Below are 116,223 nucleotides of genomic sequence, written 5' to 3' on the forward strand. Positions count from 1 at the left end.
AAAAACTGCATGGAGAGTCTGAAGCATAAACTTAAAGAGATACAGTACCAACTGAATCGCTTACAGCTTGGCAACAGTGAACCAGTGTTGATTTACTTGGCCTAGATACAACAATATGGATTATTCTTATCCTCGCTTCTCCAAATGATGTGATGCATCACAGGGGCAAAGGGTTTCTAAGTTCACTGGTTTACGTAAAGCGTGCGGCAGCAGCAATCCAATGTTACGCTGCTGTCATGCTGAGATATTTCCAGAAAACTACCACCAGGTCTATGATTCAATTATGCCCTGCTCTTTAGTTTGCACTTATCACAGAAACAAATAATGAAGAACGGCAAGGAGATTTATAGATTTCATGGAGATTTTGAAGAAATTCCTGCACCAGCGCTTCTATTAGAGGAACATTTTTTGAAAATCCATTATTAACCCATCACTGAAGCAAAGAAATTTTGGACTGATTAGATGCAATTACTTGACTGCAGACCAAAAAAAACCCTAAATGATATGTGGACTGAAAGCTACTGGCCATTCACACAATACTAAAGAGCATGAAAATCTCAGCCTGCAGTCCGTGGGAGTAGCTAAGCAACCATGCAGAAAGAACGCCTTTAGAAATCTGTCTACATTTCTTTGACGGCTGCAGATTACAACTGGATTGGTTTTAAACTTCCAACAAGGCGCTGGAAGAGCTCCATGACAGAGTTGTGATTGGGAATGAGTGGCCTTACAGTATGCTATGTCAGAAAACATTAGCTTACGCAGACTGATGTTTAAATGGCGATGCTATTCAAGGATTTGTGGGAGGGAAAAGTCTTATTTGCTTTCAATGATCTGGTTCATCCCACAATTGCTTGATTGTGTTATTGTCCAGCTGAATCATGAATGCCATTCATTGGTATTTTAGGAAAAGACGTCAAGACAGAAATATAAGCTTGAGAGAGGAAATCAAAGAGAGTTAAGTCTTTCATGAACAGTATAAATAGTGTGTTTTACAAATCTGTAAGGTTAATCTAAACAGCAGCCGTTACTATTCTTAAGGCTTGAGACTGTACTAACAGAGCGCTGATATAACTAGATTAGATCGGATTCATTAATATTATATTAGATTAAAACTTACTGTAGAGCAAAGGGCAAGCTTATAATGTTGAACCTAACTGGAAACCATTCAGTTTGATATTTTTCCCCAGTTGTTATTGACTCCAAACTTAAATGAGATTGTGTAAAATGTCTTTACTACAGTGCCCTGTAATTAGCCTGGAAACCAGGCGAATCTATACACTCTCCTATTGTCCTCTTGTACAAAGTAGTGTCATGTACAGGCATGGAAAAAATTATTAGACCTCCCTTTTTCTTAAATTTTTTGTTAATTTTAATGTCTGGTACAACTAAAGGTACATTTGTTTGGACCAATATAATGATAACAACAAAAATAGCTTATAAGAGTTTAATTTAAGAGCTGATATCTAGCCATTTTCCATGGTTTTCTTGATAGTAACCAAAATCATTATCAAGAAAATCATGGAAAATGGCTAGATATCAGCTATCACATGAACTGCATGTCACTTTACTTACTGTCCAGTATACAGTAACGTTAACTTAGCCTCCAGTGGTCACATTACAGCGCTTTTTATCCTTAAGTTACTTGACTTTTCACAGTTAGCTTTATGTATATATCACTCATTTAATATAATATATTATAAGCCTTTTAAAAAAACAACAACATTTTTATAGTCACCTCAGTGTAAAATACTGAGGTTCGCTAGTCAGCTAGCCTAGCTGGCTACTAAAACGAAGAAAAGCACCGCCAGGTTTATGGTCGGTCCCTCTTTGCCTTTCATCAGTGAGTATTTATTTGTGAAAATCAGGCTAACATTGGTACTATACCAAGTGACTAGCTAACATCGCTAATGGTTATTAATCAAAATGATCAGAAACACTGTGTTCAAAACAAACTGTGCTGCGAACAAAATGTAGACGGCAAAATCTGAAAACTACCTTAAGGATAAAAAGCTGTAATGTAATCACTGGAGGCTAAAATAATATCACTGTATACTGGACAGGGAGTAAACTGACGTGCAGTTTGTAAAGCGGATATACGTCACATTACATTGTGCAAGTGGTCATTTCAGACTGATTTCCAGATGTCTGACATCAAATATGAATCAAGATTCGGTTACTGTGTTGCCTATCTATTGCCTCAAATGTTTTCAGAAACATATTGTTGTGTGTACTGTTACCTGTAATTTGAGTAAGTTTGTCACCTGGCCACCCTGTCTGTCTTTCTTAAATGGACAAGGGAATGTATGGTCACTACATCACATGCTTCTTTGCTTCAGTTGGTTGGAAGAGGTTATGTTGTGAATGTTGGGCAAGTACTTTTTCCCTAATCCTGCTGACAAACAGACAAACCAACACACAAAACTGAATGCTTTGGTGGAAGTAACAATATTGCATGTGATGATCCCATTCATCATGGTTTATGCCTTTGAGCTTGTTCCTTGTTGTTATAGGCCACTGTAATAATTTACTACAATGTCATTAAGGGTACAGATTTGAATGTGTTGAGTTAAAAAATAAATTAATACATTTTATCATATATGTTAAAGCTGGCAGAAGTAACACTCAACCATTTAATGAAAATTCAATCAGTGGTTTTGGCTAACCAGTTAGCACAGATAATAACTTGTCAATCACCCTAAAGCACAACCTGCTTTTTCTTCTGTTCTCTCAAAATGCAACCATAATTTACAACATGAACATCATTGTTATGAACTACGTAAGGTCTGGACCCAAATGCACCACTCTGAAGGCAGGTATCAGTGCAACCACAGTCTTTTTTTGATGCTAGCAGAAGTAATGTGCAGGGAGGGGGTGTATTGACTTCCTAGGATCAAACAGTGGCAGGTAAGGTGACAAGTGCTCTGCAACAGGAAAATGCCGCTTCAGCATGTGGAGAGAATGGATCTTGTGGTTTAACTCACACAACTGGAGGAGAACACGGTAGCAAGCCGCAGGCAAGCAATGGAGCATGAGACACAATGATCTTAAGCAATGCAGAAAACATAGAAATAATTAGCACACAAGCTAATAAACACCAGGAAATGGCAAACACACTAAAGAGGCCAAGGCTCCAGGAACTACCACACTGGTTGACGAAACGATCTGGCAACAAATTCAAAATACAGAAAACAGACAAGATAAATAAATGAGTCAAATGCTATTTAAAATTACCAAAGCTAAAACAGTTGCAGACAGCGATGAAAGCAATCAAGCAACAAAATTGAAAAAATGTTATGGCCATATTGATCCTCAATGTGAGTTGAAGATCATTCCAGGTCGCAGGGGCATTAAAACAAAAGGCTGACTTCCCAAATTCAGTCTGCACATGGGGATCTGTGAGAGTAAATCAATTATTTGATCGTTTCATAAGGTGCCCATGGTCAATTGAAGAAGAATCAACTCGTACAATAACAATGGTGCTAGTGAGTCCTGTGTTAGTACATCTTGTGGCTCTATCTTGCATATTTTGCTCACATTGCGCACGCAAAGTTGATTTTAATCAAATGGCCACCAAACAGGTTGATCCAGTCATGCACTGTCATTGTGAGCAAGTGAAATTAAGTTAAACCCTATAACCAGTCTTACCATATAAATAAATACCTTAATAAAAGCTGATCTTAGTTCAGTATAGCCTGAAACTAATTCCAAACCAGCTGCACACCTATTTATGCATCCTAGGTATGCATATAGGAGCAGTAAAGCTGGAACTGGTTATGTTATTTGTTCAACTGTCAATCACATCAGAGTCATGAAAAGGCCTTATCTGATACAGCCTGCTCTGTTGCTGTGCACGCCCCTTTAAACAAACTCGGAACAAGGAAGTTATTCATCTGTTGCTGCTTTTCATCAACTGTAACGTTACCTTTCGTCACCAGCGTCATTGATAATTACTGGTAAGTGCATCTACTTTATTTCTCTCACTTTGAAATGTTGATTCAAAGGGATTAAGTAAATTAGTGCGCAGCGGCTTAAGTAAGTTTCGATACTGAGGAAGTCGTGACGCTTATTTACAACGGGGGAAACATTGTTAAGTTGTTGCAGTGGAGTCAAAAATATTCTCAATAATTGGACCGTCTGTCATGTTTTAAGAGGTGTTGTGAAGTCCCATCATGTCAGAAGCTGAAGAGGAAGGAGCGCCAAGTGAGGAGCAGCAGCAGCAGCATCTCAGCTCTCCTTCTCCCGGCGGCCCGGAGGACACTCAGCCAGCTGCCCCCGCAGAGGGCACGGAGGAGCGGGCAGCGGAGGTCCGAGCGGCCCGCCCACAGCGCAGTGACATCTCCGTGGAGCCAACTCTGGACCAGTTCAGGATGAGGAGGTTCTTCGTTTTGAGGGTGAATACTTTCAATTTCATGTCCACTTCACCACAGTGAACTTTGTGGCGCCATGTGTTGTTGGTGAAACGAAACAATGTAGCAAGTTTTAGAAATTTCACATCCTGTTGCAGCTTTATTTGAAATTTAGGGTTGGGCGATATGGACCAAAACTCATATCCCGATATTTAGGCGATCGATATACGATGTATATCCGATATCTTTTTATCACAAATGTTCAGTCAAAGTCAAAGCCAAATATGACATGTCACAAGTAGGCTAGTTTTATTTAAACCGTTTATTTAAGCGAAAATAAATACTGTATAACAACAGGAGTAGATTTTTAAAAAATCAAAGCTCCATAAAAGTGCATATTTGAATAAAAAAATATCTTAACTAAAAATAGCCTGTGAAATTAAATATGAGAAAAGAATTCATCTCAATTCTCAATTCATCTCACTTCAGTCATTTTTATTGCAGCAAAATGGAACTGTCAAGCAAACAGACGACCCAACACTGCCATAAACACCTGTCATAAATGTCGTATGCACCTGACAAACTGCTATATTTGTTTTGCAAACCAACATTTATATTAGTGTAACCAGTACAAAAAACTTTCAACAACTGGGGGAGTTTAGAATATTTATTTTTATTTAAATTTAAATATATTTAGCTATATATTTATTTTTATTTAGCTTTACATTTAACAACAGCACTCACTTTAGTAAACTTAGTAAAAAAGGAGGCCGGGAAGCCAGCACGCTTTCCAGGTTATTCCGACCCACAATCCTCTGCACAGCATATATGGTATATAATCACAAGCATGAAAGTTCAATGCGCAATTTTGTGATTATGCAGTATAACCCAATTGCTTGCTTACATTGCAACAGTGAGTACTTTGTAAGGGAAGCTGCAGTATGTACTAATAGTAAAAAGAAAAAATGTGATTTAGGGCAGTTCATGTTTCGCAATCAAGTAAAATAACATCACAAATCACAACCTTAGAAGTGTCCAGATTGATGAGTCAACCCTTCTGTGACCTAATTTCATGAACAAAACAATTATTATGACCATCATAGAGGTCGTGTTTATTGCAGCCTGCATTGGATAGTGATGGGAAGTCATCCTGTGTTGCCAGGCCGACTCTGCAGCACAGGGCTCAGATTGCAGCGAGGCTGTCAGCAGCCCTCAGTATGAACTCCTAATCTTTTTAACTTGCCACTGAAATAATAAAACGTGCAAGGATAGAATCTCCTGCCATAAAAATGACAGTTTCAATGTGGCTTGCACTGGAAAACAGAGAAGCTCGTAGCTGACATTTTGGATGTGTAGTGTATTATGTTGTGAAGCTTTCTTTTGTGTCTTCAATCACCTGCGTTTCTCAGATTCATACACAGAAGCTGTATGCTCAGCCTTCTTCATTTGCAGTCATTTTCATATGCAGAGGCTTCATGTTTTTGTTTATTGTCATTTTGTTTGACACAGACGCGTTGACATTTTGTTGGAGTACCAGTCCCAGCTGTGCATCTGCCTCAAAGATTACCCCCTAAGCTTTCTGTGCACACATTGTGATTGTCACAATGGAAAATTAGAAAGTGACACCCGTGCATTTCTGTCTCCTCAGCCTGGCACTCTGAATCAGGCCATCAAAGAGGTTGAAGCTCTGGTGGATGAAGAAATAGATGGCAGCATTCACGGCATTTGGCTGTTGGCAGAGTAAGTTTTTGACTTTTTTTTTTTTTTTGCTTCAAAATATTTGTACACAATTATTCGATTAGCAAATGTATTAATTAGGAATGGGATTAATTAATCAATGATCAATTAATGGTCGTTAAGAAATTGCTCGATCACATGGAATTTTTAATCAATCTGTCTATTTTTAATTTTATCTTTGACTGTGTATCAGTACTCACTGAACTGAAACACGCCCGAGCGTTCAGTTCTTCATGAATAAGCCAATGAGCTGAGAATTAAGTTGGATAAAGCTACAGTTTATAAACTGAAAGTTGCAATATCAATTATAAAACACACAGAAATACAAGAGTATTCATTTGAGAAAAACTAGTTTACTGTATCAAACCTTGCTAGCATGAATTTCTAGATTTAATTTCCAAAATTAAAATCCAAAATTTATTCAAACACAAAACACACTTAAATATGCAAGATTACTGTGAAAACTAACCTTATGCCTCTTCGGGGGCTAAAACATAAAACATTGAACTCCTTGACGTTATCTTTACAGTTTAATCTCACTTGAGTTAGTTTTACGATTGACAGGAAGTCTCTTTTTGTCCTTTCAAAATAAAAGCATCAGTTATCAAAACAGGCTTTTGCATAGTACTGTGTATATATATATATATATATATATATATATATAATCTTTTATTTCGGCCATGTATGCATGTTTATATACATACTGGCGTATATGTATATATGTAAAAACATATCGATTTATCGATTAATTGATCGTTAATGTTATAGATAATCGAGTTGGCAGGTTTCTTTCAAATGCGAATCTCTAGTATTTTTATTGTCTATCAATGTTTTTGCACGGTATACCAGTACTAGAAAGGTATCACAATATCCTGCTGTTAAATACAGTACTAAGCTCCATTTTATTAGTACTTTTTCAAGAATGACAGTGTTCTACTAAGAGCCCCAGGCTTTCTCCTGTAAGTTGCTTCAGTGTGCTACAGTGGTGCAGTGTTTGTGTGCAGCGGTCTGCGTTAAAGGACTGCGTCAAGATTTTGATCTCGTGGGAGCAGTCAAAATAAAACTCTAGGTCCGGGGATCAACAAATAAAGTTGAATTTAAAATAACAATGCGGCTGTAATTGCCAGTTAAATGTACCAATACAATCAGCTTCTCCTGACATTCGACAAACACATATTCCACCAAATAGCAATTGATGAAGTATAACAGTTTTTTAATTCTCACCAGACACTTCTAGGTTTTTCATTATCGTTAAATGGGTGGAAAGAAAAAGCAGTCTGGTGTGGTATCTTCCTGATTTTTAGCAGGTTTCCTAAACTCCTCACAGAACTCTTCTGAATTTAATATTTTGTGGAGTTTTGTTCTGAAAGCCTCTCACTGTCCATGTTGCAGTACCACTCTCTACCTGAAATGTTACTGGTGTGCTGGTGGAGGCGCTGTGACCAAAATAATAAACAAAGTACAATTTTACATTTTAATTAATTAAAAACCAAAAACATTAATGTTTCATGATGGCATTGTATTGTTTCAGTATCTGTATTAGGCAGAGAATTGTTTCAAAGTCACAATATCGGTATGATATACAGTATCAACTAATTGATTCAGCTCTTGAAATTCAACCTCTGCATTTAACCCATCCTTTTGACACACCAGTGAAAACATTCTTTTTTGCTCAAAACAACATTATAATGTGATATGAATCTGTTTTAATTATTTATAAACTGCTTATAAATATTTAACAGGGGAGGCCATACAATAAGGTGCTTTTGTTGAAATCCCTCAACCCACAAATCAACTTGTTATTTTTACTTCAGTTTAAATAAAACCTTCTCCTTAACTGGAATTACAAGTTTTCACTTGACAGTGATGATGCAAATGTAAGTGCATCATTTACATATGCACTGAACAAATGCAAATAACTCACCATAGGGATAGAGTGGTTCCTTGTCTTAAATTCAGATACAGTCCAGGACCATGTTAGCATGAGATAGAGACATCCTCATTAATTAAACCTAATATCAATGTTATGATAGACCCCCACTCTCCAATTCAGTGTAGCAGGAGTGAACTAACTGCTTCGAACACAGAGCAAAATAAAGTGACTGCAAGACATTTACCAAGTGCGCTTGCAGATGTCAGCTTGTATCACTCCTGCACAAGCTTTCAGGAAACATTTAAAAGGTTGGCCATGTGAGAATGAATAATACATCCCATTTATGCAGCTCTGTCCAACACACGTTAACGTTTGTCCTACATTTGGCCCGCAGTTACCTTCTCCAGAGAAGTTGCTTTCTGGCAACATACAGAGTGCATTGTTTAACCATAAATCCACAGAAACTGCAGACCATGTGTGTGACATGTGTGCTATTTTCAGAACGCGCCACTATACCGCAAACCATGAAACGTGAACTGCGATACACACATGTCGTTAAACACGTGCCGCGATACGCACCTACGTCCCGTACTTTGTTGTACTGACACACGACCTCTTCTGTCATTTAGGTTGGAGAACTTGTTATCGGTGAAGCTAAGCTGTAACTTAGCTTCGTAGATTGAACCAGGCGTTGGTCGCATTATAACGATGAAATATAAATATAAAATATAAATTGCAAACGGTAAGCTCGTTAGTATCATGATCAACATGAAGATACATGAAAAGTGATGTCATCGTGATTCTGGTAAATTACGTTCAGTCTTGTGTATATTACACCTGAAAAGTGTCAATTGTATTGTGGTTCACTCAGTAGCCACCACTGTCAATAATAACACAGATTTTCTAAAAACTCCACATTGTATCTTTAAATAGAAGATGAAAGGAAACTGAAGAACTGAACTTGTAGTGGGGCGGCATAGCTCAGTGTATCATAACAATTGTTCATTTTGTGATAAAAGCACCAAATTTGGCAGATTTGTTGATAACTATATTGGGAACAAAACTGGATATCGGGCCATCATAAATTCAGACCCTGGTTGCCATGGCAGCCATTTTTTCCCCCCAATATGGCTACCAGCAGTTGTTTAAATTTTCCTTCCCATTGAACCCACGTGCCATAATGGACATAGTCTAGATCCTACAACCCTGAGAACCAAATAAATTACTCACACAAAGTTTTTCAAAGTAATTGGTCATCTCATTATATTATAATTTAATTATATTGTGCCGTGAATCAGTAAAAACTGTTATATTTTGTGCATTTTTGTCATATGGTGGATGCTAGAACAAATGTGGTACTGATGATTTTTAAAAGTAATTACTCACATATATATGTTATTAAATGTATGCACTTTATGTTGCATGTTTACAGACACCCCCATTCAATTTAAAGCATTTCCAATTAAGAGTATTAAAGGTACAGATCACCTGTGGGTACAGGGATTTGGAACTGTTTTCTGGGAGGGGGTGCTGTGGACCTCAGAAAACACTGGAAGATGATCTAGTTCACTGAAAGAAATGCTTAATGCAAAATCATTTCCTTGCTAAGAATAAGACGAGAATATTGACACCACTCTCTTTTCTGTACACTCAATATGAAGCTGCAGTTAGGCCAATAGCCGGTTGCCTCAGTCCTACACATTGTGTTGTTGTGCGTGTCAAACCAAGTGCCAGCAGCTTGTCAGACCACCCACAGTCTGATCCTGGATCTCTGTAACACCTCTGTACTGTCCACGACGCCATGCTCAGTCAAGGTTAACTCATTTCATTAGTACAGTCAAAGCTCTTCACCCACACCTTTCCCATGATGCCTTGGCTGTTCAGTGAACTGTCTTTTTTGGCCTCCAGCTGCCAGCAGCAATCAAGAGTGTTTCATTTGGAGTTGGCCACATGAACCCGGCTCAGCGGGCCGTAGAAAGAGAGCCACTCTGAGAGAGTCCATGGCATCGTGAATTTGTTTGTGCACAGCAGTGGGGGAGAGTGTGTGTGTGTGTGTGTGTGTGTGTGTGTGTGTGTGTGTGTGTGTGTGTGTGTGTGTGTGAAGTGAGGTTTTTTGTGTCTTCAATTAATAAGACAGACAACCCAATTTGAGGACAGAAGAGAAAGCATACTTGAGTTTGTTGCTTTGAAGGTGTTTCTGTTAATTTTTTATTTTCCTGATTTTTTTGTTTTTTTTTAGCGACTTAGAAATGCTTGCATGCATATTGTATGATCTTTGCCAACGGCATTTTTGGAAATTGTGAAGCTTTTGCAGTACATAATTGGGCAGCTTTGCTATACATGTTTTTTGTATTGACTTCAAATAACCTCCTTCAGAATACTAACATCAGAACTGCACTTTACGCTGAGAAACTTAAATAGACGTAAAATCACTCTCGATAGCAGTCGTTCACAAGACAAATCTGAGGTTGTCAGATCAGCGGTTCCTGGTCTTTTCGTCTTGTGTGTCTTACTCCTGGCATGATATCAAATAAGCATAATTTTGAAGTATTCCTTTAATTCTCTTGCAACCACTCAGATTTATTTTGTGACCCCTTGGTGCTTCCCGACCTCTCGGAGGGTTTGGGATTATCAGCAAAGCAAGTTTTCTCTGTCAGGCATTCTTTTAATGTTGGTATTTTTTCTTGTGCGTTACTTGCTAATTACCTCTAAGAATGATTGATATAAATTACACTTTTGTGAAACGAGTTCAAACCAGTGAACATATTCATCCAGTGACATGTAGGCATTGCTTTTGTTTGAAGATCACAAGCTAAAAAGGTTGTAAACCAGTGCTCTACTGTCTAACTGTATGCTGGTGCTTATTCTTCTTACACACCTATACATAAAGACATGAAAAGGTTAAATTATAGAGAAAGAAGTAGACATAGCTCCAGTTCTGAAAAGAGAAGCCAATAAAGAACTGCCTTAAACCTGCATTCTTTCTAATGACCAGCAGGGGGCAACTTGTTGAAAAAAAAAAAAGTCAGATTCTATAGTCTATAGGAAAATAACCCCAACTTCTCACAACATTTTCCTAATTAATTAATGGTCCAAATTAAAAGTTTCAAGTCTTCCTCAGTACAAAATGATGTTCATGTTATAAATTATGGTCCCATTTAAAGTAAAATATAAGATGAAGAAAAACAAGACGACGACGGCCAAATTACCAAATTCGAGGCTTCAAATGAAGATCAAACGAAATGACGTATTTTTTAGGCCAACCTGGAAGTATAATCATCATTGGGTCTATTGAGAATTCGTCTATGGGATTTTTTTCATTGGATTTTGGATCATTGCAGAAAATTAGCTCTCTGGCAAACACACGTTTCTGATGCTCACACGTTTTGTTCAGCAGGATAATCTTCACAAATGAACACCACTTTTATGATGTTTGAATCGTTAATGCAGCCGACAGAAGTCAAAAGCTAACGTTATGCTATAGTGAACTACACCATGTATTTTATGTCATACAACAAAGCACTCTCTGAAGCTTGTGTTAACCACAGACCTTGTTTCAGGCATCTAACCACCAACCCATTCAAAATCCTCATTGAGTTTGAGAGGTTGGACGTTTAAGAACTCATTCTTGTGGCGCCCTATTGATAATTGACAAACTGGTTGGTTTGTCCACAAAGTCCACTCGTAGGTGGAACATGTAGGAAAGTTTCAAAGACATTCTTGGTGTCATTGACTTTCCGGTCCTCCTCTACCCGCTTCCTTTATTCTACGTACAAAAATGTTCTGTGTTATGAATTCAACATTTAATTTTGCTTAAAATAAAGCAACCTTGGGAAAGAATTGTGTGAGCCAAAAAAAAAGTACTTTCTTTCAATAACTAAAATATATACAGGTGCATCTCAATACATTAGAATATCATAGAAAAGTTTTTTTTATCTCAGTAATTCAATTCAAAAAGTGGAAATAACACATTATGTAGATCTATTACACACAGAATTAAACATTTCATTTCTTCATTTATTTAATTTCTTCTAATTACAATGATTATGTCTTACATTTATTGAAGACCTAAAATTCAGTGTCTCAAAAAATGTTAATATTACAAAAGACCAATTTTAAAAAGTATGTTTAATATGGAAATGTTGGCCTCTGAAAAGTATGTCCATCTATATGCACTTGGTTGGGGCTATTTGACTTGAACTACTGGAAATGGACTTTTCCATCATATTCTAATGTATTGAGATGCACCTGTATGCCTAGAAATGATTTTTCTAACACTCTCTCTCTGGTTGTTTCAGGGTGGATCACTGGAACAATGAAAAAGAGCGTCTTGTTCTCATCACAGAGAACTCTCTCCTGGTCTGCAAGTATGACTTTGTCATGTTCTGCTGTGATCAAATCCAAAGGATCCCGCTAAACATTGTGGACCGGATCTCCAATGGCAAATTCAGCTTCCCAAAGCACTCGCTGCTTCTGTAAGTCCACTCATTAGCCCCTGTTAAGTCCTTCTACAGTAAACTGTTACCTTCTTTCCATAAAACCTGCAGCTTTATCCTCAGAAAGTCTTATAATTTGTGGTTGGAAATGATAACCAGGAAACTTCTGACACTTTGAACAGAGTGCACAACAGCATTGTGTTGTAGAGAAAGCCTTGGATCTCTGGAGTCCTGCCTCATTTTTAGTCATTTTCGCTAAGTCTACTTTAAAATTTATCTTTGGAATGTTTCGTTGCTCATGAAAAAATAAAAACCCTACTTGGAGAATTACAAATATTATCCCTAATTAACTGTGCTCGAATAAAAAAAAGTAAAAATCCCTGTGAAAATAAAATCCCTTTTAGCACATGATTAACTATCAAGCTCTAACACAAAACATGCCAAGTCAGATCTTCTGCTATTATGTAATAGTTCCATAACTTATTCTAAAAGTCATGTCTCATACAACACGTTCTCAAGTTTAGTGAGCATTTAATAGATGTAATGAAGAATGTAACATGCGGTCTTTTAAATGAATTTCAGAGGTTGAAATGAAGCGTGAATAGTGCATGATTTACTTAAAAGTATTGACAGTGATTTGAGCTGTCAGTGAAAACAGTGACACGATGCTGCGGGCAGCATCACAAGGCTGTGCTGTGAAGAGGATACATGCAGAGGATCGGTGCAGGGGGCAACCAGGGACACGTGGAACAGCCTGAAACAGGCATGGCAGCAAGACAAGTGTGCAGAGAGTTTTTCGGGGGTAAGGAGTGCATAGCTGTCACTTGGAGCTGTCGCTTAACTGATTAGTGGCAAAATTAATGTAGTCCTTTCATCCAAACCTTTTAAAGACGGCTCAGGGGATACCAAACCAACTAAAACTAATTTGATGAATAAAATGTAATGCGCTGTGAAGAGCTTAGAGAGCACAGCCTTTATTGGAGGCTTTATCTCTCCACATTACGTTAAATTATACATAAAACGCTCGTGAAAGCCACCCGGGAGTCCAACAGTAAAGAGACGGTTTCAAATGAGGAAGACTCGACCCTCAAACATTTCCTCTTTCTGTCTTCATCTTCACCGCTTTCTCCCTCTTTCTCTCTTTCTTCCTCACTGTCTCTCCCACAGGAAGTGTCTTCTTTTGTACGTCTAGGTCATTCTGTCTTATTTTTGGCAGAAATTGATCTACAGTAAAGTTCATGTATATATGAAAATGATTCCTCCCTACTGCCGTACATGAAACCATGTTTCCACATCACAAAATCAATGAGAGAGAAAAGTACGAAAAGTCAGGCTGTGAAGATTATTCAGCTGCTATATTAATGTTACATTTCTGTTTTGGTTACATTTCAAGCAACTACAAGGAGTTTTTAACTGGTTATGAAACAGTCTCGGCTTCATACTGACGCCCCTCTATAACCTGAATAACGGATCGAGACTGAAGCGAAAAGATTGGCAATTTCTATATACAGGTTCCGTAAATTAGAATCTCATAGAAAAGTTTATTTATGTCAGTAATTCAATTCAAAAAGTGGAAATAACACATTATATAGATCCATTACACACAGAATGAAACATTTTATGTCTTAATTTATTTAATTTCTTCTAATTATAATAATTATTGCTTACATTTCACGAAGACTTAAATTTCAGTGTCCAAAAAAAATTGAATATTACAAAAGACCATTTTTAAAAAGTTTGTTTAATATGGAAATATTGGCCGCCGAAAAGTATGTCCATCTATATGCACTCAATACTTGGTTGGGGCTATTATAATCAGCATTATAATCTTCCAAATATAACAGCCCCAAAATGTTGAGCTCTATCTGTTAACTCTTACAAACAGTTTTTAGTCTCCACCAACTCCTTGAGGAAATATCTGGCTCTTTAGCTGCTAAATGCTCTGCTGTGTTCCGCTTGTCTGCTTTTTGGTGCAAATCAGGTAGCTTACAGTGTTTTTTGTTTGTTTGTTTTCCAACTTTTGTGAGCCAGAAAAAAAGTGAAGTTTCAGGCTGAAAAACCAAAAGCAATGAGCTGAAAGATGCTCCAGAGCTCCACAGGGGGTGGGGGAACAGCAGAGACTGGTGATCATTATCTGTGGATTAATCACTACGAGTGGCACCTTTCAGATAGAGTTACACAAGTGATCCATTTTATGATATTAAAGAATATTGATTGTCACTGCCTTCATGGAGAGACGTTAGAGTTGTATTGAGCTTCTCATCCAACTCGGCAACAAATCAAATTAGCACACTTCCTGAAATGTTAAAGTAATCCTTTACAATGTTAGCTGGGTGTAATGTCTGTTATACTCAGTGGTGGAATGTAACTAAATACTGTGCTTCAGTACAATTTTAAGGTACTTGTACTTTACATGAGTATTTCCATTTTATGTAACTTTTTACTTACTTATACTCATCTACATTTTTAGGCAAATAATGGACTTTCTACTCCACTATATTTAGCTGCCAGCTTTACTTACTTTTCAGGTCAAGATTTAACATGAAAATGTGATCAATTTAAAGAGATTATACTATTTTAATGATATATTTAGAATATTATATAATAATCTCAGTGGGTCCATTCTGCGTAACAAGTACTTTTGCTTTAGATAATTTAAGTACATTTTGATGCTGATATTTTGTACTTTTACTTCAGTAAGTTTTGAATGCAGGACTTTTACTTGTAGTGGAGTCATTCCATAGTGTGGTATTAGTACTTTTACTGGAGTAAAGGATCTGGATGAATTCTTCTGCTACTGGTTACACTGTATGTGTTTGTTTCACATCGTGGTCTGTACTTTGATCCACACTGAAAGACTCAACAGGCCGCACTTAAGACCTTTCACACAATCCAAAGAAATATGATTTTTCTAAAATACGGCAAATAAATATGCTGATACAAACAAGGAAGTCTCCATTCCTCCACATAAATATTTCAGTGTGATTCAGCTTCTTGTCAGCTGTCATGGTAATGACACTTGGCTGTTGCTCTTGAGGTATTACTGTTCACATTCGAGATGTGTGCAGCCTGATTTGCAAGCTGACAGTTGTCATCTGACCACTTGATGTCAGTGTGCGCCCTCGGAAGAGACGGTTCAAGGCGGGAGCACGCCACTTCACGTTTTCTCATCCGTTTGATGTTTTGCATAGATGCTTCTGCAGCTGTTGGTGTGAATCCGTGTTACTAGAAAGTCCATAATACTGCCTGGGCTGCAACAAAACTGCCACAATTATGTCAGAAAAGTGGAATCATTTTCTGACCACATTGAGGCATTTGATTGCATTCAAGTCAGCTGTTAGGGAACATTTACACATTCTGTTCTACAATAGCAACTCTGATGGAGGTATTCAGTCTTTGAAAAGTCATGTTATTTGTTAAATTCTTGAAATTTTGGGAATAAACCAATAATCTCCTGTGGATAACATTACACGTAACATAACAGCAAATGTATTTTCTGTAGCTGCTAACGTAACTTAGCTCTTATACTACTATTCAACATTCAAACTCCTCCTTTCTACAGGGAGGAAAGCTAACATATCGGACTGACTAATATTAACATCATGTGCAGTGGCGGTTCTAGACCAGTGTTCCTGTGGGGGCCAAGCAGGGGCCAGTGTTTAATCAGAGGGGCACATTAAAAAACGGCAAAGATGATATTTAAGCATTCAAACCCTTTATTTTAGGTTATTTAAAAATCTAATTTAAGTATATTTGGAAGATACAAATACATTGATTGAAACAATGAGACTTACCAACAATAACAACTATTATTGCACGACAATGACATTTCTCATTTTTGTGCACAATTACTTTTTTTATTTTGAAAGTGCAGTACAGTGAGAATGATGTTTTTTTTATATATACACAAGCTTTTATTGCACAGTTAAACTATTATACAATGTACAGATTCTGGGTTCCTTTTGTGTACAATGAGATATTGTTTGAACAAAAAATAGCTAAGAATTGTTCCGTTGTTCCACGTTATAAATTGATCATTTTATTATTAATTTGACACAGGGGCCACAGCAGGGGCCAAGGGCTTCTTCACAGGGGCAGTGGCCCCTGTAGGCCCCTGTGTAGAACCGCCACTGATCATGTGCAATACAATTCTCAACACCACGGACATTATGTTCATTGTCATTATCATGTGCAATACAGTCATGGAAAAAATGATTAGACCATCCTTGTTTTCTTCATTTTCTTGTTCATTTCAATGCCTGGTACAACTAAAGGTACCTTGGTTTGGATAAATATAATGATAACAACAAAAATAAGAGTTTAATTTAAGAGCTGATATCTAGCCATTTTCCATGGTTTTCTTATTAATGATTTTGGTTATTATCAAGAAAAAATTTTTAAAATGTCTAGAGATCTGCATATCTTAATTTTTTCCTCTGCATTCTTTTGCATTCTCTCTCCCTCCTATTTGAGTTGACAGTGCATTATTAATATATATTTTTTAAACCAGTCTGATCTTAATTCATCATACTTATTTGGCAACATTGTTTTTTAAGATACTAGACTTCCCTAGGATATTTATCTGTAATATAATTCATAGAACTCAACTTATTGAATTGGGACAATAAGCACTTTGCTGAACGTTTGACCCCGGTGTTCCCAGGCCACCAGCGTCACAACAAAGAACAGCAAACTCCCTCTGTAGAGCGTTGTTATTTGGCGTCCGTACCCTCGTCTGTGCTCCATCAGCCTCCACAAAACCTTGATGATGCCAATAGAAAGTGTTCGGGGAGCGTCAGTATTTTTAGTCCTGATGATTTTGTTTTCCTCGCACATTCTCCAGGTGTACCAATGACAAAAAAGCACAGTATACTCTGCATCTGTGGGGAAATATGTGTTTAAAGTGCCTTCTTTCCAAACTGTCTAGACAAACTAATTACCCCAGCACATCATCTATTTTTTTTTATTCCTGTCTGAAAGAGTTGGGTGTGGAGGTTTAAAGAAGCCCCACTAGAGGTTGCTTCAGTAACTGTTGTAGGAAATATATATATTTATGAAGGTTGGAAATAATCCCAGCACTGCACTGCACTGTTCTGCTTCTCATCTGATCATTTTTTTCTCTCTGAATAAAGCTTCAGAGGAATTGATGCCTTATTTAGCCCCCACCTTCAACTACTTTAAACAGTTTTATTAACTACAATTTCCTTCTCACATTGTCAGATGCTTGAAACAAGCATTTATTTTTAATAGTGGTCCTGATATACACATCAATAGAGTGTCAAATGTGGAGCTTGAGTCTGTCTTTGCATTGACTCTTTTAGTTTACATTCAATCATCCTCCTGTCTTCCTACAGTCCGTTCGACCACACCTATACAAACCGAAGCAGCTTACACGTTCGGACAGCAGAGGGCAGCTAGGAGCTACTTAAGATACCATCATCATAATGCTCCTCATCAGATGTTAATTCAGTCAGAGCCACAACTGTTGTGATGTGAAGCACGAGGGTTTAATTCTGAAATCTGAAGCAAGTAGGAGGGATGTGCACACACATTACCAGTTGCAATGCAGTGTTGCTGGGGTAGTCACAAATAAGAAGTATAATTTCACTTTACAGGTTATACAAACACTGTGTCATCTAGATTACTGCTCAGTAATCTGCTTCACTGACATTGAATAAAGACACATTTATATAGTGAGCTGCATGGCTGAAAGTCCAACAGAGGCATTGTATTGTTTTGCTTAAAAATGTAGGGACTAGCAACCAGCAGATACCTAAAACAATTCATCAAACATATTGCAGCAGAAGCTTGAGATATCCTGACTTCTTTTTTCTAGTATGGCTTGAACTTTTAAAAGAAACCCAACTGGATCCTATATTTCCTATAATACAAGTTAATGTCTTCCTTTTTTTTATTTTTACATTTTATCTTTATTTGAAATCACATTTCAATAGCACATTACACAGTCATCACCATTATGATAATTGGCATTGTGATCTATTATCAGATTTTCAGATTTTTTTATCTAGTTATAAACAGAAACGAACTGAATTTGGGCTGTTTCCATCTACAGCAAGTAGTAGAACATGAAAAAATGAAAGTTACATAGTATTAAACAATGGAAGGGCGTTTCGGGGTGATGTGCAATCTCCACTCCTCCCAGATTTCCTCAAATTTGGCTTTCTGAATCTTCACAGAGAAAGTGATTCTTTCCATTACAAAAATTTCGTAGATGATGTCATAAAGCTCGTCAATAGATGGGCTGTCATTTCCTTCTTATAGCTTTTTTAGCAGGTATGCCAAAAAGGTATTTTGTGTTTTTATTTGAGGATGTAGAGTGCAGAAGCCCAAAAAGAAATTCATCCCAATTAAAGCTAATGTTTGTCCCAAATATTGTCACCAATTCTTTATAGATCTTACGCCAGAAAGCCTTTACAAGTTAATGATGCCTTTCAAAAAGACTCAGAAGACATTACACATATTTTTTCACAGACTGAGTAGTATTCCTAATGATAAAATACATTGAATCAGCAGAACGACCCTTTAAAATGTATTCCATTACTTTTTTTATTTTCTGGAAGCATGCCACAGTCCCAAACAAGGCAGTTGAGGAGAGTTAAAGCAGCTACAATGAACTTTAATTTTGTGTTGACTTTGGTGTCCCCTGTGGACAAAAGTGAGTGTGTCCATGAGCAACAGACTGCTGTTAGAAAACCTCATTTTACTGCAGCATGGTCTGCCCATGCAGTCCTGGTTCTGGTTCTTCTGTGCTTCCCTTCCTTCCAGTGGGCCTCCAGCAGCTTGGTGTTGGTGCTGGCTCCCAGGAAGCAGGCCGAGGAACTTTGACTGCGACTAAAGAAGTTGTTTTTTAAAACTACCTCTGCTGTGTGGATGTGCAAGTTGGGTGTAATGTAGGTTTTGAATTATTTGTTGCCATCATCAGCCTAACAACCAGCAATTGTAGAAATATATTTGCACGTGTTAATATAATCGATGATCGATTAATGGTTGTTAAGAATTTGGTCGATCATATGGAATTTTTAATTGATCTGTGTAATTGTATCTATGACTGCGTATCAGTACTCACTGAACTGAAACACGGCCGAATTTTCAGTTCTGCGGCCGTACGTCAATAATCCAATGAGCTGAGAATTAAGTTGGATAAAGCTACAGTTTGCAAACTGAAAGTTGCAATAACTATTATAAAACACAAAGAAATACATGAGTATTAATTGGAGCAAGACTAGTTCACTGTATCAAACCTTGCTAGCATGAATTACTAGGTTTAATTTTATCCAAAACCTATTTAAACCCAAAACACACTTAAATATGAAAGATTACTGTGAAAACTAACCTCATGCCTCTTCGGGGGCTAAAACATAAAACATTGAATAACATTGACGTTATCTTTATCTATAGTTTAATCTCACTTGAGTTAGTTTTACGATCGATAGGAAGTCTCTTTTCATCCTTTCAAAATAAAAGCATCCGCTATCAAAACAGGCTTTGGCATTGTACTATATATCTTTTATTTTGCCCATGAATGCATGTTTTTATACTTACTGGAGTATGTATAAAAACATGGCGATTAATCGATTAATTGATCATTCATCCCTAGTGTGTGCACAATCCCCCCAACTCCCTCCATTGCCCAACAAGTATAATGGTGCTAATGTATCTGCAGTGTGAACATTGGTTGATTGCTGACTTTAACATGGCCTCAACTGCACTTTCACAAAAAGGGCATCCAGTGCATATGATTTATTTTTTTTATTTTTTTACCAAAAGGTTTATCATGTTTTTGGCATGTTGCACACCTCAGGAGCAGTTTCCAGCTTGATGACTCTGCTTTTGAAGGTGGAAATCTCTTTGCCAACAGCCTGCAGCTACGATATCACAGCTTTCGCATCATGAAATCCACAGCAACATGGCTGTATGTTTTAGGCTGCTGAGGTTGCATGAGCAGCCTTATTATGAATAATGTAAATTAACTCTTTTTAAGGCTTGAATATTCCAGGGAAATTGTGTATAACAAGTCAGCTCAATTCTTTGAGTTTTCCTTTGTTTTTCTAGTCCTCACTCCACCCTTTTTCTCTTTTCAGTTCTTTCACATGTTGAATGAAACCTTGTTGGATGGATACATACATGGATGGCTGACAAACCTGCAGGCTCTATTGAGCAATCGGACCAGATTTGTTTGTTCGCTCTGAGACAATGTGGGACACTTGCCATGACAACTGGAGCTGGGCTTGATATTATCTTGTGTGTTGACTTATGAGTCCCAAGTGCTTGAAAAGCCCAGGGAGGGATTTTTCGTCACTTGGCCTAAAGCTCAGAATACAGTGTTTTTCTTATGCATGTGTGCGTTTTGTATAAACACTGCATTCTGTGGAACTCAGCTGGGAAGGTCAGTGGAGGTTGAATTTCCTCAGTTTGGCCTCTTTCTTGAAGTGTTTGTAAATCAGTTTTTGGAGATTTCTCGAAACACAAACCTTATACGCTTATTAATGACATGATAAGGCCCACTTTCCCCGTTTCTGCATTTTCGTGACTGTATCGAAGTGAGGTGCAGCAGTGAAAGTCCAAACCCCAACTCTGCCACATAAACACAGTGAAGACTTCCAAGGCCTCTGGCTGGAAAGCCCAGCCCTGCTCTGCCTGTTTGGGCTGGTCCCTCTCCTAGTGATAGCTTACCTGTGGAATTTGCCAAAGCTTTTTTATATCCCCATTTATACTAGAGCAATAGCTATGTGCTCTTACAAAGGCCAGTGTGTACAAACGTAACCTCACCAACCCTTACTCGCTTTTGCTGAAATATAATCAGTCTTTTAGCCTGGGCTTTGCTTTTGTACCAAGTTTTTTTTTCTTTTTTTCCTCCCCCCTTTCCTCCCTGCACAACATTTGCTCTGGAGGAGGCACAAAATGTTCAGCAGCAGCATTGTCATTTGGAAAGTACTTGTGTAAACAGGGCGCGATGATTGCATTATGATGCAGCCCCTCCCTGGGACCGTGACATATCAACAGCTACACCGCTATTGTTTAGCCTCAGGTGTTTAATTCTGTTTGGCAGGAAGTGCTTGTGTAAAAAGTATGTGGTAAAATGTGCACATCAGTGTGACAGATCATTAAGGAAATTAGAACACTGTTGGGAAATCGCCTGCATCCTCATTTATTTATCTTTTGTTGGCACATTATAGATAAGATTTTGCACTGTTTCATTTTTTTATACCACAAACACTTAGAGTTGTTGACAGAATCATAAAAACACCAAAATGGGCTGTTTGATTGCCATATCAAGCTACTTTTTATGCACGTTTGCGCAATTTTTATGTGTTAAATTGTTTTGCAAGTTGCCACTTGAAAGCTGTCTACACACACTGTTGAGCACTATATAAATCTATGTGTTTGTACATCCACACATCATGTGCAGAGGTTACAAAGGCAGATTTGTGGGTTTGGTGTAAGACCTGCAAAAATATTATATTCACAATGCGAAGAGTATGCAGCAGGCAAATTGCTTGCATAACAAACCATACGGCACTAATGTTTCAACAGTGCACAGTGCCTCAGGAAATGATGAAATCTTGACAGGCATCTCTGATATTGAATCAGCGTTGGTATGATGATGTGTGGGCAGAAAACGCCATGTTGTCCAAGAAAGAAAACTTAAAAAACCACATCAGATATGGATGAATATGATCCCTCCCTGACTTTTGCATTTTCTGTATTTTTTTAATCACTATTGGATAGAGGTGGAGGGAAAAATCTATACAGCATAGTATTGCGATATTTTGCGTGGCAATATTGACTGTTCAGTTTGACTGAATATTTTGTTGGTCAGTCTGTGGGTTTGACTCTCATTTTGGAGAAATAAAAAGACTGAAGTGAGATGAATTATTTGACAAAACAGTTCTTGATTGAATTTGAAGTTAAAGAGTTGTATCGCAATACTCACCATATTGCGAAAAAGCTCAAAATCGCAATAGTATTGTTTTGTGACTCAAGTATCGGGATAAAATCGTATCATGGGGCCTCTGGCTGGATTCACACCTCTTATAAGAAGTGATCTTTCTCTAACCGTAACATAGTGGTTTTTGTTTCTAAACCTACCCATTCTTTAACCACAGTGTTGTCACATCATCAAACAGAAATATTTTTATAGAGACATATTGGCACTGGACTCCTGTATTTTTTTAATCACTATTGGACCCACATATCTATCCTCATGTTGCTTTTGTTTTGACAAGCACTGAAATTGTCAGAATGTGCAATTTCCACCAGTGATTGAATGTTTGATAGAACATGAATGGATATCAGTTATGCCCACCTGACTTTCTTTATTCTTTCTGGTGTTGTTATTATTAAACTACATTAACTGTATTCTTTGTGTTGTTGTACCAGGACTGAGGAGTCAAACCTGTTGCTTCAGGTTTTTCTAGCTACTGATTTGAATCAGTTCAGGTGTTGTTTACCTGCTTTGTAAAACAGGTAATGAATTCACAAAGACCTGTTTGGCCAGACTATTAATCCAAATGTTGTTTTCAGTCTAATAGAAAGCACCTCGTGTGGCATCAGTGCACAGGCTCTGATTGGCCGGTGTGTTTTCATGTTTTTCTCAGAGCAGAGAGAAAGAAGTGAGATACCAGACCTCTGTAGCCTGCTGTTCATCTCTGTTGATTAATGATTAATCCAATCATTGAATAAACTAATTGTTTTAGCATTATTTGTCTGTATGCTACATAACCCCTCAGGCTGGTTAGAAGTAGGCCTAGAGTTGCTGAAAATCTGTGAAGGCAGAGAAAACTTCAGCATGAGGTGGAGGTTTTTAAGGTCAGATTGATATGAGACACCCATTTAATATATTTCTATTAAGGATGGGAATAATTAAATCCATAATCGATTAATGGTCATTAACAATTTGGTCGATCACTCAGAATTTTCAATCGATCTGTGTATTTTTTATTTTTTATTTTATCTATGACTGTGTATCAGTACTCACTGAAACACGGCAAGCTTCAGGCCCCGTTCACACGAGGACGGTCTCAACAGAAGACGCAAAAGTGGCGTCGCGTCTTCACTTTTTATTCCTCGTTTAGACGAGCATTTTCAGGAGGAAATCTGCGTGCATACGGTGACGCAAAAGTGTGTGAAATTCGATTGTATGCATGCCAGGCGGCATCACTTAAAGTGATAAGAGCATCTTTGGGCATGCAGAAGTTTTCACGCCACACATTTTCATCAGCTACTCCTTCCACAAAGTTATCCACCATCCACTAGATCTCCCAGGTCTCGTTCACAGCCGTCTGGCTCGCCTCCGACAAATTGCTGCATCCAAAATGTGATAGAGGTAATTCCAGATCCTTCTCTGTTCACTAATACTATCTGTACAGATCCTGTACATTTGGTGGAAAGACTCCTGTAAGTTTATTAGAGCTGCCAGAGCAGCTTGAAGGTCCGACGCATGGAAATAATCCCAAGTTTGTTTATTTTCCTTTACTGGAGCATGTATGTGACGTAAACACATACGTGACGTGAGCAGATCTGAGCAGAGTTTTGCGTCTTGTCAGTGTAGACGGACACGCTACGGCGGAGCGTATTTAACTTTTCCACTTAGGAGGGTGGTTTCAGATTTTTGCGTCTTTAAGCCCCCAAAACGCCGTCACCGTCTAAACGAAAGGCACTTCCGATAAAATATTTTGTCGTTTTTACCCGCGAGCGTCCTCGTGTGAACGGGGCCTCAGTTTGCAAACTGAAAGTTGCAATAACATTATAAAACACACAGTAATACAAGAGTATTAATTTGAGTAAAACTAGCTTACTGTATCAAACCTTGCTAGCATGAATTAGTAGGTTTAATTTTATCCAAAACTTATTTAAACACAAAACACACTTAAATATGAAAGATTACTGTGAAAACTAACCTCATGCCTCTTTGGGGGCTAAAACATAAAACAGTGAACTTCTTGACGTTATCTTTACAGTTTAATCTCACTAGTTTTAGGATCTTCAGGAAGTCTCTTTTCGTCCTTTCAAAATAAAAGCGTCCATCATCTAAACATGCTTTTGCATCGTACTGTATACATATCTTTTATTTTGCCCATGCATGCATGTTTTTAAACATACTGGAGTATGTATATGTACTCCCCACAGATTTTACAGTCTTAGACATATGAGAGCCCGAGATCACATTTGATGGACGAACGGTAAATAGAGAATTGTAAAGAACTCAGCATGTAGATCAACACCAACATCATTTCAAAGATGGGATCTGTAAGTGTTCAGAGGTGTGTTTGCTCTCAGTCTTCTGAGGTTTCATCTGACTGACGAAAGATATGACCTCAGGCCGTTTTCATTAAAACCCATGGTATTTACTTTAATATGATGAACACACTGTAGATTACCTTTAAGACTCGTAAACATGAGATTGTCCCCACTTTAAGTATTTGCCCCGAGGACAAATTAGTGTCATTTTTTTCCATTATTCTACATTTTTATAATGGGACCATCAGGTCTGGTAGTCCCCATCTTGGAGAAAACTGATGTTGAAAGAAAAAGGATGTCAAATGCTTTAGCTCAACTCACAGGAATGTAGTTAGCCTAAAACTGACTTTGGATATGTGACAAAATGCACTTCATATGTAAGTTAACGTTGAATATACTGAGTTTCCGGATAGCACCGTTTCCCTCATTGTAGCAGCTGGTCTCTCACATCAGTTTCCATTTTTGTCCTCTTTAAAGTTAATTTTTAATTTTTAAAGTTTGTCAGATTTTTAAAAGGTAGTTATGTGTCCTTTACCCTGTTGATAGTGCATTCACCACACAGCAGCTTTTAGACATGTTTCTGTTGTTTGCTAACTGATGGAATTGTCAACAAGGTTCCTTCATTCAATACAAAGTTAATGGATTGTTTTTTTTAACGACTGTTTTCTCCTCCAGTGGGGGGCGGGGCTTAAGTGCTCTGTAGTTGTTTGAAGACAAGACAACAACTTAAAGTCCATCTTTTCGTATTGTTTTGATTTTGTTTGAGTTTGAGTAACCAGGAGTAACCATGTTTTCTTTAGCTAGGACTAGCCGTAATAATCTCCCAAACCTGAAAAAGGCCGAGGACATAATTAAGGAAAATTCCCACCCCAGACACTCACTTTTTGAACTGTTGCAAAAGATGCAGATCCATAAAATCAGGGATAACCAGGTTCAATCCAACTGCAGTACAAAGAATTAACCAACACACAAAAAAAGTTTTCTGATCATGGTTGTGCAATAACTAACAGAATGTCGGTATGAATGCTGCTTTTATTGTTTTATTTATTATTAAGTTTTATCTATATATATATATTTTTTTTTATAACCATCTGGCATTTTAGCTATTTTATATATTTTAGGGGTTTTATTTATCTTTGTGGAATTTGCACCAACCGTTGAGCATGTTTTCTCATTTCATTGTACTGGTGACAGTGACAAATAAAGATCTATCTATCTATCAAACTAGCTATAACTTAAAGGGTTAGTAGTGATTATATCCACTTAAAAAATGAATATGAGTTTAAATGTACAAATAGTTTCACTGTTTCGCCCTGCTGCCAGACACCCCTGTTTAAGTTACCGCTGGGGAACTGAAGTTCTATGCCCTCTTCCAAGCCACCAGACTCCTTTTACAGAAAGAGTAATTTTACCTTGCAGAACACCTTGAACACCAACCAGTTAGTTTGTTTTGTTTTTAGTAGATCCTAATCAGAATCAGAAAACTTTATTGTCTGTCTTGACAGAAAATTGTCTTAGACGTGGCTCACATACAAGAAAAAGCAAACTCAAAGACAAAGACAATAGACATACAACATGTTTTCCTAAAAAACAGAATAAAATACCTAATGAAGTTTAATTTATGCAGGATGAAAATAACAACCAACCCTTTACAAGACAGCTTACAGGGTGTGTGTTTCGTACTGCAGCCCGTGTGGCAAAACAAACTGCAGTTAGGTTTGTTTTTCATCTCTGTTAAAATCACTTCCTGAGATAAAAGCTATAGGCGAAAACATTCTATGCCACATAATTGTCACTTACAAATGACAGCGTATAAGTTGTAGCTATTCTGGATGTGGCCAGAGGCAAAGAAAACATTTATATTCAGTGTTTTGTGCATAATTCTCAATGGGAAAACAAAACAAGATCTTGTTTGTAGAAAGCAGTGAGTAGTGTTATTGATCTGGTGACAACATGAAGTTGTGGAATCTGAAGTTTTGTCACATGTTTGAGTCAAATGTGTCACTTACAGAGACACTTTGTGTTCCACTGTGTTTAGGAGAGAGGGGGAGGGGATGCGAGTCTTCTGGGACCGGCTGAGAGAGCCCTCGTTCACCTCCAGGTGGAACCCCTTCTCCGTTGACTTCCCCTTCATCACCTTCATCTACCACCCTGTGAGGGACATCAATGACACATTTGCCACGATCTGCGACGTAAGTTGAAAAAATCGCACTAAAACAAAAAAAAAACACCACACACCGGTGCATGCAGATTGCTACGGGTTGTTTTGTTCTTGCTGAAGCTTTGAGGAATTTAAATTGTGGAGATTGAAAAGACTGAAAAGAACAACAGCAACATTTCTCTCCAGGCACAATTTTCTGGTTCCTGAGAAGTCTACACAAACTTTGCTGTCAGCAGCTTTCATTGGGACTCTTTCCAGTGAAATTTGGCACCATTTATCACAAAACCTCCCAGCACATAAAACTGAAACTATGGAACAGCTGCAGGACTCTGTATCACCAGGAGAAAGTTTGTGATTACTGACTTTTATTTGACTGAATGTATGTGTTGAAATATGTGGATGTTACATTTTGTTTTATGACTAACCCAGGTAGAGGTGTGTACTCTGAGACTCAGCTCAGGAACACAGTTAACTATTATCAGTTAAAAAAACAACTGTGTGGTCAAATGAATCATCACTCAGAGATGACTTACAGGAATTAGGCATCAGGCATCATTCATGTGTAATCTATCAGTTTCGACACACAATAAAATCCTCAGAACTGACACACATCTTGCTCACTTATCAGATATAAAGTAAACATTAAGAATCAGATCAGAATCAGATCATCAAAACCACTTTTTGTTCTTTTAGGTTCTGACTACTAATGCAAAATTACAATATGTGCTTCATAACCAAAACACAAAAGTATGATGTGTTTGCATACAGGGATTTCAACATAGATGTTGAGCAATTAAAACAGACAACTCAGCATGAGGTAGAATAAGAGTGGAGCAATCATGTCCTGTGGAGTATAATTCCAAGAGTGTAAATAACTCGTCATACATGCCATTTCTGCTGTCAGTAAGAGTAAGAGAGAAGGAGGAATTAGACACATTTCAGTGACTGCACACAAATGTTGAGCCTGCAGACTCAAAACAGCTGTGCAAAGACCTGTGAAGAACATTTACCAAGAATGCAATGTAATCTTAGTTTTAATTATGATATGACACTGTGAAATGTGCCTGTGAAAGAATATCCTTATTCCAGACTTTTTAGTGATGGCAGCAGATGGCTCATTCATTCATTTGACCCCTGACCTCTGCTTTTTTTCTATTAAGTTGTGAATTATGGTCTACAGAGTTTATCAGGAATCTAAGTCAGGTGACAACAGATCATAACACACTGCGTTAGGGATGGGCATGAGGACAAAACCTGCCAACTCCTTGAAGTTATCTTATCTTTACAGTATAATCTTATTATATAGATGTATTATAACTAATCTTAGTTTCACAATCAACAGGAAGTCTCTTTTCGTCCTTTCAAAATAAAAGTGTCCATTATTAAATCATGCTTTTGCATAGTACTGTATATATCTTTTATTTTGCCCATGTATGAATGTTTGTATCCATACTGGAGTATATATAAAAACATAGTGATTAATCGATTATTTGATGCTTAACATTATAGATACTCAAGTTGACAGGTTTCTTTAAAACGCCCATCCCTAGTCGATGCACTTCCTAAGTTACCATAAAACAGTTACTATGTTTGATGATGTCATGCAAACAGTGCATGGCACAATAACCTGCATGTCAAAAAACCTTGACTTGAACCTCTGAAATTGGAGCTTGAGCCCTCATGTAAGCCACACCAAGACCAGGGTGAGAAGTCAAAAAGCAATAAACAGGAAATCATGCGTTTTACCTGATACATTTCTGATCTTCTTGCCCTCCTGTCCACAGATTGACAAGTTTCGTGAGCAGCTGAAGGACGCTGCGCAGAGAGCCCACTCCGTGAAGCCAGTTCCCGGCAAGGCCAACGGCGTCCTGGTCCTGAATCAGCCAAACCACATCGACGCTTACGTGGGCGTCATGTCTTTCCTTGGGAACCAGAACAAACTGGGTTACTGCATGGCTCGAGGAAACTTTGGCTACTAACTCCTCTGCATTTATATAATACTCTTGTCGTCGTTCAGATTGTTTGCTAAGATTTAGAAGTCTTGAATTCATGTTGGTACGTTTGTTTACAAAGAGTTCTGCAAACTCTACAAGGATTGGCTAAAGATTTTTCCATCTTCAGGTGTCACACTAGATGGATTCTCAGGATGTTCTGTATGAAAGTTTAAACAACTGTGTGATCTCCTCCTCTGCTTATTACCAGTGTGTGGTGTCTGAGCACTCAGAAATATCCGCATTTCAACACCGCTCTTCACTGGATGACGGATCCCCCGCTGCTCTCAAGGAGCTTTGTATTTGCTCCTCAGTGATATGGTAATTCTACTCTTTCGCAATGGGACTCCTTTCTTCCTCCCCCGGTGTCTCTGTTAAAAGCTCATTCCCATGCCATTCAGCCCCTTAGAGAATCACTGGAGCATAGGGGGCACATTTGTCAGTTTAGTTTTATCATTCGTAGTGTATTTTTACAGTGCATACAGTGCTGGAATTTCCCCTTGATTTGAGTGTTTACTGTGTGTTGCTCTGCCTTGTTTGGTATCACCTGTTTGTCTTGTGAACGTGTCACAGAGAAGAAAATATAGGCTGACATAGTTTGTTCTCTTTTCCTTTGTGGTGGCTTTAAAGATGCCGAGAACTTTGCACTGTTTTTCTTTCAAGCACATTAGTGGTGAATGATCACACCTGACCTTTTTTCATACTCAACACTGAAGAACTGTAGAAGAAGGTGATGAAGCCAATACTGAAGTACCTTAAACCTGCATTATTTCTAATGACCAGCGGGGGGCGACTCCACTGGTTACAAAAAGAAGTCTGATTGTATAGAAGTCTATGGAAAAAATTACCCTTTTTTAAACCTGATTTATTACCTCAGTAAACATTTTCCAAACAAGTGTATGGTCTCATTGCTAGTTTGAATTATTTCCCAGTACAGCGTGATGTTTATTTTATAAACTATAGTCTCATTTAGAGGAAAAAAAGAGGCTAAAGCCAGGTATACTTGATTGACAAGTTGCTACCACGGCACAATGTGTTTTCATCTTACAGTTTTGATCCTTTCACTGTGTGTTTTCAGGTCATGAAATTTAACCGTAACATTTTGGTCGCCTAAAAATATTTTGTTTACTGTCTGTTTGGCTGTTCATTTTTGCACCAAGCTAGCCAGCGCTAGCTGATAACATAGCTCTACCCATTCATCCACATATGGTGACTTTTGGCTCCAAAAAAACAAAATGGCGATCTATAAATCAGTATAAAGGCGTAGCAATGCATATTTACGGAACTGTATATTTAAAGCAACTACTCTTACGGTTATTAACAAAAAGTGCAGTTTAATAGTATAGCAAACAGCTAAACTCCTGCATATACTACCTTTATTGAAGTAACACAAAGTCATTTGAAAATCTGCATGACTGTAATGCTTGATTGCCAGCAGCAGATTATTGGTAGGCAGTTTGACTGAAGCACAGGAATGGCAGACCCCGCCAGTAACAATGAAAACTACTGTAAAGAGAGGTAATGACAGAATTTAAATGAATTGAATGGATATTGTTGGAAGAATGGCAACCAAGAATAGTGTTAAAGACAGGATTATTTTCATGAAAATCTTAAGGATGGTAGCTTTAAAACTTCGAAAGTAAATTTGCAATCCAGTAAAAAAATGGTTCACAAATGAGTGACAAATACAAGTGAACGCAGACAGACTAAGCCAGCCATATTTAGACTCTTCTAAAGTTTTCTCTTCAGGAAACAAGGTTAAGTAAAAGCATCCCAGGAGCACATGCAGCTGTTATTCCACAAGGTAAAGTATATGGTTAAGTTCAGCACCTTTAGTATCATGTATCATAACCTGAGGGTTTGAAGGGGTTAACATGTTTCCTCCCAGAGTGAGGACGTGTTTTTAATCCTGGATCAAGCACTGCTCTGGCCTGGAGCGGAGCACCTCATCCATATTTCTGCTCTTCAAGTTGTAAAAGATGTTCAGAAAACAGGATTAACTGCCAGATAAATGAGCATTCGTGAAGTTATGCAGCTCAGGCCCTCAAGAAAACTGCAGATTTGCATTTTGGTCACCTGCAGATTCAAAGTTGTGACATTACTTGAAAAAATCTGTGTTTATTATGTTTGGTTTCCATGGACTACATTTGTACCTGTAATCATTTTATTTTTAATTGTCATGACTGATCTTAGCTGCAGGTAAAGCAGTTACCAAAAACATTGAGCAGCAGAATTACAATGAAAGACTGCTGTGTCACTAATAATTTAAAGTAATGACGGACTTCCTGACATGTAATGTTTGTGATTACGTTGTTTGCTGTTCAGATGATACGTGTTCGTGCACGCTTGAAATGAACTTTAATGAAGTCCCAATCTCCCCTTTTCTCATGTCTTCTGTTGACCTTTAACAGTTGAGAGCATCAGCTGACGGCGAGATGTGATGTGACTTGCCCTAAATGTCCGCCTATAGAATGAATATGGGCCAGCGTGTGTGCAGATGTGCGTGCAGGAGACAGAAGGTAGCGTGGGTGTGCTGTGTGTGATCCGTCTCTGTCCTCAGATGCTCTTTTTTAGCATTAAACATTATTATGTTCAGCCCTCAAGGTACTTCACCAGAATTAAAACTGTGATTTGCTCTTCAAATGGAATGTACAGTGTGTACTTTAGATTACCGACAGGACGGAGAGCAAGTAATGGTGCAGTGAGTTTAGTATACATAGCTAATTACGTAACTGACAGATTTGCAGTGATGATAACAGTGTTGATCTAAGGACAAATATGTTAGTTTCTGTGGTCGATTACATCTTAAGCATCTTAGAGGTAATTCTGAATTTGGTTCCAAATCTGTTCATAAGTTGTTGTGATAAAAACACTATTTTCACAACAACTTATATAAACTAAAGTGAAAGTTATAACCTGTACAAGTCCTGTCCTGGATGATGTGGTCACCAGATTTCTTTTAAATAACACGTACTGTATATGGACACACACATTTAACAAACCTTGTATTACAGCTGAGCAGAAAAAAAAATTTAATCTGTAAGATAAGTTTTTGCAAGTTATATGCAGTCAGTTGCTGTCATTTCAGTGTTCAGTTTTTACTTTTATCAGATGAAACTATCATGATTGATGTAAAGCTAGAGTGCAGGACTTTTACATATAAATGAACATCTGTTCAGGTTGGAAGAAACCTGCCAACTTGAGCATCTGTAACGTTAAGGATCAATTGATCAATTAATCGCTGCATGCATAAATGTGCAAACTAATATATATATATATACAGTACTATGCAAAAGCCTGTTGTGATAACGGACACTTTTATTTTGAAAGGACAAAAAGAGACTTGATCCTGTCGATTGTAAAACTGACTCAGTGAGTTTATACTGTAAAGATAACGTCAAGGAGTTTAATTTTTTACGTTTTAGCCCGTGAAGAGGCATGAGGTTAGTTTTCACAGTAATCTTGCATATTTAAGTATGTTTTCTGTCTAAATAAGTTTTGGATAAAATTATTGTAAAATTGTGTGTTTTATAATTGTTACTGCAACTTTCAGTTTGCAAATTATAGCAAAACTATTTACGTCACATTCGAACTCTGTTGGTTAGCAACTACAAAAATACCTGTATAGGAACAGAGGCCAAAGGGAACTAACTAGTGGGCGCAGTAGGGTGAAGGACAGCATTAGCTAAAGCTGGACATGTTAACTTGGGGGGGGGGGGGGGGGAGCACACGTTTAAAGTCTTTATGTAATGACTCGCACCGTCAGAGGGAGGAGACCAAAGTTCTGCAATGCAATAAGTAAATAATAGTCAAAAATGTGAAGTTAAACATCAACCTTACATGAAAAATGTATTTTTGGCTGACCGCTGAAGGTCAGCCTTACACATGGTGCGTATGTGACGGAGTGAGTGATCACACTTTGTTCAGGGGGCGGTGCTGTGTTTTCAAACACGTTTTCATTGGCCTCATAAGGACAGTGCTTTTACTTTTCATTTTTTATTTAATTTCAAAGGTAATAATCAGGGCCCAAGCACTGACTGGTGCAAATCAGAATAGTTTGTAATGCTAAGTAGGTTAAATGGAAGGTATAAATGGAATTTGCTGTGGTGAATTGGTGCAAAAAAACAGTTCGCACTAACACACTGAGGTGGACGTACGTGGCGCCACCTTGGATTCGTGCAAAAGTGCTATTGTTCCTCTAGCTGGGAATCCCTACTGGGATATACTATTATTAATATCCAAAATATTCACATCATAGACACTACCATTAACTATTCCTGTAACACATTGCCCACAAAATCCCAACATCACATTGACCAACTGCAGTCAGCCATATTCTAGGTTTTGGCCTAATCCTTTTTTATTCTACATTAAAGAAGCATTGATTATTTTTTCTTGCTTGGGAGCAGCTGAAACGATGTGTACTTGATTTGAATTCCTCTAAAATACTAAAGATATCCATTTATTTGGCTGCTAAATGCTCCTCTAATTGCCAGCTATCCGTTTATTTGGTGGTGGGCAGATATTGTTAAGTAGGTGGAAACATTGCTGATTAGAGCAGTGAATATGCATGAAATATGCAGTAACTTATATATGAAACAGTAAAGTTATGGGCAGTAAAAAGAAAAGTTGAAAGATGGTAAAATATTCTGTAGAGCTCCGAGGAGGTGATCATTCATCAATATAAATTACAATCTATCATGTAACACTTAGTCATTCATCGTTATTATTTTAAAAAAAATATTAGTGCTGATTTGAGTTAATAACAGATTTGATTTGACCATATAACAGCATTAATGTAATAATAGAGTATAATAATTGATTATGAAACTACTTGAACCACAGTAAAGTCGTAGCGATAGATATTTTATAAGAGGGTGTGTTGCCTTTGAGTGATTAAACTCTCATCACATTTTCCTCCTGTACAGCACAGCTTTGTCAAAGAGCAGCTCATGGACTCACAAGATAAATGACTTTCAAAGGTAATGATTGCATTCCTTTCTGGAAAGGTAAGTCATTGCCTCGGGCTAGATAATATGGCTTGTGCTTCACTCCAATTATTTTCCACCAGAAGAACATCAAACTGATCAACTGGCAGTTTGCGGCTATGGGCTGAAGTTAGTACACACCTCTCACAGGAATACAGCCACAGAGTTCTGTCAAACAAAACCTTATAAGTCTTTAATTGAGTTCTCCTCACACTCTGGTGGATGGATCGACTTTTTCTGGAAAAACATCAAACATGATGTGTATAAAAACAGTTTTAAAGCAACTACAAGGTGGTTTCAATGGTCTTTTTATGGCCTACACAAGCAAAGGAGACAATCAGCCAAAAGATTGTCTATTTCTGTATAGCTGAAAAAAAGCAGGATACAAAAACTGCAGTCTAGATGCCTATTGTGCAAAAAAACCTATATGTGCAATACAATTATTTTGTGCAAGACTCTACCTTGTCTATAAAATTTGTGGTATTTTCAGTGGTTATTATTTATCGTTATATTTATTTATAACTTCACCTGTTTGTTTTTGTCCGTGTTTAGTCTCATTATTTATCTTTATATTTATTTATAACTTCACCTGTTTGTTTTTGTCCGTGTTTAGTCTCGGTGTTCTACCATATTTTTAAATGTTTTACTCGTTTGTTTTGTTGTTTTGATTGCTTTTACTGTGCACCTTAAGCAATGTTACTCCCAATTCCGTTGTATAGTTAACTATATAATGACAATGAGGCTATTTGATTTGATTGATTTTGATATTCTTAATATCTGTCGCAGAGCACAGACTTATTTGATGCTGGACTGGAAGAGCCTCTGTTTAAGTTTTCCATGGAAAAGAGAGGAGGAGATTTTTCTTAATTCTTAATTTTATTTCTTAAATTATATTTTGTGGTTAAGACTGATAGTGGGTCAGGATCAGCAAAGAGAAAAAGAAAATAATTTTCGATTTAGTCTCATCTTTAAATTAAAATTCTTTCTGGTTTTAGTCAACAAAAAGGCATTACTTGTTATTAAACCTTTAGTTATCACTTTTAGTCCTAATGTTGTTTTAATTTTGTCAGATATTTTTTTTATTATTTAGTCGAAGTCCTGTATCAAATGTCCCTTTTTTGAACATTTAAGTTGATCTAGTTGAGCCAAAACCAACAATTTTATCACTTAATCAAACTTCAAAATTTTGTTTTATCATTATCTGATGAAACACACAGATTGAATGATTAAGAATGCAGCATTGCAGTGACTCGAGTCCTACTGATGTTCTGCTGCGTGTCTGTGTGTTTGAGAGAGAGAGACAGATTTCAGAGAAAGTGGAAGGTGATGAAAATAAAAAGATTATGGTAAATATTTTTTATTTATTTCAAATATGGAGAAAAAACAACCTGAATCTGTCAATCAAACATGTTTTTATACTAAAAGTATCTGTGTCATCTGTGTGAAAGAAACATTCAGTGATGTTTTATATTCAAAAACTTTTATTCTGATCACAGAAGACAATATTTTAAAAATATTTTGGCAAGTTGTTAGTTTGGTCTCACCCACTGTCACACACACTAGACCCCAGTTCAACTCCAGTTCAACTAGTTTAACTGGCGATAAACTGGAGTTAAACTGGAGTTGAACTGGAGTAGAACATGATGTTTTTAGTCTCACCTTTTTTTGTCAAATAATTTGTAATCAGAGTTTGCGTACATTGACAGCAATAGCGTCTCGTCATCGTCTTGTCTTTGTCACGGTAGAAAATGTTGACAAACATTTTGTTGTAAATTGTCACAGTTTTCGCATCTGCACTCCCTCTTACCATCATTGCAGGCAGGTAATGACTGTAACAACACTGTAACAGCATTTTCTACCTATATATTGTAAAGTTGTGACATCACAACCTGACGGCTGGTTTAAAGGCACAGTTTCTGAATATGGACTGTGTGCATTTCTCTGTGGAATTTCACATTATAGATATAGCACTTAGACATTTTAAACCTTTCTTTTTACAATATGGGACATTTAATTTCACAATTTAACAAATGAGCCAGTGAACATGGAGAGATTTGCTCGGTACAAGTGGTTTTGTTGCAGGTCAAGGTCACATCGGAAGTCTCCATGTCTGCCTTGACAGGTCCAAGTGGTTATTTTGCTTGATTGTGATGTGAGATGATTTCCCCTCTGCCCTGAAGTGGAATGTGATCAGAAAAGTGAGAGGCTTTAAAACTGCCCATCAGGGCTTGTGACCCTGGATGGCCCCAGCTAACAACCAGAGCTGCCTGGGATGCTTGGGGCGAGTAACATAAGACAAATTCTGCGAGACACTCTTGCAATCCTGGTGTGGCACGCAGTCTTCTCGTCTCTCCGAAATACCTTCAAAGCCCTCAAAGATATGCCATCTTGGATACCAGGCTTCTTTTCACAGGTCATGCAACCTCAAGTCACCATTTTCACTTCTGCGACATGTGCGTTGCTTGTTTGTTTGGTAAACATGTTACACCTGTCAGAGGAATGCTGGTTGCTAACGGGCCAAGTCCAACAGCATTTATTATACTCTGTGGCACTTTCCCCTTCTTCTCGCCTCCCTCGCTTTTCCATCTGTTGCCCTCCCAGCGGTGAATACAGTAAGTGTGAAGGAGTGAATGTGTGAGGAGAAGCGTGCATGTGTTTGTTCACGCATGTGGATGTGTCGGCACAAACGCGCACAGAGGCTACTGGGTTGTTGTCTGGATTGCTGACTTGTAATGGAGCTAGAGACACTGTTTTTATTTATCCCTCCCCCAGCTGTCACTGTTGTGTCTGGAGCGAGTTCGCTGAACTCAGGGCTATGGGACACTTGGAGAACTGTCAAATCCACTAACCTTCCCAACTATGCAGAATGTAACAGCCCAGAACACACCCTGGATTCTTATTATGGAAAACAAAAGCTGAGAGCGACATTCAAGAAATGTGCAACCTTTATATGACTCTGATACCTTTTTATTTCTGTGTACAGTGAAATCTGAGCAGCGGTTGTTATTCTTTCATAATTATTTTCCTTTTGTTATGTGCAGTCATGGAAAAAAAATATTAGACCATTGTTTTCTTCAGTTTCTTGTTCATTTTAATGCCTGGTACAACTAAAGGTAAATTTGTTTGGACAAATATATTGATAATAACAAAAACAGCTCATAACAGTTTAATTTAAGATCTGATATATCTAGCCATGTTCCATGATTTTCTTGATAATAACCAAAATCATTATACTGTATGTATAATATGCATATATATTATATGTGTAGTAACCAAATGCTGGGAAAATATGTAAGTAGCTATGTGGTTGTTTGGCCTCACTCACCAGCCAAACAAACAATGGTAATATAATATGTTGAGGGACTGGTAAAAAAAAATGTACGTACACGACTAACCATTTAGCCAGTGGACAAAAGTTAATTTTGCATCCTGGTCTGCCTTTTCCCTCCTGTGGACATGTAGCCAGGCTAGCAATATGCTACACTAAGCTAGCTCCACTGTATAATAATAATGGATGTAGCTACGTTTGTGGACTGCTGCTTTAAAGCCTCAAGTTTAACATTTTAGCTGTTGCCATTTTAGTTTCACAGTGCCAGATTGTTGTTGTTTTTTTGTAACCTGTACATGCACAGAATCTAGAGCTGGACTATTGCTACGTCATCAGCTAATGCTAGTGCTAGGTGGATAGCTTGGTTAGCAAGGAAGTGTTCTTCTAAATGAACAGTCGACTCCTTAGAGTGTCTTTTAGTCCAAACGGACACTGAACAAGATATTTTTAAGTTCCGTCGAAGAAGAAAACACACTGTGCATTGTGGTAGTGATCTGTAAGGTAAAGTAGCCACACCTGAAATCATTCCCTGCTTAACCGTCTAGTTTGCTCTAAATGGGAGTGTAATTCACAAAATGAACACCATGCTTCATTGAAGAAGACTTGAAACTAACAATTCAGGCCATAAACTCATTATAAGAATGTTTACTGGCGTAATATCAAGTGAGAAGTAGACTAATTTTGCTATTGACTTTCATACAAACTGACTTCTTTTTGTTACCACTGGAGTCACCCTATGCTGGCCATTAGAAAGAATGCAGGTTTAAAGTAATTGCTGCCCTGACAGAACTATGTACTAAGTACTAAGTATTCAAGTTTATATTCCTGTATAGACATACTGCATGGTTACCAAAAAATTAAATATCCATGCTGAGATTTCATCTATAATTATTATTTAAATAAACCTCAGTGTGTAGGAGTATGATTATATTATAAAATGTCAAGTGTCAAGCTGACTGAGCTGCAGCTCCAGTCTGTACATGCAGCTTGTGTATCTGATGAAAATCACCATACTGGCACATATTCAACATTAGATGAGCACTATTCACTGATGATTGCCTCTCTCTGCCACATTTTAGACAGTATGTGAGAGCCAATCTGTGTTGCCATGTCAGTCACCCAGCTCCTTGTTTTAGGATGCCCCCATTAGACGCTGGGCAGACGGTCAGCGGCGGTGAGACTAAGCACTGATGACAGGCTGCTGGAAAGGCTGCAACAGAGGAGAATGAGTCGGCATGGGCACCGGCAGGAGCCTCAGACACGTACACACACACACACACACACACACACACACACACACTAAACCCACATTCATATTAAAATCCTCATACACATACACTTCATAGCTGTCTGCAATCTGATGCCCATGATAATATTTGTTTGCTGCTGCAGTGGGTTTGATTTATATCTGAGTTATGATTTACACCAGTTTGTCATAAGTTAAATCAATTTTAAATTCCATATAGTTAAGTTTACAGTTTAATATTCACCTTCTTGCCAACAGGGGGAAACACTTGTCTGTCTAGTATATATGCAGCCATAGGAAAAGTACTGTTGTGTTTTGTATATTTTAGAATATACACCAGTGAGATATATTTAAAGATGTTGACTATCAATATTTGTTTTAGCTTGCATCAGCACTGGCACTGTTGTCAGTCTAATCATGTCCTATGAGCCTGGGATTAAACCTGAGACCTATCAGGTAAGTTAATGTTCTATACTTTTATCCTCTTAAAGGTATAATGTGTACAATTTCGACATTAAAATGTCTAAAACGATGAGACCTATGTTATATACGATCATGGAAAAAAATTATTAGACCACCCTTGTTTTCTTCAATTTCTTGTTCATTTTAATGCCTGGTACAACTAAAGGTACATTTGTTTAATGATAACAACAAAAATAGCTCATCAGAGTTTAATTTAAGAGCTGATTTCTAGACATTTTACATGGTTTTCTTGATAATGATTTTGGTTATTATCAAGAAAAACATGGAAAATGGCTACATATTAACTCTTGAATTCAACTTTAATTAGCTATTTTTGTTGTTTTTATTATTATTATTATGTTTGTCCTAACAAATGTACCTTTAGTTGTACCAGGCATTTAAATAAACAAGAAATTGAAGAAAACAAGGGCTAATATTTTTTTTCATGACTGTATATATTTTTTTGAGTTTTGTATATCCACATCAAAACAGAGAGAAATATTTAATTTTATTCAAGGTTACAGTCTGTTGCATTGTGTCGCCTGGGGAAGCACCAGATTATATTGTATACAGAGAGTAATTGTAAGTCATGTAATGCCCCAAAAGGTGGGACATTTTCTAAAACCTAAAGAAAATAGAACACAATAATTTGCTAATCCTTTGACATATGAGAACTGTACAAAGACAATATATCTTGTGTTCAAGATGATAAACTTTTTATAAATATACACTGTTTTCAGAATGCTGAAGTTATTAAATTCTATTTTTATTTACACAGCTTAACTTTATCTTTACTGTTACATTTTGTTCTTGTTTTAAGTCAGGAAAACAATGTTTAAGTCAAGCTTGATGTTGCCTTACACATAAAAGAAAATTAATGCTCCCAGTCACTTCCACACCATTGAACATACAATAATTAAAAGTAATTAATAATTGGGTCTACTCAGTATCGACCAATATTCACCACCCAGCTATCTTTATCGGTATGAGGGCTGATGAGGTCTGATTGGTGCATCCTGCTTGACGTCATTAAAGTCCTTCTTTGTTGTTGTTTTGATTGAGTGATCCCTAGCAGCAGAAATTATATACTGTGTGTTTAACCTGCCAGATCCACTGGTGGGTCCGTGTTTACAAGCTCATGTTGTGCAGCCAAGCTTTATTCTAACCACAGAACTTTATTTCACATTCCAGTGGGGATTCCAATATTTCCAAAAATAACAGATATGCCAGCAGTGTTAAGATAAAAAAATACCAATAAAATTATACAAAGACTGGAATATTCCTGTCCAACATTTTCACATACAGCCTTAATGAAGTGCTGAAACAGGAGGATGCTCATATACTGCGTGTGAAACGGTGGTATGGTTCCTTAATGTCAATTTTAAGATATGTCAGTGGCAATGTAAAAGCAAAATAAAAAGTTCTTTTAAATCATAAAATACTATTATTATACTTTTATTTCACTGATTCAATTGTCTTAAGAAACATCCACTCTTAAAATACATATATTTATTATTATTCTCTATAGATGGCACAATGGGTCCCGAAAATGTTAAATTAAAGAACATTATGTATGGGGCGCCAAATGTAAAATTTAATTAATGTTTTTTTTTTTTTTTTTGCTGACATTAATGAAATATTGAGCTCACTTTCTTCATATTTAGCTAATTTTCCACACATTTAAGGCAGAAATGCATATCACATATGAGTTTTATATTAAATGTTATATCTAAATGTAAACGCTAAATGTTGAATCTAAATATTAACCCTCAGATTTACATTTAATATTTAGATTTAACATTAAGAGCCACTGCCACTCTTATAACAAAATATACGGTGCTTTACTAATTTATTGTGCCACAGCTGTCCTAACAGTTAACAGCATTAGTATTTACTTGAATCATTTTTTTTTGTTTCTGTAATGGTTAATACACCAGTATGTAGAAGCTCTTTAACCGAAATTATATTTTTACTGCTAAAATATAATTATTATTGTTATCCTTGAATTTTCAAATTTAATGTTTTACAAAAAAACCCTGTAAAAATAATGAAGCACACTATTCTTTATTGATTAAGATGTCAAATTATAATTATTTATTTGCATTCCTGAACAGAAAAATAAGTTTTAGTGGTTGAATGTTATGCTTGATTAATTTGAGTCAGTGAGCCGGCTCAAATCTGGCTATAAAAAGGTGAATTCAGCCTTTGAAAGATTTCTAAAATATTTATGTTTTCTCGTTTTTATGACAGGTGGTCTCATAAATTTGTTAAGCACTGTGTATTTTTTAATTATTAGGTAACTGATTTTCAGCCACTGTGATCTCAATAAAGTGATTTTTGTTTGGTTGCCAAGGAAATAAGTTATATTGATGATAAGTAACTTAACTTAGTACTAATTTTAACCATTTTTACTTGAGTATTTCGCCACTATTTTACTTAACTACATTCAAGAATAACATTTTTTACCCTCATACATTTATTTTACTGCTGTTATTAGTTACTTTAAAGATTAAGATTGTACATACAATACATAAAGGGTAATTCAATAAAATGTGATGCATTGTTATAGATTAAGTTTCCCAGAAGTATATAAAGAAGTTCAAATCATCTCCACATTTACCAACAGTAAAGTAGCACATTAGCTTAAAAACTGATCTAATAATACACTGACAGGGGTGTTGTACATGTATTGCCAACATTCTGTTATTCTACTTTAGTACATTTTAAATCATTGTAGTTCAGTATTTTTCTAGTGTGGTATTTCTGTTTTTCATACGCAAATAATTTGAACACTTCTACCACAAAGATTGGCGTGTTTTAACGATTTTTTTTGGCATATTTTTTTGCCGTCCTTTAGTCAGCCTACAATGGGAACCAAACAATCTCCGAAATACAAAACCATACCAAACCACCGTCTATGAGTGTGAAAACATACCACACATGAGCCATATGTCAAAACAGTGTTATTATCCTTTAAGAATGTTAATCACACTGGTCTGAGCAGTGGCCATTTCTGCCTCAAGGGCCTGTTTCCTCAGCAAGTGGAGCAGTTTATGAGTGAGGTTAAGATGTCAGTCTGTGCTCTGGTTAAAGACCGGCCCTCCTTTAACTGTCCCCCAGCCTGACCTCCGGCACAGGAGGGAAGAATGTGATGTCTTGACGCTAAGTGAGTGACCCCCTCCGCCCAGCAGCAGCAGCAGCAGCCCTGGGGGTTTTTGTGTCAGCCAGTGTCCCCAACAACCTCCACAGTTTGCAAATATGTCCTTGATATGGTTGGCATGTCGTACGCAGATGTCCCAGTGGCGGGAGATAAATTTGAGAGCAAGGAGATGTCAGGCTGGCGACAGCTGTAGGCTACAATTTCACCAGATGTCCGCTGTTACTAACCTTCAGCAGACATGAACTGGCCACCCCCTGGACGTACTTTACATGCACAGTAAATATTTTCTCAACACGGAGCTCATAGGAGGCGCAAACCAGAATTTGTTTGTCACGGCTCACATGGCCGCAGCCTTCAGGGGCCTGATTTATAAGATCTGGAGGCACGTACTGATGATATGCAGCCTATGTTTTACTTAAAGAGAACCACAGCTGGAGCCGAAACTGACACACAGTGAGAAATAACAGTATGTGCTCGCAGGGTTCATTGGTTGGCCAAGTTGTTAAAAAAATTTATTCTGAATCAGAATTATCCAGAATTTGAAACCCCCTGTTTTGCTGTCCAGGATCAGCTAATACATCTTCATTCTGGATTTCATCAACCTGATCCAGAAACAAACTTTTCAAGGTAACCAAATCTGGATAACAAGTGTTCTAAATGAGGCTACATATCACAATGTAGGCTACTGCAGCAACAATATCAGGGTCAGAAAAGTGAAGCCAATGCAGAGGTGCTTTAATCCTTCACTCTCTGTAATGGCCAGCAGGGGGCGACTACACTGGTTGCAAAAAGAAGCTGGATTGTAAGTCTATGAGAAGATGAATCTACTTCTCGCTTGATTTATTCCCTCTGTAAACATTTTCATAATGAGTTTATGGTCTCAATCGCTAGTTTTAAGTCTTCTTCAATACAGCATGATGTTCATTTTGGGGTGTTGCTCAAGGTTTTAAATCACCTTGCAATTCATTTTTTGCATCTTGCTAATCAAGCTAGCTAGTAATAACTTAGCTCAATCCTTTTGTCAAAACTTGGTCACTTATGGTTCCAAAAAACCAACATGGCGACCACCAAAATGCCTAATTTAAGGCTTTCGTACAGTAGTCTTAGGTGACATCAAGTTGGCTTCATTTCCTTCATATTATCATTTTATGCTACCGTGTGTAAATTAAGTTTCTTTTCTCTTTTTTTTCTCCAATTTTTTGTTCCTGAATCCACCCTTCTGCTGGGACCAGGGACCAAAAAAATCCCTTTTTTTTCTGGTACCCCAATCCTACTGAAAAGTTCTGAACAACACATTGAAGCAGATCAAAATCAATTGGATTACATCTTTTTTTTCTTTTTCTTTTAAACAACCTGCTTTCAAGATTTGATCCAATCCGTCAAGTTCCAAGTTCCTGCTGAAAAAGAAAAATCATGGGAGCAAAGGTTTCTTTCTTTTCTTCATGTCCTTTGTTCCAAAGCCTGCTGGTGGCACTGTGACGCCTTGCTATTGGTCAGACAGCGCTGACGGGTGTGATGTCTGTGTGTGGACAGAGTTTACATTCCAGCAGTCTTCAGTCTACCACGAGACACTATGTGCCACCGACATGGCTGTGGCATTTCCTGTTGTGCCACAGTGTACACACAGTTCTGGCTCTTGCCCAGAGTGCAGATTCGTCACAGACGCTCCCCGGTCAGTTCAGCGTGATTTGAACCGAGCCCCAAGATGACTTCAGTTACATTTCTGTGCTTCCTGACATTGCTGAAATCTATTCAACCCCTTTTAAAATTGTTTTGATAAGCGGGACAGTGTGGTGTTTTGAAAGGCCTCGCATGGTGAAAGATAAGCTTCTTTTCTTTGTGCGATGACTCTCTGTGACGAATACTGACAGAGGGAGAAGAGGTGTGATGACGCCTCCGTGTGTGTGTGTGTGTGTGTGTGTGTGTGTGTGTGTGTGCGTGCGTGCGTGTGTGCATGTTGCATTCTATGGCAATGCGTTCAGAGAATCACCTTACAGTAAGTTTGGCACTTGAACTATTCGTCCGAGTTCACCCCACGGTTGATGTCTTTCCCATCCTTTGCGCTCGCTGCTGTCCACCTGAGGGTGTTGGAACAGCTTGCTGGTGTGTTCGTGTGTGTGTGTGTGTGTGTGTGTGTGTTGCAACCAAGCACTTGGCTGTGTCAGAGCGGGGTGGGGCTGAAAAGAAGCAATTTGATGTCAGTAGATTACACGGAAAAGCTGACTGAAGACATATTCATCACATTTTCCACCCTTCCACTTCTTCCAAACAAATCCAGGTGAATAATGGATGCTACCCAACAATCCAACAATGCATATCATCTATCACCCTGAAATAGCAGTGGACATGCATTAAACTCAGCAGCAACTTGATGTGTTTGCTTTAGCAGTGAAAGTTCAGAGATTTGTCATCAGGTGGGTTTTTTCTTAGCAAGAGTGGCATGGCTCAGAGATCTTTTGGGATCACTTAACTTAGCTGTATATGAGCGTCTGTCAGGATTAGAAATATTTCAAATGGTTTTATATGTAGAAGTAACAGTGTGTACTGTAGGAGCTGAGTGAGGAGAGGCTGGAGCCGTATGGGATCTACAGGCCCCTGAGGCTCAACAAACCTGTCCTGCAACCTTCTCAGCCAGCCTGCTGCAGTCTTAAGCACGGATTTGTTTTTCAGACCTATTATTTTCCTGCTTGGTTAATACTGACTTCTTGTATTACAAAACAAAAACAAACAACAACAGGATTTTTCATGCAGGCGTAGCAACGTATTTAGTTCCTTTTTTACATGTGTTATTATATATGACATGACCATTTTCCAGAAATTTTACCAGGTGCCTCATCACCAAAGGTGCCTTGTCACCAAAGGTGCCCTGTAAAAAAATACAGTAACACACTGTCAAATTGCATCAGAAATAGGGCGTAAAATTAAAAATTGAATATCACCGTAGTAGAAACTGTTAATTACCGTGAATCAAGGAATAGTACAAAACTTTTAAACTGTAGAAAACACACAGTTTTTTACAGTTAGAAATACCATAATGTCACACGGACACAATTACACTAAACATAAAGGGACTACTCAGTCTGCTCAGTTTTTGCTGATATTTACATTTGAATTTACAGTAGAAAACCCACCCTTTCTTTTACAGTGAAGTTCTGGAAAACTTTTTTTGGGGCTTGAAAATTCTTGATACCTCCCTCCAAGTCATGCTTTATTTCATGGAAGTGCACCATCAGCACTACTTTTTTAGGATTAAGTTCAGTCGCACTTATTTAAACACATTTTTAGGACTTTTAGGATTTTTAGAAACAAAGTTTAGGACTTGAAACTTGAGTGCAAAGGCTTGACTTGTGACCTAAAATCTCTGCCCAACACCGTATCTTTTCTCGGCTGAACCTTCCTTATTAGAGTAAAGCATTTTCATTGAGATTTGTTGTTATTGCTAGATGTGGCTGCCTTCTGTTTCTGATGTTTCTGAGTTTTTACTTTTATCCATTGCCAGTCAGCAAATGAAACATCCTGTATTTTCCATTATGAGTCATTATGAGCCTTTAAAAAAGCTCATCGCCACACCAGTAAGAAGCATCTTCAGGATTTTTGTTACCGTATTATGCGAGATAGTTCTTAGGAATAAATATGCACTTCATGTATGCCTGTTTTTATGGGTTCTCTAAGAGATTTATTTTCTGCAGTTGCAGCATCCCAATCATCATAAATAGTAAACACTTTAAAACATCTGGGCATGTGTTGTCCTGTGGAATGGCATTAAATTTTTTGTTGAAAGATGCATTAACTGAATCATCAGTACTTGACCGTATGTTGCACTCACTGAACTGAAACACGGCTGAATGTGCTGAATGACTCGCCAACTAGTGAAGTGAGAACAGAGAAAAAAGGAGAAAGAGAAAAGATGTGCAGCATTATAAACTCTGAGACACATACTAAATCCCAATTCTTTTTTAAAAGCATCATACCCATACACATCATAGCTGATGCGAATGATGATCTTTTTTGCGTAGAAAAACATTGTGTTTGTCTGAGTTATCACTTACACCAGTTACACATGATGTTGTTGAATCATTGCAGCTGAATGTTGGCAACCCGTCTTAATCAGTTGTGTTTTTGCTGTCTTGTACAAAGGCCAGTCCCTCACTGTTGCTATTTGGGTAGAATAAAGTCCAACAGTGGTTTCCATATCTTATTGAATGGGCGTTTGGGAGTAACCTGCCAACTCGATTAATTATAACATCAACGATCAATTAAACGATTAATCGCTGCATGCATACATGTGCAAAATAAAATGTATATATATACAGTACTATGTAAAAACCTGTTTTGATAACGGACGCTTTTATTTTGAAAGGACGAAAAGAGACTTGATCCTGTCGATAGTGAAACTATCTCAAGTGAGATTAAACTGTAAATATAACGTCCAGGAGTTCAATGTTTTATGTTTTAGACCCCAAAGAGGCATGAGGTTAGTTTTCACATCAATCAATCTTGCATATTTAAGTGCGTTTTGTGTTTAAATAAGTTTTGGATCAAATTAAACTTAGTAATTCATGCTAGCAAGGTTTGATCCAGTAAGCTAGTTTTGCTCAAATAAATAGTCTAATTCTCAGCTCATTGACTTATTTACGTACGGCCGCAGAACTGAAAGATCCGCTGTGTTTCAGTTCAGTGATACTGAAGAGATAAAACTAAAATTAAAAAATACACAGATTAAAAATTCCACGTGATCGACCAAATTCTTAATGACCATTAATCGATCATATCTATTATTCCCATCCCTACCCTCAATGATGTAATGAAAGGTGAAAGTCAGCTTTTCTGTCCTTAGAAATCCTAATTCGAGAATGCTCTTTCTTGCGGTATTTAAGAGTACTCCAACTAATTTGGCAATATCTTTGTTTTTAACTCTTGGATTTAGTTATGGCTTGTGAACTAAAAGAGATGAATGACTATGTGAAGGTGTTTGAACTCCTTGTGAGTGCTGAGCCAGGTGTCACTCAGACAGGCTGCCAAGTGACTCAGACTCTACTTTCGTAGAGCTTGACACTGACACCGTCAGTTAACTTAATATTACTTATAAACTTATCAGATGTGGCGGTTGCCTCCATCAGCGCCTGGGTCCTGAAAACCCCACATCACCTGCTGCCAAGGCCTTTTTTGCATTGTGCCATGATTTGGCAGCCATGTCTGTTTCCCACACGCCATCACGACACCAGATGCACAATCACAAACCCTGACAGATATTGACGTTATGGCGCTGGAACCTGGTCTACCTGACACTTCAAACATTCCTGTCCCATTGCCTCCTGCTGCCCCTGGATCCACTTTCATATGTGGTCATTGCAGTGTAAATTCTCCGAGCCTATCAATTAGCAAAAAGGATTACACGGGTCTTTACTCGGGCTAACGTCACCTCCCGTACACGGAGAGTAGGTCAGCAAAAAAAATAAAAACCCAACAACTAATAAAAATCAAAGTCATTGTTTAATGTTGAAGGTTGTGTTGTTTTACGGACTGTGACTTATGATGGGAATTAAACAGTGAAATCAGCACCAATAAAACCAAGCCTTTTTCCTTTTAATGAGCCAGCAACCTAAGCTCTCTCAAGAATAGTTCTTAGTTCTAGTTTTGTGGTATTTGGGGATTTTTTTTGTTCTGGCATCACGAATATGTAATTGTTATACGGCTTCGGTATGTTGCAGATGAACTATATCCATCTAAGAAATGCCTCTGAAATATCCACTTTCATTCAAGCATCCCAGAACATGGACAGCGTGTTTTATTTTTAAAGCATATCCAGTGACAAAGGACACTTCAACCCCTCACTTAGATTACATGTGGACGAGTGTAAGCTCATGGATGGGGGGGTAATGTGTCTTTTGAGCCGCCCCCAGGCATCATTATGTCCTACGCATACATGTTTTTTAATGGGTTGAGGGGCAGACCAATCACACTTGTCAACCTGTTGCCAGGATACCGGCGGTGTGGTTGCTAAACACCGGTCCACAACTTTTACATCATGGACTATATTTCTGAAAGTTAGAATATGAAAGATTGTATTACTTCACAGAAGTGCTGAAGCAGGTCGCGGGAACACCTGCTCGTTCAGTGTAAAATATCATCACCCCTGCTCTGCTCCTGAGTCCGGACAATTTCCTCATTTGCTGTCTGTGAACCTAATAAATCGTCTGCCTCGAAATGATTAGTACAGCAGAAGGACATGTTTAGTAGCAGTGAGCATTTAAAGTTAAGCATCATGTAACTTATCCCTGGTTCAGCTACATTTTATCTCTGCTAATGATGAGGAGTTAGCAGTAAGCTGAAGCCCTCATTTATTTTAGTGTACACTCTATGAACCACTTGAATATCACCATTAGGGAATTATTCATGTAATGATGTGGTAATACGCCCTTGTTTCAGTTCAAACTGCCAATGTTTCAATTCATTTCCCTGCTGTGGATGTGAATCTATATTGCTCTATGCTAACACCACACTGAGTGATGTTGACTGACATCAAAAGACAGCAAAGACAGGTTTAGTGTTGGATTAGCTGTGATTGATGGTTTGTGGTTCACTGGTTTGTCTGCCTCTCAGATCTGGGACTGGTTGGTGGAAAGCTTTGATTGTGTTTACCAAAAGTGCTCCGTGCTCCAGTCCGTGATGTGATTCTGTGCCCTTGGGAAGAAAAACAAAGCGTTGCACTGGTAGTCGTCTGAACCGGTGCAGGGTTTAATGCACAATTTCATCTTTTTTGTTTAGTCTGCAATCGCTGGTGGCCTGCTGGTTATCCAGATCTGTATACTGCACACAAGCTTCAGTTTTGTGAATCAGAGAAACAGTTTTAGAGTTGTTCACTGACAGCAATGTCCCCCGGTTTACTATATCAAGTCTGCATTATTTTATTAATTATTCGTTTTTATATTTCTACTTTTATATTACTATTTAGTGTTTTTTGCTATCCACTTTGTTGCTGTAACTCTTGAAATTTCCACATTGTGGGATTAATAAAGGAAATCTTAATCTTAAGCAATTGAACAGACAATTTGTCGATAGGGTTGTTCAAAGAGCTGAAATAATTGATGTATTAATGACTGACAAACATGGCTATTTAAGTTATCCATAATAATCTGTTTGTTTGTCTGTTGGTCAGCAAACTACTGTCCCAAATTTAATTTTTGGAAAGCATCATTGCACAGCCCAATGACATTCAACAACCCATCACAACCCAGATTCCAAAAAAACTGGGATTTTGTCTAAAACATAAGTAAAACAGAATGTTATAATTTGCTAATCCTTTATATATTCAATTGGAAACTGTAAAAAGGAGTGCGTATATATCAGTTATCATCAACTGAATAACAGAATATGAATTAATTAATTCAAATATTTTTATTTAAACAGCGTATTTACAATGATGTTTCTGTAATCACAGTTTTTAGCCATCACTCGTCAGTGAACTGCCTCCTTGGTGGAAGTCTGACAGCATTTTCTAGTTATGGAGTTATCATTCTGGATTTCCCATGTTTATTAGGAGTCTGTTGACACTGATATAGGCAAATAAAAATAGCATGAATTTAGTAAGAAAGTGAAAATATCAAACAATGATTTGAAAGTCCGGCACCCACAGTGTTGGCTTAGAAAAAGTCTGGTCCTTGGACAAATGTAGTTGATGACCCCTGCTATTATTCCTTATTATTAGTCCCTGTACCCACGGGTGATCCAAAATGCTTAAAATTGAATGGGGGTATTTGTAAACATGCGAAATAAATTGCATACATATAATAACGTTAAACATAAAATAACATACATAAGTGAGAAACTCATTTTAAAAATCATCAGTACCACATTTGCTCTAGCATCCACCATCTGACAAAAAAATGCCCAAAAAATATAACAGTTTTTACTGATTCATGACACAATATAATACAATTATAATATAATGAGATGACCAATTACTTTGTAATTGTCCGTAAAATTGTCAATGAGTATTTTATTTGGTTCTCAGGGTTATAGGATCTAGATTATGTCCATTACTGCACGTGGGTCCAATTGGTCCAAAGTTTAAACAACTACTGGTAGAAATTTCTGAGTTTGTGATGGCCCAATATCCAGTTTTGTTCCCAATATACAACACATCCGCCCAATTTGGTAGAAACTATGTTTTGTAAATATCCACTAAATTCTGTTTGTCTTGTTTTGGTTTAACACAGCTTCCCATCTTTCTTTGGAATCAGGGTTGTAGTAAAAGCTTTTCTTTTCACATACAACAGTTAACCGAATGCCTGGGTTTTGGACTGATGGTTGGATAAAACATCAGCAGACATCAACATAAAAAATTAACAGGGAAATCTATTTATAACAATTAAAGGATTTATTCAGACAACAACTGCAAGTTGAAGCTCTATAGTCCCTTGTTGTAGCCTAGCACACCAACAGAGAATTAATAGCCAAATCCAAGATTTACGTGACTAGCCACTTTTAGCTTGTTTTTGGTTTTCTGAAGCAAATAGCCTACCCAACTCTCATCAACTTTGGTTTCAGCACAAGTATGCAGCTGTAGAGAAAGTTCTAATAAAGTGACCGACTCCACCTGCCCAGAACCGAACAGCAGAGGAAGTTAGCTAACATATGTTTACCTAACTTTTAGCAGCTTAAGAGCCAGATAGCCTACTTTCCTTAGGTGTTTGTGAAAAAAGAGAGTGAATTACATTCAACAGGTCAACAGAAGCATGACTTCAAATGCATAGTAATGTCTGATGAATGTGTAAATACGCAAACATCAGCTTACTTTTCATTTGCTAGCTAACTGTTCACCATAGTAACGGTAGCTAACGGTAACGTTCATTGTGTTTGTTGTTCTGCTAAGTAATATATTGTATATTTATGCTTTACTGTTGACTGAATACATACGTTTCTGTAACAATGTAACTTATTTAAATAAATAAAAAATGATAGCCTTATCTTTTTAATTTTTTAAAACAGCCTTTTCTTTTATTTGCCAATTCCACCATAGCAAATTACAACAAATAATCACTTATGTAGTGTTTAACAAACAAAACTGCTTCCAGCTAAACAGTTCAGTTCTCCTTAATGTATTACTCAATTCTGGCTCAATGCCTTTTTGTTGCTGCAGGCAAGATTGATTTTCCCAACGTGACAACAGCCTGATATCAGGTGTAAAAGTCACTGTGACAAAAGACACAAAAAAACATAGTTGAATCACACCGTGGGAAAGAATCTATAATTGTCTGGGAGTCTGGATATTACCGCAATAAGTGAATCGGTGGGAAAGAAATACAGGTTTTACTAGTCATGGTGAAGCTCATGCTAGTTTACCGCTCATTAGCTTTGGACACCGTTATGGAAGTGCAGGACTGGTTATATGAGGTTAAAAATATTCCATGCTCTGGGAACTGAATTTATTCTTTATATACCTCTCATGAAAGTTTATAAAATGTTACTTTGTTATTTTTTTTTTGAGCAGTGGATTCATGTTCTTGATCCTTCCACTTAAGTGGCTCCTTGTACTCCCCCAACACATTGTAGTTAAAATAGTAATTTCCCTATAGGGATGTTATGAACAATGCCAAGTTGCTGGGCAGTTTTGTGCATAGGCTGTAAATTATCGCCTCTCAGACATTGCACCGGACACTGGTAGTTTTGACTCATCTGGATTTCCCCTGCATTAGTCACCAACTGGAATATACACACAGACGCACACAAGTATGCCCACATAACCCCCACACTGTGTGAGAGTGATTGGCCGCAGTGTGGTGTATGTGACTGACACTGATAATACATCTCTCCGTAGTGAAGCAAACGCCGGGGCTACTTCATCAGCTGCTCCACCAACTGCTCTTTGGCATCCCGTATGTAAACTCTAGACATTAATAAGGCTGTGTGAATGGGGCCTCATAATGCCTTCAGGACAATGAACACACCTAAATGAATTAAGCAGATATTACGTTTTACAGTCACACAGGCTGGTTGCCATCTATGGTTTGACTGCAGATATTGTAGATTAAAGCGAGCTTAGCGCTCACAAATCAGAGCCTTAGTAGAATAATAACCACGTTAGACATATGTGCACTCCTACTGATGACAGTATCAGAGCTGTCACTGACGTAGCTGCCAACTCATAAACACACACATACATGTCAAATGAAGTAATAGGCGTTTGGTGACTGGTTCCCAACGCCTGAGTCTTAGAGTAATTAATGATGTAAGGGTTTCAGATGTCGCTGTAAACATCAGATTTAATGACATCTTGAGGTCAGTTTGTCCTTGTTATGTTGAGAGGTGGACACGGTCAAAGCTACAGCATGTGTAAAAAAGGTTTATTGGAGGGATTTTGTTGTATAAATAACACAATAATCACCCGGACCTTTTACAAGTGAGTTTTTACTGTACTTGTGAGTATATGAGCAGAGACTGAAGTTTACTTTTCAACCGGGAAACTTTATTAAAGAGAGCAAGCTGATTAACAACAACTGCCATGACCTTGGGGAGTAACTGCTCAGAGCGGCAGACAGACACAGTGCAGTGACAGTTGTTGTGACTCAGTGTACATAGTAACAGCAATAGTTTCAGATCCATATCATTTGATATCCAGTTTTTTAAATATTTTATCCATCTATGTATCAACCTTTTCTGCTAGAAATTTTGATAAATAGTGATCATCTTTTCACATCTCTAGATATAGCACTTAAGTCCAAATCCTGTGAACTATTCTACATTATGAAACCTTGTTTTTGTAAATGGTAAATGGATCTGCACTTATATAGCACTTTTCTAGTTGCTTTGCAACCACTCAAATCGCTTTACACTACAGACTGCGCTCATTCACCCATTCACACACACATTCATACTGGTGGCAGAGGCTACCCTAAACGGTGCCACCTGCCACCATTGGGTCGTCATTCATACACCGATGAACGCAGCATCGGGAGCAATTTGGGGTTCAGTATCTTGCTCAAGGATACTTCAACATGTAGGCTGCCACGGTCAGGGATCGAACCACCAACCCTCCGATCTTGGGCAACCCGCTCTACCAACTGAGCCACAGTTTGTCTTGTTTTGATCTTGGGTATTTCGTCATGAAAATTGGCGTTAAAAAAAAGTTTCATGTCCCCCTGAATGAATTAACTGAATTGAATTATGGTCACTTTGGTGATTCCCTAGCACTTTTAGCATCTCACGTCATCATCAGGTCAACATTCGTCCAGTACTTTGGTATATGACTAAAACCATTGACATTTCCATCAGCCTCAGCTACTGTACTATGGGATAAGTGCTAATGACCTGAAGTTAGCATGCAAACTAAGATAGTTTGTTGTGCTAGCGCAACATATGTTAGCTATCTTATGCTAATTTATGTTGCTAGCTTAACATATGAGTGCAGTAATGTGCAGCTCACTGCTCCTTGCATGGTGTTTTCACTTGTGTGTGGGGAAAAAAAGGATGGGTTAAATGCAGAGGTTGAATTTCCACATTGTGGGATTAATAAAGTTAATCTTTAATCTTTAATGTTAGCACTGACGTTGTGATGTGTTAGCATGCTGAGGTTAGAAAACCCTAAACCCTTTTATACAGAGGCACTGGAATGACTATATTGACTCTTATTTTGTAGTTTTTTTAATTGGGTCTTATTTAAATGATCTATAGTGCATGGTCTAAAGTGCATGGCGTAGTGCATTTATGGTCACATCTCCACTTTAGCTAGGTAAATGGCAGATAATATGGGTGAAAAGTAAGGCCAAGATGAGTTGTACAAATTGGAGAAACATAGCCTACACTCTGCCCCCACCATCAACAGCTCCATTTGATTGAATACGAACAAATTCACCAATAACCAATTTAACTGATGCACCCTTTAAAAAGCAGGAAAATACTGCGCCATTGACTTTAGACCAGGTTTTTGTTGGTCAAAGGTGGAAATGCTTTCTGCTGCTTCAAGACAGCAATGTGCCAGCAATGCACCTGACCACACCTCATTTTAAGACCAACACACCCATGGGTGTGCAGATGGGCGCAAATGTCGGACCGTGTCAGTCTGAAACAACAGCTGCACTGTGTACCGCTTTGCATCTGGTGTAAGAAAGGGCTCATTCTTGTTTGAATAGTAATATATCTCCAAAAGAAAATTAATTCACAAGGCTTGAGTATAATAGACAATTAAGATCCCCAGATTCCATTTGTGGTGAAACAAACTGAAGAATAATGTATGTCTTATGAAGTTAAAATATCATGGAAGTCTGTGTATGTTTTTGGCTTGTTTATTGGGAAATTGGCTGAGTGTGACAATTTTAATATGAAGTCATGTTTGATTGAAATGCTTGAGCTTGGTAAAGTATATATAAACTAAAACAACAGCTGTGTGACCGCAGTGTCACGTCACCAGGTTGGCCCACAGAGTACATGTCTGTTGTATCAGTGTCAATAGGTGCACGGCAGGCAGTCAGAGCAGAGAGAGAGACTGTATGTCTTTATTAAAAGTACAAGAGAGCAGCTTAGAGGTTTGTGTTCCCTGGATACACCACATCTATTTATTATCATTCCCCCCGCTGTGACCCTTCCTTTTATTTTAGCCTGCTGATTCATCTGCAGATCATCTTTGAAAACCACACAAGACCTCTAGGTTTACAGTGTCATACTGCTTGGGTGAGAGGGACAGTCTGATATTGAATTGGAGGTATGTGCTCGGATGTGGCGCGATACGTGTGTGTGCTTAAATAAGACTTTATGTAGGCTACTGTAAAAGATTTTCAGACCGCAATATTTTTGTCTAGTGTCTCTCTATCTCCGCTCAAGCTTGAAGAGGATATAGGAGGATAATTTTCTTCTTGTTTTCTGTTTGTGGCCATCTTTTCTTCTTCCAACATCTGATTGGACATGTGAGATATTGGCTGTAGAGTGTGTTTCACGTCCTTAAAATAAAACAATCTAGGTGATTTTTGTTATTTTACTGACTGAATCTTTTGCTGAATCGGCACAGAATCAACAATCTCTGCCATTCAGAGTGTGTTTATGCCAAAATCCAGCTCTAAGCCACCTGGGCCTTAGTGAGAGTGACGCAACAGACGTGCCATCAAGCCACAAAACCACTGGGGAATCTGGGTGGAAATATCTCAAGTGGCTAGATAGCGAAGTGGAGTATCTATCTGTGTTTATTGGGTGGGGAGGTGCAGGGTCAAATGTAGTTGCTTGATATCTATATCCTAGCAACTGAGAGTGAGTGATATCTTATACAACTGTAGCAGGGGATTGGTCAGAGAGCTGACACAAGCCCCTCCTATTTGTAGGCTAGCCTAAGAAAAAATACCTAAATTCAAATTCATCTCTCAAATGTTCTCCACTCTGCACTGTACCCTCCGGCACTTTAATCCAGGCCTTTATTTATTTATTTGTATGTATCTTCTTTTTTTTCATTAATTGTATTTATTCTTGTAGCTCATGCACAGCCGTTGATACACGTGCCTTTATGACAAGCTGATCATTTTTGAAGATTTCAGCAAAGTGAAGTTTGGCATGACAACATGAATTCACCTTATACAGCTGTGCAGTATTACCCAGAGTTTCCCTTTCATCGGTAAGTACATACATGTGACTTACATCAGTAGTTTTCCTTCATATTATGATGTATCTGAAGCCATGTGACTTGACATATTTTAATGGAGCCTACTCAGCTTAATCATATGCATGGACATGAGTTTCAAGTATGTTAAATAGGTTAATTAACCTTAAAATGACGTTCTGAACAAGCAAATTCAGTATCAATACTTGCCTTATTGAAACTTGCTGACTGTGTTTGACCTGGGTTGTCAGACTGATACAGTCTGGAGGACCAAAGCGACCGGAGAACAGTTGTGTCTGCCTGGATCCTCAGCTGCCGCTCTGTCCCGATATATTTATAAGTGTGGCATACTTATAGCAACAATGCATGTGTAAAGGGCCATCAGACGGATTACATGACATCCTGGTTGCTTGGTCTTCGTCTGATCGTTTCGGTCTTTGACTTTTGGCCTTTTCAATGCGAACCCATGTTGTAATTCAAAAGATGTCAGGTGTTTTGCAGATGTTTCAATCCAGAATGACAGATGATTGAATTACACCATTTTATCAGTTGCAGCACAATATTTAATCTTGTATATATTGGCCCATAAATGTCTCTATAGGTCAATTCTAAAGTCATACAACATATAAATTGAAGGATAAAATAAAAATCCAAATGCATTTATTAAGGCATCTAAGAAACAAATTAAATTATGAAACAGCAGGGAAAAAAAGAAAACCCAATAATTATATGTGGTAATAATTAAATGAATATGATATACATACTTGTAAATCTATCTATCTATCTATCTATCTATCTATCTATCTATCTATCTATCTATCTATCTATCTATCTATCTATCTATCTATATACAGTCATGGAAAAAAATATTAGATGACTCTTGTTTTCCTCATTGCATTTGTTCATTTAATGACTGGTACAACTAAAGGTACATCTGTTTGGACAAATACAATGATAACAACAAAAATAGCTCAAAGAGTTTAATTTGAGAGCTGATATCTAGCCATTTTCCATGGTTTTCTTGATAATGATTTTGGTTATTATCAAGAAAACCATGGGAAATGGCTAGATATCAGCTCTTAAATTAAATTAAACTCTTATGAGCTATTTTTGTTGTTGTTATTATATTTGTCCAAACACATGAACCTTTGGTTGTAGCAGGCATCAAAATGAACAATAAACTGAAGAAAACAAAGGTGGACTAATAAATAATTTCCATGACTGTATATGACATGACTCTATATCTATCTACAGTACAGTACTAATTTGCTCTTCACATAATTAATACACATTTAAATAAAATAAAATAAATAAAAAAACAAACCATGATTCAATATTTTGTTCTGATATTTATAAGTATATCTTCCATTTGCACTAATAAGTAATCTTACTGTGTCTTCATAAAATAATAATCCGTATTACATATATTATTTTCATGCATCACATCCTTGTATTTGGATTTGTGTGCAGAAATATGTTCTGTGTGCTCTTTGGTACTTTTAAACACATTGTCACAGTGTCCTTGTAGCTGTGTTGGCTTTAAGATCTTTTTAGCAAAGAATGTTTTAGCATTCATTCTCTATGTTGTTGCTTTGTATATTTTATTTAGCTTCGTTTTGTGGTATCTCTTTTTCTCCTTATTTTCTCTATTTATCTAATTTTATCCTCCTCTCTTGTTTTCTGTGCATTCCAAACCTTAGAGGAATTTGTGCCTGTCCTTTTCCCCCAGAGGATTTGACTTTAGACTGTTTCACTTGTATAAAAGTAAGGGGGATAAGAGGAGGAGAAACTCTGGGGCTTTCTATTGTTTTGCAGTCATGTCCCTCTTCCAGCCGGGGCTGACAGATGAGGGGGAGAAGGTCTTAGGCCTTTGAACAAGTGATTAATAAAGACACTGGAGAAGGGCCCCGATCGGCTGGGCTGTTTGTTTTGATTGCATTTTCATCGGTCGGTGTGCCCAACCTGCCAAGAGACAATGGCCGTCCCTGTTTAGTGCTGACCTCTGCCCCAGTCTCGTCTGGAGGCGCTGCACCGTCTTTAAGTGGATGCTGAACAGCCTTTGCCTCAGGCTAACTGAAAAACTCTCTGAGTAACCAGACACCCAAAAGCAGACAAACAGCCAGAATAGGGACAATCCCATCTATCTGTCTTTTAAAATAAAACTGCTATAAAAAAAATCTTAATTTTTTCCTAATTAATTTTTTTAACTGAACCAAAATTTGGTATCCATGTGTGCAATACAGAACTTATTTTATTATCTATTATTATGCCATTTTTAACTCAAGATTTTCCACTTTTACCATGGCCCTTTTTCCTTGTTGTTTAAAGGCCATGCTGTTTAAAAGTGCATGACATCAGTAGGTGTAAGCTACAGTTTTAATACTGTGATAATATTGACTTGTATTTGGCACAGCTACGTGTTAAACCTGATGCACAGCTTTCGTGATTATATTTTGGATTCTAACTGGTCAACAGACAAAGCTGTGAAGCAAAGCTCACCAGTCTTTAAGACAAGTTAATAGGTGACAGTTGAACGAGCTCTGCCAAATGGCCTGTTTTCAAGTAAAATTAAAGCCAAAATCAAAGGAAGCTTAACTGAGGCAGAGGTCAGTTGAAGCACCACACCTAAATCCTCCCTTCATCATGAACAGAGGTGACACCACACCTGCTCCACCTGCAGTCTGCTGAGTTGTTTTGTTTTTTCCTCCATTCACCAAGTTTTGTTGTTTTTTTTTACTCTCAGTGACTGATTTAATTTATAGACTGCAGTCTATTATTCATCACCATCTTAATAAATAATACTTTAACAAATAAAATAATATATATATATATTTATACAGGCCTTCATTTGATTCCAAAGACAAGCTGCTGAGGGATCTAAATGAAAAAAAAATATTAATAATAATAATAATAATAATAATAATAATAACAATAATGATAATAATATATAATTATTTTCCACTATATATTTATAAGTGTGGAATACTTAAAGCAACAATGCATGTGTAAAGGGCCATCAGACGGATTACATGACATCCTGGTTGCTTGGTCTTCGTCTGATCCTTTCTGTCTTTGACTTTTGGCCTTTTCAATGCGAACCCATGTTGTAATTCAAAAGATGTCAGGTGTTTTGCAGATGTTTCAATCCAAAAATCAATCAATCTATCTATCTACAGTCATGGAAAAAAATATTAGACTACCCCTGTTTTTTCCTCATTGCATTTGTTCATTTTAATGCCTGGTACAACTAAAGGTACATTGGTTTGGACAAATACAATATTATTTTCCATCATGTCTGTGTTTTCCGAATCACTAGTGCTGAAACATTTTTTTCCTTTTTTCTGTATCTGCTGCGCTCTTCCTGGAGACGACAGTTGGCATGATATTATGAACAAGGGCCGTAAAGCCAACGGAACTAAATTAGCCTGGTTAAGATAACACTGAAGGTAATAAAAATATTTCCTCGAATATTTCTGACCAGCAGGGACGCCTAATTGTGCTGGAGATACTAAGTAAAGGCAGATATTTGTCCGAAACAATAGCTTGGTTAGCTGAAGGGAACTGAGTTATAATTACCTACAGTTTTGCTAATTAGCATCACAATGAAAAGAGGCTAACTCCTGCTAAATAGGCTAAAGTCAACAAGCTAGCAATAACGTTAGCTGAATACAGTTTACCTTTGCTCAGTAATTCAGTCCGGTGACAACGTAAAAGCAGCATAGGTTTATTTATTCGTCATAATAGTCACAAAACGGCTTAATGTTAACTGTTTCTTATTTGTATTTTCTTAACTAACGTTACCTTGCTCGTTTTCGTCATTGCTAATAACTCATAGCTCAATTAATGCTAGCCAACATATCCAATCCAATTATTAGCCAGCTGGCTACATTTACAGAAATATTAATTAATGTGCTTGTTTCTTTTAATTAATAAAATTATTTCAGTTTTATTCGTATCTCCTATCTTAACTTTGCTAACTCTGATGTACAGAAGTTGTTTTAAATACATACATTGTGGTGTTTATTTCCCCTACTCATTTGTCTTTTCAGGTGGATTTACCCTGTCAAAAATTTTGCTGTGTATGTTTTAATCCTTTAAATAAACACACATACGTATATTCGCTAATGTGCTTGATACATTTAATTGACAAAGTACAAAGTATGTAAAACAGTGTATTATAATTACCAGTAGTTGTACATCATTGCTGCTACTCTTAGCCAGTCAAAGCCTCTACTCAGTGTTGATATAGGAAACTCTAATAAATGTAATAACATATTTTGATTTGCTCCAAACTGAATGATCTGTATGCTTAATATCCAATATCTCCTTTTTGGGGGGCATTGCAAACTCAATTTAACTTCATTCTACACTCCCTGTGTACCTCCTGCATAAGTTGAATTATTTGCTTCATTAGATATGCCTGTGTTTGTAAGTCAGGTATTAATATCATTCATCACACAGTGTTGGGGAATTCCAAAACCCAAAATAGTGCCAGCTTCAGATTATGGCCCCCTCCATCGCTCCCCCCCAAGCCCGTCCAGCTGTACACATACCAGAAGTTGCAGCAGTGCTATCATATAGACTGTGGGGGGAATTCCGCCTGTCTCAGACTGCAGCGTGCGCCACTTCAGCAGGAACAATGGCAGGCTGAGCTCTGAAGCAGGTGTAATGTTTCAGGGGAGCAGGTCAAAGTGCCTCTGTCTGAATGGTGCATAATCACCATTATGTGTAGTACAAATATTCAGTATTATGCAGGCTGACTTCTTCACAATGGAAGTGCTCTTCATGAATGGCTGCCAGCAGGACTCCTCCTCCTCCTCCTTTCCTCCACTGGCTGGGTGGCCAAATCTCAGACCTGCACGTCAACATTTGTGTGTTTGCTGACATTGCTACTTTTAAAACTGCCTATTAAAATAGTTGTGCATTTAAAAAAAATGCCAATAGTAGAGTAAATATTCGTTATGTGTATAAAATAAAACGAGTGATCGTGTTTGATTCTGTCTCCTTGCAGACTCAGGGACCCTTCGACTCGTTTGTCCTGGAGAGAGGGCTCATTTCTCACCACAATGTCCCAGAATCAGTCTTCACAGGCAACTGATTTATTCAGCCAAGATGTATTCAACCAACTGTTTGATATGCTGGACCAGTGAGTGAATACTACAAAAAATAAACATTGTGCTGGAAATGCAAAAACATACATATCAGACTTAAAAATGCAGTATGTATTTTTCTGGTGCTAGGAGTCGATAATTCAATACAATAACAAAAATAAATTCTGTCGGGTTTTTTTCTGGTAGTGATTTTTCAGTATTCATTATTCAGGAGGTTTTTTACCAGGATCCAAATTATCGGCAGATTTATCCTCCACGGTTCTTGTCATTACAACTGGCAAAAACACAGAATAAAGCAGTTTCTCCTTAAAAATCAGTATTTCTTTGATAACTGATGACAAAAATCCTTCATTCAATAAAATACTGAAAGATCAAATAATGTTGATGCATGCGCAAAGGAGATAGAATGCCATTCACAGGCAACAGACACAGATCTTGTTAAATGACATGATTCTTCTGCGTTTGAACATTGTTGGAAACATTTGTGAGATGTAAGTAAACAAATCAGCAAAACATATAACATAGCTCTAGTTGTTATTTACATTTCAATGTGGAAAAGTTACATATATACTTTTAAGTGACAGAAAAAATGTGGCTCAGATGTTTTCCAATATTATCCATCTCTTGTGTTTCAGATCTGCCATTCATTCAGTCCAGCCCATTGAGCTGAACTTTAAAGACAGTCCTGACAATGAGGGGTCTCCAGGAAATACCATTCAGATCAGTATGGACTGCATAACCATGCATGAGCCGGATGAGATGCTTGCTGTAAGTATGTAGGTTTGCTGTTCAATCAAAACACCACTTGTACTTTTTTAAAATCATTGTTCACTAGCCATTTCTGCTGCGTTAGACCCCGCACAACCCACAATAAGGAATATGTCAAAAGTTTTTTTCAAGGGGCTTAAAAAATGGAGACCGTTTCTGGTTCCCATCTCCTCCAAAGAGAATGTCAAAATCAAATCAAAATTACTTTATTTATCCCTGAGGGGAAATTCAGTTAGTCTGTTAGCTGTAGGAGTAAAGGATCTTTAAATCTCTCCGTCCTGCAACGGAGAGATTTAAAAGCCGTCCACTGCTGTTATTTTGGTCCATAAAGGTTTTGTGTAGCGAATGTGTCTTTGAGCAGGACACTGAACTGCTCCTGATGAGCAGGTTGGCATTTTGCATGGCAACGTCTGCCATCAGCATGAATGGATGTGAGAATGGGTGAAAGTTGGCATAAATTGTAAAGTGCTTTGAGTGTTGGTAGACTATAAAAGCGCTGTAGAAATGCAGTCAATTTACCATTCAGATCAACATGTAATGTTCTATAAAAACAGTAAACACTTAATTCACCTAAAACTATAAAAATGTTCTATGTTAAGTGAGCAGTCCCTGTTTTGTCAGAGGAATAATTAGACTTAAGTAATGACCTTTCTTGCACTTGCAATACCAATTTCCAACAAAACAGTACTCGTCACAAAAATCATATATGCTATAATTTTGTTTTTTCCCCAAAAAATATTTTCAGTTTCTTTTTTCTAATCTGTCAGTTTCATGGCTTGTGAGTTCAAGCAACAAACTTTCTCAACCACTTAATTCTAAAACACACATGTGAGGCATACAGGATCCTAGCAGCAGTAGTAATAATGAAACCATAATGATAACCAAAATCATTATCAAGAAAACCATGGAAAATGGCCAGATATCAGCGCTTAAATTAAACTCTTTTGAGCTATTTTTTTGTTATTATTATATTTGTCCAAACAAATGCAACTTTAGTTGTACCAGGCATTAAAATGAACAAGAAATTGAAGAAAACAAGGGTGGTCTAATATTTTTTTCAATGACTGCAATGTCCTTATTAGCAATTTTCCAAAACAATGCACAAGATAAGTAAATGACAATGAAACATTAAATTTAAAGGAAAATTAATAATACTAAAAGGCTGAAGGCAGCTTACACTTATTATACCTACCCTTTTTTTTTTTTTTTTTTACAAATGGTCAGTTCTTATTGGCAAGACTTTCACACCAAGGGTTAGGCTGTACAAAACAAAAACAAAAGTTCCAAATGGTTCATACACAATAATAATCATAGCTCAGTTTTATATTTTTTAAACACCTTATTTTCAAATCCTTTTTTAAGTTTGCAAAGTCAACATCTTCTTAATTCCTTGTTGCAACCATGTTACAGGTTAAGTCCTTTAAAAGGTATGACTCTAATCTTAATATTTGTCCTTAACGTTTTCTTTTCAACATATCTATTCCTCTAAATTCATACTGGCTCTCTCTAATTTCGAACAACCCCTGAGAACAGTACAGAAGCAAACCATTTCTTGCTTTGTATATTATTAGTGCAGTTTTAAGATTGTTTTTGGTCACACGGTAGCACATTGGTTAATTTTAGCATGGTCTCTGTATAAATAGTAGCTTTAAACCTTAACATGATTTGAGTTTGTTATCTTGTGCCTTTGGCTGATCTATAATTATACCATCTGAGATTACTTTCATTCTGAATTCATGGAACTTCCAGTGGTACAACACAAAATGTACTTTCAGTTTTCATATTAACATTGGAATTTACCCAGGACAACTGTGAAAATGTGGTGCAGAGTTGTTGAACAGGCAGTGAATCGGGCTGGTTTATCTGTCTTTGTCTGAGATGTTGTCTGTATGCTGATGATTTTATCTCATTCAGCCTGAGTTGTGCTTGACCTGGGTGGCCCCCCTGAGACAGGTAGCTCTCACAGTCTGTTGATGGTAGAATGTGCATTTAGACAGTCACATGCCTGATGATGTGCTTTAGGTCGTTGCATTTGAGTTCCCTGTGTTTTTATTTATATTTATATTTTTTTATTTGAGCTGAAGCAGGGATTGCTCGTTGTGACAACACATTCACTTTATGGTGCAGTCAACTAAAGCCCTGTGGGAAAAAAACCCTTTTGTATTAGATGTTAAGCTTATGTTGTGTTATGTAGGACTGCACCAGATGTATTCTTGTTGTTGTTGTTGTTGTTGTTGTTGTTGTTTTTACATTTGAAGCTTCTGTTGAGGTTTTGAAATTAAGTCGTCATATTTTTTTATGTCTTCACCCTAGAAAAATATAATCCTCTAACAAAATCCTCAATATGAACAAATTGATTCATTGAATTAAATTAGTTTTACTTTTTATTAAATCAACTTCCTTTATTGAGTGAATATAATTTATGGTGCTGCAGCAAACAGTTTTTTGAACACATTGAAAAACATTTTTTTCAAAGGGTAAATGAAAATAAATATGGATTGAAGCAGAATATTTCATTGGATAAAGCCATGTTGTGAATTTCCAAAATTATTACATCTATCTTTGGACTTTTGGACGTGAGTTATGTTTGGATCACATGAGTCGGAAACAATCCTAAGCAGCCACCACTGGAATCTAATTCTACAAATAGTATAATACTATACTAATACTATTAGTGCAGTCTAATCTTTATCTGCAACTGTGCAGAAATACCAGGTATAAGCAGTATTAATAGACGTGCAGAAAAGTTGCGCGATTTAGAATTTGAATGTTATGAATGAAGCTTCAAACTATTTGGTACAGCCCTAGTGTTATGTTAAGTTGTGTTGAGCTGCTGCACTGCATGAACTCCCTTGTGTTTGACCTGTAGCGAGGGACTTATCTTTGCCAGTTCTGCTACTGAGAGATGATGTGCATGTGCCCCTCCCAGTGTAGGAATGCTGTTGTCCAGCCAGGGTGGAAAAAAATAGCAAATAAAAAATTTTGTTCAAGGAGCTGAGTAATGTTACCCTGCACATCCCCCAAGGGGGCCTGTGCTCTCTTGAACTGGTGATTAATGGCCCCACCCCCACCATCCCACTTTCCTCTGCACCAGAGAGGGGCGTGGAGCAGTGATTGGCACGCCAGCAACTTGGGCAGCATCCGCGTGGGTCGAAGAGCTCGCTGAGCTGCCGTGGCTTCTTGCCAATCACCAAGCCCCGATTGTTAGTGTCTGTTTTGATGAAGGTGGTGGGCAAAACCACCCTCACCCGACCCCCCTTCACGTGGAGGTGTGCCTCTTTCATGAGTCATTAGAATGTAGCTCACTGTTTAGTGCCCTGGGGGACTTATTTGTATTGTGTAGGGTTTATGTTTAATCTGAAATTCCTTTTTCTTCTGGATTTTTTTTTTCTGTAGCTGCAGGGCAACAATTTAACGCAGCACCTGCCTCTCTCGCAGAGGTCCCAGCTCTCATCTATCAGTACGTGTCTTCTCTATGTAAAGGTGGGGGGTGGCAACAAGCAAGCAGAGGGTAGAATAACATGAAGGAATGCAGCAGAAATAGTGGCAGGAGAAACGCTATATCCTACCCCAAACAGCTGATTTTACACCCAGATAAAAGCTCTGATCAGCTGTGCGTGGAAGACGCAGTGTCGAACATGTCGAGCAGAGCGACAGAGGTACTTTTCATACCCAGGATAAAGTTTAAACAAGTTTACAGCAGAGTAGCTCAATCAACACACGGCTTGTCTGAGATCTAATTACATGTTTGTGTTTGGATTCATACTTTTTTTTCACCACACCTCTGGTGTCTTATGCTGTTCAGATGATCAGCTTTCTCTGCTGTCTCCTAAGTTTCACAGATTTTCTGTCGAATTTTAATGCTGTCATCTGCCACATGTGGTGCAATCATTTCCGTTACCATGCCAGCGTCAGACGTTTGTCTTCTTTGTCATTTGCAAAGCCTTTATGAGTCATTACATCCAGCTTACCTGAGAAAAGTATGTTAAAAGTCCATCTTGCCCTTTATTGTCTGAACATGCAGATATTTTAGGTAACTTTTTCACTAAAACTACACTTTTTAAAGTTCAGTAACCAGAAGCACAAACTTGATTATTCATTTGGGGCTTGCTTTGTTTAATCCAAAGTAAGCCTGTGCATTAACTACCCAACTATAATAATAAGTTCTTTTTGTATTTTTTCATGCTCCACCAGTTTGCCTGCAGCACATTAAGAAGTGTTTTTTAAGGCGTAGCACCAAAGAACGAGTGCTTGTTACGGTCCACTTAGATGACTGTTGAGTCAGTGAGACCTCATCTGACTGTGGGTATGGGGATGCTAAAGCCTGAGCCCCTATTACCCTTATGTCTTTTATTTTTTCTTACGTCTTTCTTACAGCTTAGACCCGACTTACAGCAGCATTATATCATGCCAGGTTCAACTGAAAAAACTTGTAGGTCACACCCTTTAACAGAGAGTGCGTGAATAAATCTTTCAGCAGTAATTCCATAAATGGGAGTTAAACTACACTTAGGTGGATTCAGGGGAGGAAAAAAAGGTCTCAGTAAGGTTGGAAAATAGTACATTTTCTTCAAAAAGGCAGCTGATGACTTGAATACATTTTAATGTTTAGTTTTGAAATAATTTAAACTCCAATAATAAAGTTACATGTAACAGAGTTGAAAGTAAAAAAAAACAAAACAATACTACTCAACAGCACAATCATTGGTTAGGGACATTCTGACCAGGAACTAAGAAAGCCTAACTAAATTCATAAACTAAATTAGGAACTAAAAAGTCCCTTTCATGCTTTTTCACGGCATCTAAAAAACATGCTGATAAGGCAAATTACCACCAATAATAGATTGAACCGTGATTTTGTTTCAGATGTCATTTTTGCATGCAACATGGCAACAACACAGAGTTCTTTTAAATGAACTGTTGTGTGATGTTTGAAAGGAAACACCTGAAAGACAACACCTGTTTCCAGGTAGAGATGATCTTCATTTTTACTTTTGTTAACCCTCCTTTTATTTTGCAGGTCAAATTGACCCATTTCAAAGTTTAAAAAAATAAATTGTTAAAAGTATTTTTTCAGGATGAAACGTCTTCTGCTTGGCCTAGTAAGTGTAATCAACATATACAATGAAAATGGTTATATTACATAGATACTGTTAAATGGTCAATCTGACCCTGAACAGAAGAGGTGACTCGTGTTAATTTACCAACTCACTCCATAAAAGAAAAAAATCTAAATATAAAATAATATTTTTAATAATTCAATGTCATGTAAAACCATTCTATTTTATATGTAGGTCTTACCAATGTACATAAAATAACATTTTACATGTATTTTTCATGAAAAACGAGTGAATTATCCCCATTGAACCATGATCTGTGAGAGGTAAAGAACACAGTTGCACTAAATATTGATTGTAATGGTTAGTAATGGAGTTGATCATGAAATATAAACAATGTTTATTGGGATTTTTTGGTTTTTGACACTTTTGGATAATTAACATACCCCGGGTCAAATTGACCCACGAACATTTTTGTTGTTCCTGAGAAACGAACATAACAGGATGGTTAAGTATGTAAATATAGAATTTCTCTTTTTCACATCTTTATTTATAAACTAGTCACTGAAACGTTAACATTAAACAAACTTCCTGATGACTATAAGTAGCTACAGCCAGTGCTTTCATGCAGTATGAAGAATGTATGCATCTCGTGGCTCCATCCTGATAAAAAAATCTGGCTTTTTTTTGGCTATTGTCAACTATTATGAAATTAATTGTTTGCTTATACAATGTCAGAAAATTGTCAGAAAGCACATTGGGTTGCATGATAATTAATAATTAAAGTTATTGTTTGAATGTCTTATTTAGTTAGTCCAACACGCAAACATAATCAGTTTAATTATTTAATGATTTATACAACAGAAAAGCAGGAAATCTACATATTTTCCATTTTCTGTAAAAACTTAAACTAGATGGGATTATTTTTCTGCCGTTCGACTGATCGATAAGTCGACTAATCATGGCAGCTTTATTAGAAATGACCACTACTACAGTTCACTCTCCTGATTACGCAACAAAACAACTCATTACATACTTTAATTTGACCATGAACACCTTGAAGTCCCATATCAAATACTAATTAATTAATTAATAATGAAATGATGGCTGATAAATTACTAATTTCTTTGTGTATGGTAGAATTTTTCTTTTCCCTTTAAAATGTTTATGGCAGCTTTTGAAATCAAACAGTCCAGGAGGAGTTTTACGCAAAGAAGCTTAAGTTATTTCTTTTAAACAGGAGCACTTCAGGATTTGGTGGCAGGTGATTGTTAGGGTTTTAGGAATTGCCACCCAAGTGATGCTCTCTCTCTCTCTCTCTCTCTCTCTCTCTCTCTCCCTCTCCCTGCGTCTGTCAGTGTGGATGGGAGCTCACACTGTTTTCAGGGCAGGTGTCTGCGCCTTCTCAGCCACTGCAGCCTGACACTTGATACTAAACTAATCTAGCTGACTTAAGGAACAGGCTCTTTAAAGGGAGAAAACTTTAGTAAAGCCTCTTTTGTCTGAGCCCCTGGATCTGCAGCCTGGTCCGACTCTCTTCTTAGCTTTTTCTCACTGCTGAAGCATCTGAGGTGATGCAGTTAATAGAGACGTGTCAGTTTAGAGTTTAGGATGGGCAGGCTGTGTGTTGCAATTCACTGTTTTTTAGGGGTCATAAGCATTTTTCGTCCCATGAACAAGCAGCAATTTTACGATGATTTTGTTATTTGCTTGGTTTAGCTGTATGTTGATTTACAAGCCCACTGCAGTTTATTGAGCCTCAGCTGCGTTATACAGCCAATATACTCAGTCTGTCCTGAACACAGCTACTGCTCTGTTTTTTACTCACGCCTCACCCTCACTCAGTGCTCTAACTTCTTTTCAGATGCCAATGTTGTTTTAACATAATTAGAAGTTTGTTTAGTTAAACTAATTATCACGCTCAAAAGGTTTGGCCAGGTCTTCACTGAGGCCGAGGTACCTTGGGAGGCCATTGAAATTGGGCCCTTTAAAGTGTTGATTTGCCTTTGTGAGAGGCTGACCTGTAGGCTCCTTGCCCCGGGGGCCTGACCAGGGTGTGGCTGCTGATTGGAGACACTGGCCACAGGTCATAGTTGTGGCTAAGTTTTCAGACAGCTTTCAAATTGTTCTGACCACAGGGCAAGAGTTTTACTCCCGCCGGCCCTGTGGTGATAGGAATGATTTGTGTCCCACTGACCTGTCTCCTCCCTTGGTGTCATCAGCCAGTATTACCTCACTCCATATTTCTCTTACAGTAGAATAAACATTCTGTCTACTTTATTATTCAAACCTACAGATGCATTTTTGCTTGTTTGGCAAATAGCTCTGTAAGGTATAGGAGACTTCACAGCACCAAGCATTTAAAGTTTGGTTGCAAAAATACAGTCATGGAAAAAATGATTACAAGACCCTTGCTTTCTTTATTTTCTTGTTCATTTTAATGCCTGGTACAACTAAAGGTACATTTGTTTGGACGAATATAATGATAACAACAAAAATTAAATTAAATTAAAGAGCTGATATCTAGAAATTTTCTATGGTTTTCTTGATAATGGTTTTGGTTATTATCAAGATAACCATGGAAAATGGCTAGATATCAGCTCTTAAATTAAACTCTTATGAGCTATTTTTGTTGTTATCATTATATTTATCCAAACAAATGTACCTTTAGTTGTAGCAGGCATTAAAATGAACAATATATATTGAAGAAAACAAGGGTGGTCTAATTTTTTTTTTTCCATGACTGTATGTCTGCAGTAAGATACAACAGTATAGACAGGGCCTTTTTGTAATTGGTTGTAAATTATAGCTCTTTATGCCCATCCCACTTAACTGTGCTCAAAAATCTCAGCTTCCCAGTTTAAATATTGAAAATAAATGCAATAATCTAATTATTCTTATGTTCATGGGGGGTTTTATTGGTCTTGTCACATTTCTTAAGCGCAGTATCTTACAGTATCTAGACACAATGCATGTTTCCAAAACAGATCTACATCAGTCATCTCTGATAGATACAAGCAATCTACAGGAGTCACATTGTTCTTCTGGGGGGTTCTGCATTAGTATTGCTTAAGGGGTACAGAGTGGAGGAATTCTTATGCTAACTAGCTACTGCAGGTATATTCTCCCAATCTCCCACTCCACTTCTCACTCTGGGGCTTGCTGACCTAATGGATTTTTCTCAAAATGGATGAATATTTACTCAAATGTTGTTATTATCATCCGCATTAACAGAATTTGCCCATCTTGTATCCATGTGGATATAATCAGAGTTGCATTAAATATCCTGGCTTACTTAACACAATATATTGCAGGAAGAAATTACTGACTGAGGTGCTAAGGTTTGCTATATTTTTTGTTACTTCGCATATTTCGTGCCGTTAGGGAAAGTAAAGCATGTGCAAGGATACGATGACGGCAAATAAAATTTTGATTAAAATTTGATTTAAAATAGTAACTCGCTGCTCAGTTAATACCTTGGAGGAGCCCTGCACAGCTTCAAAGGACGGGTAAGGAGACGGTGCTTCTCCTAGAGATGGGTGTGGACTCAGGTATTGGACACAGGTAGCTCCTTAGACCCCTCCCTCTCCCTCTTCCCGGTATATATGACCTTCCCATATATTCCTATAGAAGCTTCTGCTTGTCCACTTTGTATCTGTAGTCCACATCACTCCTTCAGAGTGAGGAAAAGAGATTTGTGGAATCCTGGAGCCAGTGGAGCAAACAGCAGCAGCTCTGCTCAATCTCAGCGCCAACATGTTGTACCTGGAGACGGGGTCCACCACATCCTACAGCGAGGTAAGGCTAACGAAGGAGCTCCTAATGGGGCCTCAGCCATCGAAACCATTCCTTTAGCTGGTTCCCCAGAGCTCCAAGGGAATAATGAAATATCATATAAGAGTTAACGGCCTTTTATGTAGGGACTTAAACTGTAGATCATTGTTCTAAATAATCCAAAATCCTCAATTCATGTGTATTTTTTGTTACTGGATACTTTTTGGGGATGACCCAGATATTTAATGCTGATTAAGTAAAAGAAAATATAAATAGTCTGTTTTAATTGAATGACCATAATGCAGCTTTACGCGGCAGGAACATGGTTTTGTCTGACAGTGTGTGTCTTGGCATGCACATCTGTGTGTGTGTGTGTGGCAGTCCAGGGAGCAGGGGAATGTAAACACCTGGAGACTCTCTGATTCTCTGATATTCTTGTAAAATGGCTGCTTTCTGGCTGGGCCGTGATTTTTAGTCAGTTGGTGTGATTTTATGAATTTATGTTGTATTGTTGTCGAGCGAGTAAAAATGTTGAATGAGAAAATCTGACTTCCAAAAAGGCTTTGGAGGGTTTTGATTTTCTGCAGCGAGAAGCTTCTTTTCCTTTCATGAAAAAAAAATCAGAAAGAATGAAAGTTAACATAGAAAACATGTAATTGTATGTTATTTTAATGAGTAGAAACCATGTTAGTTTGTGATTTTTTTAAATTTATAATTTAGAGAAGGGTAATCATGGAACCAAGAGTTTCCATTTGCTTTTTTTTAAATCTTTGTTCAAGATGTCTGACATTTACATGAAATGTCTTCTGTTCTTTCACAGAAAAACAAACCCTACACGGCAAAAAAAAGCTTCCGTTCTGTTAGCAAATCTGAATAAATTTTCTTATTTTGGAAAAAAAATCAGAGGTTGTATTCCCATTTTTCACTTTGAAAGTGCAAGCGTCGTGATTGATGTGATGTGATGACTGTGTTTACAGAGCTCAGTGATAAACACTTAAGTTATATATATATATATATATATATATATATATATATATATATATATATATACGTGTGTGTGTGTGTGTGTGTGTGTATATATATATGTGTGTGTGATGTGATGTGCATGCCAAGACACACACTGTCAGACAAAACCATGTTCCTGCTGCGTAAAGATGCATTATGGTCATTCAATATGGTTTAGGACATTTTATAGTTTTGCATCAATTCAATTTGACCATCATGTCACAATAGCAAGCAGGAAAAGGATAATTTTAGGCTGACAGTGTTAAAGAATTCAACAACAACAACTGTCTTTTTTCAGCAAATCTAATCTATGTGAAATTAGTTTCACAATTGTCACTATCTGTTTTATGACTTGGCTCTCAGGTTTGTTCGTCGTTGCTTTGGTGAATCACCGTGTCATGCTTCTTGTGGTTTTTTTTTGACCAAATCCTGCATCCAAACAAGAGCGCAAGAGAGCGCCGATAGATTGTCAGATTGCAGGTTGCAGATAGCAGGTGTGTCAGGTCACTGTCTTTTAAGTTGTCGAGCAGGGGGTCTTTAAGTGGTGTCCGACTCTATCCCTCCAGTGTGTGAGGTATCAGGTTCCCCCGTCCCCAGTCTCCTGGGAGCCGCCGCAGCCATTAGAATGTGGCTGGCCAGGCGCTGCTGTTTAGTCCAGGATCGTAATTGCTTTAATGGTGTGTTGATGTAGATACAATCACCTACTCTGCCCACCCCAGCAGGTATAGGGTGTAGATAGACCCCCACCCAGCCCCACCTCAACCCCCCACCCCCACCCAAACCCTGTTGCGCCTTTAATGCCTCCCTCCCCTGTGGTCACTCATCACAGTCCCCTCGATGCTCTTATATGCTGGCCTTAGGTACATGGAGCAGGTCACCAGAGAGCTTGGAATGGCAGTTATTCCCCCCTCAGGCCAAGTCTGCTCTGGTTCCTGTCGTCTATTGGTCATCCAAGCTCTGGCTTTATCAGCACTCACACTTTGTGACCACCAACAGTTGTAGCAACAGGACAACTAATGTATTCTTTGATGCATTCTTCAAATGTAAAGAAAATTTGCAGTTTATACGACTCATGGAGCATTTTATTAGTAGATGTCATGACTGCACAGTGTTCACAAAGATCAGACAATATCTGATGCCTTGTGGCACTTAATCATAATAATTAAATTAATCAGATTTCAGCCATGTCCTCTGAACTGCCAGAAATCTCACAGACATTTTTGCTTTGACAGGGGTGCAGAGAATCTCCACACGAATACCCCAACAGCTGCAGAGATCATGATTTACCTTCAGTCAGCCACACTTTCCCAAATGTCCAAAGTAACACATTGTAGTTGCATTCATTAATTTGGTCATTGGCATGCCAATATCTGCAGTATAACACAAGGAATAACTTGAATTTGTCAGTATGTCTAACTCAATAAGTTGTCATTAGCAGTAAGTTTAAAATTAGTGCTGCCATGTGTATTGTAACCTGATATGTGCTTTGGATAAATTAGATTTGTAATCAACAGGACATTACTCTAACTGTCATCAGTCTACTTTTCTTGTTGGCCTGAAATGCTTACCCAAGCATCTATTTGAGAACTCCAAGGCCCCAAACAGACTGCACAACCGTTCAGAAACTTTTATTAAAGGCTGTTGAGGATGTCAAAGCTGCTGATTTACCGTGTTCCTGCTTAGCAGCCTGACATCCCAAAGGCCTAAACACAGCGTTGGCTATAAACAGAAGGAATTTTTAAGAGCAGCTAAAGTGGTTATTAAATGGTTGCTGTATTATAGTGGAATAAGATCTGGTGAAAGCAAACGAAGAGAAGGCCTGAAACTCCCTCACACAATCTTTTTTAAAGGCTCATATCCCACTTCCAGTCAATTTAACATTAAAACATGATGAGTTTAGGTGAGACTACTGCTGGGCCTCACTATCCGGTCAATTATGGCTTTATCCTCTTTCCTCATCTTTGATCCTTATATTCATTTAGACCATGAAGCATTATCTAGTGCCCTGTATTTAATGTGAAGTATTCTATGTCAGGCAATCTGCTTTATGTCCCTGCTTTTATCTATGTTTGGCCAGCATCAGCCTTTTCTTTACTATAATAATTGGACATTGATAATTGGTGCCTGTCACCTCCACCTCTGCAGCTGCCTGCTTCAGGTCCCTGGGAGAGGCTGTGTCATCTCTGAACGGCTGAGTGCTTCAGTGCAACTGCAGTGGATTGCGCCACATTTCAAGAGAATTACTCTGATATCATGAGCAATGACTCCTCATATACGGGAAAACACCGTCCAACCAGGAAATTGTGACACCTTGTTGCTTCTGATGCAAATCAGACATTGTTTTCCTTTCTATTTATCATCCTCTTTTTTTAATTGTAATTTTATTGGGTTATCTTTTTTTGCTGTTTCGAAGCAAAAAGCAATACAAATACATTTATTATTATTTTTATTTTTTAATTCACAAATTAAATAAAATGAAGAAATATAAATTCTTTAGTACCTGATGAGCTAAATATCCCATTTGTAACAACACTCTGTACATCCCACAGGAGCGACTCCTAAATTGGTTAAACATGGTTAATAATGTAAGCTGTTGCATTTTGGTTAAATTTAGAAAACACATTTTTTAAGGATGATTTTAAGGATTTTAAATTCCATACATATCTTTGAAAATTGACTTCTGATTTCATTAAGGACACAAACACCGGCCTCTTGTCTTAAAGTCCTGTGACCCGCCCACCCTAAATGGACCTTGTGATTGTCCATGTCCTTACTTCCGCGTTGGCTTGCATTATAATTGCTACGGGCCACTAGAGGTCAAACAATAAACACAAATATGGGTTTTACAATTGATACACGGGGTCGTATTTTGGTGGAGGATAGTCTCTAAGCTTCTGTTATTTTTAGTCACACCAGTTTGGACAATAGACCGTTTTTCTCCTCTGAGATCAGATGTACATTGCAACTCTTCAGCTCATTGAGATTAAACCTTTATATATACAGGTGTGTAATTAGCCCATTGTCAGGGAGCGTGTGTTTGGGGAAGCCAATCCCGGCTTAAGGCTGGAGGGTCTTCACCAGAGTGGAGTTTTCTTTCTTTCCTCTGTGTGTGTGTGTGTGTGTGTGTGCGTGTGTGTGTGTGTGTGTGTGTGTGTGTGTGTGTGTGTGTGTGTGTGTGTGTGTGTGTGTGTGTGTGTGTGTGTGTGTGTTTGTGTGTGTGTGTGTGTGTGTGTGTGTTCCATTCACAAAACACTTGTCTCCTAACACCTGCATGCCAGGCATAATTGTTCTCCAGACGAGCCCTGGTGACATTGTTTCCGGGGGGTTAAGCAGCCTTGTGCCGCACACACTGTGACCCTCATCTGAACAGTTACTAGCTACCCTGTGGCACTGTTGCACAAATATGCTGAGGTTGACTCGAATGACCTCTCTCAGGTGTGTCTGTCTGACTAACATAGCAGCAACATTGCTTCATAATTCACCACCTTGATTAAATGTTAAATAACCTGCCTAGTCTGTGTTTTGTCGGTCATCTGGCACACCACTCACACCTGGCAGCGCAGTGGGCGTGAGCCGGACAGCTGTGGTCGGCCGTGCTTGAAATAAACAAGAGGCCCTGGAGAGATTAATGGCTGTCTAAAGTGCGAGGGCCATGGCACCTCGTCCAGGAATGTGCCATTTATAAATGGAAAGGAATGGGTTGAATGGCAAGCGGAGCAAGCAGGAAGGGGCTGGCCACGACCTAGGTGTATTCTCCATCCTGTTTAAAGGCAGATATTTTAACGCCATTCCTCTCGTCTGAATAGTTGTGGCTGTGGAAAAAGGAATCATAAGAAATGCTCGACTGGTAATTTGAGTGACTCAGTTGTAAAATCAGATTCAGTACTTCAAACCATATAGACATAACTGAGGCTAAAGCTCTCAGGAGTGATAATGTGTTGGTTCAGGAGGGAGCTAGACCATAAACAAGGCTAGATGGTTTATGTTACGCTGCTACACCATGGACCTTTTTTTTATTTTGTGGAAACAAGATCTCCCCTTCCTGTAGCATGCTTTCCTCAAGTGTTGTGAGTCTTCAGCACCTTCAGTCGTCACCTTGACATGCAGTGTTCTGTGATTGGTTTTATGTGTTCTTGTGTGAAATAAATTCTAAACACATTTCAGTCAAACAAAAACCTTTTATTAAGTAGTAAACTGTATCTTGGTGTAATTATATTTTAATTACTATAATGCCACTTACTGAAAGCTAATTCTTGCAAGAATTTATCATTAATTTGTCTGTTTAGATCAATCACACAGATGACAAACTGTTTCTTTTTGCACCTTAAATATCCAAGTTTCACACCACACTGTGTCTATTTTGACCTCTTGAAGCACATTGAAATGATCCTATACTGACTGAAGACATTCCTTTGTTGCTGCTCCCCCTCTCCCCCACCCTTTCTCCATTTTGTTTCCAGTCGCAGTACACAAACCTGGGGCTCCTGAACAGCATGGATCAGAACATTCAGAACGGGGGCTCCACCTCGACCAGCCCCTACAACAATGACCATGCACAGAACAACGTGACCGCCCCGTCACCCTACGCCCAGCCCAGCTCCACCTTTGATGCCCTCTCTCCCTCCCCGGCCATCCCATCCAACACAGATTACGCTGGGACCCACACCTTTGATGTGTCTTTCCAGCAGTCTAGCACAGCAAAGTCTGCCACCTGGACGGTAAGACACTCACTCATGCTCAACATTAGCATCTTTAATTCAGAGGTTGTTTTTCCACTGGTCTTCTGGGGTAAACACTAGCTCACTGGTCCCAAATCAAGGCCCCCTTCATCAACACCACCCATCAGGTTTCAAATGTGTTCTATGAATTTACCATTAGCTGGATATTATTTATCACTATCAACAATATTGTTTCATACAAATTTTACAATATTTTTGTTAGAGCATTTTGTCCTGCAATTAAACTGTAAATCTTTAGGTTTGTTTGATCCAGTTTTCATGTGTTTTCAGATGATAAAACTATTTAGCCATTTGTTTTAGCTGACTATTTCAACTGCATATTCATCCTTTAGGTTAACTCTTTCAGCCATTTATCCATTACTTTTAGTTAGTTAACTATTTGAACTGCTTATCATTTTTCAGCTACTTTCTAAACCTGTACTTTTTAAGATAAGATAATATAAGATAATATATAACTTTATTTATCCCGCAGTGTGGAAATTTAGTTTTCACAGCAGCTAGAGATACAGACGCATAAATATAGAAGACAGAATAAAGAATATAAAAAATAGACATATAAATACATTCTATACACAGTATATACATAATTTCTGCTATTTGGCATTTATTATTAATATACATTTTTTGTGTATATGTGTTTGTTTTCCTGAAAGTACTTTTAAACATTTTTACAGATATTGCACATTGGAGAAAAAAAAAGTTTTAGTCAACTGCTTCAACTTCTCTGCTTGCTTCACTCCCTCTCAGTGTCAACAGATTGTGTTGAAGTTACAGCTGACTCAATATATAAATATTTATACTTTGTTTTCTGATTTTCTATTTTTAATTGTTAACGGTGTTTTCAAAATTACCCCATTTGGTACAAGTATCCCTTGTTAGGAACCACTGAGCTAGATCAGCATTAAGGGAAATACACTTACTCACTTTGTTGCTAAGAGTCCATTAGATAAAGCTCCAGCCAGAAGCCAGTTAGTTTATTTAAGCATAAAGCCAGGAAAGGGGTGGAAACAGCCATGTCGTGGCACTTTCCAAACGCAGCTCAAAAGCTCATTAATTATCATGTTATATCTTGCTTGTTCAATTTGTACTAAACCAACAGTGGTAAAATGACTATTTCATGGCTATAAGCAGTTGCCAGACAGCCAGCAGAGACTGTTTTCTTTTACACTTGTAGAGTTTATTGAATGTACACAAATGACTGTGATATAAATCTTGTCATCTAACTCCCAGCAAGATAGCAAATCAGCGTAATATGTTGAACTATTCCTTTGAGAGTCTTATCCATTGACACACTCTCACACTGCTATATGACAGTTTCACACAAAGGCAGGTAAGTTGCTGCGAGCTGATCTCCCTCAAAAGTATTACTTCTGCTGTTGAACTGAGCAGTTCTGTGTTTTTTATTTGATGACTTTACTGTCGTACTAGGTGAAAATGCACATAGTTTAATAGGAGCAGCCTCATAACCCACAGAGACACATTTATGCCCCAGCTGTCATCAGAACAGGTCATCATATGAGGCAGTGGAGGTTGAGGGGATGCTTCTAACCATGAAGTCGTTATCTGACAATCTGTGCTCTAGGCACATTTAGGTTGCACAACTACATCTGGAAAGGAAGACTGTCACTGAGATGTATAGCTTCAAATAATGACTAAACCTCAGGCATTTCTGGCTAAGGTTCACACATTACACTTCATTTTGGCATTTATTTGTATCTTTAAAATAAGGGTTTGGTGATGTTTTCATATTTTAAACTACATTTTAGTCTTTTTTTGTGCATATTGATATCGTCACAATTGGTGTTTAGTGACGTCTCGGCATCGTTTTGTTTTAGTCATGGAAAAAAAAGATTGTTGAATAACATATTTAGTCCTAGTTAACAAAATGAACACTGACTGCAACACTGAAAATAAAAGTTAATGAGCATAATCTCTCTACATAGGCTTTCACTATAAGATAACATTTACATTAAGAAATATTTTGGTAGTAGATGTGTAATAGATATAGATAAGATAATATAAACTCTTACTTTTACGCTCTAACTCTCCAGGTTCACTTTGTTTGAACCAATCTGACAGCATCCAATCAAATTGCAGGAGAGAACCATGAAGAACAAATAAAAACACATTTAAGTGGAGGTCATGATTTTGGTAAATTTCATATATTATTACTCAGCTATTGAAATGGCACATCACATTTGTTGAAAAGTGCATCATGGCGTATTTAGGAGTCAAAGTTTAGTTTTGGGACTTGACTCGGGACTTGAGACTTGTGTGTGGCTTCACATGCAAAACAATGACTTGGCGATCACGCTGTTGTCACGTGTACTCATAACTTGGACTAAGTTCACTGGTGCTTTGTTGATGACAGAGGTGAACAGACTTAACAGTTGGTCCAGGTGTGGTGATGCCCTGTGCAGCTCGGTGTCACCGTGTGATGCTCCGTAAACCTACAGAACCAGCTCCTCCTGCTCTGTCATTACGCATGACAGGGCCGAGGGACAGCTGTTGCATCAGAGCCCCACCTGCTCTGTTGTTTATGTGTCTAATGTGCACTGCTGTGTGCAGACACTGTTACAGCCAAACAAGTTCAGTGTATGTATGCACCCTAGCGGACATCGTAGGTGACGGAGATGTCCTCGTACGTGTGACGTGTCTGGAGGATCCCTGACTGATGTCACAGTTACACAGTTTGCTTGTTGTGAAGATAACGTAATGCAGTAAATATACAGTAAATACAGTAAAATATTTCCAAATGGCAGTAAAATATTTCCAAATGGCAACTTGAAGGTGAAATGAAAACATGTCTATTTTTAGTGAACTTAAACTAAAAATTAGTCTACAGGGACTGTTGAAAAACCTGCTGAGCTTCACGTGGTGAATTTAATGCACTGTGCCTTCCAAGTAAACAGGCTGAACTCAGGGAGTGCTGGGCGATCTCACCTTATTCCCGGGCCACGCCGACTGTGGGATCGTGACATTTACCCAATTCCCACAGTGCCTCACTCATCCCTCTCATTTTCACAGTCCAAAAACAAAAGTGTTTGTCTGATGTGCAACTGTGAGGAGGTGAAGAGTGTGGTTTGTGAGAGGCACGCCCCACAGCCTGAGACACATTGTTTGAGGACACATCCCCATCAGAGACACATGTAGTGCAACAGACTGTGTGTCCCATAGTCAAAACAAATGATGCAAGACTGGTTTGATTGGTCTGACTTACATGGAAAAGTAGTGGATTGTTACTTATTATCGCCATACAGAGTGAAGTGTTTATCTTTCCCTGATGCCTTAACTTTATATTTTAAGCAACAGTTACCTGAAAATAAACAAAACATACATGTTGTAAAGTCTAGTAATACAAGAAGAATTCAGTTTTATTGTCTCAGTGGTAACTTTGAGCATGGCTTTAGGAAATGAATAACAACAATGAAACTGTAAAATATATGGAAATAAATTACGTTTGTCACACTATTAATGATACTTGCATGATTATTAAAGCAAGTTTATTCAGGTCTAAAGAGTTTATTTTTGCAAAACGTAAATAGCGCAATACAATAAAAACAAAAGATTTTGAATTTTGTTTTTTAATTTGAAATATGAAGACAACCCAACATTGGCATGAAAAAAATTTAAAAGAGTTACGGAAATAAAGAAAAATTAGATATCTTATCAAAACAACCCAACACTACCTTTACATTAAGTGTATTGCACACACAAACCCACAATAAAAGGGGGAAATTAATAACGTTTGTCACACTATTAATGATACTTGCATGATTATTATAGCAAGTTTATTTGGGTCTGAAAAATAGTTTATTTGGGAAAATAAATATTTTTTTCAAAACAAACCAACACTAGTTTGACATTTAAATATCTTATCAAGACAACCCAACATTTGCATGAAAATAAAAATAAAAAAGAGTAAAAGAGAGAGAAGTAACATTTAAAAAAGAGATATCTTATCAACACAACATTAACTTTTAAGGAAGATATTTAGGGAAATAAATAAAAATGAAGATTTTTTTTTTTTTTGAAAGTGAACCCTACTGCAGGTTGTATTAATGGAAATTCATCTAAAAACAGTTGAACAGTATATTAATACTGTCTCAGTTGTTTTTTCCTTTAGGTTAATGTCATCACTCACTAAAGACGCCTTACGTAACTGCAAAGTGCAGTCACTTAATCCAACCAAAGACTATTTGTCACAATTCTGCCTCACTGAACATTATTTTGTTGTGCTGCTGCTTATTTTCCATAATGGCTCACAGAGAGGGTCATTTCCCCCGCAGCAGCAACCGTAATTCCAAAGAATTGTGATTATAGCGTTGGTTCCCATCACGGAGGAGGCTCCCTCACCTGATCTGAGGAGATCTCTCGCAAAGCTCCCATAATCTCAACCCAATAGCTCAACTGCTGGACTGACGGACTGATGGCAGAGAGCCACCGAAGATGTCACCACCGCAGCTTTGCCCTGCACACTGATCTGCTAATGCCCCCTTTTGAAGGCCTGCGGGATCTTCCACAGGACTTAGTGGACTGTGTACTGTGCTTTTTGATGACTGTTCTTATGGAGACACACCTAATCCCTAACCCACACCTTAACCTCTTCCTGTCTAGGATGACTGTGACACACACACACACACACACACACACACACACACACACACAGACGCGTCAACATTTCCCAGAACTGCTCCCACACTGTTTCCTTGTTGGCACTCCTGCAGAGTCTCCATGGTGCTTGCTCTTTAATCATTTAGTTAGAAAAGAAAACTCTCGGCCAAGTCAAACGAATTAGAGATGTTTTCTCTTCTTTGCTTTGCTAAATTAATGGAGTGTCGCGAACGAGGCAGCCATTGTTGCAACTATTGTGAGGCTGAAGATTGGTTGTGTTTGCCATGCGTATTAACTGCCACCACATACAGCAGTCAAAAGGAGAGGAATGTCACGGTTTGGGCTATCACTGGGAGGCTGTAGAGCTGGAGGGATTACAGTAATGGATTGAGGGCCTGCAGATAATACTTGTGTAAATACTGTGTGCCTCTTTCCTGAACCCTGTGCTCTTGGAGTGGGCTCTGTCTTTTTGAGAGAGTTAAGCTTGATGGTTGCATCTCACATTGCGCCGGAGGAGGAGGAGAGCCCTTGAATGCTCAAAGAGAAGAGTGTTCTAGCGAAAAGGCAGCAAGACACAGCTTGCCCCTGGAACATCTGCGGGCCCGTCCCACGCCTCACGAGATGGGGCTGAGACTTGTTTGTGTCAAGAAGCTTGTCACGACTCGCCCATCACAGGGAGACAAGCCCTAAAAGCTACAGATGGGAAAAGTTAGAGGGGAATTTTTTTTTTTTTTTTTTAAAGGCAGTGTTGAAAAGGTTTTTATGATATGGGCTATGGGATTTCTTCATAATCGTTGTGGAAAAGCCCATTCTCTTACAGTTTAGATTACAAGATTCTAACTTTGCAAACAGTCCCGTACAGATACCTGCAGCAGTGATTTAACTCAACAGAAAACAGGATCATACTGTAGTTGCATAAATACAAAAATAGGATATTAGTCTGTCATCAGGAGCATTTCTTGGATCAAATCCTTGCTGAGTTTGTGGGACACACGAACCACTTTTATGTGATGGCTGAACTCTATAATAACAAAAACATGTTGGCAGATTTAATACTTCCTCGAAGGATACGTAGAAATTATTTAAGTGTTTGTAAAAGAACATTATATTTGAAAGGGAAAAACTGGATCTTTTTCTTCTAATATCCCTACTTGTTAGGATTGCAGCTTCAAGAAAACTGATGGTTATTATATCATGTATGTAAATTTGCATATCCAGCGTATTGAAAAAAACAATGCGCCTCATTTCCTCCTCGACTACCTGTCAAACTCATCGACTTGCACACACACACTCAAGCAGCTGATTTATTTCTATTGTGCAAACGGTAGATGTAGTTAATCAAATTACTTTCAAAACAGAGACTTTTTTTTCCTTCTTTCCACATACTTCCATCAGTCCTTCAGCACTGGCCACACAAACATGATTCCACATGTCAGTATACAGCTCATCACTCAAGATTGCTTGATGACTAAAACATAACATTTTTAATATAATATAATTATTAATATAGAGAAATTTAGTTATTCTATTAAACTTTTACATTTTATCCCAGTTTCTTGTCAAGAAACAGGTGTTTTACTTCTGTTTCAAGGGAAAGAGGAGAGTCAGAAAACCTCCTTTGCATTATTGTTGAATTAAACAGGTTTGGGAGAAGCTTTGGGCATGACATGACTTGTCAGGTATGAAGAAGACAAGACCAGAGGCGCCAAACTGTGCTTGTTTAAGGCCTGATGTTTGTCAGGACTTGACTTCTGCATGCGCCCGCAGCGCCTGTCAGGGAGAAAAGAACGCTACAGCTGTGGGCCTGCCTCAACCTGCGCTGCACGGGAAGTGTGTGTTTGTGTGTTAGAAAGTAATTGCACACATGCAGCACTGTACAAGCATCAGAACAAATTGTATGTTGCATGCAGTCGGATTATTAGAAGAACACATTTTAATTATTACGGCGGATTACGAGCTGCTTGTCCTGCAGAGGTGAACCGTGGCAGTCGGAGCGGGTTGTGTTGGTAAATACAGCCACTTTAGGTAATTCATCATCATTTTCCGCCTGGCTGCCACATGCGCCCGTTGAAAGCGATGCGTCACGTGTCCCCTCCTGCAAACACACAGAAAAGTTTTTCTTTCAAATGATTGTGATTAAGCAGCTCTGTTTTGTGTGCCCCGTGTGTTCCTTGGCTGTGCACTTCACATTGTGACCAATGAAAGGCTCATAATTACATGTTAACACCTGAGCACCGCACCCTGTGTGAGCCACTGAATCCCATCAGTCAACTGGCTGTCCTCCACCCTGAACACTGTTAGCTTTAGCCGGGCGCTGCTTTCAGCCGTCAGCAGCAGCTCCTGCTCTCACTGCTGAGCAAACACACAGCACCAGCAGCACATAGTTGTGTGCTCAAAAGTTTGTACCTTCAGGGCTGGGATGGTTCTCTGCAGTGTGTGTGTGTGTGTGTGTGTGTGTGTGTGTGTGTAGGACATGATCTAAACTAACTTTGGTTTTCTGCCTCCAACATCTCTGATTAGATCTTAGAGTTGTGTTGTTTTCGCCTTCAGCTACACAAAACCAACACCCTGTAATTATTCAAAACACTGACCCTTTACGCAGCACATCTCTCTCTTTGTATGCGCCTCATAATCTTCTGCTCACTCTTTCTCTTTTGCTCTTTCAACCCATCTCTGTGCTCTGCTTCTCCACCTCATTTAGCTGATTGACAGAGGCGTACAGGGAGTATCAGGTTAGGAGCGAGGGGACAGCTACAACCATTCATCTTAGACTTTTCTCTTTTTTGGAAAACTGCTTTGATTTTAAGGAAGATTCAGTTCAATCATTGTGTTGACGTGCATGTCCCTCAGCTTGACTTCAGGGTCGTATCTGTTCATTTTAAGGAATACACCTGCATTTGATGACACTCCTTGGTTCTTCTTCCTTTGATTTTTCCTTGGAATAACTTGACATAGCCTCTTTTTTGCACTTCTATAGTCTTAGTTATGTGAAATAACACGACACAAAAGAAACATAGTGAAAAGATGTTAGTATGGCTCTAAGAAATTTGTCAATTAAATCAAATAGTTGATCACATTAGCACTAAGCACTTTACCTGTAATCTTTGTGCAGTAGAGCAACGTGCAATAAATGTAATGTAATGGTTCTTTTGTGTTGTGTGATCTGATGTTTATTATGAAGCAACAATCCACTGTGGCCAAGCCAAATTTCCCTTTGGGGACAATAAACTTTAAACTTAACCTTTACTCAACAAATCTGTAAAGTTTCTCAACAAAGGATCATGCAAAAGGACAACTTCTTTAAATCTTTGTTTCTTGAAAAAAAAAATTATTCAATGTGATGAAAACTGGTTTAAGTACCTTGAACGTGCTTGATTTCTACTCCTAAAAAGCAGTATGAAGCCCTGTGATTTGTGCCCATCAGTCAGGATATCATGTTAACTAGATGCATCGTTGCACAAACGGCAAATCTGCTTTAACATTTAATATCAGCTTAACTTTGCAGCTGTGAATGTTGGAAGCACTGCACAGTGTTGTGTCAGTTCACCGTGTTCATGTACAGTTTATAATGAGGTCACTTGAGGAAAGGAGCTGAGAATTTGGGTTATTATTAACTCGCCATCTCTGTGCGAGCTGCACAGCGGTAATGTGTTTAGTTTGTGAGCGGGGAAGAGAGATGAGAAGCTAGTGTTTTGGGTTTGTCCTGATGAAAGGAGAGGTTGTGCCTGGGGAGCAGAGCAGAAAATGTCCGTGCCAAGCTTGTGTAATATTTAAAGTCAGCGCAGACAGGTACTGGGATGAGCTGCTTTTCTTTGGACGCAAACTTAATAGAGGTGGAATTTTATGTTGCATTGTTCTTGAACACAGCCCCGAGCGGTTTTCACAATGTTCACTTTTCTTCACTCCGAAATGAACCTGACAGGAAAAATTTTCCCCTCCACCCCCACCCAGTGTTTCCTGCACATAGAGGATTTAAGGCTCTGCTTACACAGCAGTGATTTGAATGGTTTGTTTACTCAGTTGGGTACTGCCTATTAGTAACAATTCAGTCTTTTCTGATGGCTTACTGGTTATCAATTCAAACAGTGGCAGGGATCAACGTACATCTATTATTCATGACTCCTGGCTTACAAACTTTGAGTGTGAGCCAGTGTGTGTGAGCAACCATCACATTTTGGCACCAGTCATCTACGAATCTTCTGTAACTCCTGTGATTTTACTCCTTCAGTCCTTTATTTAAAGTAAAGCTGAGGCATTTTCATCCGACCCCACAAGGAAAAACTCAACCTTGTTAGCTGGTAGCTTCTTTAGAAGCCCTGTTCTGTATGATGAGTGGCCATCAGTTGCTTTAGCAGAATACTCCTCCCTTCAAGATGAAAGCCAGGCCCGGTTTAATTGCTGCTGGAGGGGTCCGTTTTATGGCGCTCCACGGAAGTCCCAGAGGCTCTCCGTGAGACATCTTTGAGGTTGCCCAATACACACTTGTAGCACCAAAAGTTGTGTGTGTGTTTGTTTAAGTAGGTCATAATCACAGTCTTGTCTTTAACCCCTTTCTGCTTCAGGGGAAACCAGAAGTGCAGTCCAGCCAACAGGTGTTACACAGATCAATCTGTGCTGAAAACATGAAAACATTTTCTACATTACAACTTATCTGCAACTGCTTGTATTTTCTCCTTTCCAGTACTCAACAGACCTGAAGAAGTTATACTGTCAAATCGCCAAGACATGTCCCATCCAGATCAAAGTCCTGACCAACCCACCCCAGGGTGCTGTCATCAGAGCCATGCCTGTTTACAAGAAAGCCGAACATGTGACCGAAGTGGTGAAACGCTGCCCGAACCACGAGCTCAGCCGCGAGTTCAATGATGGTCAGTTCTTCTGATTGATTGATTTATTAAATGGCATTCATGTTTCACTTTAGTAATCATTGTTTTCTGTCGACATTCAATGACGCTACTCGTGTTGCTTCCAGGTCAGATAGCTCCCCCGAGCCACCTGATCCGCGTGGAGGGAAACAACCACGCCCAGTATGTGGAAGACTCCATCACTGGACGACAGAGCGTATTAGTCCCCTACGAACCTCCCCAGGTGAGCTGTCCATCATCGTGGAGCGAGGCCAGCTGGACGCTCTGTCAGCAACACCTCACCACCTCAGCTTCTCTCTGACAGATAGAGCAGTGACAGATTCTCAGCTCCTGACACGCAGCAACTGCTGTCCCCCAAAGTCTACTTCATCTTATGTTTGTCACCATCAGTCACATATGATATATTATTAAAAGCCACATTGCAAAGCCACTTTCTGTTCCAAAATATGGTTTCATCCTTTGAGCCAATAACCTATACACTCCGTTTGATATTAGATAGTGCCCCACTGTGCAGTTGTAATTGATTTTAAAAGGTTGTCCACCCTAAGGCTATTTATCTATATCTCTTTCAAGTAAAATTAATTGTACTTGATTTGAGCTGTTACTTTTGGGCTGTGACATCAATGTCAAATGTCAAATTAATGTTATGGTTAGAGAAAAAAAAATAATTTAATTTCGTCGGAGACTGCAGCAGAAAAATCGTCCCTGGTGAGAGCAATCTAATTTATACTGCTGTTTACTATTTATTGTTTTTTTTGCTATCCACTTTGCTGCTGTAATTCTTGAAATTTCCCGTTGTGGGAATAATAAAGGACATCTTAATCTTAATTTTAAAACCACGTCAATCGTGGCAATATTCACAATTATCCCAACAGTAGAAATTCACCATTATTAACTTATCGTGAGAGTTGTTTATTAAATCCCATATCGTCCCATCTCTAATTGTATCAGCAGAATGTGGCTGGGAACAGCAGGAACTGGGTTGTCCTTGGCTGAAATCATGTCTTTGGAATTTTAGAAAATATATTTATGAATCAAGAAAAGACAGAAAAAGTGAAAGAGAAACTAAAATCGTAGCTAAACACTTTTACTGTATGTACATATAGGGGGATAGGGAGAATTCTTATTAGTGGCCGCCTGTTTTTTTAGCATTTAAGGACAGCTTCCATAATAAGCAGATTATATAAATGCATGGTCAAATTCCCTCTCTAGAGAACATTTTTTTGTTTCCGTTTTCTTTGGTGTCACACAGTGATGTCACTCACCGTCAGTGTTGTTCTCCTCCTCAGGTTGGGACAGAATTCACCACAATTTTGTACAACTTCATGTGCAACTCGAGCTGCGTGGGAGGAATGAACAGACGCCCGATTCTCATCATTGTCACTCTGGAAACCAGAGAGTAAGAGACACGATCATCCTCGTCCCCAGTCGTTTTCCTGTCAAGCTGTGGATTGTGTCTAAACCTGCCGTGTCTTCTCCTCAGTGGTCAGGTATTAGGCCGCCGATGCTTCGAGGCCAGGATCTGCGCCTGCCCGGGCAGAGACCGAAAGGCGGACGAGGACAGCATCCGCAAGCAGCACGTAACGGACGCAACAAAAGGCAGTGATGGTACGAAGCGCCGTAAGTAGGGCCGGGGCTGGTGACGGGCTGACATGCTTCGGTCTCACCTGACATGCTGTCAGTGTCGAGGACCTACTAACACTGAATGCTGCCAAACTCTCCACCTTCCTCCCCTTTCGCTTGCTCTGTCTTAGGCTAACTGTTCAGCACACGGCACAGTGGTACTCACACTCTCCCTCTGCTCTCTGTCCAGCCTTCCGCCAGGTTTCCCACGGCATTCAGATGTCCGCCATCAAGAAGAGAAGATCTACAGATGAGGAGGTTTTTTGTTTGCCTGTAAGTCTAGTTTCAGGGATTTAAAACATCAGTCTGAGTATGTCTGAGCTCCTCGCTGACCTTTCTCTTTGTTTCTTACAGATCAAAGGCCGTGAAATATATGAGATTTTGGTAAAAATCAAAGAGTCTCTGGAACTCATGCAGTTTCTGCCGCAGCACACTATAGAGTCGTACAGACAGCAGCAGCAGAATCTCCTTCAGAAACAGTGAGTACTCGTTCACATTCATAATAAAGTCGTGCTCCTCGGTTCATTGTGAAAGACAGACCTACATTAGCTGCAAGGTTCATCCTCAAAGTTTCCTTGTTGAGCTCTGCTCCCTCTGACTCATTCTGCTGCACAGAAGCCTTTTTTTTTCTTTTTCTTTTTTGGATGAATTGTTTTTAATAGACTGCAGTGATTTAACTGACTTAACATGACTGACTTGTTGCCGAAAAACTGATAAAGGCTTGCATGAGATTTCTTGGTTCTATTTATTGCTGCCACTGAAGCATCGCAGCTGATAGTAATTGCTCTAAAATAGGTGTTATTGAACGTTTCCCCGCAGCTGAGAATTTACCTAGGATTTGCTCAACTTCGATGGTTAGCCTCGCATCAAGTAGAACTGTTTTTTTTCCTTCTCTTCTTCTTCTGCGCTCTCTCTCTCTCATGGGATATGAGCCAAATCGTGACAAATGTACCTGGCTATGCTTTGTTAAGGAGAAGCTTCCAAACATTGGCGGTAACGCCTTTGGGTGCTCTGCCAGGTTTTGCACAACAGCACCCAAGAAAATCTGTGCCTCAGCCTCATCTATTCACCTGAGCATAATTAAAACTGTCTCAGACGCACATGTTCACACACACTTTTCCTCGTCCACGCCCATTTTCACTATAAGCTATGGAAAAGAGAAGATGGGTGTAAATGATAGTTTGACAGCCCTATAATGATAATTACTGCTTATGTTATAGTTTCCCATTAAGAGACTGGCAGACAGCCGCACTGTGAGGTAGTGCTTGAGTTTGCTGCTTTTTTACTTTACTTTATGTGTTGCTGTCTTCCTGTTCTTTTTTTGACTATATATTTATTAGTTTTCACTTTTTTAAGCAGAAGAAGATGGATACATTCAAGAAAAAACTACAAAACTAAACCGTAGTAACAAAATCACCAGCTGAAATTCTTACACAGGGTTTAATATGCAATAAGAACTATCAGGTTAATCCCTGCAGCATGGTGACAGACACAAGAAGGGTTACCAAATTTTATAGAAGTGCTCTTTGCATGTCTTGTGTTTAAGCAGGGCTTAACAGTAATTTTCGAAATTGGCAGCCAGTGTTTGGCAGCCAGTGTTTGGCCTGCTTCTTAACATAAAACATGGCCTGCAAACAGGAAAATGCACCCCCAAATATATGCATTTTAATATTTCTTGAATTCTTTTTATTTAAATATTGCTGAAGGGTCAACTTCTGCACTGCTGGTATTTTGGATTGAAGGTGGTTTTTATTCTTTTATGCCACATTTTTTTATTATTGTGGCATTATTATTATTGTAGCATTTTTAAGGAAGACTTGCATGCAAAAAGTTCATTTTTATTGGCTTCTCCACTCTACCATAGCCTTATAATGGAATACTATATTATATATATATATATATATAATGGGGAAAACCCTCATTTGGGTGATGTATAATTGCATCTTATCTTAAATCTTATAAGACTGAACTAAACATGGCAACAATATTGGCACCCCACTTTTAAAAGTTAGTGTTGATTTAGGGCACATGGATTAAAGAGCAGGGTCGAAATGACGATGTGGACATATGCATTCTATGTGTGATCGCTGTTGTAGGCCACAAAATATTAACGATCATTAAGTAAAATAGGTTTAACTAAATAATGCATGTCAGGTAGAGAGAGGTATTTAGATTCTAAATTCACATTTTTCTAAGTAATAATATTAGAAGGGGATATTTCTATTCATTCTGCATGTTTTTCTAAGTTTTCTGTGTATCTTCTTGGTGGCAAACATAGCTTGTTGTCTCTTCTGTAACTGACCATGTTTCCCTCACAGTCTTTAAAATAAAAGGTTCTGTCAGCAGCAAATGTTTCAGGCCTTTCTTTACCTCCACACTAAATACACACACACACACACACACACACACACACACACACACACACACACACACACACACAGTACTGACATGCTGTGATTTGTGTTTGTATAGTGCCATCTTCTGGACAGACTTATTAATGCAGAACATTATGAAGTTGCAGCTCAGTCACACAAACTTTGTGCACTTCTTTGTGTGTTTTTTCTTTTCATTCATTGAGTGACTTCCTCTGAAGCTCTGGGCCTCTCTGGGGTCACTCCTCTCTCCTCCTCCTGTCAGTGAGCACTTATTTCTGCTCTCTCTCTCTCTTTTTTTCTGGTTTCCTCCCTGCAGTCTGATAAAAGCCCGTCTTGGTAGCCAGCTCATGGAACCTGCAGGAGAGCAGAGGCGGCGCTGCAGCTCCTCCTGAAACTCTGCCCCACATTCCTCCTTCTGCTCCTCCTCCTCCTCCCACTGCAGACCTCCTCTCTGACTCCTTTTTATCAACTTTCTGATCTCCCTTTCTGCCTTCTGAGATTCTGCACTGAGGAAGTGACACTGAAACTATGCTGCAAGATCATGGAATATCCCCTTTTCAATAAAGACAGTGTCACATGTAGGTTGTAGCCCTACATGCTGGACGAAAATCCATAGATTTTAAAGTGTAGACTGATTTGCATGCGTTCTTTTTGTCCATAAAAAGTCAATTTTATGATGACACTTTGTTCAGGTCATCCCTGTTGAATTTCTGTTGCATAGAGTTTATTTGTGAAACGTTCATCCCGTTCGGCCTTTCCTGATGGCTGAAGTTGGACAGGAACCAAGCTTAAACGTCTGTTTTTCTATCTTAACTCAATGTTTGTGCCTTTGCAATCTTCATGAGAGCTGGACTCACAAAAATCTATCTATAGGGGTTCTTTCTTGGGGGGAAGAGACTTTATTATTGAGCCTTTTTGCTAATGCTGGTCATGTTTTATAAAGTCACTGCAGGACAGTTTGTTTGTTTGTTTGTTTTGAACTTTTAATCGAGGGAACTGCAGATCTGTGAGAGCAGATTTGAACATGTGACCATTCTGTTTGAAACAGATTGTTTTGTTATTTTTTGTGGCTGTTGCACTTTTGTCTGTCAGAACATAATAATAAATTGCTTTCCTTTTGCTTGAACTATGTCCTTTTGCTTTACTGTTCTACTATGAAACATGTGGTCAGTATGAGGAGTGTAGCACCCTATAATGTAATAATTTCCTGATAATGTAAGAAAAAGTTGCACTTAACTCGATCGAAAATGTAATAAAACCCAATAATGTCATAAAATATCCTGAAAGATAGAATTGCAGCTTCTGAGCAGACCTGGAGACCCCAGGTAACTCTTCCCTAAACGTACCTCTTCACAGATTTCCAACAAATCACTACCTCATGAAAACAACAACAAACCAACAAAACAACTTCCTGGAAATGTAATAAATTCCCAATAATGTAATAAGGTAAAAATGTTATTACAATATCAGTCAGGATATTTTATTACATTATTGGTGAAGTTATTACATTATTGGGTTTTATTACATTTTCGATTGAGTTAAGTGCAAATGTGCAAATCTAAGGAAATTATTACATTATAGGGTGCCATAAGGAGGAAAGATCAAATTTAGTGAAAGTAATCTGCTAAAAAAATGCTATTATCAGAATAATTATGATTGTTTTTGTTCAAGAACGGTAGTGACCAGGCCTCTGCTATTAGATCTGACTGGTGATTATAACGTCCTGTAACCTCCTGTCTCCCGCCCCAGGACTTCAATGCCGTCTCAGCCCTCCTACGGCTCCTGCTCCCCGACTCACGGAAAAGTCAACAAGCTGCCCTCTGTCAGCCAACTCATCAACCCCCAGCAGCGTAACACACTCACCCCATCCAGCATGGCTGGAGGCCTGACTGACAGTAAGTGTGTCCTTTTGTTTCTCTTCCTGTCTATCTCAGGCCACCATGCCCCCCTCCACCAGTGGTCCCGTCCCTTCTGGGCTTATTGTATATTATAAAGTCTGCATGTCCGGGCAGGCAGGGGGGGGGGACCTGAGCACCCTGACATAAAACTTCCTCCTCAAAAAAGAATGTGATCCCTGTGAGACTCTCCCGCAGGACCTGTTATGATGCATTATGTGTCATGTTGAGAGTAACCTCTGCATGTCCCCCTCGCCCCCCCCCCCCTCCTCCTCCTCCTCCCTCCATGTGTTTCAGTTGACGTTACGTAATCTCTAAATCCCAGCGCGGTAATAGAAAAAGCTCACAGTAGCTCCTTTTGTCTCTGCAGTGACTCCTATGATGGGCACTCACATCCCCATGAACGACATGAGTTCACTGAGCCCCACACACGCACTGCAGCCACAGCTACCCCTGGTGCCTTCCTCCCACTGTACCCCCCCTCCTCCATACCCAATGGACAGCAGCATCTCCAGGTACCTCAGCAAACCACAGTGGATACACCTGACTCTTCTCTTTCCCTCACTTCCTTTAGAATCATATCATAACAATTAGTCAGGCGGTTTAGCAAAATAAAGGGGACAATGCTGGACAAAAGCACCAATTTTTTTCAACATGCTCTCCATCACCATAAGTTTCAATTTTTGGTGGGAGCCACTTCATCAAGATTGCGGATCGGAGATGGCAGCCATATAAAATCTATGAGAATCTTCCAAGCCACTTAGAAGGTCAATCTTGGTGTCAAAATATACATTTTCTGGGTCAAGGAATCATTTAAAGTTATTGAGAATATCACTAGATGATTATTTAATTAGGTAGATATGTTCATTTTTCAGAATACATGCACTGTATATGACCTATATATTAATATATGTCGGACCGCTAAGGAACTGAGTTGGAAATTACATAAATACATGGCCAAAATGAACATATCTATTTGATCAAATAATCATCTAGTGATATTTTCAGTAGCATTAATGGGTTCCTTGACCCAGAAAATGTATATTTTGACACCAAGATTGACCTTCTAAGTGGCTTGGAAGATATATTGGTTCTCATAGATTTTATATGGCTGCCATCTGCGATCCGCCATCTTGATGAAGTGGCTCCTATCAAAAATTGAAACCTATGGAGATGGATGTGGAAAAAAATGTGGTGTTTTTGTCCAGTGTGTTCCCATTCTTCCTAAGTCGTCCTAAGCCGACTGATTAAATCATTCATGCTACATGTAACCAACAATTGTATAGTTCAACAAAATGATACGAAGATTAGAAATCAAGTGCAATTAACTCTCATATAGTAGTAAAATCACAGAGCAACATTCAAGAAAATGCAATTCAAGATGATGTGATTTTAGGAGAGACTTTAGAGTGGATCCCGAGTGTAGGAGCCCTGAATGCAAAGGCCCCATCCATCTCCTTTTGCCTTAACTTGGAAATGAAATGTATGAAATCCATAGACAGAAAAACAGAAAGGAGTACCACCAGGGAATCTAAGCAACGTACTGCTGTGGACGGGGGCAGATTACAAATATGTTTTAGCCACCAAAAAAAAAGGCCCATATCAGTTACAGTGTATGCAATACTTTGAATATTTAGAATATTTTTGCTTGACCCTGCTCTGACATTTACACTTTACGGCTTTACACTCTCTGCAAAGCCACCAGACTCCATTAACAGAAACAGTAATTTTTTTATTGTGTGACATTTATTTGTTTTTCATTTATGATTATACTCAGTCAATCATTATTATCGGTCACCCTTGATGAAATTAAACTGAAGGATTTTGAAAATATATGTAAAAAAAAGATTCAATACTATAGACAAGCAAATGTGCATTGCGACAAAACCCACTTTAAAAAACCCAGATTGTCCCTTTAATGACCTGAAAATAAATTGAATTTGAATTTGGAAACATTTAAAGGTTAAAGGTATAATAATTTTGCATTGTTTCTTCATCTTTCGGACTCTTCATCAGGCACAAAACAGCACAAACAAACATCACATAATATATACATGTCCTCAATGATAGCAACCATGTAGGCCTGAAATAGTGTTTTAAATGTATTAATGATTTGCCTGTGTAATACACTTTGAATACTTGCATTAACTCACAAAGTTGCTGACAGTATCCACATAACAATCATTTTAATTGTCTATTTCTAGGTTAATTTTCCAACATAACTTGAATCTGAAGTCCAATACATGGTATTCTTATTGTCTATGAGGGTCCAAAAATGTTAGTTAACTCTTTTCCATAATACAAAAACTAGAGTAAAACTTAAATTTATGATGTCATCCAGTATAAGGTCTGAAACTGCTCCACAGACCATTGAAATAACATATAGGAAGTGTTAATACAGGTGGTGCTCCCCTCCCTTTAAGTACAAATGTTCAGATACCCAGGGTTAATACGTTGGTAAAATAAACTCTGAATATTAAACATTGAGCAGCAGTTTGATGGTTCCACGTCCTAAAGCTGCTCTCCTCTTCCTCCCTCAGCTTCCTTATACGGTTGGGCTGCGCAGGCTGCTTGGACTACTTCACAGCACAGGGCCTAACCAACATCTACCAGATTGAGAACTATAACATGGAGGTGAGCCCTTGCCTATCCAACACGAGTCATTTGATGGGTTAGAGAGAGAAGAGTGGCTCCCCCTGCGAATACTAACGCTCCCCTGTGTCCATGACCATTAGGACCTGTCCAGGCTGAAGATCCCTGCTGAGTTCCAGCACGTCATCTGGAAGGGCATCATGGAGCATCGACAGGCCATGGATTTTTCCCCACCTCCCCACATAGTGCGCACCACCAGCGGGGCCTCCACCGTCAGCATGGGCTCCTCCGAGGCCCGAGGCGAGCGCGTCATCGACGCCGTGCGCTTCACTCTGCGCCAGACCATCTCCTTCCCGCCGCGCGACGAGTGGTCCGACTTCTCCTTCGACCTGGATTCTCGCCGCAACAAACAGCAGCGCATCAAGGAGGAAGGAGAGTAAGACGACATTCTCCGTCTCTCTCCCGCTGATCCCGTTTCTCATTTCACGCCTGCTGTTGGAACATTTCTTTTAAAACCCTGGTGCAAATACCGCTGAAAAAAATTTTCAAATAAAAGTGCACTTATTTTCAATATTGTTGTCGTTTTCACAGAGAAAAAAAATTAATGGTGCATTTTATTATGTTCTAATTTCTTGAGAGCACTTAAGAAATGCTGAGGAATTCAAGATTGCTTTTTTTTTTTACATGTTCATGATTCATTCCCATGTTTAAGCATGACTGGAAACAAAACTGGCATTAGAGGGCTTATAAGGGCTTCTTTTTCTGCTACAGTGTATTTTAATTTGTCATAGACTTTTAAGGTTTCACCACTGTGGTTGTGCACGTTAGTCATGTACACTGGTTTTCATCTGTGGCAGAAGTCAGCATTGATTGTATACATTTCAAACGTTTCCTGTCAGAAGTATTATGTCAGTTGATGGGCAATTTGTTTTTCTGCTGTACTTTCTATATTTTGCGTTTTTTATGTCTGTTGTGAGACCAATGCATCACCTTTTTGTGTCAGGTTGTGAAGTATGTTTAAGTGACAGATGGTCATTCATTTGATGTAGCCATATATAGGCCTAATGCTCTTGACCCAGTGTTTCCCAGTAAAATACCATGACTGATGTCCTTTTCTTTGTTCTTGTTTTACTGCTGTGCATAAGTGGTTGTGATTGCATCACAGAGCAGGCGTTTCCTCTTGCAGCAGACGGCTAGTACAAGTATTGTTTTTTTATTCATGAACCATATTTTGGTAGAGGTTTATTTCATTTGTTAACTGGCCAAAACCTGATATAAATGTATATAAATTTGTATAGTTCTTTTTTGAAAGTCTCCCTAAAGAAAATGCATGATTTTCATCATGGAACAAAGCATACTGATGTGAATATTGCTGCCTTACCAGTAAGAACAATGTTTGTGTTAATTCAAAGGAAAGCATACAGTACGTGTGCACCCGACAGTAGCCCAAGTTCAACTTTGTGTCACGTAGCCAGCGTTGTTAGAAAGCAGACACCATCTGCATTTTCATATTTTTGTACAATGTATTGTAAATATGTTGCAATATACCAAGGGTATTTTGATATAAATCTGAAATAAATATCCATATTTGCTGTATTGCATGTTAATACTCTCTTGTGTCTTCACTGTCTTATTTAAGAGATACATATTGTAAACTGATCATTGCTTTTTTCTTTTTTTAAAAGATGAAAATTTGACAATTTTTGACAAAAATCGACTTTTTCCATGGGGCATTTTTTCGACATAGCATAATATGGTGTTTTTCTGTCATTTCTGGTAATATTATGCTCTAATAAGTATCAACAGCTAAACTAATTTGAAGCCTTTTTAAATTTGACAATTTTTGACAAAGAGTTTTTTTGCACGGGGTCATTTTTGGACCAGCAAACTTTTAGTTACCTCGAGGCCAGAGACTGCCAATAACATGGTGTTTTTCTGTCATTTCTGGTCATATTATGCTCTAATATGAATCAACAGACAATAATTGACTCATATGAAGCTTTTTTAGGCTTTTTAAAATTAGATAATTTTTGACAAAAATTGACATGACTTTTTTTCAGGGGGTCATTTTTCAACATCCCATAATATGATGTTTTTCTGTCGTTTCCGGTCATATTGTGCTTTTTTTTTTGACAAAAATCAAAATATACTACATGCTATAGTATGAAACACAAACTATAATTGACTAATTTGAAGCATTTTTAGGAATTTTATAATTTGACAAAATCATATTACTGCGCCCAGGGAGCTGTGTGGGAGGTGCCTTGCACAAGGGCACTTCAGTTCTTGACCTGCCAGTCCTGGTATTTGAACCAGCATACTTTCAGTTACAAGCCTGATTCAGAACCTCTAGTGTTCTGAATGTAATGTGGTGTTTTTCTGTCACTTCTGGCCTTATTATGCTCTAATATGTATCAACAGACCATACTTGACTCATTTGAAGCACATTTAGGCATTTTAAAATTTTTGACAACAATTGACATACTATTGATTTTTTCGAGGGGGTCATATTTGGACGTCTCATAATATATTTGTTTTTTCCACAGTTTTTGGAAAAATTATACTACTACATGTATCAACAGACTACAATGGACCCATTTTTAGGCATTCTAAAATCTGACCATTTTTGACAAAAATCGACATGCTATAAATATGACTTTTTCTTCTAGGGGTAATTTTTCGACATCCCATGGTGTTTTTCTGTCATATCTGGCCATACTCTTTTATGTATCAACAGACTAATTGACCCAGCTCAAGCATTTAGGCATTTTAAAATTTGACCATTTTTGACAACAATCGACTATAGTATGACTTTTTCTTCAAGGGGTCATTTTTCGACATCCCATAACATTGTGTTTTTCTGTCAATTCTGGGAATATTATGCTCTAATATGTATCAACAGACTATAATTGACTAATTTGAAGCATTTTTAGGCATTTTCAAATTTGACCATTTTTGACAAAAAATTGACATGCTGACTTTTTTTATTTTTTTTTACAAGGGGTCATTTTTAGACATCCCACAATATTGTGTTTTTCTGTAATTTCTGGCCATATTATGCTCTAATATGTATCAACAGACTATAGTAGACCGATTTCTAGCATTTTAAAATTTGAACATTTTTGACAAAAATGCAAATGCAAAGCAAAGCAGGGACAAAACTGTTTTTGTGTCTTTTTGTTCTACACCTAGGGATTGTAAACCTACGCCCAGAGGGGAGGAGCTGAAACTGTGTGTGCAATGGATGGGAACTGTCATTTAAAATTGAACCAGTAATGCGCTGTAATTGTTTTGTGTACAAGGTCTCCACGTTGAGCTGTGGCTCACCAATCAGTCTGCTAGACCACTATTTGGTTGACTGAGTTTTTATTTTTCAATGAGAGGTTGCCGTCGGGGTGTGTGCGTTACAGGGCCAGTCTATTCCACCCCTATGAATTTCATTGCCTTAAGTGTTATAGTGTGGCCACGGTACCAAATATGAAATTAGACTGCCACCACAGTGCCACCTAGGGGCCGATCAATAAAACCTTAAAGGGTTATCCTCAGGAGAGCATTGACAATAATTGTACCAAGTTTTGTATAATAATGCACAAACTATCCCTTTAATCCTCATACAGTGTCTGAAGGAGGACTCTTAACTGATATGTATAAGTTAGAAGACGCAGGTAGCAATGGTGGAAAGTAACTATGTACATTTACTCAAGTACTGGACTTAAAGTAAAATTTTGATTGATTGATGTCATTTTATGTACATTTTATGTAACTTTATACTTCTACTCCACTACATTTTAAGACATATATTGTAATTTTTATTCCTCTACATTTAGCTGACAGCTTTAGTTACTTTTCAGGTCAAGATTTAAAATGAAAAACATGATACATTTAAAATGATTACCCATTTTTATAAATTAAACCACTTAAAAGTTTATTAGGTAGTTAAAATGAGCGAGTGGAGTCATTTCACAGTGTGGTATTAGTACTTTTACTGAAGTAAAGGATCTGAACACTTCTTCGACCACTGTCTTTTTTACTTCTTTACATTTTTTTTACATTTATTTTGTTTTATTTATTTATTTATTTTTTATTATTATTAAAAAAAAAAAAAAGGTTGCGCATGCGCATAAGTGGAAAAGGCCGTGCGTGCGCAGAAGCGCAGAAAGGCCACGCATGCGTAGAAACGCAAAAGGCCGCGCATGCGCAGAAACGCAGAAAAAAATCATAAAATAAAATAAAATAAAATAAAAGTTTAAAGTAAAAAGTAAAGTAAAGAAATAAAAAAGACAGTGGTGGAAGAAGTGTTCAGATCCTTTACTTCCGTACCACACTGTGAAATGACTCCACTCCGCTCATTTTAACTACCTAATAAACTTTTAAGTGGTTTCATTTTAAATCTTGACCTGAAAAGTAACTAAAGCTGTCAGCTAAATGTAGAGGAATAAAAAGTACAATATATGTCTCAAAATGTAGTGGAGTAGAAGTATAAATTTACATAAAATGTACATAAAATGACCTCAAAATTTTACTTTAAGTCCAGTACTTGAGGAAATGTTCATAGTTACTTTCCACCATTGCTACCTGCATCTTCTAACTCATACATATCAGTTAAGAGTCCTCCTTCAGACACTGTATGAGGATTTAAGGGATAGTTTGTGCATTATTATACAAAACTTGGTACAATTATTGTCAATGCCCTCCTGAGGATAAACCTTTAAGGTTTTATTGATCGGCCCCTAGGTGGCACTGTGGTGGCAGTCTAATTTCATATTTGGTACCGTGGCCACACTATAACACTTAAGGCCCAGACACACGTGTACTGCGAGGGCCCGTTCAGGACTGCTTGCAGTCCTAGTTCTTATTTCCTCTTTCTTCAAACTGACACTAGAGGGCACTAAGAACTCACAGCCAGAAGCTTCTTACTATAGGGACCAACAGATTTTTGTCTGTCTGCCACAAAACCAATAAGCATGATGAGATGAAAAACATGACACCAAAGCAAGGGTTGCAACTTCATTTCTACCTTTATTTCTCCTGAGTGGCAAATGTAGATTTGTAACTCATTAATTCATCCTGTTACTGTGTATCTAGATATTTACAGAGAACATACATGTGAATGTGTGTGCACAGTTTTGACTCATGGTTCACTTATGGTATTTACATTCACATAAAAATAGTCATCTTTTTACATTCTGTTACACGACTGTGAGAAACTATGTGGTCAGTCTGTGTGAATCCTGGTTATTCCACCTCGGCCACATGAGCGACCTCCACCTCCATGGTCTGAATCACTTCTGGTGCTTCATCCAGCTTGGTGTCTGTGAGCGCCTGCTGCGCCAGGACGTAGTTCACCACCTGCATGATGCCCTGATCAGACAACGTCGCCACCGAGCCGTCGCTCACAGCCTGAACGGCCTGCACGGCCTCCACAGCCTCCACCGTCTCCTCTGTGATCAGCACCGTCTCGATCTCCTCGGCGGGCGGCTGCTGGGCCGGTCGTAGCTCGGGAGGCAGCTCGGACGCCAGGATGCTGACGGCGTGCTCCACCTGGGTGCCCTGGTTGTGGAACTGGAGGGTGTCCTTCTCCAGCATGATCTTCCCAGGCAGGTTGTCCCCGTGGTACTTGGCCATGTGTTTGCGTAGAGTGCGTGCGTCGATGTGGGCCTCCTGGCACATGGGGCACACGTACGGTCGCTCTCCTGTGTGTGTGCGGACGTGACGCTTCAGAGAGCGGGCGTCGGCCCAGGCAACGCCACAAGTCAGGCACTCAAATGGCTTTACGCCTAGAAGAGAGGGGGAAAGGAAATATCAGCAGAGTGAGAAACGAATCATATAAAGAGCTTCCACTTACAGGATTTACACCAGTCATGGAAAAAATTATCAGACCACCCTTGTTTTCTACAATTTCTTGTTAATTTGAATGCCTGGTACTAACTACTTGAACTAACAGTACAAACTAAAGGTACATTTGTTCGGACAAATATAATGATAACGACAAAAATAGCTCATAAGAGTTTAATTTAAGAGCTGATATCTAGCCATTTTCCATGGTTTTCTTGATAATGACCAAAATTAGATTATTCCTTCCCATTTATTTCATCAGTTATTTATTTCATCAGTTATAATTTATAGTATTGGCTGACGTTGATGTTTAATAATGTTGAATATTATTTTAAATGCATTGGCAGAGCAGTGAAAAATTTGTGCAAAATCCATATTAAAAAGGTCTATTTTCATTCCAGCTCAAAAAATTACTAAATCAACCACCATATGGGTTATCTATGTTTTCCCCCTCTAAAATCAGTATCAGCTTCAAAAATTCCATATTGGGCTCTGCTGTTCATGAAGGAGTCCCAGGGGAAAGGTCCAAGTCAAAAGAGAAGTCTGGTATTCCAAGAAGGAAAAGAGAAGTTTAAATGCTGCTTCAATGGCTTCTCCACCTTGAATTCACCCACCAGAATACAGCAACCCTGAACTGTGGTTATAATTAAAGATAGCGAACATTGTACAACATGTAGTCAAGCGGAAGCATCAGTACAAAAAAAGAGTCTGTATCAGACTTCTATCTTATCAAAATATTAGTGGAATCCTACTGTGGAGGCACTGCCAAAAACTTTTAATTTGAAAATGGAAACAGAGGGAGTTGAGCCCACATAAAGGAGGCTCTGAGCTCCCCTAAAAGCAGCAATATCCTCCATCTGTGAACTAATACATCACAAAGATGGGGGTAATTTTTGGACATCCCCTTATATGGTGTATATGGTCATTTTTTGACATCCCATAATATGGTATTTTTCTGTAATTTCTGGTCATATTATACTCTATAAAGCCTCATATTTCTTCATGAATCTTATTGCTTTCTGGGGGGGGTTCTGACAATAAACTTTACGACAGACTATAATTGACTCAATTTGAAGCATTTTTAGGCATTTTAAAATTTGACAATTATTTTTTTTAAATCGACATGCATTAGTATGACTTTTCTGAACTGGGTCATTTTTTTTCACTATTTTTGGACAAACTATACTACTACATGTATCAACAGAGTATAATTGGACCATTTCCAGCCTTTTTAGGAATTTTAAAATTTGACCTTTTTTTAGAAGGGGTAATTTTTGGACATCCCATAATATGGTATTTTTCTGTCATTTCTGGCCATGTTATGCTCTGTTATGTATCAACGGACTATAATCGACCAATTTCTAGCAAAAAGAACCATGATTTTAACAAAAGAATGTCTTTTAATGTCTTTTTCCTTACCCTTAGGGGCTCTGTATCTTTACACTAACAGAAAATATTGAAGGTGTTGTTATTATGTGGTTAATCTGCAATGGTTCTACAATTGTTTAGTCTCTTCCTGTCCTGTTGGGAGTCTTACCCTGGTGGTTGTTGATGTGGCGTCTGTACTCTCGGAGCTGCGTGAACTTTCTCCCACACTGCTCACACTCTCTCTCCAGGTTCTGCTTCACTCGGCCTTTCTTCCCATGAGTGGCTTTCTTCACGTGCCTCCTGAACAGAGCCTTCTCAAAGAACTCCTTCCCACACACGTTACACCTGAGGACACACATGAACACGCATTACACCTGGGAACACACCCGGCCTGTGATGTCTTGGGTTCAGTCGTGTTAAGACTTACTTAAAGGGCTCGGCCACGCTGTGGGACTTGACGTGCGAGTACCAGTCCTTCTTCCAGCTGTAGCATTTCCCACACACCTGGCACTGGAACGGCTTCAGGCCCATGTGCTTGTTCATGTGCTGCTGGAGATCTTTAGCTACATAGAACCTCTTATCACAGCTGCAGGGGACATTAAGAAGGACATTTTAAACATCACTGTCTCGTGGAATCATTATTGAAGAGAGATGAACAGTTACTCACTGAGCACAAGCAAAAGGACGGACGTCAGGTTTGGGCTGGTGCTTCTTCAGGTGTTTGCTCAGAGCTGAGGCTCGGTGGAAAGTTGTTCCACACGTGTTGCACAGGTACTTGGATTCACCTGTGGAAGGATTTTAATGGTTTACATATAAACGGACACAAATATCTGGTGGACTTCACACCATTTTAGCCAACTTACCATAAATATATCCTCACTTGTCTTAAGTTTTAAGACATCATCTCTAACTTTTGTACTTCCCCTGAACATAATGGAGGCAACTTCAATGTTATTTATCGATTCATGACTGCCAAGTATCAATATTTAGTGTTCTGACGGCCGGTGGACCGTCAGTATTTTCGCCGTTTTTGTTTTTTTGCGGAGGCCGTAGCAGGCTCACTTTCAGGAATATACTGGAGATACTGGTATCATATGAAACTAGAAGGTCTAGGCACCTGTTCGTCAGGATATTGTGCTGGGAAGTTGTCGAAATAACACTGCAAAGTTAGCCTATTTTTATGTTTCATAAAAAATAAAATTCAGACCAGAGAAACTTAAAGTTGAGGAAAGTTTGAGAAAATGCTGCAGTAGTTGTCGTCCATACATGTTTGATATCAGTTCAGTTCAATTTGACTGAATACTGTGGGTCAGTCTGTGGGTTTGACTGTCATTGTGGAGAAATACAAAGACTGAAGTGAGATGAATAGACTTAGAATAGAATTTCTCTTATTTGACAACACAATTCCTGCTTAAATTTAATTTTGTGGACACAAACAGTCCAATCGCAATATATTGCATCGCAATACCCTTTTTGTGTTATTCTAGATTTTCATTTTGACTGCAAATGTATAATTGTTGGCCTAACCACATCAATGTGTCCTGAGTGAGACCAAAAACAGCTGTTTGACTTCATCACAATGTCTTTATCGGAATTCACGTGAAGTTTAAATGTGTTTAATTAATATTCATCTATCAATATATCCTCATGGCAATTTTCTGAGAGGATCAACAGTTCATTTTTTAAAATTCATTGACATATTTTACACAACAAGTTCCACACTTCAGTTGTCAGTGTGACCGCTGCCTGAGGCTCTGTATGTAAATGACTGTCCACAGGAACACCATGTCCCCGACAGTGTAACACCTGCTGGGTCACATTCTCCTGTCATGTCCACTGGACCGGCCCTCCGTTAAAGTCATGGGCCACTTTGTTTATCGACATGTTAATAAGTATCTGACTTTATGTCAAACTAGTTCCTCTGTATTTCTGTTACAGCTGTGCTCTGACAGTTAAGAGAGTTTACGTTCTCCGACATGAAATGTATTGACAAGCCTCACAGAAATAAGCCACAGAGATACCGTAATGTATTCTTACATCCCTGTTACTGTGGATAATTCACACTTGTGGGTAATTAGTCGACAAGTCAATTAAATGCAGTGATGGGAATAACGGCGTTATAAGTAACGGCGTTAGTAACGGCGTTATCGTTACTGCCAAAAAATGTGGCGCGTTACTCTGATTTAAGGCAGCTGTTTTTCATCAGACCAACTAGATCTCTAAACCGAGCGGCAAAGATTTGTCTTGTTCCTCCTTAAATCCTCGGTGAGGGCGGGGGCACGAGACATCGCATAAATGATGACGATTGGCTGAGGTTGAGTAAAATTCTATGGTAAGCCAATCAGAGGTGGAGTTGGGCGGGTGTTGCTTTGCTTATGCAAATTCGAAAGCTCGCGTAGCCTAGTGACCAGACACACAAAGACGACACAGACACAGACGTGACACAGACATGAGGCAAAGTCAACGAGAAACAGGAATGGCAAGTAGTCCAAAAGTAGCCTTCTTTAAATGGAAGTATAGCCACCACTTTTCCTTCCAAGAGATTAAGGGAACGAGTATAACCGTGAAATGCACATTATGCTCTGGAGTCAAGTGCCTCTCCACGTCAGTGTCGAGCAATTCAAACTTAATGAAACATCTTTTAGCGTTACATGCTTCCACGAAATTAGTGGCCAAGATCCCCGAAGGAGAAGGAGACGGTGGAACAACACCCAAGCAACTGAAGCTTGATTTTACGGCCCAAACACACGCTTTGTCTCAGACCGAGCTAAACAAACTGGTAGCCAGGTATGTTGTGGAGGATATGCTGCCATTATCAACGGTTGAGTCGGAGTCATTCAAAGCACTAGTTCAGAAAATACCGGTCAGAGGAGGGGTAAGCTTGCCATGTAGAAAGACGTTCTCAAACTATATTGACGCACAATATGCTGAAATGAATATCAAGCTCAAAAGGACATTTGAGGGATTAGAATATCTGTCGACCACAGCAGATATCTGGACTGCATGTAATAAAAGTTATCTAGGCGTAACGGCACATTGGCTAAATCCACAAAGCATGGAGCGAGGTCAGGCAGCACTGGCATGCAAGAGGTTCAAGGGACGCCATACACATGACAGAATAGCAACGGAGCTTGACCATATCCACTCTTCTTATGGCATAACCCACAAGATCACGACAACAGTCACAGACAATGGCTCAAACTTTGTCAAGGCCTTTAAAAGATACCAGCCAGTCGAGCATGATGACGAGGATGAGGGTGAGGATGAGGTGACGTTTACCGATATCAGTGAGGCCTTGCAAACCACTGTTGTGAATGATGATGATGATGATGATGATGATGATGATGAAATTGAGATCACTTTGCCTCCACATATGAGATGTGCGTCACACACTCTGAACCTTGTTTCATGCACTGATGTAGACAAATGGTTACTGTCAACACCAGGAACAAAAGCAGTGTACAGAAACGCTACCACAAAATGCACAGGGCTATGGAACAAGGCTAGTCGGTCAACGGTGGCTGCAGAGACTGTGCATGATGTTATCTCAAAGAAGCTGTTAGTCCCATGCACCACAAGATGGAACTCATTTTATGATGCCCTGGCTCGTATATGTGGGATTCCTATGGTTGAGCTGAACACCATCTCGTCCAAGTTTGGATTGACAGCCATCACAGAACGAGAACACCAGTTCATTAAGGAGTACTGTACAGTCATGAAGCCACTTACAGTTGCCTTAGACATTCTTCAAGGAGAAGATCATTGTTACCATGGCACACTCCTACCCACCCTGGAGACATTGATTTTCAAGACCCTGCAACTGAAGAGTGGCCTGCACATCCTAGTTGACCTTCCAGAGGCAATTGTCACGGTAAGAACTTTAATTTATTTTAGATCTTCAACAAATTACACAATAATTTAATTGTATTAATTTAGATGGATGAGAAAGGTTAACTCTATTCTCTTCTAGCCTAGTCTTTACAGTTATATTATATTATGACTACAGATGATGGACCTTCAAAGCCTTGTTGTAAAGAAATAGAATGTATCTGCATTTGCATTTATATTTATATAAATATAAATGCATAATAATCTATAATGCTCTCTCTCTCTCTCTCTCTCTCACTGGATAGGGTAAGACACAGATAACATAATATGGACTTTGCTTCCTTATGTTTCATTCAAGCGATCAAAACAAGATTTGCAGAGGTGCTGGAAAGCGAGGATGCTGTCTTGGCTGCTGTGACTCTGCCCAAGTTCAAACTACGCTGGCTGCGGACACAGGACAGGAAGGACAAGGCCAAGGCAAGTCTGCTGGCAGAGTGTCGGAAACTTGTCCTGTACCAAGACCGGCAAGCAGGTACCAGCCCACCAACACAACATCTCAGCACAGACTCTGCCATAGAGGATGAGTTCTTTTCCTTTGAGGAAGAGGATGACACCTCTTCTACTGCTGAAAGTCAAGTCGCAGATTATTTCAAGTCAGGAGAACAAGGGACAGACTCTCTTAATGGATTTGCACTGATTAAGAAAATTTCACTCCAGCATAATGCAGCCACTCCATCCAGTGCCCCAGTAGAGAGACTTTTCAGCCTGGGGAAGCTTGTCTTGACTCCACAGAGGAACAGGCTTTCTGACCAGAAGTTTGAGAAGCTTTTGGTTTTGAGATACAACCACTGGTTCAGTGGAAAGAACGGATGGATGGATGAGTAGATGGGTTGGTTTGGATGGATGGGGAGAATGGAATGATGGTTGGATGACTTGTTGGATTGATAGATGAATGGATAGAAGAATGAATGAATGCATGGATGGATAGATGAATGAGTGAATGTTCAGGAGCTAAAGTTGGATACAGTGTGTCTACCTGTTGTCTAAAGTTGTGCTGTATCTTATTAGATTTGCAGTAAAAAGAGTATTTTTTTTTAATACATTTTTGGTACATTGCTTAAAGAGCATAATTTAATTTAATATATTTGTTGGCTGGCTGCAGTCTCCTGAGGTGAGATTGTCAATGGCCAGAGAAATGGATATTTTTTTTTTTTTTTTTTAACTTTATTTTTAATTTTTCACATTTTTCCAGTGTCTTACACAAACAATCAAGACATATGAATCTCATAAATCAGAACATACAGGTCACCGAGGGAAATCAAACTCTTTGTCTCAGAAAAAAGAAAAGAAAAAGAAAAACACACTACGAAGTAGGGTCACAGTAATCCATAGGTAGGAGGTTAGGAGTTATTCTGTTTTCTCATTTACATACGTAAGCCATTTCGACCAATATTTCAGGGCTTTGTTACGGTTCAGTCTTAGAGAAAAAGTCAACATCTCCATTTCATATATCTCTCTTACAGTGGCTGACCACTCTCCCACCGTTGGTGGCTCCCTGTTAAGCCATTTCCTAGTTATTGGTTTTTTTCCAGCTGCCAATAGTATCTTTAGTAGGTATTTATCTTGGGATGTAAGGTCAGTTGGTAGATTGCACAAATAAACGGTTTGAAAATTATATTTAATGTCAAAACCGAGAATTAAGTTTATTTCTTCAACTACACCTATCCAATAACACTGAATCACTGGGCAGCACCAAAAGATGTGACTGTGGTCAGCCATCACATTATTACAATGTCTCCAGCAATGTCCAGATTCATCTCTACCACTCTGTAAATATTTTCTTCTTGGGGTAACAAAAAACCTAATGACATTTTTCCAAGCAAATTCCCTCCATTTCCCTGAACTGGTGGTGGTGGAATTTAATTCGCATATGTTTAACCACTCATCTTCTGTCAAGATTATATTTGCTTCCCTCTCCCATTTACATTTTATATATGATGTTGACATTCTTTTGTGAGTTTGTTGGCATAGGTATATTCTGGACACTAATTTCTTGTGAATTTTACCTTTGTATGCGTTAATGACTATGTTAATGAGGTCCGTGTCATCTTCTTTCAGAATTTTTATATTTCTATCATAATGATGCCTGAGCTGCAAGTATCTGTAAAAATCCTGTTTATCTAAATCATGGTTTTTCTGTAGTTGTTGGAAACTATCCAGGCCTCTATCAGATGAGATCACACAATATGAGGTAATGCCTTTTCGAGTCAGTTCCTTAAATCTTGTATCCAGCTGAGCTGGTAAGAAATCTCTGTCAGATTCAACCCATCTCAGAAGCCGAGCTTTCCTCTCTAATTTTGAGTTGCTGACCTCCTTGAACCAGATATTAAGGGAAGTTTTTGTAGGGTTATTTAGCGTACTCAAATATATATTCTTGAGAGCTTTGTCCCCCAGTAAAGACTGAAGAGGAATATCAAGTTGGTTTAACTCTAGTTCCTTCCATCTTGCATCATAGTCCTGCATACACCAATAGACCACATACTGCAGTTGTGCTGCTTTGTAGTAGTCCACCATACATGGGAGTGACATCCCACCTTTCTCCTTTGGCAGGTGTAATGTTTTGTAGCGTACCCTTGGTTTTTTGTTTTGCCATATGAATCTGGAGATGGTCCGATTCCATTCGTTGAACTGCTTAGTTGGTACTTCTACGGGCAATGATTGAAAGAGGAATAACAGTTGAGGTAATATAACCATTTTTATAGTTTCTATTCGGCTGTATAGATCGAGTGTCAGGGAAGTCCATCTTTCCAAATCATTTTTAATTTTGTTTGTGATGATACTGTAGTTTGCATTAAATATACCTTCGTAGGTCTTGGGGATGTTAACACCTAAATATTTCAAAATTCTGGTTTTCCATTTAAATTTAAACATTTTACGTACATTTTCCTGAGAAATGGATATTTTTTTAATGTATTTTTTTTATTTTTAATGTATTACCTGTTTATATTTGGATGCCATGGAGTTTTTCTACACATTGCACTTTTCAGTGATATTGAAAGCACTTCATTGTTACACTGTTCTATTGTTCTGCTTCTTTGAACTACAAAGAGTGACTATATTATTATTTTTTTTTGTACATTGCTTAACAAGCATAATTTAATTTTGCTTAGTTGTGGCCTGTTGAGGTGGAATAAATATCAAAAGTTCCAAAACATCTATTGTGTTATTTTTATTGATCCACTCTATAAAGATAGTAATTATAATATCTACAATAATACATGACATTATATTGGATGCTAGTCTCACTTTCCCACAGCAACTTTAAAATAGTTTAGTTTTGTGTACTGTGGATTTCTGTTATGTATTGTATGAAGTGTCCATTTCATTATAGTATTCAGATTTAAAATAAATAATTGAACACGCACATGTATTTTAAGTTCCGTCAAAGAGGGGTGGAGGTGGGGTCCAAATTCTTTGACACATTTGAGCATTTAAAAAATTACTTGAAAGTAACGCAATAGTTACTTTCCAAAGTAACTAGTTACTTTTATAATTTGCAACTCAGAAAGTACTTTAGTTACTTTTTGGGAGAAGTAACTAGTAACTATAATTAGTTACTTTTTTAGAGTAACTTGCCCAACACTGATTAAATGTTGCTGCCCTCTCTAGTCAGAGCATGAAGCACCAGTCTGTTAAACTTACTATTAAAATTATTATTATTGTATTAATGTACACATTTAGATTACATATTGACATCATTTAATGTCACGCATTTCTGGCCAAATGTTATGAGCATCTGTTAGCTTCTAGTGCTAACAACGCTGAGAAAAAAAGGAGGAAAATCAGCCAAAAATATTAAATTGTGCTAAATTTTGAGTGTTTTCTGAGTTTTTCTTACTTTTAGTCTAGTGAAATATTTCCAACTTCTGATTAAACGATGTAGTTGTTAGAAGCATCCTTACAAACTATTTGATGCTGCAGTTAGGAGCCATATTGCTCACCCCCATATCGTTATTACCGTATTTTCTGTGAGCATCAAAAAGATTTCTATTCACCGCCATTGTACTGAAGTTAAAAAGTGAGAGACGGAGACCTCATAACCTGGACAAACAAAACTAAAACTATCTACATGTCTAAACCAAATAAAATACACTTTTTGGCTTTAAAGTTGATGAAGCTTCACTGACCTGTGTGCAGGCTGGTGTGCTCCTCCATGCTCCGCTTGCTCACAAAAGACTTCTTACAGTATTCACACTGGAACTGCTTGGTGACGTCGTGCAGCGCTCGGTGCATCTTCAGGCTGTGTTTGTGGGCGAACGTCTTGCCGCAGACCTTGCAGGAGTGAGGCCGCACGCCTGTGTGGTTCAGCATGTGGATCCGCAGGGAGTAGAGCTTCGGCAGCGTCTTCCCGCAGATGTCGCACACAAATTCTCTTTTGGTGTTTGGCGTTGAAGTCTTCTCGTCCAGATCGCTGCCTGCTTTGCCCTCGGAGCTCAGCTCTACCAAGGGTTTGGGGATGGGTGCTCGCTGGCTGCTCTGCTGCTTGTGTCGGGCCAGGTGGGCCCGGAGCGAGGCGGCGTACTGGAACTCCTTACTGCACAGCTACAACACACACACACACACACCAGGGTCAGAACTAGGGATGGGCGTTTGGAAGAAACCTGCCAAATCGAGCATCTATAACGTTAACGATATAATCGATTAATCATTGCATGCATACATGGGCAAAATAAAATATATATATATATATATATATATATACAGTACTGTTCTGATAACAGACCCTTTTATTTTGAAAGGATGAAAAGAGACTTCTAGCGATCGTAAAACTAACTCAAGTGAGAGATACTGTAAAGATAACATCAAGGAGTTCAATATTTTATGTTTTAGCCCCCGAAGATGCCTGAGGTCAGTTTTCACAGTAACCTTGCATATTTAAGTGTGTTTTGTTTTTAATTAAGTTTTGGGTCAAATTAAACCTAGTAATTCATGCTAGCAAGGTTTGATACAGTAAGCCAGTTTTGCTCAAATTAATACTCTTGTATTTCTCTGTGTTTTATAATTGTTTTTGCAACTTTCAGTTTGCAAACTGTAGCTTTATCCAACTTAATTCTCAGCTCATTGGCTTATTGACGTACGGCCACAGAACTAAACGCTCAGCCGTGTTTCAGTTAAGTGAGTACTGATACACAGTCATAGATAAAATAAAAAATGCACAGATCGATTAAAAATTCAACGACCATTAATCGATTATCGATTAATTATTCCCATCCCTAGTCAGAACATTTTCACAATGTAACTTCATCAAACGCCAAAACTTACGCTGCACTTATATCCCCGAGCCTTCTCGTGTTTTAGTGTGTGCATTATTAGAGCGTAGCGTCTCTGGAAGGACTGGCCGCACTCTGAGCATGTGTGCTCTCCGTCGACGGCGCTCTCTGCTGGCGGTTGCTCCTGCTTGGCTCCGATCTCTGGCTCCTCCGCCTTCATCCCAGCCTCGTCCGTGCTGGGCTCTCCTGTCGTCGTCACGATCTCCACTGTGCTGGTCTCTGGATCCGCCCCCGACTCAGACACCGCATGTCCTTCACCCTGAGTCTCCATTGGCTGCTTTGGCGGTCTTCCCCTCTTCCCGGGCCTCAAAGCCACCTGGAAACACATTCATGGTCAACAGAGGCACTCATTTTTCAATCTTAAACAGATCAAACAAAAATACATTATAAGCAAGGTTTCATTAAAAGTTATCTATTATGCATTCTCTTATTTTCTGTGATATACATAATGTTATAGAGGTGTGAATCAGCAGGGGCCCCACGATACGATTTTACCCTGCCTGATACTTGAGTCACGATATATTATTGCAATTTTAAGCATTTTCCGATATGGTGAGTATTGCAATACAATATATTGAGATTTAACTGTTCAACTGCATTTTGTGTCCAAAAAATTACTTTCATACTATGATATGATCTGAACTGTGAGATTTGTGATTGCTACGGCTTTCTACATAATCTCCAGATATGTTACAGTTTTCTTTACATACACTGCTACATGTAGCTACATGCTAAATGGAAACCTGTAATCTTAGATGCAGTTGTTGTTAATTTCTCCTCAACTCTCTTCAACATTCCTGCTGAAACAGTTTGACTGTGTAGTTTTAAAGGCTTTTATTGCTGCTATTGCCGCTACGGTTATTCCTCCAGTTGCACTGACAGACAGCACAGAGATGGGAGAGCAGAGCATAAATGCGGACGACCCAGAAACACGGGCCAATTACAGCAGACTGGGCTTAAAGAGACAGACACCCAAAGGAGCGTCTCAGAGGGTGAATTGAGGTGCAGCAGCCAACTGAGAAGTGATTTTTGAACATTAAAGCATGTAAACATGTTCTAGTAGAAACTCAAGATACACCTTTGAACCTGAAAATGTCATAAATCTACCTTTGGGGGTGTGGCACGTGGTGGGGTTGACCCTTTCTTCGCCTCCTCCTCCCCCTCCAGCCCCATGTGCAAACGAGCGTAACCTCCCTCAGCGATGGAGCGCTGCCGGAGCCGTCGTCTGTTGGGGTCGTCTGACATCTCCTGCTTGTCTCCGTGGCTTTCGTCAGCAGAGGGATCCTCCTCCTCCAGCAGCACGAACTCCTCAACCTCCACGTCCTTCTTCACTTTGGCAGGACGTCCTCGTTTACGCTTCTGAGTTGCAGGTGCTGATTCAACCTTCTCCTGAGGCGCCGTCACTGCTTCAGAGGCGGCTGCAGATTCGACGACTTCTGGAGGGCTCACATTGTCTGGGTCCACATTTACAACAAAAGCTCCCTCTTCTGCGCCCTGCGGCTGCTCCATCGCCAGGCAGGCTGACACCACGGCCAGCGACTCGCTGGCTCCGGCCTGCCCGCTGTGGGTGACCACGGTCATCGTCTCCTCCTCCATTCCCTCTGCACTGCGTGAGATGAGAGTGACGGTCTCTCCTGGCTCAGCTTGCCCGCTGTGAGCGATCAGAGTCACGGTTTCAGTTTGTCCAGCCTCCCCATGATGCGCTTTGTCTCCCTCTACGCCTTCAACTGCCATCGGCTCCTGGATGTAGGCCTCTTCAGACGGTGTGACAAAAGCTAAGGACTCGCCTGCTACAGCAACAGCACTCTGGGTGACCACCGCCCCGCCGTCGCTTTCTATGGTGACCATGTATGTGCCAGAATCGTCCTTTATGTCGTCCTGAGCGGCCGGTTGACTCGACACCACAGTGTGCACGTCTCCTTTTTGATACACCGTCAGCTTCTGCTCCTCCACCTGCTTGTGCACAGACTCACAAATCTGCAGCACCTCCGTCATGAGCAAATGCCGGGCGAGGTTGGCGATATCTGCCATTATGCAGAAATTAAACGTAAGCATGGACGTGTAAGCAAAATCCAACAGCGGGAGGAAGCTTGCTTTGGTGAATCCTGGAGAGACAAACATGCAGGTTAAAACTGAGCAATAATGCAAAATATTGGACGTGTGAATCAGCTGAACTGAACTGATATCAAACATGTATGAACGACAACTGCAGCATTTTCTCAAACTTTCCTCAAATTTAAGCTTCACTGCTGTGAATTTTTTTTAAATAAAAAATAAAAAAGCCTAACTTTGAGCAGCATTATTGTGACACGATATCCTAGACACACTAGTTTATGATACCAGTATTCCCCCCACCTCTACAAAATATTACATGAACAAAAAACAACAAATCTCACCAGAGAGGTCAACCACAGCTTCGTGAGTGGAGGCAGCCCCCTTCTCGAAGAAGAGCTCGTTGAAGTATTCGCTGCAGGCGGCCAGGACAGATTTGTGTGCGCGGTACTCCTCTCCTTCGATCAGCAGTGTGATGTCACAGAACTGGTTGCTGAGGCGCTGCAGGTTGAGTTTGTCCAACATTGTTTGGCTGTGTTTAGGCAGGAACTGGTTCACCTCACCCTTACTGTCCACCTGGAAAAAGTACACAGTAATAAAAATCCATGAATAAAACACTTAATTATAAGGAAAACAATGTAATTAACAGGACTGATACAATACAATTAGTGAAACGTACAAAGACCAGTTCGTGCTTGGCTGCCGTCTTGGCCAACTTGGATCTCAGATGAGAAGATGAGTCGGTGAAGACTAAACTATCGTCTCCCTCTTCTTCCTCCTCTTCTTCTTCCTCCTCATCATTCATGTTGGCCGCCGCTCTGCGTCTCCCCGGGCGGGTGAACAGTCGAGGTCCTGAGCTGTCATCAGCGCTGCGCCTGCTCAGACAGTGAGCGCACTCTCTGATGTGGTCTTTGACGTGTTTCAGGATACCTGAGGGAGACACACAGTGACAACACCGTCATTTTAAACTACTCCAATCAAGATTAGGGCTGCTGAACTACTGACTGTTTTCATTATCCATAAATCTGTCAAAAATGTGCCTAAATGTTTTAAGTAGTTCTGAATGCTAGAATGCTTTATGTCTGCATCTGCCAGTGGGACATCACAATAACACAAGGCATAATAATATTTTAATTCCACGACCGGAGAAACAACCACGATTCCCCCAAAGTTGGGACGCTGTGTAAACCATAAATAAAAACAGAAAGCATCATATTCAGAGTGTATATTCATGCAAACAAACATTTAAGATTATGATTCAGTTTTCAAGTATTCAGATCCTATACTTCAGTAAAAGTACTAATACCACACTGTGAAATTACTCCATTACAAGTAAAAGTCCTGCATTCAAAACTTAAGTAAAAGAACAAAAGTATCAGCATCATAATGTATGATAACCAAAATCATTATCAAGAAAACCATGGAAAATGGCTACAAATCAGCTCTTAAATGAAACTTAGGAGATATTTTTGTTGTTTTCATTATATTTGTCCAAACAAGTGTATCTTCACTGGTACCAGGCATTAAAATGAACAAGAAATTGAAGAAAACAAGGGTGGTCTAAAAAAATGTCCATGACTGTATAGTGCAACAATGTTCTTTACCTCTCATAGATCACGGTTCAATGAAGATAATTCACTTGTTTTTCGTAAAAAATAAATAAAAATAAAATAAAAATGAATAAAAGACCTACATATACAATACAATGGTATTACATGACATTTATTTTTTTAATTTTAATTTTACATTTCATCACACTGTTAAAATAATCGCCTTAGTAATTTTTTGTCAAAATTGTTTTTTCGCCTAAATCATCTCCTCATGACGCTGGCCACCTATGGTAAAATCGCCTACATCCTCAGTTGATCAGATCATGTGATTTTACCCCTTTAAGATCATCACTTCTTTGACAATTTGCCACATTCATAGGCATCAGATAAGAACCCAGCAAATAAGAGCTAAAGAGAGATTGTTTAGTTATCATTTTAGTTTATCAGTGTTTTATTGTTGACACTAATTGGTAACACTTTACTCTAAGGTGTCTACATAAGGGTGACATGAGCGTGTCATAAACATGACATGGGATGCGTCATGAACATTAATGACACTTTGAAGTAACATCAATGCTCATGATACTTGTCATGTCATGTTTCTGACAGGCTTGTGTGACTCTTATGTAGACACCTTCAAAATAAAGTGTTACCATATCTTGCTTAAGTCAGAAAGTCATGTTCATAAAGTTGCCGAAGTCATTTATTTCTCTTAAGTTACATAATTTACACACAGTGTTATTACTATGCCAGTAGCCATCCTTTGCTACATCCTTTTTGAGTGAAATGATCAATAATGTCATATGTAACAGTTTTGGTGAAGTTTTTTGTGTTTCCTGCAAAACTTGAAAAAATTAGTTAGGCGATTATTTTAACAGGGTGACGATTTTTATTTTTATTAAAAAATACGTTTTGTTTTTTAAACTTTAAAATGGGTCAATATGACGCGCAAAATAACAGGAGGGTTAATACAAATAACGATAAAAGAATAAAACGTGCACTGTAACTCGCCACTAGATGGAGACAGAGAGTAACTCCGGCTGTCACGGTTGCTGTATTTATGTTTGTCCAGGCTTATGTTTACGCCGGTTCTCTCATTTATCAAGTGATCACATCCACTGTGTTGCTGCTGTGACCTCCGTGTCTCACCTCTCCACCAGTACTTCTGAGAGATGGTTTCCCAGGTGAGCTGCTGGTTCAGGTGCTCCCCTCCTTCTGTGATAATGTGCGCGTCGTTGATAAGTTCCTTCCTCCGGCCGTCCTGCAGCACCACCTCCAGCTCCGTGAAGTCCCCCATTCCCTTCAGTCGACGCTGGTAAAACAAAGTCCCGTTTCTCACCACATAGCAGGCGGCCGCTTTGCGTATCTTCCTCTTGGTGTTACCGGGCGTCCCCGGCGCATATGGCTCCCGTTCATCAGTCAGATAGCGTATGATGGCCAAGTAGCTTTCTTCACTCGACATGTCTCAGCCGACTTTTCACGCTCAATTATGGGTTTCTCTGGAAGAGGAAGGGCCCTCTTCGGCTTCTAAAATTACGATATAAATTTTATGCCGCAGTCAAGATAGTCGATACCGTGAAATAGAGACGGCACAACAACATTTCAAATTGTTTCCAAAGGTGGAACTGCAGTTTGCAACCGTCAGGGTAGACGAACAGACAAAATGGCTGCTGCACAACCGGAACTTGCGTCAGTAACGGCGGAAGCACGTCGTGAACATTTTCCACCACAAGAGGGCGCGATGTGCAAACTTTAAACAAAATATAGAAAGAGAGGCATCAAATTTAAAAGTACATTAATACAAAATCCATCATTGTTGCCTTTTGATCCAATCAAACTTGAAATCGGCCAAATTTGTTTCTCCTCTACACGCAATAGTAACCGTAATATACGCTCTTTATTTCAGAAAGAAGTCATATCAACTCCATATGTAACAACCTATTGGAATAACCTTTATTAATAACCTTAACTGGAAAAAGATCTGGAATTTACCTGCTAGATATATAATCAATAACAAGGTTAAAGAAGTATCTTTTAAGATAATTCACAGAATTTACCCATCTAAAGTTGTTTTTTTAACAACGATTTAAGAAAGACATAGACTCAAACTGCTCTTTCTGTGAAGGACACCCTGAAGATGTTTTTCATTTATTTTGGTCTTGCCCTTTCTCAACTAAATTATGGGAAGATATTTGTAAACTGATTTCTTTTTCGATTGAACCTCATTTGTCCCTGTGCTTTGAACGTATACTGTTTGGTTTCACCGACTTT

The 116,223-nt window shown here is 38.6% G+C and overlaps 3 protein-coding genes across 7 annotated transcripts; 2 read left to right on the forward strand and 1 right to left on the reverse strand.

Annotated features, from left to right (window-relative positions):
- Positions 1–3,745: 3,745 nt before the first annotated feature.
- tprg1 (tumor protein p63 regulated 1) lies at positions 3,746–29,703 on the forward strand. Of its 2 annotated transcripts, none has more exons than XM_059341440.1 (6): positions 3,746–3,953; positions 4,150–4,391; positions 5,995–6,086; positions 12,255–12,431; positions 26,692–26,845; positions 28,599–29,703. In XM_059341440.1, exons 2-6 carry the CDS (start codon positions 4,170–4,172, stop codon positions 28,791–28,793), a joined length of 840 nt encoding a protein of 279 aa, XP_059197423.1. In that variant the 5' UTR covers positions 3,746–3,953; positions 4,150–4,169; the 3' UTR covers positions 28,794–29,703. The 2 variants fall into 2 exon arrangements, with proteins under 2 accessions (XP_059197423.1, XP_059197424.1); XM_059341441.1 differs by having other exon boundaries at positions 4,163–4,391.
- A 29,095-nt stretch (positions 29,704–58,798) lies between these two features.
- Positions 58,799–95,223, forward strand: tp63 (tumor protein p63). 4 transcript variants are annotated; one of them, XM_059341634.1, is made up of 14 exons: positions 58,799–59,017; positions 60,583–60,717; positions 61,318–61,450; positions 75,747–76,004; positions 85,321–85,507; positions 85,612–85,727; positions 86,794–86,903; positions 86,988–87,124; positions 87,318–87,400; positions 87,482–87,606; positions 91,252–91,397; positions 91,768–91,912; positions 93,938–94,031; positions 94,133–95,223. In XM_059341634.1, the coding sequence occupies exons 2-14, from the start codon at positions 60,638–60,640 to the stop codon at positions 94,427–94,429; spliced, it is 1,911 nt and encodes a 636-aa protein (XP_059197617.1). In that variant the 5' UTR covers positions 58,799–59,017; positions 60,583–60,637; the 3' UTR covers positions 94,430–95,223. The 4 variants fall into 4 exon arrangements, with proteins under 4 accessions (XP_059197617.1, XP_059197615.1, XP_059197616.1 ...); XM_059341632.1 differs by lacking the exon at positions 58,799–59,017 and adding an exon at positions 59,482–60,442; XM_059341633.1 differs by lacking the exon at positions 58,799–59,017 and adding an exon at positions 59,482–60,442 and having other exon boundaries at positions 86,988–87,112.
- Positions 95,224–98,988: 3,765 nt separating this feature from the next.
- On the reverse strand, positions 98,989–115,610 carry zbtb11 (zinc finger and BTB domain containing 11). Its single transcript, XM_059341760.1, has 10 exons — positions 115,102–115,610; positions 113,082–113,332; positions 112,747–112,978; positions 111,458–112,455; positions 110,343–110,666; positions 109,208–109,622; positions 101,860–101,977; positions 101,620–101,778; positions 101,362–101,537; positions 98,989–99,766 (listed from the first exon to the last, which is right to left on the reverse strand). Exons 1-10 carry the CDS (start codon positions 115,412–115,414, stop codon positions 99,225–99,227), a joined length of 3,528 nt encoding a protein of 1,175 aa, XP_059197743.1. The 5' UTR covers positions 115,415–115,610; the 3' UTR covers positions 98,989–99,224.
- Between the last annotated feature and the right edge of the window lie 613 nt (positions 115,611–116,223).

The sequence above is a fragment of the Centropristis striata genome, chromosome 9, assembly GCF_030273125.1.
Source record: "Centropristis striata isolate RG_2023a ecotype Rhode Island chromosome 9, C.striata_1.0, whole genome shotgun sequence".
Lineage (NCBI taxonomy): Eukaryota > Metazoa > Chordata > Actinopteri > Perciformes > Serranidae > Centropristis > Centropristis striata.

What these genes read in the sequence shown, in the direction of transcription:
- tp63 (XM_059341632.1), top strand. Translation starts at nt 60,321, where the DNA reads ATGCAGGCTGACTTCTTCACAATGGAAGTGCTCTTCATGAATGGCTGC. An exon ending in CTGTTTGATATGCTGGACCA is followed by an intron (nt 60,718 to 61,317) that starts GTGAGTGAATAC and finishes CTTGTGTTTCAG; the next exon opens with ATCTGCCATTCATTCAGTCC. An exon ending in CAGCCGCGAGTTCAATGATG is followed by an intron (nt 85,508 to 85,611) that starts GTCAGTTCTTCT and finishes TGTTGCTTCCAG; the next exon opens with GTCAGATAGCTCCCCCGAGC.
- zbtb11 (XM_059341760.1), bottom strand. Translation starts at nt 115,414, where the DNA reads ATGTCGAGTGAAGAAAGCTACTTGGCCATCATACGCTATCTGACTGAT. An exon ending in AGCTGTGGTTGACCTCTCTG is followed by an intron (nt 112,456 to 112,746) that starts GTGAGATTTGTT and finishes TTGTCTCTCCAG; the next exon opens with GATTCACCAAAGCAAGCTTC. An exon ending in CCACATCAACAACCACCAGG is followed by an intron (nt 99,767 to 101,361) that starts GTAAGACTCCCA and finishes CCTCTCTTCTAG; the next exon opens with GCGTAAAGCCATTTGAGTGC.
- tprg1 (XM_059341440.1), top strand. Translation starts at nt 4,170, where the DNA reads ATGTCAGAAGCTGAAGAGGAAGGAGCGCCAAGTGAGGAGCAGCAGCAG. An exon ending in GGCATTTGGCTGTTGGCAGA is followed by an intron (nt 6,087 to 12,254) that starts GTAAGTTTTTGA and finishes TGGTTGTTTCAG; the next exon opens with GGTGGATCACTGGAACAATG. An exon ending in CATTTGCCACGATCTGCGAC is followed by an intron (nt 26,846 to 28,598) that starts GTAAGTTGAAAA and finishes TCCTGTCCACAG; the next exon opens with ATTGACAAGTTTCGTGAGCA.